Source organism: Salvia splendens, chromosome 9 (genome assembly GCF_004379255.2).
Source record: "Salvia splendens isolate huo1 chromosome 9, SspV2, whole genome shotgun sequence".
Taxonomy (NCBI): Eukaryota; Viridiplantae; Streptophyta; class Magnoliopsida; order Lamiales; family Lamiaceae; genus Salvia; species Salvia splendens.
Window position 1 is genome coordinate 18,470,965 of NC_056040.1, and position 119,248 is coordinate 18,590,212.

The 119,248-nt window shown below is 38.1% G+C and overlaps 15 protein-coding genes and 2 pseudogenes across 23 annotated transcripts; 9 read left to right on the top strand and 8 right to left on the bottom strand.

Moving 5' to 3' along the window:
* Positions 1-6,785: 6,785 nt before the first annotated feature.
* On the top strand, positions 6,786-7,457 carry LOC121749251 (protein no-on-transient A-like). The gene has a single exon (XM_042143839.1). The coding sequence runs from the start codon at positions 6,786-6,788 to the stop codon at positions 7,455-7,457; it is 672 nt and encodes a 223-aa protein (XP_041999773.1).
* Positions 7,458-20,172: 12,715 nt separating this feature from the next.
* On the top strand, positions 20,173-21,359 carry LOC121746422 (transcription factor MYBC1-like). Its single transcript, XM_042140250.1, has one exon. The coding sequence runs from the start codon at positions 20,348-20,350 to the stop codon at positions 21,167-21,169; it is 822 nt and encodes a 273-aa protein (XP_041996184.1). The 5' UTR covers positions 20,173-20,347; the 3' UTR covers positions 21,170-21,359.
* A 2,254-nt stretch (positions 21,360-23,613) lies between these two features.
* Positions 23,614-26,709, bottom strand: LOC121748838 (R3H domain-containing protein 2-like). Its single transcript, XM_042143373.1, has 5 exons — positions 26,549-26,709; positions 26,325-26,475; positions 24,444-25,059; positions 24,029-24,305; positions 23,614-23,957 (listed from the first exon to the last, which is right to left on the bottom strand). Exons 2-5 carry the CDS (start codon positions 26,461-26,463, stop codon positions 23,904-23,906), a joined length of 1,086 nt encoding a protein of 361 aa, XP_041999307.1. The 5' UTR covers positions 26,464-26,475; positions 26,549-26,709; the 3' UTR covers positions 23,614-23,903.
* Positions 26,710-30,763: 4,054 nt separating this feature from the next.
* LOC121748354 (bZIP transcription factor 17-like) lies at positions 30,764-33,377 on the top strand. Its single transcript, XM_042142658.1, has 2 exons — positions 30,764-32,618; positions 32,790-33,377. The coding sequence occupies exons 1-2, from the start codon at positions 30,857-30,859 to the stop codon at positions 33,239-33,241; spliced, it is 2,214 nt and encodes a 737-aa protein (XP_041998592.1). The 5' UTR covers positions 30,764-30,856; the 3' UTR covers positions 33,242-33,377.
* On the bottom strand, positions 33,358-34,919 carry LOC121748355 (psbP domain-containing protein 6, chloroplastic-like). Its single transcript, XM_042142659.1, has 3 exons — positions 34,556-34,919; positions 33,789-34,105; positions 33,358-33,645 (listed from the first exon to the last, which is right to left on the bottom strand). Exons 1-3 carry the CDS (start codon positions 34,842-34,844, stop codon positions 33,475-33,477), a joined length of 777 nt encoding a protein of 258 aa, XP_041998593.1. The 5' UTR covers positions 34,845-34,919; the 3' UTR covers positions 33,358-33,474.
* Positions 34,920-35,376: 457 nt separating this feature from the next.
* LOC121748237 (exocyst complex component SEC15A-like) lies at positions 35,377-38,866 on the top strand. The gene is made up of 2 exons (XM_042142468.1): positions 35,377-35,680; positions 36,304-38,866. The coding sequence occupies exon 2, from the start codon at positions 36,329-36,331 to the stop codon at positions 38,696-38,698; it is 2,370 nt and encodes a 789-aa protein (XP_041998402.1). The 5' UTR covers positions 35,377-35,680; positions 36,304-36,328; the 3' UTR covers positions 38,699-38,866.
* Positions 38,867-38,997: 131 nt separating this feature from the next.
* LOC121748238 lies at positions 38,998-43,171 on the top strand (annotated as a pseudogene).
* Positions 43,172-59,304: 16,133 nt separating this feature from the next.
* On the top strand, positions 59,305-61,340 carry LOC121746462 (WAT1-related protein At5g07050-like). The gene is made up of 7 exons (XM_042140300.1): positions 59,305-59,622; positions 59,711-59,773; positions 59,858-59,974; positions 60,055-60,298; positions 60,378-60,536; positions 60,617-60,768; positions 60,850-61,340. The coding sequence occupies exons 1-7, from the start codon at positions 59,417-59,419 to the stop codon at positions 61,076-61,078; spliced, it is 1,170 nt and encodes a 389-aa protein (XP_041996234.1). The 5' UTR covers positions 59,305-59,416; the 3' UTR covers positions 61,079-61,340.
* Positions 61,341-61,886: 546 nt separating this feature from the next.
* On the top strand, positions 61,887-64,872 carry LOC121749631 (annotated as a pseudogene).
* Positions 64,873-68,324: 3,452 nt separating this feature from the next.
* Positions 68,325-69,559, bottom strand: LOC121746536 (Werner Syndrome-like exonuclease). Its single transcript, XM_042140417.1, has one exon. It carries the CDS (start codon positions 69,353-69,355, stop codon positions 68,486-68,488), a length of 870 nt encoding a protein of 289 aa, XP_041996351.1. The 5' UTR covers positions 69,356-69,559; the 3' UTR covers positions 68,325-68,485.
* A 725-nt stretch (positions 69,560-70,284) lies between these two features.
* Positions 70,285-73,436, bottom strand: LOC121747040 (phosphatidylinositol 4-kinase gamma 8-like). 2 transcript variants are annotated; one of them, XM_042141022.1, is made up of 5 exons: positions 73,251-73,436; positions 72,820-72,871; positions 72,580-72,657; positions 71,156-72,483; positions 70,285-71,073 (listed from the first exon to the last, which is right to left on the bottom strand). In XM_042141022.1, exons 4-5 carry the CDS (start codon positions 72,375-72,377, stop codon positions 70,880-70,882), a joined length of 1,416 nt encoding a protein of 471 aa, XP_041996956.1. In that variant the 5' UTR covers positions 72,378-72,483; positions 72,580-72,657; positions 72,820-72,871; positions 73,251-73,436; the 3' UTR covers positions 70,285-70,879. The 2 variants fall into 2 exon arrangements, with proteins under 2 accessions (XP_041996956.1, XP_041996957.1); XM_042141023.1 differs by lacking the exon at positions 72,580-72,657 and having other exon boundaries at positions 71,156-72,526.
* Positions 73,437-75,194: 1,758 nt separating this feature from the next.
* LOC121748479 (4-alpha-glucanotransferase DPE2-like) lies at positions 75,195-81,874 on the bottom strand. Of its 2 annotated transcripts, none has more exons than XM_042142864.1 (23): positions 81,376-81,874; positions 80,422-80,794; positions 80,029-80,146; positions 79,897-79,952; positions 79,643-79,790; positions 79,424-79,467; positions 79,155-79,351; positions 78,980-79,058; positions 78,816-78,854; positions 78,521-78,640; positions 78,345-78,446; positions 78,166-78,249; positions 77,840-78,082; positions 77,625-77,750; positions 77,460-77,534; positions 77,300-77,371; positions 77,025-77,144; positions 76,851-76,948; positions 76,594-76,753; positions 76,396-76,494; positions 76,069-76,266; positions 75,803-75,896; positions 75,195-75,641 (listed from the first exon to the last, which is right to left on the bottom strand). In XM_042142864.1, exons 2-23 carry the CDS (start codon positions 80,773-80,775, stop codon positions 75,427-75,429), a joined length of 2,841 nt encoding a protein of 946 aa, XP_041998798.1. In that variant the 5' UTR covers positions 80,776-80,794; positions 81,376-81,874; the 3' UTR covers positions 75,195-75,426. The 2 variants fall into 2 exon arrangements, with proteins under 2 accessions (XP_041998798.1, XP_041998797.1); XM_042142863.1 differs by having other exon boundaries at positions 79,424-79,550; positions 79,663-79,790; positions 81,376-81,872.
* Positions 81,875-82,523: 649 nt separating this feature from the next.
* LOC121748998 lies at positions 82,524-86,438 on the bottom strand. The gene is made up of 5 exons (XM_042143606.1): positions 85,930-86,438; positions 84,786-84,898; positions 84,124-84,471; positions 83,340-84,039; positions 82,524-83,138 (listed from the first exon to the last, which is right to left on the bottom strand). Exons 1-5 carry the CDS (start codon positions 86,165-86,167, stop codon positions 83,065-83,067), a joined length of 1,473 nt encoding a protein of 490 aa, XP_041999540.1. The 5' UTR covers positions 86,168-86,438; the 3' UTR covers positions 82,524-83,064.
* Positions 86,439-90,736: 4,298 nt separating this feature from the next.
* On the top strand, positions 90,737-94,768 carry LOC121746445 (nascent polypeptide-associated complex subunit alpha-like protein). Its single transcript, XM_042140282.1, has 4 exons — positions 90,737-90,952; positions 93,498-93,573; positions 94,068-94,195; positions 94,292-94,768. Exons 1-4 carry the CDS (start codon positions 90,893-90,895, stop codon positions 94,622-94,624), a joined length of 597 nt encoding a protein of 198 aa, XP_041996216.1. The 5' UTR covers positions 90,737-90,892; the 3' UTR covers positions 94,625-94,768.
* Positions 94,769-95,119: 351 nt separating this feature from the next.
* LOC121746444 (nascent polypeptide-associated complex subunit alpha-like protein 1) lies at positions 95,120-97,418 on the top strand. The gene is made up of 4 exons (XM_042140281.1): positions 95,120-95,278; positions 96,190-96,259; positions 96,723-96,850; positions 96,932-97,418. Exons 1-4 carry the CDS (start codon positions 95,219-95,221, stop codon positions 97,262-97,264), a joined length of 591 nt encoding a protein of 196 aa, XP_041996215.1. The 5' UTR covers positions 95,120-95,218; the 3' UTR covers positions 97,265-97,418.
* Positions 97,419-97,585: 167 nt separating this feature from the next.
* On the bottom strand, positions 97,586-99,406 carry LOC121746446 (probable E3 ubiquitin-protein ligase RHC1A). Its single transcript, XM_042140283.1, has 2 exons — positions 99,276-99,406; positions 97,586-98,186 (listed from the first exon to the last, which is right to left on the bottom strand). Exon 2 carries the CDS (start codon positions 98,171-98,173, stop codon positions 97,730-97,732), a length of 444 nt encoding a protein of 147 aa, XP_041996217.1. The 5' UTR covers positions 98,174-98,186; positions 99,276-99,406; the 3' UTR covers positions 97,586-97,729.
* LOC121746443 (E3 ubiquitin-protein ligase RZF1-like) lies at positions 99,111-100,961 on the bottom strand. 7 transcript variants are annotated; one of them, XM_042140274.1, is made up of 2 exons: positions 100,769-100,961; positions 99,111-100,087 (listed from the first exon to the last, which is right to left on the bottom strand). In XM_042140274.1, exon 2 carries the CDS (start codon positions 100,057-100,059, stop codon positions 99,277-99,279), a length of 783 nt encoding a protein of 260 aa, XP_041996208.1. In that variant the 5' UTR covers positions 100,060-100,087; positions 100,769-100,961; the 3' UTR covers positions 99,111-99,276. The 7 variants fall into 7 exon arrangements, with proteins under 7 accessions (XP_041996208.1, XP_041996207.1, XP_041996209.1 ...); XM_042140273.1 differs by having other exon boundaries at positions 99,111-100,136; XM_042140275.1 differs by lacking the exon at positions 100,769-100,961 and adding an exon at positions 100,537-100,761 and having other exon boundaries at positions 99,111-100,136.
* Positions 100,962-119,248: the final 18,287 nt, after the last annotated feature.

Below are 119,248 nucleotides of genomic sequence, written 5' to 3' on the forward strand. Positions count from 1 at the left end.
AGAAATTGAGAATTGAATTATTCATTTACACAATCATATACTATGATTTAGTAGCGAATTTCGAGTGTCGTATTGAATGTTGATCTGCTTTATGAAGCAGTGTTTTCAAATGTATTCCAAATTTTGCGTATTCTTAATTCATTCAGTTGACAACTTGCTTCATTTTTTGTCTTTTTTGGAGTACATTTTTTTGGCATTGTTAAACCCCTAAAATTAGGTAGAACATGCATGTGTCTAGCACAGCAAATATTAATGTAATAGTGTGTGCAGTTAACTCAAAGTGTTTCTCAATTCTCATAGTATGTTATTATGTTTTGATTGTTTTACTGCATCGTGTCACTGATTTTACTTTTATTATTTAAGTTTTATAATATTAATTGGGTCCATTTCTCAAAATGTAAGTTTGTTTCTATATTTGTAAGTGTTTTCACCCTATACTTGCATTTTATAAATTTAATTGGGACCATTCCTCAAAGTGTAAGTTTGTTTCTATATTTGTTATAGCTTTTTCAGCCTATACTTGCATTCGCGTAATATTTTTCCTTTGACTTTATATTTGATTTTGTCATACTTTTTTAGTATTTTAATAAAAATATCTTATTCTAAGAATATCAAGATACAAATAAAAATGAAAATCATAACTAAGAACATAGATAACTAAGACAATTTTTTTCTTTTTTTCATATACTCAAAATACTAAGACAAAATTTCATTTTTTTAGATAGTCAAAATACTAAGACAAATTTTTTAAAGATATTCAAAATACAGATAAGATCGAAAACAGAAGAAGAAAAAAGAGAGATTTTAGCGTAACGATGAATACTAGGTAGAGTTCACAAGAATCACGTTTTTACAAGAAAATGACAACTTCACTTTGTGAGAGTGTCAACATCTAAGCAATAATCGCATCTAAACCACATTTGATTCCCACATCCAAAATGATTCCCCACAAAGCTACCAATTTATATCTCCAACCCCACCATACCATTTTTTTATATCAAAACACAACCAAATAATAACAACATCACACATATGTTATTGCATATGGGTTAGATAAGTCTTGTGTCACACCATGTGACCAACAAGATTTTTGTAGCAAAATTTATCGATGTCGCAGTCTCCCTCTATTTATTATTGTACAATCTTCATAGCTTAGCTAGTGTAACAAAATCACACTTATTTTTAGCTCTATTTCATTTTTGTGTATATATTATTATCTATTTATAGTAGAATCGTGTGTTGAATAGACAACACGACCTCACTCGTTAAACATTGTCTAAGTTCCTTAATTAAAGTGATTTTTTTCAATTTCATATATCTTCCCTAAGTTTATTATTGCTATAAGATAAAAATATAAGTGAAAATTCCCATAGAGTGGTAGAATAATAAGGGCCGAATTCAATATATATAGATAAACATTAAATTACTCTCCTTGTAAATAAATTAAAATCGGAGGATCAATAATTGGATTCCGATACTTGCCATTTTCCCTTGAATTTGAGTTACTCATATTTACATTTTTCAACATCAACTTGCATTGCATTATTCAACCAAATTTAATCCATTTTTAATAAAATATTTATTACTCTCTCTTTTATTTATAACACTACTGTATGCAATAATTACCTTTATTTGTAACAATAATCTAACAGAATAAACAACCCTCTTCATATATATACAGAATACTATAGTAATTATTTTGAATCAGTTAACAATCATAATTTTATATATTTAGATCTGTTGAAATAAAAGATATTCAACCTACTCTAAGGCGACCCCACGCACCAATGACCAATATTGTATTATGTATCTTTTGCCCACTTAATTAAATTTTTATTAGGTCATCTTATCTTGATCACTTTATCCTGCAAGTACAATTTACGGACTTATTTTTGTTACAATTATATACTCCTCCTATTATCAAACTCTTTCAACGAGTCTGAAGTCCACGCGTCGAATTTTAAAATCAGAAACTAAATTTTGAAGTATAAAATATGGAAGCGTATCTCCATTGGTTCTGGACATGCAATAGCTCTCTCATAGCCTTGCCACTGCCACATCATCAGCACTAAAATCCTCCAGCCACATCATCTGGACATGCAACTGGACAAGCAACTGGACATGCAATAGCCCAACCACATCACTCAATTATGAAAAACAAACAATTAACAATCACACAAAATACGAAATTAAATATACGACACATATGCGTCCCACATGTCTGCCGAAGTCCCGTAGGCCAAAATACGAATGAAAATGACGTCCAAAGCGCATATGTATAGTGTTTCGAAAATTTTTTAAAAAAAATTAAAAATCTGACGCCGGTATGACACCGATCCGGGGCCTACAATGGTGCCGTGCGGATCGGCGTCAGAATCGGCGTCAGCCCAAGAATCGGCGTGGGCACGCCGATTTTGACGCCGATTTCGTCGACGCCGGCTGCAATGGTTCGGCGTCAGCACCGGCATCCGCGAAAAATCGGTGTGCCGGTGCCGACGCCGCCATTGGAGATGCTTTGAGGAGATATAGAAAATTATTGGAATTTCAATTTATAATAATATTTGGTACGATTACAGATTTACAGTAATACATTATATATTTTTGTATATTGTTACGCAAATGAAGGCAAGCAAATAAGTCACACCAACAAACGCCATTTCTTCTTTTGTTTGGAAATTGAGGCCTTGGCTACTTCACCTCAAAAAATTTATAAATACTTAGGTTTGAGTGTAAAAAAAATACAGGAAAATTACTTTATTTATATAAAATATTTTAATAGGAGTATTGTTTTAATATCAAAAGTGTCAAGTTTGCAAAAAATGATACTTCACACATCTAAAAAAATTACTCTCCCTTCGTCCCAAGATAAGCGAAACGTTTTTTTTTATTCATTTTGGAATCAAACTCGTAAATAGTTTTCACTCGTTTGAGTCACATCTTCTTTGTATTATTATCTCTCTGACTTTACTTTTTTCTACTTCAACTATTTTATTATTTTTCGAAAACGAGTGCGAAAAAGAAGTGTCTCGCTTATCTTGGGACAGAGGGAGTATCATTTATAGATGACACAAATTTTAATACGCAATTAGTAAAATATGAGAAAGAGAGAGAGAATAACCAAGTAAAGTAGAAGACAGAACAAAAAAATTGCAAAAATTTTCCATAAAAAGAAAATGAGATTAATGTTTGAGGAATGACCAAAATGAAAAAATGACTAATTTTTGGAGATGGAGAAGGGACAGAAGATGTCATTTGTGTTTGAGTTTAATACATCCAGTTAGACATGCCCACGGTTCGTAAACCGACGGTTCTGGTGTCAAGAAATGTGGAACCGGAACCGAACTGTGAGGCTATTTCACGGTTCCAGTTCCGAACCGCCGGTTTTCGGACGGTTCCTCGCGGTTCCGGTTCGGTTTGACGGTTTTGACGGTTTTTCTTTTTTTTTGCTATGTAATTTGGAATTTTGGACTTATACAATAAATTGGAACAAGCCAATGGATAATTTAAATTGAAATAAGACGAATAAGGTGAAAATCATATCAATTTTATTGAATTTGAGTTGTAACGGACAACGATACATTACAATTTACAATACATATACAACAATGTGATATAATTTACAAGTGTCGTCGGAACATAAATAAAAAACATGAAATGGGGGGGAAAAGGAAAAAATTGAAAAGGGCTTGAGATCAACTTAAACTTTCAAAGTTAAACTTTTCAAATTTAAGTTGAGTTGCCTATGTATCCACAATTTTATTGAGGAATCAAAGCCCACGTAGTTTCTCTTACCTTGCTTACCTGCATGAAACATTCAATCGGCGATGCAACGTGTCAGCCTTGTGTTCCGCACCGGAACTGGGAAACCGCCGGTTTTCACGGTTAACCGTTGGTTCCGGTCAAAAACCGTTTGAAAAAGCTGCTCCTTGGCTGCCAACGGCTGACGCCTCGAATACCTCGCTGGAACCGTGAAACCGATGGTTAACCGGCGGTTCGGTGACGGCTTCGATTCGTAAAATCTTGAACCGGAACCGAAAACCTTGGGCATGTCTGCATCCAGTCATTTTATGCTTAGGCCATCCACAATAGGAATAGCCCAGCAATAGCCCAGCCATAGCCTAGCCACTGCCACATCATCAGCACTAAAAATCCTCCTGCCACATCATAAATAGCCCAGCCATAGCCTAGCCACATCATAAATAGCCCAGCCACATCAATAGCCACATCACTAATAACAATTATATAAAAATGAAATAATTAACAATCACACAATATACGGAATTTAATTTACGAGACATATACGAGAAACATTAATAATACTATCCACATCACTATTAACAAATATATACAAAATGAAATAATTAACAATCACACAATATACGGAATTTAATTTACGAGACATATACGGGAAACATTAATAATACTATCCACATCACTATTAACAAATATATACAAAATGAAATAATTAACAATCACACAATATACGGAATCACACAAGGATGTCTCTATAAAAGAGAAACAACCAAGAATGAGTTTGTCCCACATCGAAAGTGGAACATAAAACATTCAAGGATGTCTCTATAAAAGAGAAACAACCAAGAATGAGTTTGTCCCACATCGAAAGTGGAACATAAAACATTCAAGGATGTCTCTATAAAAGAGAAACAACCAAGAATGAGTTTGTCCCACATCGAAAGTGGAACAGAAAACATTCAAGGATGTCTCTATAAAAGAGAAACAACCAAGAATGAGTTTGTCCCACATCGAAAGTGGAACATAAAACATTCAAGGATGTCTCTATAAAAGAGAAACAACCAAGAATGAGTTTGTCCCACATCGAAAGTGGAACATAAAACATTCACGGATGTCTCTATAAAAGAGAAACAACCAAGAATGAGTTTCACAAAAAAAACATTAAATAAAAAAAAATTAAAAAATCCGCTGGGCGATGCGCTCGGCGATCCGGAGCGCTGCAATAGCGCCGAGCGGATAGCCCAGCGCACCGCCTAGCGCCACGGAACCGCCGAGCGCTAGGCGGTTTTTAATTCCGGAAATGGCTGGGCGGTTGCAATAGATCGCCTAGCGCACTGCCTAGCGCCGGCGCTCGACTAGGCGGTGCGCTAGGCGCTATTGTGGATGCTCTTAGAAATAGCCGACTATTTACTTAAATGGGGTATAAAATATAGAACAATCATAAAATATTTTATATCAATACGAATAATAATGAAACTTTTTGTATCATGCATACTATACAATAGTGATCAAACTTTTCGTATTTCACGTAGAAAAAGAGTTGTTAGCATCTAAACACATATAAGTAAACATATTAAAATTTAAACGCGAATTAACTTTTCCGTATCATTTATGCAAACTTCAATTTGTTAACATAAACTAATACTCCAGTAAATGCAAACTTCAATTTGTTAACATAAACTAACACTCCAGTAAAATATTTTGTATAAATTGCTTAATTATCCTTATAAAATATCTAGACAAAGTTTTTACTACAAGTTTGTGTACTCCTACTTTTTAATTCATCATTAAACTTTTACATGATTAAAAGATACACATATTTGCCGAGGCAAATGTGGTTTGGAGAAGTGTCTGACGACATTTTGTATGCGTAATGTACCATGTGAATATTAAAGACGAAGGACAAAATGCAATTAATTGATTTGATGAAGAAACTTTCAACCCTTCAAGCTCCATCACTGCAACCAATCTCACACCAACGTGTGGCGCCATCATTACGCGAATGTCTATATGACGTCGTCGGGAGTTGTCTCACAATTCCGCCACCCATGTTAGTTGGACACATTGAAGCAAACTTTGGTCAACCGAGGAATGATTACAACATAGATTATGTAATTTACCACTTTATAATTTTAGAATTATAATAATTTTTTTATTTTAATTAAATTGAGATGAATAAATTATTCTCTTTGTCTCACTTTAGGAGTTCTAGTTTTTCATTTCATTGTGTCCCACATTAGGAGTCTAAGAGCATCCACAACCGTGTTCTTACCAGCGAGCACGGTTGTGGGCCCGACGCCACTATTCATGCCTACTCTCTCGCAAGAGCACAACATCCACAACTGTGCTCTTCCGCAAGGACGAACACAATTCAATTTAAAATTCAATTAAACAAAAACATTTTCATAATATTAAAATTCATTAAAAAACACAATAAATATTACAAATTACAAATAAAATAAAAAAGACATAATTAAAATCTTAAAAATTAAAAATTACATAATTAAAATACTAAAAATTAAAAATTACATAATTAAACTCCTAAAAATTAAAAATTAAATAATTATTGGCTAATATTACCCGAGGAAGACTACTCGTCCAGCGGCACTAACCCCAATTGTTTTTGGAGACCCAATATCATGGTCTCGTGCGTTTGAAGTTGCGTGGGGGTCATAGTTGACCTATCGGCCATATTGAGTTGGCCTAAGGGTGTCCACAATGGGGGAGCCGCGGCCTGCGGCTCGGCGCGCGGCCCCCCATTGCAAAGGCCGAGAGGCGGGGCGGAGAGGCGAGAAGCGTGGCTGAGCCACGGCCGCGGCCATCACGCGGCTGAGCCGTGTGAGCCGCGGCCCTCCCATTGCAAGCGCCGCGAATCGCGGCTGGGCCGCGGAATATATATATATATATATATATATATATATATTTTTTTTTTTTTTCGAAATTTTTTTATAAATATACACTCTCATTTCCATTTTTTCACTTCATTCTACACTTCAAATCCCTTCATTTTACACTCTCAAACACTACAAAAAATGCAAGGTGGAGATGGTAATTCCCCGGGATATGGAGACTCGGGATACGGCAACTTTCCCAATCAGACGTGGAGTCCGCACTCGCCCCAATTCCGGGTCCAGCCATCCCAGCAGAGGAACTTGGTTCGCCAACCATCGGGGTTCGGGGACTACCGACCGAATATGGACGCGATCAACAACCCATCCTCCCAATTCCAATCCTCCCAATTCCAATACTCCCCGTCTCCTCTGTCTGAATCTGATAGATTCACATGGGAACAGTTGATGGGTACACCTGAGACCCCGACATCCGGTAGTGTGGAGATGGAGGCCCCCACCGGGGGTCGCCGAACCGGCGGTGGTGGGGGGCGAGGTGGCGGCGGTGGGATTGGGAGGCGAGGCGGCGGCGGAAGGCGAGGCGGTGGGGGGCGAGGCGGTAGAGAGCATGGGCCCACCGGCGGCGGGCGAGGTGGAGACAGAGAGCCGGCCACCGGCGGTGGCCGAGGCGGTGGTGATCGGCGTGGCGAGAAGTACTACGACGACGAATCCCTCGCTGTTGCGCGGGCTTGGGAGGCGGTCACGACGAATCCGGTCATCGGCACGGATCAGACCGACATTTGCTTCTGGAGGCGCGTCCTGACGGTGTACAACGGCTTCAAACCAGAAGGCAGTGCCGGACGTGATGAAGGCTAGATCCGGAAGAAGTTCGGCCGGATCAGTAGCGCTGTGAAGAGGTTCAGGAACATTTACGAGAGACAGCTCCAGAATGCCGAAAGCGGCCGCAGCGAAGGCGACGTACGGGCGTTATCGTATCAGTTGTTTAATACTGAAAGCTGGCCCAAGTTCACCTACTGGAATGAATACATGCTTCTCCGAGACTCCCCTCAATTCAAGGCGATCTGCAACGATGAGACCGGTCATACTGGGAAGCGGACAAAAATCGGGGCCGACGGCACGTACAGCAGTGGTACCGACTCACGTGCATTCGACCTGAATGACGATGTGAGGGATGAGCCCCCCTCGACAATGTCGAGGCGCCAGCGCCCGCAGGGCCAACAATCCGCCATCCGGGAAGCTAGATCCGCTTCCCAAGTCTCTCGGGCGAGCGCGGCGACACCGCACCCTTCAACACCGACCGCGGCGTTAACTCAAACACTGGAGGTGCAGATGATGAAGCAACTCCAGGATAACTTGTCCTTGTACGAGAAGTCGACGGACCCTATCACCAAGATGATGTACTACGACCTCATTCTTAGGTTGAGGTCGGAGTTGGGCTTCTCCGATGGGTCGGCGACGGGCGAAGCAAGCGGCAGTGGGGCCGGTGTCGGCGGCGGTGGAGGAGGTGAAGAAGATGTGCCGGATTCCGATGACGCCACCGAGTAGGAAGCGGTGGCGTTTTTTTCTTTTTATTATTATGTTGTGTTTTTAAAATATTTTCGTTGTAGAATTTTCCCCTATTAATAGTACGACGAAAATTTGTCTCTACTTCTCTCTTTATTAAATTATTTTTATTATCCAAATTATTAATCTACTAAAATTTAATAACATTAAATTAAATTAAAAAATAACATTAAAAAAAAGCAAAAAAAAATTAACATTTTAGAGGGCCACATTTGGTGGCCCTTTGAATTTGCATTGACTTTTTTACATTTGCCATTACAAAGGCCACATGGGAGCCACAATTGGTGGCCGGGCCACAAATGGTGGCCTTTGAAGGCCACCATTGTGGACACTCTAAGAGCATCCACAGCGAGTTGTTCGGGGGTGGAGGTGGCGCATAGGGAGCGGGTTCGGGAGCGGGGGCAGATGGAGTCGCGGTGCGACGGCGGTCGGCCGCCACCTTCTTCCTTCCTTGCGGTCGGCGTCGGGAACCACTTGGTCCTGCATCGGGGCTACCCAAGTTAGCTCCGGCGAGTTGGCTAGCCACTTCTTCTGAGCCGGCGTCGGATAGGGATACCGACCTTGACCGTTTGAAGGAGCCGCTAGAGGAGGATGTTACGTCTCCCATATACTTCGGGTGCGTCCGCGTGTCCTGCCAAACGTTGAGGTACTTGAACGACTTGCCGTTCATGGATTGGTAGGTGCTCAGCGCGGCAGTGATGATGTCGACCTCGCTTTGGCCGCTCCCGGCATTCCGCGTCTCCTGGAGGAAATAGCCATTGAACTTGCCATTTCCTTCGTTGGCTCGGCCGATGGAGTTGCCCACCATACTCTCGTTGCGCTCGATCGTTTCCGTCGGCGGCGAGAGACGCTACACCAAAAGTGATCGCCGGATTGGTTCGTGCCAACCGCCGCATCTTCGGAGATTTCCAAGTACGCCTTGAACAATTTATCCATCTCCGCCGGAGTGTACGGTGTGCGGACACCGTGAGTAGGAGGAGGCGGAGTTTGGGAGGGGGCGGTCGGCCTAGGCTCCGGTGTCCACCCGTATCGCCCTTCGGAGGCACCTTGGTGGTCGATTGGGTATGGCCGGTAGCCACCCGGAACGCCCGAATCTTGGGTTTGAGGAGGGGCCGAATATTATGTTTCCGGACTAGGAAACGGTTATAAACCGAACCATTCGGGGTTCCAACCGTGAGAGGGCGGGTGGTCATTGCCTTGGCCGGACATTGTTATGTTGTAGGGTATGAGAGAATGAAGATGAGAATGGATATGGGAGAATGAAGATGAGAATGGATATGGGAGAATGAAGATGAGAATTGTGTAGTTTGATGTGAATTTTTGATTGTGAAAGTGGGGGTATTTGTAGATGAAAGTGTGTATTTTTTTGGGGGGAAAAAATAAAAAAAAATTAAAAAGTGGTAAAAAAGGTAATAAACGGATATATATTTTTTGGGAAGTGAATTTTTTTTATTTTTAATCTGTTTTTTTAATTAAAAACTGATTTTTAATTAAAAAAATTCAATAGCCGTTGCCCAATCGCCGCGCGCCACGTGTCCTGCTCGCTGGCACGGCACTGCTTGATGAACTCGATGCATCGAGCAGCGCCGTGCCAGCGGTGCGAGCGCAGCGGCGGCGAGACACGTCCGTGCCAGCGGCGCGGACGGACGGAGATTGGGCCACCACCGTTGTGGATGCTCTAAGTAGAATATTACATAAATGGTAATATGTCACACGTTCCACTAACTTCACTCCACGCATATTTTATTATAAAACTAATAATTGTGACTCAAATTCTCACTATTTTTTCATCAATTTTTATTTACATACAGGACTCAATTAAACATAAAAGAAGTAACGAAAAATAAAAAGGTGGAATCTATAAATTGTTAAGGAAATGAATAGTGGGTTTGGGTGTTAATTTTTTAAATAAAGAAAGGGATATGGATCCATAAATAATGAAGAGAATGAATGATTTAAGAGCTGTGATTGTCGATAACCTTATGTACGTGTTATATTTAAGTTATACCAAAATTATACTAACATCACTGGTTGCGTCTCTCTTTAGGTTTATAGTTGAACATATAGTAAACCATAATAATATAAGTAACTCAGCTACTATACTCCAAGTTTTCCACAATGCAGTTTACTAGTATAACAAAAGCAAGTACAGAACCATCAATTTTTGAAATTATCATAGTAGAGACATTAATCTTTTTTCCTCCTAGTAATGTCACATATTCCATCCCATGTAATTGATGTAAGTTATATGAAACAAAATACGTATATATGCTGAATTATACCCTAGGAAGAAATATTTCTTAGTACACCTCATACGAAGACGACACTAAAGTAAATTTATGTTTCTCGTGGTACTTTTTAAATCTTGTTCATTGAATCAGTGTGATACCAATTTAAGTACACAAGAATTGATGGGGCTTTACAACTACTCTAGTCAATATCTTCTTTGAATTGAAAATAGTTAAGAAAAACTTATGAGCTTTAAATAGTTGAGTAAATACTAGTACTACTATCACTTAGTCTTTTAATCTATGCCATCGATTATGTCCTAACTTAACCGTAATTACAAAAAAATATTACTACCTTATATTTTGGAACAATAATACTAGTATTCTAAAAGAATTCAAAGTGACCAGACCATGTTGTGTCATGCTCAAATATGTATGTGACATTTTTTATGTGTCAATAATGTGGAACTTTCTATGAAAAATATATACTAGTACATAAATTACAATCGGAGAAAAGAACGATATTTCAACTCGGCATTTTAGTAATTTTACATTTACTTACAAATTTAAATGTAATATAGAATAATTATCCTACGCAAACACTTTCATCATTTCCCCCAATTCTCTTTCGTCATTCTCTTACAAAGCATAGCGTAACAATTTTTCGCTTTCTCGCACATAGAAAAAAGAGTTGTAACTGCTCTACGCAAACGCTTTCTTTATTTTCCAATAACGTTGTATCACAACTCTTCGCTTTTTCTCACCTCCCCTATTGATTTCGTATATTTCATCACTATGTCTGCCCCAAAACTAGGTTTGCTTATTCGGCCGGTTCCGGTTCTAACCGGACCGATTGACCGGTTAATCGGTTTCAAATTTTCATAAATCCTAGAACCTGAACCGGGACCGGAACCGACCGGTTCCGGTTTGGAACCGGCGATGTTTAATTTTAATCCAAATTTATTTATAATTTTAAATAATTCAATACTAATAAAATAATAATCCAATATCTAGATATATAACAAATAGTAATACCTAAAAATTCAAATAAATACACAAAAAATACAAACCAACAATACAATAATATTCATATATGGGTAAGAGTTATGCCAAGTGTAGTAGGTTCGGACTAGTTTATGTTGGCAATTCTTTTATAAAAAAGGACTTCTAAAATTTGGCATTTTTTAAAAGGAGTTTTAAAATTGAATTCCATTTTCCTTTTTTTTGCTAAATAATATTCAATGGAACAATTAATAAATCATTCACAAACAGGTTAAATCCGTATATTAAATGAATTGTTACATAAATTTGTTATAAAGTTAAATTTCTATCGTATGAAATGATATTGTATTTGTATAGTTCTTTTGAAAATTAAAAACAAATTTATCATGTTCTACTCATAGTAGTTACTTAGTTCAAAAAAATGGATTCGGAAAATAATTGTAGATTCAAAGCAACACGGTTTAAATATTTTAAATACTTCAGAAAACAGAGATCGCAAATTTAACACTGTTTAAATTTTAAAATCAAACAATGTTTCAAATTATTTTATTTTATTTCATTTCAATATTAATTCAATTAAGTTAGATTTATTAGTATATTAAATTATAAAAAAATAAAATTGAATTATAATTCGGTTCCCAATTAGGAGTTGAAACCCGGTACCGGAACTGTGATAAACACGGTTTTTGCATGTTTTTAAGGCCTAGATTTGGCTTGTTTTAAATGTCAATCTTGCAAATTATGTTCTTAAATTGCGTATATTATATATTTTGGTATTTTGACGTGTTTGTTGATAAATGATTGAAAAAGATAGAAAAAGGTGCAAAAATAACCAAGGTGCAGCAGCCTCTGTTCGAGCCCATCTGCCAACGAGTTTGAAGTCCAATCAGTGCTTAATATACACCATTATCTTCATCTTCGAAAGATCTTCGCGTGGGTACCTTGAACATCTAAATCGGAGTTTTGTAGAGAAAGTTATGGTCATTCTACGAATGTTGCGCAGTGCAGTCAAAAGTTGACGGAAATTAGGCGGAAATTAAGAAAGGAAATAAATCGTTCCCAAATCTCTCCCATTAATTGAAGAATTCTAATTTACCATATTTCTCATTACTTGGAGGATACTTTTTACCAATTATAAATATTTTTCAAGCATATATATACATCATAACCTAATTCATAATATTCATCTCTCCATCTCTACACCTTCTTCCATCTCATCTGAGAGCCTCCAATCCTATTATTCTTCCATATTCCAGTGGAGCGGAGGCAAGAGAAGACTGAAGAGTGCATAATTCAACCTTGGGTTTTGTTTTGTTTTACTTCATGTCTAGTACTTTTTATTGTTTTTACTTGTTTATGAGTAGTAAACATCTTTTGTAGAATTTTTGTACACAAGTTATGATTTTGAGTTATTTATTTAATTGTTTTTTCTTGTTAGTTATTGTAGTTATTTCAATTTCTCTTGTGCTTATACATTTGTTTGATTGGTCATCTTATAAGTGCATGTGGATTTTATTATAATACTTGGGAGATGAGTAGTTTAATTTGAAAGAAGAGAAGTTGACGTCTTTGCCAATATAATCAGGAGATTTGAACCTTTGAATGAACCAAATTATCTTAGGAGCTTTTAGGAGTTGTTGTCTTAGATCAAGGAAGGACACTTCGGTTCTAGGTAGCAATCTACAAATTGTATGCTTCGGAAGAAGATATAGTTTTACATCTGTGATAGCTTAGTAACTCTAGAGACCGTAATTCATGGAAGTCGATTACATATTAGCTTTTGATTGTGGTTCCTAAAATTCTACATTCTTTCGTCTTCTTTGTATTTTTTATATTTTATGTTTTCTGTTATTTATTTATTTCTTTATGTTTAGTTTAATTAACCAATCCAAAAATATCGTGTCTCTAGATAGTATATGACACTTAATATATAATAGACAGTTGTAATCTTATTCTCTGTGTTCGATATCCGGTACTGACCTTTAGCTATACTAGATCTACCTTGTATACTTGCAAGTATTTTAGTGCTAATAAATAGTGTATCAAACTGGAACCGGTTTTCCAATTCCCGATTCCTCAATTAACTGGCCGATTCCAGTTCCAAGTCTGGTTAACTGAGAACCGGTGAACCGTTTAAGCACTCCTAACCAAAATCCTACCCAAAACTCCCTTTTAGCTTCTAATTTTGATTGCTTTCGCACTATTCTTCATTTGAATTGCAATTTTATTTCATAGAAATTGAGTTGTGTATATCATTGGGAGAACTTGCGATGTAGGGATTTGTGATGTATGTAAGAGCATAAATAACCCCGTCCCAAGTTACGGCCCCAAGTCCCCTCCACGTCATCATTCCTCTACAGTTGCGGCCCGGCCTGAGAAGCCTCTAACCTTGCAGGCCGCAACTCGGGCGGCAACTAATAAATGACACTATTCACAACTCCAACCTATATATTTTAAACATAAAATAAAAAACGCCAGAAATTTATAACACGGAAAATTTAATTTTACCGAATACTGCAAAATTACAACATATAAATTTTAAAACTGAAAATAAAATACATAAAAACATAACGTCAATACTGAAAAACATTGGTGCGAGTCCAAATTTCTTCGATTAGATCGGCTTGGAGGAGAGTGTGTTGTTCCTCTTGGCGCATCGCAGCTGAACGGGCCATGACATTGTGGATGTCGGGAGGAAGGCCCTGCACGGGCGGCTCGGTGACAACGTAGTCACTCCCGGAGCTAGCGAGCGGATCGTCGCTCCACGATGTGACGTTATCTTGCTCGTCCTCAACGATCATGTTATGCATTATGATACATGCATACATGATGTCGGCGATGTGTGACTGCTGCCAACCACGAGCCGCTCCCTTCACGATAGCCCACCGCGCTTGGAGGACTCCGAATGCATGCTCGACATCTTTCTGAGCCGCCTCTTGCCTTCGGGCAAACATTGCCCTCCGATCGGTTGTCGGAGCTGTGATAGTCTTCACGAACACTCCAAACACTTAGAAACTAATCGACTCCCTCCAAACTCTCCAACTCTCTCTTCTCTCTTTCTCTTTTCTTGCCGTTCTACACAAAAAACCCTAGCTCCGAATCTGACCAAGAACACTTCTGCCGCCGCCGCTGAGTATCTCTTATTGGCCATGAGTTGGAACTCGTCATACCCTAAGTTCCACTCCATCGACATACTTGTGAACGTCAAGGCGGCATATTCGAGGAAGAGGAAGTCCAGCCACCATCCGCTTGAAAATCAAGGTGAAAGTGAAGGGAGGTCGGAGCCCGATCCTGTCAGACACCATTCTCCTCATTCGAAGCAAATGTAACAAGGTCCGTCGGTGAACCCTAATGCCGATGCAGAAATCGAGCTTTCTCCAATTCTAGAAGTCGAGCCCGACGACGAAGTCCCTAAGAAAGAAGACGATGCAAGGAGGACGACAAACCCTAGTTCTTCCGGCTGTGGAGCTCCGCCGTTCAATTTTCTAGAAATCAATGGTGATTTTCAGGACGTATTTGATCATGATTATGAATATCAAGGACTAGATTGTCATGCATGCTACGGTAATTAAAATAAGCCTAATCGGGTCAAAATTGTGTTAATCGACGATTACCCGTCAAAAATTGACGGCACTGTAAAAAATGGACGTAAACGACACGAATTTCATATGTTATGGACCTGTTTTGAAAAAATTGAATGTTTTGGACCAAATTCGTATTTCGGCCATATGTTTAGGACTAAAATTGACCTTTGTTCTTAATTAAAATATTTGAAAAAATGTCTCGCTTCTTGTAGAATAGAACATGCAAAGAAAAAAGAGAGAAAAAAAAATGAAAGAAAGAAAGCGAAAATAGATGAAATAAGTAAAAGCAATTAAGAGCATCCACAATGGTTTTCGCTCAGCCATAGTCCAGCCACAAACTCCTCCTGCCACATCATCAGCACTAAAAATCCTCCTGCCACATCATCAGGACAAGCAAATAGCCCAGCAATAGCCTAGCAATAGTCTAGCCACATCACTCCTAATTATATAAAACAAATAATAATTGACAATCACACAAAATACTGAATTAAATTTACGACACAGATACGGAAAAATTCAATAATATTATTTAAATTAAAAAAAAGTACATTAAAAAAAATACATTAATTAAAAAAAAGTACATTAATTTAAAAAAAGTACATTAAAATTAATACATTAATTTAAAAAAAAACCCGACCTCCGCCTCACTCCTCGTCTCCGTCACCCACGTCGCCACCGTCGCCGCCGGTACCCCCCGTGCCGCGGTGGCGTTCAAATCGTCACGCATGCTCACGAGCAATGCGTGAAGAAAGCTCTTCTCCTCGGGGTCCTCTGCCGCCTTCCAATCGGCTAAGAATTTGAGATCCTCTGTCGACTGGCCAAGGGGGGATGCCGATTGGACCTCCTGGGACCCCCGAAGCCCCCTCTCGTCTCCCGTTGCGCCCGCCTTTGACCAACCGGGCGAGTTCGGTGAGCGAACGATGGAGGGGACGGGAGCTCCTAAGAGCATCCGCAATGGGCGGACGATGGCACGCCCGATGGCGCGCATCGTCCGCGCCATCCATCGTCCGCACCCATTGCGGGTGCGTGCCATAGGGCGCGGACGATAGTCGCGCCCTATACTTCGGTCGCGGAGGATAGCGCGGACGATTGCCATCGTCCGCGCCATCATCCGCCCCATTGCGGCTGTCGCGGACGATGGCCGCGGACGATGGTCATCGTCCGCGCCATCGTCCGCCCCATTGTGGAGGTCGCGGACGATCGACTCGGACGATGGCACGCGGTTTTGATTTTCTATTTAAATCTCGTTTCTCATTCAGTTGTGCATACGAACATATCGACTATCTCTTTACATATTCTCTCTCTACATCCAACCAAAATGAATCTCGACGACGACACCAATAGTTCTAGTTCGTCTGAATCCGGTGGTTCGCTTGACGAAGCATTGCGTTTTTTAATCCGGTGGTTCGCTTGACGTAACCGCCGTCGCTGAGTTTGCGTTTTTTTTATTCGCATTGTAATGTATTAATTTTTATTAAATGAAATGAAGTTTATGAAATTCGTATTTTAATGTATTGTTTTTTTAAAAATTCGTATGGATTTTGTAAATATTAAAAAAATGATGACGTGGCGCGCTATAGGGCGTGCCTTAGGGCGCCCCACTGTAGGTGGGGAGGTAGGAGGATAAAACTGCTGACGTGGCGCGCCTTAGGGCGCCCCATTGCTAATGCCCTAAGCACCCTCGGAGAGGTCGTGGGAACCGCCGCTGCTGCCGCTGTAATCACCGGTATAGTTCAGTCGTTGCTTCTTCGGCCAGCCAGCGTCGACACCTGCCCGGAACATCTCGGAGTCGTTCAGCACCTCATAGCAGTTCCAGTAGGTGAACTCCTTATACAACCCGGGCTGGGGGAAGGTTTTCTCCGCTATCCTCCTGCAGTCATCCTCCGTTTGGCCACTGCTCTGCATGCGGAGGGCGTTGGCGTACAAGCCCGAAAATCGGGAGACCCCAGCCCTGATTCGGTCCCACGCCTTCCGGCACTCCTCCCCGGTGCGCGGCCTCCCCTCCAGGCAAAATGCCTTGTAGGCTGCTGCTATTTTGGCCCACATGTTGACGATCCTCTAATTATTCGAAGTGAGGGGATCATCGCAAACACTCTCCCACGCCTTGGACAGCGCGACGTTCTCCGCATCCGTCCACTTCCTCCGTACCGAGCAGTCGTCCTCACCCGGCTGCGATGACTCGCCGACCCTCTTGCCCTTTGTTAAGGACCGTCCTCCTTAACGTCGATTTCCACACAAAAGCAAGAAACGAGATGTCATCGTTGTCGAGCGCCCAACGTTGTGTCGTGACTTGGACGGCAAAAAAGGGGCGGTTGAGCGCGAGATCAGCCTCGTCGGCAACCTTAGGAGATGTTTCTTGTTTGCTACTCAATTGAGCCAAAAGAATGATAATTTCATAATTTGATTGAATGAATAAAAAAGATAACAGTCTATCCTATTTATAATGCTACTGACTTAATGAACAAGAAAACAAAGATATAGAAAAAGATATGCTAAATCCCTATAATATCTACACTAAATAATAATAATAGAGGTTCGTATCAACTCCCCCACGGTTAAAATCCACCTTGTCCTCAAGGTAGGAACCACGAAGCAAAAAGGAGAGTTGAAAGCAGAAGCATCGGCGAGGCAACTCCTCCTGGATCAAACACACACCGAACAGATGAACGTCTCCCTTCGTCACTTCCATAAAAAATCAACAAAGGAGACCCAACTTTGTCGGAAAAATTCCTTGCCAAATCGAAAAGCTTGTACACGCCTCCCAGAATGCCCAAGCATGGCATGTCATTACTCGGAGGGATCAACCTTGCATCTTTGTCGAGCGATGTTGATCGATGATTCATACTTGAAACATCACCGACATTCAAATCCACATAGACACATGCAATTACGGGCAAATCGGTGTAAGCACCATCTCCTTTCTTGCCCCAACAATTTCCAACAACATTTTTGGATGACACTTGAACAACATTGAGTGAGGCGATTATCTTCTCCACTTCACCAATAGAACCATCCTCCTCTTTATCTTCTAGCAATGTCTCCTCCTTTTCACCAATCTTCTCATCATATACCCCAACGAGCACTTGCGGTGACTCATTGTCGTTCTTGAAAATCCCTCTGTTCTTGATGAACTCTCCAGGGGACTCGTTGTTTGGAACATCAAGAGGAGTGCCATCATTGTGAACATCGGTAACGTCATTGGGAACATCATCACCGAATACTATCGTGGGAGTATTATCAGTTTTCTTTTCGGCTAAATTCTCATCTTGAATGTTCTCCTCAAACTCCTCTCCATCATCCGCATAACATAGAATGCGTTGTTTACACACATGTCCCCTCACCCATTTCTCGGGACAGTGCCAGCAGAGACCCAACCTGGATCGTTCTGACTTCTCCGCTTGGGAGACCCGTATTAGCGGCAGGCGTGGCTGCTCTGGAGTTTGACTGGTCACACGCGCAGGCTGACTGTACAGGTCCCGCGTTGGCTTTTCGGTGGAGTGGCGGGGCTGGTGGGAGGCGAGCTGGACTCGCGCTCTCACCTCCTCCCGAGGGCGAGGTCGGTCCCAACACGTCTCCGAGCGTCGGGCCCGGTCAACGGTCGGGTAGCCGCGGTCCTGCTGTTGCGCTGGTGGGTCCCAGCACGTTGGGCGGTGCCGCTGCGTTGCGGTTGTCGGGTAGCGATCAAACCCTAATTGGGTCTGATGATCTCCGCGATCAGATAGGTGGCCACCCCCCTCGACCGCGGCGTCGGGGCCAAGCCTCTTGTGCTCGATCGCGGCACCCGATGGCCTGGTATCTCGGCCGTGGGCGACGATCAGGTGGATCCAAGTGGTGTGAGACGTAGGGTGATTCTGGATCAGGCCACGACGGAGGGCGGAGTACTTCCACCCGGCTGCTCGGAGGGTCCCAACTGGTTACACGACAAGGTTGGGCCGGCTGGTAGGGACGGAATGGCTGTGTGGCCTGAGGGAAGTCGTATTGACGACGAACTGAATCGTGGTTGCGGTAGAAATGGTGGTGATTTATTTGGGGATATGGATGAACGCAGACGGAGGATGCTGAGCTCTCAATTGAAGCACCAGTTGTTAAGGACCGTCCTCCTTAACGTCGATTTTCACACAAAAGCAAGAAACGAGATGTCGTCGTTGTCGAGCACCCAACGTTGGGTTGTGACTTGGACAGCAAAAAAGGGGCGGTTGAGCGCGAGATCAGCCTCGTCGGCAACCTTAGGAGATGTTTCTTGTTTGCTACTCAATTGAGCCAAAAGAATGATAATTTCATAATTTGATTGAATGAATAAAAAAGATAACAGTCTATCCTATTTATAATGCTACTGACTTAATGAACAAGAAAACAAAGATATAGAAAAAGATATGTTAAATCCCTATAATATCTAAACTAAATAATAATAATAGAGGTTCGTATCACCCTTCCCCTTGTCCTTCTTCTTTGGGGGGCCCCGACCCCGCCTAACTCCCTCCGTTTGAACGGGAGTTTCCGGAACACCGAGAAGATCAAACCCCAACTCCTCTAAGGAGAAAGTCTCATATTGCGTGAACTGCGCCTCCGTTGGGGTCGACATGTGCGAAGAAGCAGTCGAAAAATCAAAACTGGGGCGATAGACGTTGTCCCCCCCTCGGCGTTCCCTGCGTCGCCGGTACCACCCCCGGCGTCCCCTGCATCGCCGGTACCCCCCGCATCGTCTGCATCCCGGGTGCCCACCCCGGCATCATCTGCATACCGGGTGCCCACCCCAGCTGCCATCCTGGGCATCATTTGCTGCCACGGGTACATGTTGTAGTACCCGGGCATCGGACCCCATACACCTCCCACGGGTAACGGGGGAGTTTGAGACCCGCTTGTCATTGGAGTACCTTCGGTGTTGTTCTCCATTTCACGTTGTTGATCTTGTACAGAAATTAAGATAGAGAGAGTACTCATTAAAACAAGTGGTGCGAATGAAAATGACGTGCAAAACACTCGCCGGTCCGGAGCCTGCAATGGCGGCGAGCGCATCGGCCAGCGCTCGCGGATCGGCCAGTGCTTGCTCGCCGGATATCGGCTAGCCGATCTACTCGCCGCCATTGTGGATGCTCTAAGTGTAGGAAAATAAAAATACATAGACACGCACAAAAATGAGAAGAGAAAAAGCATCAACAACAGTAACCTTAATAAAAGCTGAAAAGAAGAAAACAAGATCCACCTCGATCACCCCTCACCCACGAACACACATTTCTCTCTCTCTCTCTCTCTAAAACATTTCACTTTCTGCTCTATCTCTATCTACTCCAAGATCTTCACGACTTCACCCAATTCTGCAGATTTTCCAGCTCCAAGATTCAACTATTAGCTTCAATTGAATAAAACAATGAGGGAAGAAGACTCAAACTGGTTCTCAAAATGGGAGGAGGAGCTCCCTTCCCCAGAGGATCTGATGCCCCTCTCCCAATCCCTAATCACCCCCGATCTCGCCCTCGCCTTCAACATCCCCCCCCGCCACCACCACCACGCCCCCCCCCCTCCTCCCCCTCGCAACTCCTCCGCCGAATTCGACTCCCCGGAGGTCAGCGCCGCCGCCCCTGCCGCCTCCGACGAGCCCGCCCGGACCCTCAAGCGGCCCCGCCTCGTGTGGACCCCGCAGCTCCACAAGCGATTCGTCGACGCCGTGGCCCACCTCGGCATCAAGAACGCCGTTCCCAAGACGATTATGCAGCTCATGAGCGTCGACGGCCTCACCCGCGAGAATGTCGCCAGCCACCTCCAGAAGTACCGCCTCTACCTCAAGCGGATGCAGACCATCTCCGCCGGAGGCTCTGCCTCCGCCGCCGGCGCCGGCGACCCCGCCACCGACCACCTCTTCGCCAGCTCCCCTGTCCCCCCTCACTTCCTCCACCCCGTCGCCCGCGCCGCCTCCGACCACTACCTCCCCTTCGTCCCCGCCCACCACCAGATGGCCGTCGTGGCTCCGCCGCCGCCGCCGCCGCACCTCCACCCCCACCACCAGCAGTTTAGGCATTTTGGGAACTCTCCTCCGAATGGGCAGTTCGATCCTTACATGAGGCAGATGCAGAGGGTGGGGGCGCCGTTGCACGGCGCGGCTGTGGTGCCGCCGTATGTGGAGGATTTGGAGTCGTCTACTCCGGCGAGCGGCCGGAAAGTCCTCACCTTGTTTCCCACTGGAGATGATTGAGGAAATTGGGATTCTTCTTCTCTTTTCCCCCTTTGTGAAAATCTTGTGATGATTGAATGCTTAAATTACACTCTTTGATTTTTTTTCCTTGCCAATTAATTTGGTGTTCATTTTTAGGCCTTTCATGCTTTGTTTAAAATGATTTCCCACTTGATTTACTCTGCTTAATTGTTAGTTACTTATTGCATAATGCAGGTTCCATTTTGTCAATAATTCAGTTTGATGAACTACTAAAGTTGAATCCCTAAATCATAAAAAGGTGCTTCTTGCTTACATATGGTGTTGGAAGATGTTTTTTTTTATAAAATCTTGCTAAGATTAGTGATGCTTGATTATACACTGGTTTAGTGTAGTTTGATTAGTCAGTAAGGCTGGATAACTCAATAACTCTTACAGGGCATGCTAGTTTATTTCACTGCATCTGTGTGCTGATTCGCCTTCATCTTCCTCGTCTGCTAGAATGCTTATCACGGTTCGTATCTGATTGTGAACACGTATAATGTGTAGTAGCAAAGCATGAACTGCATCATCCACATGTATCCTGCCATTGATTGTTGATAATCCTCTGCTCAAATCTTTGTTGCTTCGCTTCTAGCGTATGATGAGCTTGCTTATAAGTCTGCTTTGTTAGAATACATCCCCTAACTTATGTGACTGTAAGATTTAAAAATAAGATGAATTATGTGAGCTGACATTATCCAGCTTGTAAATTGCTTCAAGATAGACTTCCTATATTCATTACTCCCTTAATCTATGCTTCTGAATAAACTCTGCTCCTATATAGAAGAGACAACGAGTGTATATGGGTATCCATTAAGCTAAACATGCATTGGTGATAATGAAATACTAGATGTGATGTTGAGTTTTGACAGATATGATATTTGAAAGCTACAACTTTATCAAAGACAATGGATGTAATCGATCCATGCCCTGTTGCCTCATATAAAGTGGAGGGGGTATATATATTTATGTGAATCCATCACACATTATGTGCTTTGGAAATATGAGATGTTAGTATGATGATAGTTTTGATAAATAGATAACTATCAATGACAATTGATCTAATCGATCCATTCCTTTGAGTAAACCCTGCTCTTGTAGAATGTCTCCAACGCCACGTCGTCCCTTTTCAAGTACTAGTACCATTTTTTAGACAGCTTCAAATTGCCATATCTTATAGTATAAATAATGTGTATTGGTGATAAGGACATAGTACTACATTGTACAAGATCCAAAATTCTGATTTATTGGTTACTTACGTTGCACGAGAATGTGTTGATGGAGTTATGAAGCAGCACATAGATTTTGATGAAATTGAGATTTACTCTAAGCAAAGCGTGGAATAATGTGAGTAGTTTATTGATCGAATATCCAAATATATAAAAGTAAAGTCCAGTGGAGAATGTGAAGCTGCATCTCTTAGTAGATGTTTGTTTAAATAAAAACTATAAAGGCAAGGCGTGGCGTGGCGCCGGCTTATACGACCGGCATGATTATTGGTTCAAGTTACTTCACCAAACACATCCCATCCCATCTGCTGCGCACTTATTTTTATTTAATTTAATTTAATCCACCAATTAAAAAACATAAAGACATAAGTGCAATTTCAAACCTGGTTCGCCACTCCGACCACACGTTTTGCAAGTCTTTTAAATTGTATGCAAATAATTACACAATTTTACAACCACCTATGTACATATTATTGTCCTAAAAAACTAGTACTGCATATTATGGAAAATCTGGATTTCAGTCGCATTTTTTAATTAACATATTCACACTTCGTTTTTGACAATGAACATAAGGATCTGGTTTCGTAACTTGTGCTTCATGCATGTATTTAATAAACTAATTGTACTTAAATTATAGCCTGAAAAATTAATCCCATCTTCATTTGTTCGAACTGAAAATTATTAGTATAAATTTAATTTCTATGTAGTTTTGTTGTTTCTTAAATAGTCTTGAGTTACAATTTTAGACAGATTAAAAGAGTTTTTGTTGATTTCTCACCATTTAAAGAAATATTTTAGATTTTTTGCTGCCTATTTCTCTCTCGGCATATCCTTAGATTGGAAGCTCATCTTTTTCAAAACACACCAGTCAACGTAGGTGGCTAATTATGTATTTACTCCATAATAGTTTAAATTCATGATAAAAGGTCCATAATATCAACATTTGGACTATAACCACCCTGATATATTATTGATGCAGAGGTATGCTACTTCTGTTCAAACATGTATCTAGTGTAGTATACTATGATTGTACTTTACCAAGGTACAATGTAATAAAACGATCATATTTTGTGACAAGAAAATCCGATAAAATCATCTGTTGGGCTAATTTAAATATGATCTAATACTAGTAAGTATTAATTGATTATACAATTACTAACTATTCATACTAGAAGCAGTCTCATTGTAAAGGAAGTTAGTTGGAACACACAAGACTTTCATGAAGATACTCGACGTCTCTACAAATCTGGCAACGCACAATACAATACAATACAATACAGACGAATTTATCCAAATAAGAAATATCTGCAACATGAATAGAGATTTGGTCTCTCCCGATAAGCAAATTAACTTGGTACAATACTTAAGTTTTCTGCCACAACCTTACAACAAATGGACAAGAATCAACACAAGGAAACTAAATCACAGGACAAAGTTCGATTGTTGTTCCACACTATAACCTAAATGACCTCTCTCCCTATGGTTCCCCAGCCAAATTCCAACTGTCATCGATGGTTCTGTGAGTAATCGAAACTCAGAGGCTGCTGGCAGAAGGGAGCCTGGTATATACAATGAATTAGTCATATACAGTATGTTTCAATAATAATAGACAAGAGGAGTGGAAGCCTACCTGAAAAAAGCCATGTCTTAGTTGATCATATGATTGTGCATACATCATGGACTGAGTTGGCCATTGCACATACAAGGCCTCAGTAGAAGCGGGATTTAACCCCATGGCACAGTAAGGGCCCATCACATGGTTTCCATAGTTTATAGAACCTTGAGGTGCTGCCATCTGACCATGATGGGGAAATACAGAATCATAATGGACGAGCGGAGGCTGGAATTTCTGCATATTGAAAGGTGCTGGGTTGAAGTTCTGGTTGTTCGGGAGGCTCCTAACATATCTGTATCATGTATCACAAAGGCAAAAATGTAACAGTCAAGGTTTACATTGACAATCTGTTTAGCAGTGAAACAGGAAACTTCTAGAGAGAAAATCAACCATAATATCTTCTGGTCAATAACTACCAATAACAAATTACCTGTCATAACTGCGATCATAATCAGGGTCGGTTCGGTCCTTTTCCCTGTCCCTAAGAATGGCTACTCTAGAAGAATTACCTACTTCCCTGAAGAAGGGGCTTCTATCCATATCAATAGCAAGGTTTCGAGAAACTTCATTCTCATTTATAATCAAATTCCTTCTATCAGAAGCAACCTGGAAAGATGTATCTTCTGACTCGGAACTACTTGGACTGCTAAATATACGAGCCCTTGCTCTGTCGTACTCCTCCTTCCTCTCTTCCACGGATCTCACCGGACTGCGTTTAAGCCCCAGTTCATTGGAGTTATTTGAGGAGCCTTTAGGTCTCGGTCGTATGACAATCTTAAGTTGATCAAGTTTGTCATTTTCTGACTTTTTAGCTGGTACATCAGATAAGCAAACAGCGGGAGACTTACTCTCTGCTTTCTTTATAACCAGAATCCGGATTCCTTGGCCATCCACAGAACTATCCAGAACCATAGTCTGCAAACCATAGTGTTGGGCAACCCGGTGAGCAGCAAGACGAAGGTATGAAGTTGGGAAGTGCGGAAACTCAAACTGCTGAATATCAGAACTCTGCAGGAACTTCTGTATATCAAGCTCCATTCGTAGAACTGAAATTCATGTTCACAAAATTATGATCATATACTGGTGTTGATCAAAAGTTCAAGCAAAAGGAAAAGCCATAATATCATAGTAACGACTGCGTATGCACACTTTCTGTTGCAGTAGAAGGAAGGAGATTATCTATCAATGGAGGGTATAATATAGAAAAGCTACATGCAATAGAAAATAAGCCAATACAAAGAGTTTATCTGCTACAAGCCTACAATGGGCCTGCAGTCACCCAGATTACCTGCTACATGATTTCCACCCACTTCTATCAAGTAGAAACGGGACCTTTTATTGATGACAATATAGCAATTTTATTCCTATAGTTCATCTTTTGTGAAATAATTATTGGAAAGTCTTCTAAGAATGTAAAGTAGCTTCAAGTCTTGGCCATTTAGTTCAACCGTTCAAGTGTATCTATGGAGATCCTAGAACAGATCTTCTCGCTCTGGATTTGGAAAACAAATTGGCTTGTATCATGCCTAAACATATACCTACTGTTACACAAGCAAGGTTCAAGATTTTCTATACGCCACTATCGGTGTGCGTTTTCCATTTAAATATCGTTTTTCCTCTATTTTGTTTTAACTTTTATTTTATTCAGTTTTGATATCTCTTTTCTTAATCCTTGTATTCACTTTTAATGTCTTCTCTTTTTCAATTGATAAATGAACAAAAATTTAAATGCCACGGACTTGAACCCAAGACAATTGGCATCAGACATCAACCGCGGAAATTCAATTCATCAATTTAAGCCCTATATCTATCTTTGTAAGTTTTTAAACTGAATTGTTTCAGAAGAACCTCAAATTGATAGTAATATTTTAAATCAAAGCTCTTGAGAAAATGATATGTAAGTATGTTTTGGCTGTCAATAAGTTCAAGTTTCTTCACAAAACCAACTACGAAATAAATCTAATCGCAAACAGACAAGCTAATTAGTTCTAGCAATTCATTCAGATTCCACACTTATGCCATACAAGATTCAGAATGGGATAATCCCTAATTTACTATTTCAGCTCAAATTAACTCAAAACTCAGATTTCTAAACCCAGATCTACATCAATTTGGCACTAAATTCTCCTATTACAAAGGATTCAACAAAGTTACCTCATATACATAGCTCATCTATCCTAAATAGATCTTAGTCGCAGCTACATATACAAATATGCAAACATCCCTAAAGCACAACCAAAAGGTGAATAAAGAAAACAAAAACAAACGCATAATTGATTCAATTGAAAGAAAAAGGGAGACAGGCACTAACTAGTTAGCCGATGACGAGGGTTCTGGAGAGCCTCGACGAGGAACGGATCCACCATCGAAACGTAGGGCGGCGGCGCCTGGTGCTCCTCATCGACCGGCTTCCGCTCCGATTCAGCCGCCGATTGCGAAGTCAAATCCATAATCCCAAAAATCTACAGAAAAATTGTTGAAAACTACCTAGATTATGGTAGCGATAGACGAGAATTTAGTAATAAAAGAACATACGGTGACTCCTCCGGCGCGCAGCGATGGGAGAGAGAAGGAAGAAAAAATTGAGAAAAGGGAAACCCTTTTCTCGAATTTTCCCTTTGGGTAATTTCCTTCCCACCAATGGAAGAGAGTGGAAAAGGAGAATAATGGGGCGGATTTATATGGAATTTTTCAGCTGCGTGTTTTGGGGTTTGGATTTCGCTTTAGGTTTTATTTATAAATCCACAAATTTTGACTAAAGTGTGGGCTTTGTGGGCAGCACTTAATGGATTATTTTTATTTTTATAATTGGATTTTGGAGATTTTGTTTAATTGGAATATTGTGCAGAGTGTCACGGGACATGTGATCATATTAGTAACTAAATGTATTTAATACTTATGACATACAAAATGAAAGAATTTTTTTTAGAAAACGGTGATGATAATAAGAACACTGATATTGGTATGTATTGATAACAATATTTGTGTCATAAAATAATACTAGGAATTGTGATATTTCCTTCTTCCATAAAAATAGATATTTTTTGAACTATATAAGTTTTAATATATAATTGGTAATACAGAAAAAATAGAAAAAATGATTAGAGTATTATATTTTATTATAAGAAATTATTTAAAATTGAAGTGAACTATTTTAGACTAAAAAAAGGTTGACAGAGGAAGTATTGCTTAATTGCAAGAATGATATAGTATACACGAGAATGATATTCAAGTTGAAGGAAAACGACATTAAATAAGGTGTAAATTTATATGAGCACTGATTGACAATGATAAGAATAAGAGGACAATGATATTGGTCCTGTGAATTTATATTTTATAGTAATATGCAGAATAATTGATTCTAATTTTTGACTTGTAGATGTAATGAATCCATTGATAAGAATTATCAGATGACATCATATTTTAGATTTTTAAATAATTTACTGATTCGCACCAAGTTTTATTTTTTTATAAACAATTAGGATATCCAAATATTCGATTATTTAAGGGATATTGTCATAATGACGCCAATATAACATTTTTTTTAAAATTATTTTTTTCCACGAACTTTGAACTTAACATATAATATAATGAACTTAAATAATCATTGAATTTTTTCGACCTGATCTTAAGAGCATTAGCAATAGGGCCTAGCCACCACCTAGCATGACCGCGGTCGAGAAGGGCCCTATTGCAACAACTGAGCCATGGGGGAAGGGGAGGGGAGCTTGCCGGTCGCTGGGCGCTAGCTTGGCGCCTATTGCACACCGAGCGACCGCCCAGCCATAATTTTAATTTATTTTTATTTTTTATTTTTTTTTTATTTCTAATCTATATATACAAATCATTATACTTCAAATTTTTAATAATATTTGATAAACATCAACAATTAAAATGAATTAAATTAGAGGGCTTTTAAGAAGGCTGTTGGGAGGGCTTTGGGAAGGGCGTAGAGAACAGCTGGGTTGTGGGAATGATTTTGATGATGTGACATGAGGAATTTGTAGTTGAGTTGTGTGAAGGGTATTGCTATTGCTAATGCTCTTATGTATATAATAACAAACGAAATGCAATCGAATTTTGTTGCTGGTAGAAAAAATTCAATGACTATTTAAATTTGTGATATTATTGTCAAGTTTAGAATCTGTAAATAAACAAATTTCTAAAAATTTTTGTATACTCCCCCCGTCCCATAGAAATAGGTCATTTGATATGAGCATCAGTTTTAATGCATAATTGATAAAGTAAGAGAGAATAATAAAAAATAGTTGAAATTGTGCAGTGAATAGTGATGCCTATAAATAATAAAGTGAAGGAGAAAGAGAAAAATGTTGTCATAAATGGATATGGACTATTTGTATGAGATGGACGAAAAAAGAAATACTTCTTTCGTCCCACAAGAATATGCACTCTTTCCTTTTTAGTTCGTCCCACAAGAATATGCACTTTTCAATTTTGGAAACTCTTTTATTTCTAATGAGGTAAGACCTATTCCCCACTAACAAACTTTAATTACTTTTTCTTTACCTTTTTCTTACTTTATCAATTTTGCACTAAAACTCGTGTCAAATTCAAAGTGCATATTCTTTAAGAATATAGAGAGTATAACCTATTTCTATGGGAACGAGGGAGAAATTAAAAACCAATATCCCATTATTTAATTATGGATACTCTAATACATATACAAGTAATACAACTCACCGCACACACTTCCGTATTTTACTAATTTTTGAAGAGCACGAGGCACGGTAATAGCCCAGCAATAGCCCAGCCATAGCCCAGCCACAAACTCCTCCTGCCACGTCATCAATACTAAAAATCCTCCTGCCACATCAGAAATAGCCCAGCCATAGCCTAGCCATATCATAAATAGCCCAGCCACATCAATAGCCACATCACTAATAACACAATATACGGAATTTAATTCACGAGACATATACGGGAAACATTAATAATACTATTTTAATTTTAAAAAAAGTACAATATATTAAAAAAGTACAATAAATTTAGAAAAGTACTAAAATTTTAAAAAAGTACATTAATAATAAAATTTACATTAGGGTTCAGTACATTTTACAAAATTACATAAATAAAAAAAAACTAACTCCGAGCAGTCCTCCGCGCCCATAACTCTTCAATTAAATCCTTTTGGAGTCGAATATGAGCTTCCGTTTGACGCATGTCGGCATGTGCTTGGAGGAGGCCGGCTTCATCGTGAGGCACCCCACTCCGTGCGTTGGGGACGGCCACGCCGTGGCTTGGACCGGCTTCATTATCTTCGTTGGCCCAATCCGTCAGTTGTACACCTTCATCTTCGACAATCATGTTGTGCATGATAATACAGGCGTACATTATATCAGCAATGCAGTTGACGTGCCACAAACGCGTTGGACCCCTAACCGCCGCCCATCAAGCCTGGAGCACACCAAATGAGCGCTCCACGTCCTTGCGCGCGGACTCCTGTCGTGCCGCAAAGTAGGCCTTCTTCTCATCTCCTGGGCATCGGATCGTCTTCACAAAGACGGGCCACCTAGGGTATATCCCATCCGCCAAGTAGTAGCCCATATCATGCCGGTTGCCGTTGGTGACAAAACTGATGGCCGGACCGACGCCCTGACACTGCTCGTTGAATAGGGGCGACGAGTTGAGGACGTTTAGGTTGTTGTTCGAACCGGCTATCCCAAAATACGCATGTCAAATCCACAGCCGGTAATCAGCTACGGCCTCGAGGATCATCGTGGGATTCTTTCCCTTGTACCCGGTCGTGTAGAACCCCTTCCAGGCAGCGGGACAGTTCCTCCACTCCCAATGCATACAATCTATGCTGCCTAACATTCCCGGGAACCCATGCTGCTCCCCATGCATCCTTCCCAGATCCCGGCAATCTTCGCGGGTAGGCTTGCGGAGATACTGATCACCGAATACTTCAATCACGGCTTGACAGAAATACTTCAAACATTCCAGGGAAGTCGTCTCACCGATGTGGAGGCACTCGTCCCACATGTCTGCCGCGCCGCCGTAAGCCAACTGCCGGATTGCCGCAGTGCACTTTTGAATTGGTGTGTGGCCGGGTTTGCCAGCAGCATCGTGCCTGAAGCGGAAATACAGATATCGCTGCTCCAAGGCGTTAACAATACGCATAAACATGGCTCTGCTCATCCTAAAACGTCGTCTGAAAATGTTGGTGTTGAACCGCGGCTCCTCTGCGAAGTAGTCTTCGTATAGGCGCTGATGTGCAGCTACGTGATCACGATCAATCGCTTGTCGGCGATGGACAACTGGCCGAGGTCGAGGTACCGCCGGCTGCAAGGCTCTTTGCATCCATTGGTCTATCCCGCGGTTGGTATATGCCTCAAACGCTTCGGCCATTCTACGTTCGCACTCCTCAGCGTCCCCCCACTACCTCCACTACCATCACCCGCGTTACTCATTTCTCGGTGTTGATCTTGTATAGAAATTAAGATAGAGAGAGTACTCGTCAATACAAGTGGTGCGAATGAAAATGAAGTGCAAATCGTGTATATATAGTGTCGGGAAAATTAAAAAAAAAAAAAAACCGCTGGGCGATGCGCTGCCGACGCTGCAATGGCGCCGAGCGGATCGCCCAGCGCCCGTCGACCGCCTAGCGCTAGGCGATTTTTAATTTCGAAAAACCGCTCGGCGGTTTTCGGAGGCTGCAATGGTTCGCCTAGCGACCGCCTAGCGCCGGCGCTCGGCTAGGCGATGCGCTAGGCGCCATTGTGGATAGCCTAAAAACCGAGCCAACAAGATAATCCTTCCAAATCACTTAAAATCCCCAATTCAACCCTAAAAGTCCAATCTTTCTCCAAATTCTCAAAAATCATGGCCGACGCCACAGTGATTTCCGACGATCTTCCGCCCGAACATATCACTGATTTGGATTACGGCCTTTCGGTTCCGCCGTTTGACTCCGCCTTCTTTCCCCAGCAGTTGATCGATGATGGTGGCGCCATTGGTGGTGAAAATCATGTTGTCGACGATTTCGATTTAGATTTTTCCTTTGAAGATCTCTTCATTCCATCCGCCGAAGAGCTCGACGACCTCCTCCCTATCCAGTTTCAGGAGTTCGGAGACGGAGCTAATCTCCCGCAATTTCAGTCGAATGCCAACCAATTGGACGCTGTTTTCAAAACAAATTGTCCAGAACTGCGTCGCGGTTCCGGCGATCACAGCTCCGATGGGTCCGGGGTTCTAGATTCGGGGTCGTCGCAATTGGAGTCTCATCAGATTTCCGGTTATCTCAATATTCCATCAGAATCGGACGGATCGAATGGAGGAACTTCTGAAAATTGCTGCAGTGGAGTGAACGTGTCGGATTGTCCTTCGCCGGAAACGAGGGCTTCGGGGAATTGCGGCTGTAATGTCTCTGAGGACTCCAATGATCGTGCTGCAAATTCGGTGAGTTCTTCTCCGCATATGAATAAGAGGTCGACTAGAATTGGTGTTGTTGATCAGAAAATAGAGCCGCCTAAAATCAATGTTAGTAGCTCTTTATTGAAAAGGAAAAAGGGTTGTGAAGAGTTGCCTAATAATAATGTGGATCCCAGGATTAAGCTTAGAAAATCTAACTGTAACTCAGAAATTAACCCAAATGTTGAGGCGAGTGATGAAGACGAGAAAAGGAAGGTGAGGTTGATAAGAAATAGAGAGAGTGCCCAATTATCAAGACAGAGGAAGAAGAATTATGTTGAGGAGTTAGAGGAGAAGGTGAAGATGATGAATTCAACGATTCTAGACTTAAACTCGAAGATTTCATATTTTATGGCGGAAAATGCGACTCTCCGGCAGCAAATGAGTGGTGGTGCAGTCCCACCTTCTCCAATGGCGCCTCCTCCACCTGGGATGTATCCAGCGATGATGTATCCATGGATGATGTATGCTCCACCTTATATGGTGAAACCACAAGGGTCTCAAGTGCCTTTGGTGCCTATCCCTAAGTTGAAACCTAAGCCAGCATCACAAATGCCCAAGTCAAATATGAAGGCCGAGGGCAAGAAACAATCGGGGCTAAAGACGAAAAAGGTTGCTGGCATCAGTTTTCTTGGTTTGTTGTTTTTCATCATGTTATTTGGAGTATTGGCACCAATGATCAACGTGAGGTATGGAGAAGTCAGGGAGACATTAAAAGGTGGGGAAAGCTATGCTGGAGGTGGGTTCTATGAGAAACAACATGGGAGGGTTTTGATGGTGAATGCTAGTGAGGCTGATGGAAGATACAGTAGAAGCCTGCGATGTGATCATGATAAACCTATTGTTGATGGTTGTATTCAATTCCGTAATGAGAGTGACCCTCTTGTTGCGTCATTATATGTTCCCAGAAATGATAAGCTTGTAAAGATAGATGGTAACTTGATTATACATTCAGTTTTGGCGAGTGAGAAAGCCTTGTCCTCTCATAAGATTGGTGGTGATGAGACTGGTAGTGCAGTTCCCGGAGCTCTAGTTCCTTCTAGCACGGTTCCCGGTGTCCGAATAAATGGTGCTAGGCTTCCCCAACTACCGGCTCTTGGTTCTGGCTCGGCTGACAAGGATATCAGGAAACCAGATGTCAAGATTCAGCAATGGTTTCGTGAAGGCCTTTCTGGTAACTATCGTCTTTCCTCAACCTGTGATACCTCAGTCATATGCATTATGTCAAAATGAATCTTGAACCATATTTCTTTATTCCTTTGGGGTTTTTCTTCTTATGCTTGGAAAACTTGTTTGGTTACCTTATTCCTCGATTAATACAAGCTCTCGTATTCTCCATTTTCAGGGCCAATGTTAAGCTCAGGTATGTGTACTGAAGTTTTCCAGTTTGATGTATCACCGGCTGCTACATCAGGAGCCATAGTTTCTGCCACCACTGCCAGAAACATATCCGAACAGCGAAACCACAACCTCACACACATCAACAAGGCAACGAGTCGTAGAATCCTTCGTGGTCTTCCAGTACCACTTCCTGAATCCTCTCATAACATTTCCAGACCACACAAAGGAAGAAATTCACAGAAAGAGAACTTGAAAGGTATCAGTTCTTCATCTTCAATGGTGGTTTCGGTGCTTGTAGATCCTAGAGAGGCGGGTGAGGCCGATATGGATGGTGTGATGGGGAAGAAGTCCCACCAGAGAATTTCTGTCGTTGTCTTGATTGACAGCGTCAAGTATGTCACTTATTCATGCATCCTTCCGTTTAAGAGTTCTGCTCCTTATCTAGTAGCTACTTGATAGTGAAAATAGGGCCAGTGTTTTACAAATCATTTGTTTCCAGTGAGTTAGTTCTTAGATTGTACAAATAACTTATTTCCCATGTATTATCTCACAAATCATTATCTATTGGAGTATTTTGATGAAAATTTGTCAATGTATATTGTCTCAAAACATATATTTGAGTGACAGTTTAACAAAACACCTCAAAAGAAGAAAGGTTTCAAGTATTCTTTTCTCCAACATCAAAGGCTTTACACTTCAAAGGAATCAAGAATTGCTTGCAGGGTTTTCTCTGACGATGGCCACTGCTTGTCGTTGGCGCTGGCGACAAAGAGGATGACGGTGTTCCCCTTTGCCGTCGCCTTTGCAAGATTGTGCGATCCCGTGAGAGCATATGGAGTATCAAGCACATACTTGTAGTACTGCAATAAAACCAGAAGCAAAAACACTTCAAATCTTTCAACTTCACAAGAGAAAAAAAACTGATAATCAAAGCTTCTTCATCATACTACACTCTCCACTAAGCAAAATAAGCATTTGGAGAAGAAGAAGAAGACGAAGGTACCGTCTGATCGCCTCGTTTCTCGATGGAGGTTTTGACGAGCTCATCGGGGTCTAGAGTGTTCCCGGTGACAAACGGGCCAAGAGAGGCAATGACCTTATCTGGGGTCCCAATATCTTCAATTGTTGCATTAGGCTTGTTTGTGAGCCTTATGAGGGGAGATGCCACCACCTGGATTTTCCCCTGCTTCTCATCTTCGAATTTGACCTCGATCCACGGCTCTGCACACTTGGGCTGGCAATAGTTCCCAGACAGTATGTTTGCTATCCTCATCTGCTTCCATGTTGGTGGCAGGATGAACTTGTAGGGCTGTACATTTCCTGCACCCAACTATATTCAGAGTTTTTATAAGCAGCACATAGACACAGATGCACGAGACGTAGAAACCACCACCACGAAAACAAAGTGAAACAACATAAAAAGAAACCAAATGCCCTTAAAGAAGATTTGAACTTCCAACTTATTGATGAACGAGAAACGTCTTATCAACTAAGTTGCATTTTATCGTCAAATTGAAACACAATGCATATAGTTTCATCAAATGTAGTAGGTTACATGTGATCATCCTTTTGCAGTTTGCTCAATTTTTTGGTCATGTTCTTGAAATCAAAATATACATTTATACAAACAGGATTTAAAAACCAGTCACTATATGTCTATGTGACAAGTAAAACTCAAATCATTCCTCAAACTTGTCATCATACTATAAAATTTGCAGATTTGTGTAAACAAAATTAACAAATGTGTGTGTGTGTGGATAGAAAGAGTACCTGCACGAAGGGCAGGGGTGTCTTTGGAAGTGGCGGAGAAGAGGACGAAAGAGGGGTTGGCCGGAGAGGGCGGGAGGTAGGATCCCACTTCCACCTCCCTGGCCAGTGAAGGCGGCGGAGGAGAGATGAGGAGTGGGAGTAGAGCAGCTGATCCGTTCAAGAAATCTCTTCTTGAGAGACAAGTGAGGTGCAAGTTGGAATCTTGGGGATGTTTTGGAGAGAGTTTGAAGGAGGAGAGAGGAGTGGAGAATGATGGAGTTGGGCTGAATAGAGAAGAAATTGCTGCCATGTTTGAGGTTTGGGAGAGAGATTGTGAGATTGTGGAGATGGTTGGGCAGTTGGAATATGGATCTTGGATTTTGTTTATCCATTTTAGATGAAGTTATGGCTGCATTTCATTTAAAATAAAATAAAGGAAAAGAAAAAGACTTTAGCATAAAAATCCTCCCTTCATGTCTCTGAGTTTGACTCTCCATAACAATTTTGTTGGACATTTCTTTTGGAAATGAAATTAAGAAAGTGTGTTGAAATGTATAAATAAAGATAATTTTTTTTTGAGATAATAAAGTAGAAGAAGTGAGAGTAAAGTAATAGTAGATGGAGTATTATAAAGTCCAAGTGCTTAAATGTTTTTTTCTTTTTTGTTATAAAGGTAAATGAATCAATAAAATTGGGATATCCCAAAAAATATGTTGGCTTGGTGTTAATAAAAAACGGACGTTGGGTAATTTTATGAGTAGGACTTAGTAATGGAACTATAATATATTTGTATTCTATTAGCTACGGAGTATTTTTTTTCAGTTTGGAGTATTTTGTAGGAGTACTATTTATATTGTGATATCCTTGTTCTGGATTACGCAGGGTAAAGTTTCTTATTTCACATTTAATCCGCATGCTTCAGATTCCAAAAATGGCATTATGGCAAAATCCGCCTAACAATGATTATCCTGAATCCTACTGCACACACACAAACAACATCGACACCAATTAGGCTTTAACATTCGAAGAAAGAAAGAGATACAGAAGGTCTCGCCACGCATTTCTAAAGGGAAAGGGAATTGTGCTGGAATTCGTTTCTTGATTGTGATTGAGATCGAGGGCTTTGATTTTCTTCTACTGTTTCAGGTAAAAATTTGATCTGCTTTTTTTTGGGGAAATTTTGAGTATTTTCTGTACTCTTTCTGTTTTCTTTGATTGGAGTTAGATTGTCTTGTTTTAGTTTGTTTGTTGTTTTATGCTATTTGAATTTGAATTAGCTAGAATTTGGAAAGGAAATGGATCCCATATTAAATTGTGTGTATCGTCCCAAATTTAGTACTCATTTTGGGTTTTTTGAGCTATTTGTCTTGTTCTATTGTGTGCAATTATAGTGAGAAACTTAAAATTTAGAAAGTCAGATTTTTTTTTGTAAATTGGAAGCCATAACCTTAGGGTTCCTTCTTGTTATGTTGCCTTTCCGGTTTAAGGGTTATGTAAAAACAAATTGGAGTTCTGATTCAAAAAGCATGTATTTGGGGTTTTGATCAATGCAGAAAGTTCGAATTTAAAACTTTTTGTTTTTTGGTAAATTGGAAGTCATTATTTTTAAGTTTCTTCTTGTTACGCTGCCTTTGTTTTTTTTGTTAGTTGATCACAATTCTTCGAATTTTGCAGTCTGGATGTAAGTAGTGGAGTGTAAAATTTAATGATAATGTGAACAATAGTAGGAGTTCTAATTCAAGAAGCATATGGACTCTTGATCAATGCAGGTCATTTGACAAGAAAATTTAGAAAATGAGTGGTAGAAATAAGAGAAATGTGACTGAGAACGGTGGGGACACGGGTGAAGACTCAGTTCTTGCAACCTTGGTAAGCAATGGGGATGATATGGGGCCGATGGTTAGGCTTGCATTTGAGACGGGGAAGCCTGAGGCCCTCTTGCAGCAGCTCAAGCACTTGGTTAAGAAGAAGGAAGTTGAAATCGAGGAGCTTTGCAAGCTCCATTATGAGGAATTTATTGTTGCAGTCGATGAGCTACGTGGTGTCTTGGTTGATGCGGAGGAGCTGAAAAGTGAGCTGTCAACTGATAACTCTAGGTTGCAGCAAGTTGGAAGCGCCTTGCTAACGAAGCTCGAGGAGCTTCTTGAGTCTTACTCAATTAAGAAGAATGTGACTGACGCCATTAAGATGTCGAAGTACTGTGTGCAAGTGTTGGACCTCTGTGTGAAGTGTAATAATCACATCTCCGAAGGGCGATTCTATCCAGCTTTGAAAGCTGTTGATTTGATTGAGAAGGATTATTTGCAGAGTATCCCGGCTAAGGCTTTGAAGACGCTGATAGAGAGGAGAATACCTCTGTTGAAATCTCATGTTGAGAAGAAGGTGTGCTCCGAAGTTAACGAGTGGCTAGTTAACATACGGAGCTCTTCAAAGAGTATCGGGCAGACTGCTATACAATATGCTGCATCTGCTCGTCAGAGGGAAGAGGATATGCTGGCTCGTCAAAGGAAAGCTGAGGAGCAAAGCTGCTTGGGTATAGAAGATTTCACCTATGCTTTAGACGTCGAAGAAATTGATGAGAATTCTGTTTTGAAATTTGACCTCACCCCGCTTTATCGAGCATTTCATATCCACAATTGCCTTGGGATCCAAGAGCAGTTTCGTGAGTATTATTACAAGAATCGTCTGCTGCAGCTGAAATCAGACTTGCAAATCTCATCAAACCAGCCTTTTCTTGAATCACATCAGACCTTTTTGGCTCATACTGCTGGTTATTTCATCGTAGAAGATCGAGTTTTGAGGACTGCCGGGGGGTTGCTGTCGCCAACTGAGCTTGACATGATGTGGGAAACGGCTGTGGCTAGGGTGACCGCAGTCTTAGAGGAACAGTTCTCCCAAATGGATGCAGCGAGTCACCTCCTCCTCGTCAAGGACTATGTGACTCTTTTTGGAGCAACGCTGAGGCAATATGGTTATGAAGTTTCTACGATTCTTGAAACTTTAAACAGCAGTCGTGAAAAATACCACGAGCTTCTTCTAGCAGAGTGTCGGCAACAGATCACTGATATATTTGCTAGCGACACATATGAGCAGATGGTGATGAAGAAGGAGTCCGAATACCAGGCGAATGTGCTCCTGTTTCATCTCCAAAGCTCGGATATAATGCCAGCATTCCCATATATTGCTCCATTTTCTTCCATGGTGCCCGACTGCTGTCGCATTGTTCGATCCTTCATCAAGGATTCGGTTAATTACTTGTCTTATGGGGCACAGATGAACTACTTTGACTTCGTTCGCAAGTACCTCGACAAACTCTTGATTGACGTCTTGAACGAGGTCTTGCTCCGGACAATCCACAGCAGCAGCACCGGCGTGTCCCAGGCGATGCAGATCGCTGCCAACATATCTGTTCTAGAGAGAGCCTGTGATTATTTCATCCAGCACGCCGCTCAGCAATGTGGAATCCCAGTGAGGTCGATTGACAGACCACAATGCGGTTTAACGGCCAAGATCGTGCTTAAAACCTTGAGGGACGCCGCTTACATGGCGCTTCTCACTCTGGTGAACTCGAAACTTGACGAGTTCATGAAACTCACGGAGAACGTGAATTGGACGTCCGACGAGGCGACGGGGCTCGGAAATGAGTACGTCAACGAGGTCGTGATATATCTCGAGACGGTCATGTCAACTGCTCAGCAGATCCTACCCTTGGACGCGCTGTACAAAGTCGGGAGTGGCGCTCTTGAACACATATCCAACTCGATTGTGGGGACTTTTCTCAGCGATAGTATTAAGAGGTTCAGTGTTAACGCAGTGATGTCGATCAACATGGACTTGAAGGCGTTGGAAACTTTCGCGGACGAAAGGTTCCACTCGACCGGACTGCATGAGATATACAGCGACGGGAGCTTCCGGAGCTGCTTAGTAGAAGCCAGACAATTGATCAACCTCCTCTTAAGCAGTCAGCCAGAAAACTTTATGAATCCCGTGATAAGAGAAAAGAACTACAATACTTTGGACTATAAAAAGGTGGCTACCATCTGCGAGAAGTACAAGGATTCGGCTGATGGAATCTTTGGCAGCCTTTCGAATAGAGCCTCGAAGCAAAGTGCAAGAAAGAAGTCCATGGAAGTTCTAAAGAAACGACTGAGAGATTTCAACTGAGATATATGTGCAGTGGTTTGGACCGGCTAAAAATTTTTCAAGTATTCCATTAAATCTTTGATTGGATCTCTTTATATCGTCCGTTCTAATATTTTAACAGAATATAGTTTGTCATGGACTATTTATTCTTTTTCTCGTGTTTGACTAAATTAGCATGATTGAGGTCTATTCGTGCATTTGCATCCTACGTTTCAATAGTTAATCTTTACGATACGTAATAGAGTTCTGATGATGACTTATCAGTTTTCACGTGTCTACGTACTGATGAGATAGTTAAACGTCCTGGATGTTCGGTGCTTGACCAATGGCCAAACAGCCAGGAATCAGGAACTTCTGTTCTCGTCAGTGAAGACTTTTTATGTGTACCGTTAAGTGATTTATTCCATATTTAAGGTATGGGATGATGGAGACTTGAAGCTCACCGGTTAATATTTTGACAGTTATTGTTGTCTGGAGTTGCAAAATTCTTGCCTGCTTAGATCATTGGCATAATTGCTAGAGACATAACATTTTCTTGCACATGTGTTGAAATGTTCAAAGCTAGTTGGCTTTCTTTAGTGATTATCTAAGTTTTGGTATTGGTTAGCTTGCTGTCTGCGTGCATCTCAATTTGTGTTGCAGCAACATTCACAGGAAATGGCGCGAGTGATGGTGACATTGCTATCAGTGGATTTCTTCTTGACGCCACATTTACTCAGGTGCGCGTTCTTGAAAACCGTATGCCTCTCTGATTAGATGTATCAAAGTTGCCTTTCGAAATCTGAACTGTGAAGCATCGATGAAACAAAACAAAACCAAACTGTAGAATGCTTGGCATTTCACTAGCCTCGTCTATATCTGCTGTCGTGTTTGTAGTAGTGTTTTGTCTCTGCTTCACCATGTTTCTGTTGAAAGCTCATAAAATTTATTGCTAGGATCTTGGAAGCCCGCTGGTAGATTTTAGTAATTTTCGTCGTGTTCTTCTCTAATCTCTTTACGGCCTTGACCTTTTTTCCTCGATGATCTGAATGCCTGAGGCGGATAACACTCTCTCTCAGTGCCGATAAAACTATCCCTCCCTCTGCGTCGATGCATCTCTTTCTGTGTCGACACACCATTGTCGTCGCGCCATACATGCCGTCGTCTCCTAGGAGTTGTGGGATTTGAAATGAAAGAGATCCACCAAACTGTTTCTTGTACTATTAATTTGCATATTCCAATCATTCGGAGATTTTCATGTAAGCAAATATGTCAGCAAACACCATCCAATTCAAAAATATCGTTTGATCCCAATCAGCATTCAAAAAATGGTAAATTCTGGATTAACTTCTTTTGCTTATAGTATTTTGCATTCATTATATCATTTGTGGATTTGATGAACAAATGGTATACATACCTTTTCTTTTTATTCAAATAAAACAAAAAATGTTGAATAACCCCATGTCCCTACTAGCCATGCAACGCAATAAAACATTTCTTATGGAGTACTAAATTATTACAATGGTATTCATAATATATATAGATGGAATCATTTTAGTCCATCAATCGTATTTGATGATCAAGATTACATTTTTAATACCGATTTAAAAAGTGAAGTCTGGTCATTTAAATGAAATGTTTTTTACCTCAAATTTGAGAAAGTAAACGTAATGGTTAAAGTTCTCTTTAAATTTTGGCTGGGGAGTGAGATTCGTCGTGTTAATTTATTTTAACAAATTTATGAACATTAAATAATAAATGTAGTAAATATACATTTAATAAGTCAGGCAGCCACCGCTTATAAATACTGAATGCGGTTGTATTCAGCAATCCGACACTTGGAGAAATGGAAAACGGTGGCATAGAGTTAGAGAAGAAGAACAAATCCGAAAATGGCGATGAAGAAAGGAAACAAGATGACATCAGAGACAAAAAGAAGCAGCTTGGTGGTGTTAGAACAATGCCATTTATTCTAGGTTAACCCACCCACCTTCTTCTCTCTCTCAATTACAGTTTTGTTTATGTATGTGTCTGTGTGAGAGATTTGTTCATTCTTGGTAGCCCACCTTTTTAGATTGTTGTAAAGATCTTTACTATGTGAATGTGATGACAAAGATTCATTCTTGGTAAGTCCACCTTACCTTCATATGTAGCTTTGTGTGTGTGTTTGTGTCATAAAACAGAAAGACTGTGTTTTGTCATACACTATTGAAAAGTTGGAATCGAAAATAAGTTTTACTACCTAAACTTGGTTGCTTTAGAGATGGATGGTGTAATCAAACATAACCTTCCCATAATGCCGAATTAATCCTTTTTTACACATCCATCTTTTGATTTTGAAATTGCTTGGATAATTTTCCGAATTTGAGGCAAATTATGAACTAGAAAAACTGAATCTTTAATGAAGCTGCTGTTAACATAATCTAAACATGATTGAAATCATGTAGCATTTCAAGAAATTTGATTGCAAATACATGTGTTCTCTTTGTCAGCAAACGAAGCATGTGACAGATTCGCAACTTCCGGTTTTCATGCCAACATGATCACATACCTAACTCAGGTGCTGAATCTGCCTCTTGTCAAGGCATCAAACACTCTCGCAAACTTTACGGGAACTTCCAACTTCACCCCAATCATCGGTGCCCTCTTCGCTGACTGGTTTGCTGGCAGATATTGGACAATCACCGTTGGTTCCTTCATCTACGTGCTGGTCTGTCCTTGCCCCTGCAATATAAAAAACAGACGAAAAACATTCTTAAAAACTCGTTGACAAAGTGTTTTGTGTATTGTGTGCTTGTTCTTGCAGGGGATGGTTGCCATCACAATATCAGCCACCCTGCCTCAGCTCCGTCCCCCTCTGTGCCCGACTCAAGAGAACTGCATTGAGGCCTCTAATCTGCAGCTGTGGGTGCTCTACCTTTCCCTCCTCCTCACCTCGTTGGGCACGGGTGGGATTAGGCCGTGTGTGGTGACATTTGCTGCTGATCAGTTTGATATGAGCAGAGCAAAAACAGAGTCTAGGAAGTGGAATCTCTTCAATTGGTACTATTTCTGTATGGGGTTTGCCTTTTAACTGTTGTTTATATCCAAGACAACGTTAGTTGGTCTTTGGGGCTCGGGATTCCTACCATCGCCCTGGCTTTGTGCCTTATCGTCTTCGTTCTTGGGTCCCGTTTGTACAAGAAGATCAAGCCTGGGGGAAGCCCTTTCGTTCGAGCTGCTCAAGTGATTGTTGCGGCTGTGAGAAAGAGGAAAACCATCCTACCGGATGATCCGACGGCCCTGTATCACAACAAAGATCTTGATGTTGATATCTCGACCAATGGCCGGCTTCTCCACTCGGACCAGTTTAAGTAAGCTTCAAAGGGGCGTTTACTTTTTTTTTTGTTATTGATTTGTCAAAGGATATTATTTTAGAAGACGTTAGGCGTCAGTCTGGCGCCTAGCGTCTTTAAACACTCCACATTGATGACTTATGGTTATGTTTGTTGACTTGATTGAAAGGTTCTTAGATCGGGCCGCCATACCATTTGATTCGGACATGAAGGATTCGCCAGGGCGGCCCAACTTGTGGAGACAGGCAACGGTCCATAGAGTCGAAGAGCTGAAGACCGTTGTCAGGCTCTTGCCAATATGGGCGGCGACCATCTTACAAGGGGCCTCACATTCCCACATAAACAACTTCACCATCCAACAAGCTCGAATGATGGACCGTCACATCTTGCCATCCTTCAAAATCCCGCCGGCCACAATGTTGATATTCTCAACCCTAACCATCATCCTAGTCCTCCCAGTCTACGAGCGCGTTTTCGTCCCCTTAGCCAGATGTGTGACTGGCCACCCTGCAGGCATCACATGCCTGCAAAGGATGGGAATAGGCTTGGGGATGGGAATCCTATCCTCCCTAGTCTCGGGGCTAGTCGAGATCAAGAGGAAAAATGTGGCCACCGAGCACAACCTACTCGATCGCCCCACGGCCATCATACCAATCAGCGCCTTCTGGCTAGTCCCGCAGTACTGCCTGTACGGACTAGCCGAGGTGTTTTCATCAGTGGGGCACATCGAGTTCCTGTACGACCAGTCGCCTGAGAGCATGAGGAGCACGGCAGCGGCGCTGTATTGGATAGCGATTGCGATCGGGAATTACGTTAGCACGTTGATGGTGACATTGGTGCATCGGCACAGCGGAGAGAGAAGGAATTGGCTTTCGGACAGAAACCTTAACAGGGGGAGATTGGAGTGTTACCATTGGCTGGTGAGTGGAGTGCAGGCTGTGAATTTGGTGTACTATGTTGTATGTGCATGTTTTTATAAGTGCAAATCTATACAAGAATTAACTGATAAAAATGAGGGAGATGTTGAGTGTGCTGATGATCATAGGGAAGCAGAGATGGTCAGGAAATAGAGTGATTTGGTGTACTATGTTGTATTTGCATGCTTGTAAGTAAGTCGTGTTTGGATTTTATGGGAACTAGGTGCGGCTTAATTAATTTTCTGAAAACTAATTTTTGACCACTTTATCATTACATAAATTTGATGTATAATAAATGTATATAATAGGAGTTTTATTATTATTCGGACTGCTTGTCATGAATCTTTGTTCGCAGTATAAACTCCTGAAATAAATCCCCTAGTATTAAAACAAGCAAACCAAACCAAACCAAACGGCCATCACAAAAATTGTCCACCATTAAACTACCTTTTCTTGCAAAATCCTAAACAACAAAGCAAACAGGCCATCAACAGAAAAATGTATACTTGGAGATGCAATGAGATAGGTGCACCGTGCACCACTAAATTTATGAGCAGTTTATTTTGGTTGATAAATTTCAAATTTTTTCAAAGTATACATAATATCACAAGGATTACATAAAGCTCACTTAACTAGTAAAAGCCCAAATCAATAATGTTTTGATAAAAGACTCACACGCAATGTAGATTTTTTTTCAAATATAGAGACTGTTAATTTTAATGTATATCAGAATTTAAAGCTAGATTGTTGGTATTTTTAAATCCCATGTCATAATTAAAGAAAAAATGGAGGTTAGTATATTTCCTTAAAGAAAAATACTCATGTAAAATCCATTTTTTTTGTATTTGAGATCCATGTAATGTAGTATATACAATTTATAAACAATATTGCCAATATCTATATGTATTCTAAGCATGAAAAGTGACTGAAACTTACACATTGTTTTTGTTTTTTTTGTGGGTGTAAATTTTGGATAATGATTATCACACCAAGTGAAGGATTTACAATCTCTTCTTATTAAGAGTGAACTGCATTAAATGACCATAATTTTTGCACTCATTGCACTAGTAATCCTTAATAAAAAAAATAGCATCAAAGGCGCCTAACGTTAAATATAATCACGAATGAAGTTTTTTTAGCCACTTTTCGGACGAAAATGCCCAAATAGTTTGAAGGGCATTTTTGGCAATTCCTAAATTCACTGACATATGAATTCTGTCATATTTCTATCAGCAGCTTTTTAAGTGATTTCCTAATAAGTTCTGGTACTTCATACGTGATTAAAGTTTTGTCAATATTTGTACAAAAAAAATTCTTATGTCCCTCTATTTCTAGTTAGTGGTAACAATATAGTACTTATATTATGTAGGAAATTCATTGAGAAATAAAAATATGGAAAAGTGAAGTTATTTATGCAATAAAATCCGAATCAATAATACACATAGTGATGCTCACGGTTCCAAAACCGGCGGTTCCGGTTTGTAGGAAGACGGAACCGGACCGTGAGGCTATTTCACGGTTCCGGTTCCGAACCACCGGTTTTCGGACGGTTTACACGGTTCCGGTTTGAAAACCGGCGGTTTTCACTGTTCATTTTTTTTTTCTTCTATGTAATTTGAAATTTGGACTTATACAATAAATTGGAACAAGACAATGGATAATTTAAATTGAAATAAGACGAATAAGGTGAAAATGATATCAATTTTATTGAATTTGAGTTGTAACGGACAAAGATACATTACAATTTACAATACATATACAACTTACAAGTATACAACATACAAGAATGTAATATAATTTACAAGTGTCATCGGAACGTAAATAAAAAAACATGAAATGGGGAGAGGGGAAGGAAAAAAATTGAAAAGGGCTTGAGCTCAACTTAAACTTTCAAAGTAAACTTTTCAAATTTAAGTTGAGTTGCCTACGTGATAGAAATCCATGGGTTGCATCCTAAAACCAATTGGTGATAAGAGGAGAGGCCCATGAGACTTATATAGTGGATTAAGCTCTTTGTGTACACCGATGTGGGATATTATTATACTCATTTTTATGTTTCAATTGCCAATACCCTCCCTCAAACCCTTCAATGTGAATCTTGGAGGGGTTGGATTTTTTTATGATCGATTGGACAATCGGCCCAATTTTTTTTCGACCGGTTGGACCACTAGCCCAAATTTTCAGCCCAGTTATACTGCTGGGTCAGCCATTTTTTTCAGTTTCAGCCCAGATATACTGCTGGGTCAGTTAAAAATGACCCACAGTCGGCGACCCACTTTGATACCATGATAGAAATCCATGGGTTCTATCCTAAAACCAATTGGTGATAAGAGGAGAGGCCCGTGAGACTTATATAGTGGATTAAGCTCTTTGTGTACACCGATGTGGGATATTATTATATTCATTTTTATGTTTAAATTGGCAACACTACGTATCCACAATTTTTTTGAGGAATCAAAGCCCACGTAGTTCTCTTACCTTGCTTACCTTTTAGGTCGTCTGTGCTCGCCATTCACCCCCCCCCCCGTCATTGATATTATTGAGCGCCCTCCCTTCCGACCTCGTCATCGCCATCGGTGGAAAAGTCTTCACCATCACTCTCTACACGTAAGTCGAAATTCAGCTCTTATGTTCTCATGTCTGCCTTTGCCCAATCATCAAGTAACCTAGTGGCTTCCATGTTTTTGGCGGAGAGATTGCTCCTTTTGTCGTCTAGGACACAACCGCCGACACTAAAAGCTTGCTCAACGTCGACGGTGGAAGCGGGAACGACGAAAATCTCCTTAGCCATTATCGAGAGTATAGGAAACTCTTTGTCATGTGTTCCCCACCAATTAAGGACGTCAATTTGTTGAGTAGGAGGACCTGCATCTTGAAAAATAGAGCGCGATTTCAAATATATATCTAACTCACTAGTAGCTCTAGTCCTATTGGTTGTAGCATCGTATAGATCTTGCAATTGTGATACCACGTCTGGATCAATCATGACATTGCTATAGTTCCCGCCACCAAAATCAAATGTAGAAGGACTAGGAGGAGCACGTACCTGGTGAGCGGTGTCATACCGCATTTCATATCTAACCTTAGTTTGATTTCATCAACATTCGGAAGACTTAGTTCGAAGCATTCTCCTCTTGTCAAGCCCATTTCGCGAAGTTGAGAAAAATCCAAATCGTGCAAACAACCATAGTACATGTCTAAAATTTTATGAACACCATGCAACTTCCACTTTGGACCCAAGCATTTTGCAATCAAAAACACATTTGGATTACACGCAAAATATTTTAACCATTTTTCAACCATATAAAACAAAATAGCCTCCAACTCTATGAATTGAGTATTTTTCACACATGTCTTAAAACCAATTGCCACATACATGCAATGATCCAAAACGCGCACATAAGTAGGATAATAAACACCAGATAACTCAACAGTGGCATTTTTGAAAGCTTGGAATAATCGAAACAAATCCATTACATGGTCCCAACAAGCGGGTATCAAAATCAAATCAGAAGGAACATGCGGACAAGTTCTAAAAAAAATCACATAAATATTCAATGTGGTTCAAGGTCGACTCCAACATATCGTACGTCGAGTTCCAACGAGTTGAAACATCCAAACGAAAATTGGTGTACCTGCACTGCTTGCTATGACAATATTTCTTCCAAGCTCTACCAATAGGAGCTTTGTTATGAATCAACTTAACAACATTTCCAATAAGATCAACATACTTTTGCCACAAATCGATCGCATCTTGAACATACAAATTCAAAATATGGGCAATACATCGCACATGAAAATATTTGCCATCAATAACAGGAGAACATGCACTGATGAGTTCATCTATACTGGCAGTGTTAGCGCTTGCATTATCAAAACCAACGGGAAAAATTTTATTGATCATTTGAAATTTATTCAAAACTTGAATGATCAATTGAGCAGTTGCTTGTGCAGTGTGTGGTGTGGGAAATTTCCAAAATGCAATCAAACGTTTATTTAAAGTCCAACTGTGATAAATGAAATGCACAGTGATGTTCATATACGAAATTTTGCAAAAACAATCAGTTCACACATCAGAGCAAATTGAAACTTTATGACCCAAGTTAACAATAAACGTACCTAATTGCGCCTTTTTTTTTCCATACATTGTCTAACAACAGCTCGAGTCATAGAAGTTCAACTCAATTTTCTTGCAGCGGCATTATAAACTTGTCGCATACTCAACTAAAACGCATCGTTATCAAAAGCATTGAATAGAAAATGTTTCATCACGACAAATCTAGACATCACATTAAGAGCATTTTTGTGATCATATTTTAAAAGAGTATTGCTACACATACCTGATGTTTGGGATGAACCCCTCCCACTCCCGGTCTTGACTCCATGTTGAAAGTTGAGTTGAGTTTGGGTTGGAGCGATACCAAACTCGACCGGATGCGCTTTCTCCATGTGACGGGTAAATATACCATATCCTCCACCCTTTCGGAATGTGTATACGTTTTCGCAATAGTTGCAATACACATTATAAGTGTCTGAATCGGTACTATCTTGTACCTTCTTGAAATGTTTTACAATGATGTTTGAGGTTAAAGACCTTTCAATTGGTTTAGGAGGTTGAGGAGGGTGTCCACGACCACGACCACGACCACGACGACTCCTTGGTGGTGGTGGGGGTGGCATTTCTTGAACCTCTTCCGCCTCTCCCACCTCTTCCTCCTCCCCCTCCTCCTCGTCGTCATCATCATCTTCATCATCAAGATTCACAGGGGTTGGAATTTGTTGAGAATAGGCACCGCGACCGGGAGCACCACTATCGGTACCAAAATAAGCATCGTCTTTGGATTGAGAGCGAGAGAGAGCAATAGCATTGGCCATATCTTGCTCTTCTCGAATCTACAAAATAATATTTGTATTGTAAATATCCAATAGAATTATGAACAATAATGTAATGTAATTCATAATTAATTATATTAGTAGATAATAATTATTAACCTGTCACGCATCCATGTTCCTTTGAGAAATCTCATCAATAACGGATCTTCGACTTGGCCTCTTGGACTTTCCCTTTCCCTTATCAACACGACCTTATCGGGATGAAGACATCTTGATAGTAACAAATTATATATTAGAAAACTAGAAATATGGAATAATATATATATTTTTTGTTTTAGCAATTGAGAAAGACAACATATAGAACTACGGGAATAAGTATAAGTGTATAACAATGCGTAATAAGAGTAGCACTTGAATAATTCAAATGTAAGCACAATAGCACAAATGAGAAATGTGAGACAAAGAGAGAAAATTGGGAGATTGAAGAGAGAAACTCTAGTTAACACAAGAATGAGGTAAATGTAAGTAAGGATAGAAGGGGGTATTTATAGATAAAAATGGGGGGGGGGGGAATGGATGAATTTGAATTCAAAATCAGAATTAAAAAAAAATTGAATTTCGGACCAAACCGGCATTTTTGGTGTAAAACCGCCGGAACTGCCAGTTTCACCGCCAAAACAGCCGGTTTGATCAACAAACCGGATGCAAAACCTGCACGTGTCAGCCTTAATCCGCACCGCCACCGAAAACCGCCGGTTTCACGGTTAACTGCTGGTTTTCACGGTTAACCGGCGGATAACTGCCGGAACCGGCCAACAAAACCTCCTGAAAAAGCTGCCCCCGCTGACACCTTGGTTACCGCACCGGAACCGTGAAACCGCCGGTTAACCGGCAGTTCCGAACCGTCCGGAACCGGCGGTTCGGTGATGGTTCCGGTTCGAAAAATCTTGAACTGGAACCGGACCGCGGTTCCAAATGCGACGGTTCCGATTCGAGAAAATTGACACGGTTCCGGTTCGACGGTTAACCGCCAGAACTGGAACCGGAACCGGTGGGCATCTCTAAATACACAAAATAAAAATATTTCACATTTAATTAAATGATACAATAATTATTTTATTGAAAACATTGACATTTAAAATATTATTTCATTACATATCATCGAAATAATTTGTTACTCTAAGCCTAACTTTAAGACGATTTTTATGATTGATATTTTATTGATGTAATTTTAATATAGCTCAAACTGAAATTTTTAACATCATATGATCATTCAATCTTTAGATATAAATTTGAATAGTTTCTTGCCATTCATGATAAAATTGGAACGTGAGTAATATTTTGAAAAAATTCAAGCATGTGATATTAGCTATTTAATCCTTCAAGATTTTTTTATTAACAATAGTATTTGAAATAAGACAATGTAAATTTATAAATTAATACTACAAAATTAGGATATTTTCATAATAAATAAAATTGATCCATAAATCAATGCAAATAAAACAAAATTACAGGGAATAAAAACACGGAAAAAATACCAGAAAATGAGTTTTAAAAGGAAGAAACGGTCTCATTTTATTATGTTCATATTAATTAATGCATATAATGATAAATGTGTATATTATAAAAAAAATAAGACAATGTAAATAATGACAAAATTTTAATTACGTATGAAGTACAAAAACTTATTAGAAAATTACATAAGAAGTTGCTGACAGAAATGTGGCAGAAATCACATATCAGCAATATAATGGAGTGACAAAAATGCCCTTTTAGGGCCTGAGATCCGAAAAAACATGATTCGTGATTATATTTAACGTTAGACTCCTCTGGTGTTATTTTTTTTTGTTAGGAGTCACTGATGTAACAAGTGCAAAAATTATGGTCATTTGGTGCAGCTCACTCTTTTATTAATTTGGTTGAGTGACGATATTGGCAATCACTCACGCTCCACCTAAATTGTCAAGAATATTATTGGATTCATTTTCCATTTGTAGAAATTTGTTAGGCCATATGGTTTGGTTGGTTAAAGAGAGGGGGGAAGTCGATTGTTTCTCAACCCTTTTATTTGATGTTGAAATCAATGATAACAAAGTACATTATATAATTCAAAGCGTTTTAATACATTATATATTTACGTACGAACAACGACTACAATTATAGAAAAACAAAATTAAGATATTATTGATGTTGCAATGTGACTTGTGACTCATCAAAATTCATATTCTTAGCGTCCAAACCTTTAAATGGTTGAAATATTCATCTCCTTTCTTCCTCTATCTTTCGAAATTTAAAAAAAGATTGTACTTTCTTTAAAGTTACAAAAAGAAAGAAAGAGAAATAAAGTGTATTATCACAATTGAGACATAGTTTTAGGAGTGATTTCACTTCGAAAGTAATAAAACAACGTTTCGTTATCTATTTACTTAATTTTATGGATCAAGAGTTTAACTAAAATTTAAAGCTTCTGTCCGATTTATAATTTGGTTAAACATGATCGGTTATCTGATATATGAGTTAGGGAAGTGATTAATTGCTAACTCATCATTTAATTGCTAACTACAACTAATTTAAGACCATAAAATTTTAGAAATCTTGTGGTCTAAAATTTGCCACGTGTAATTTTTCTGATATATGAGTTAGGGAAGTGATCAATTGCTAACTCATCATTTAATTGCTAACTACAACTAATTTAAGACCATAAGATTTTATAAATCTTGTGGTCTAAAATTTGCCATGTGTAATTTTTATTTTTATTAATTAAATCGAAAAAGATAAAAAAAACTATCAAATTAGGGTTTTGGATGAAAATTTAATATAGTGTTTCGAAAATATCAACACAATGCTTTGAGAATGTCAACACAATGCTTTGAGAATGTTAACACATTGCTTATATTGACATTCTACATGTATTATATTGACATGTTTTATATACTATGTTGACATTTGTTGCTGTACGAAAAAATTGGAAATTTTCAAAAAAAAATTCAAATTTTGACGTCGGAACATATGCAAGTGAGATCTCGTTAGAATCCATATGAAATTATCTTTAATTTGATATATGTTGTGCGAAAACATAATTTAAATCGAGAAAGTTATATACGTTTTAAAGTTATGAGATATTTTTCAAAAGTTAGTTATAACTAATTTGATGTAAATTGACCTTAATACCCTTATTGACGTTTTTTGTTGATCGTATTGACATTCCGGGGCTGATGATCTAGATCATTGATTTGAATATCTAATGGTTTTTGTTTAATGACTAAAGTCCCAAAATGGTCCTTAACATATTGCATTTTTTTTTATTTTGGTCCAAAATATTATCTTTTGAATTATTCGGTCCCTCACATTTGAAATCGAATCACATTTGGTCCATTTTGGACGGTTCCGTCAAATTTTTTACGGTTTTAATTATCGGGTCACAAAGTCGTCACTAACTGGGAGAAACATATCCGTCACTAATTCGTCACTAATATAATGCACACTTGCTTATTAGCATATGCTTATTGTGAAGCATATTCATGAACTTCAATGCAAAGCTCCATTGAAGCAGCAGCTCACCAATTGCTTCCGCAAATGCAATTTTTGTTTCGATTTGCCAATAAATCCTAACCTCAACAGAAATTATTGAAGCTCGGCTGATCTCTGCGATGCAATTGTTTATCGAGAAGAAGCGGCGGCAATCAGAGATCGCGCTATGAAGCTCTACATATCGGCGTCCAGTAGTGGAGCAGGAGGCGTTTTCCGGCGGATGAATTCGAGTAAACGCCGTTTGTCTCACCGGACGATTAGGTTGCTCGCCGGCCTACTTTTGCCCTTCCTTTTTGTTAGGTGTGCTCTTCTCCTCCTCGAATCTGCCGCCCTATGCTCTTCCCCTATCGGTAACCTCTCTCTTTCACACAATCCAAGCCACCTAGCTCAAGTGGTTGAGGAGGGAGACAAGGATACCGCGCCATCCTGGAGGTCACGTGTTCGACCCCTGAGAGGTTCATCTTGGGGATTAATTTCCCCGGGGGCTTATGGATTCACTGGCCTGAACCCAGGTATCGGGGGAGTGATCTGGACCCAGGTATCGGGGGAGGCTGGTGGCCTGGACCCGTGCCAGGGGAAGGAAAAAGCTGGACCCGTGCTAGGGGGAAGGTAGGAGGACCCGTTGGTTCCCACCTTGGCAACGAAGCGCAGCTCGGTGGTAATACGCTTCACCTCCGACCGTTAGGTCGGGGGTCCGAGTCACTTCGGGGGTAGATGGAGAACCATCGTCGATCCTCCTTTAAAAAAAGAAAAAGAAAAGGAACCTCTCTCTTTCACACACACACACACACACTGAGTTTCTGTTGACAATAAGCATTATATTAGTGACAGATTTATGACGGATTAATGACGGATTTGTGACGGATTAGTTTCTCCCAGTTAGTGACGGATTAGTGACGGCTTTGCGACCCGGTAATTTAAACCGTCAAAACTTTGACGGAACCGTCCAAAATGGACCAAATGTGATCCGATTTCAAATGTGAGGGACTGAATAATTCAAAAGATAATGTTTTGGACCAAAATTTAAAAAACGCAATTTGTTAAGGACCACTTTGAGACTTTAGTCTTGTTTAATTGTAGTTAGTAATTAAGTATTGAGTTAGCAATATAACACTCCCTGCCATCAATGTATGGGGAAAAAATGTGTCTGGATACAACGATAATTTTCTTAATTCATAAAATGCTATAGCGTTCCTAATTAAACTATAAATTTAATACTTAAGTTACGGAAAATAGTTTCATTGTCTATTTTTGGATGATAGATATGGCAAGTCAAGATAAAGTTAGGTTTTATAACTACTTTTGGAGCATATATAATTTTTTTGATAGATTATTTGGTTTGCAATTCTATTATTCAATGAAAAAAGCTCGAATCTAAGGTCGGTTTGAGAACCCATTAACTTGTAAAATAAACGCGAATGTAAAATCCATGTAAAAATTCTTTTTTGACCCTAAAAGTTGGTCAAAATTTAAAAATCTTATTGGGCCTACTAGTTTTTATGGGCTCGCCAGGTCCATGAAGAAATATCCTTAACCAAATCTTAAATTTTTCTTCTTTATTAGGTTATAAAAAAAATAAAGGTTAAAGGGTAGGAAATTAGTTTGAAACACTTATCGACTTGAAGGACAAGATATAGTTTTTATTTTCAGAGCATAAAAGCTGACTAATTTCCCAATATATATGATTGGGGAGTCTTGTTAGGTTGAGATTTTTTAGCTTAATTGAGAATTGAGATGCATTTTCAGCCACTCATTTTGAAATGTCAACTGCAAGTAGATTATGTCAACTAAGGGGTATTATCGTAATTTCATTTCAATAGCCAGAATATCAAATGTCAACAACTCGTATTAAAATGTCAACAACTAAAAAAAATTTATTTTTTTTAATTTTTTTAATTTTTTTTAATTTTTTTTAATTTTTTTTAAATTTTTTTTAAATTTTCGCTCGATGTCAACTACTGAGACATTATGTCAACTACGATGTGTAGTCTGCACATCAAATGTCAATAGCTCTGCACATCAAATGTCAATAGCTTATAATTGACATTATATATGCGTAGTTGACATGAATTGTATATGTAGTTGACATTATATGTGTGTAGTTGACATGAATTGTATATGTAGTTGACATTACATGTGTGTAGTTGACATGAATTGTATATGTAGTTGACAAAAAAATAAATAAATAAAAAAAATAAAAAATAAAAAATCGAAAAAAAAAATAAATTTTTTAAAAAAATAAAAAAAATATTTATTAAATAAAATATATGATGAAATTACAAATATGCCCTTTCACAATTAATTAATGTAAAAATATTTTCCATGTGGCAAATTCTGGACCACTCATTTAATAAAAATGAGTGGCTTATAATGCATCTCAATTCTCAATTAAGCTAAAAAATCTCAATTGATCACAACCCTATGATTGGGTGTGTTATATTGCTAACTATTGTTTAAATTGCTAACTACAACTAAATGATATGCGTTAGATCTTCAAATTAAAGGCTAAGAACATTAAAATCCGAATATCAATATATTATAAAAAAAGTCAATAAGGGTATTAAGTTCAATTAACAATAAATTATTTATAACTAACTTTTGAAAAATATCACAAAAGTTTAAATACATATAACTATCACAATTTAAATTATTTTTTGCACAACATATATCAAATTAAATATAATTTTATAAGGATTCTAACGAGATCTCACTTGCATATGTTCTGATGTCAATTTTTTGAAAAAAATTCTTCAATTTTCGGATTTATTATGAAGCTATTTAATGTCAATGTAGTTATCAAAATATGTCAACATAATATGTATAAAATGTCAAATCGAAATTGTATTGACATATTCAAAACATCGTATTGATATGTTTAATACAATACATTGACATTTTGATCCAAAATCCTAATTTTGGGAGTTTTAATTATCTTTTTATATTTAAATAATAAAAAAATGGATTTACACATGACAAATTATAGACCACTAGATCTCTAAACCTCCTATAATCTCTAATTAATTGTAATTAGCAATTTAGGGAGAGTTAGCAATAGATCACACCCCTATTTATGATACTATTAATTAATCCTATTATACAATAGTAGAAGATCAATATTCTCATAATTACAATATGTATACATTCGGAATTGCTAAAACACGACTATTTTACCAATTAATTTGGAAGAATCTATTTGTTTTTTCAATCCAAACATTCTATAGAATTAGTATATATGCATAGTGCCGCATTAACAATATAAAAAACTTCCATTCTTATTTATAATGAGTATAACAACAACATGAAAATATATGAATGGAAAATATTTTTATACGTACTATATATTTCGGAACTATTTTAGTTATTAGCCTACTCAAAATTGTTCCAACTTATTAAAGGATCGATTTTAATCTAAATACTAATTATTTATGCATAATGATTGAAGTACATGTAAAGAAAACAAAAAAAAACATTTAAAAGCCATAGCTTTTCTTAGATGATTGAAATAAAATGAATTGCACTAACAAATCAAACCAACTGAATCTTTGACCATAACTTTTCTTTTTTTCTTGAATGCGATATTTGCCCCATGCCCTCAATAATTCGAGCTTTTTGTTGGTGAAAATTGGTAGTACTACCATAATCGAAGTACCTTCAATAAAAAATTACATTTATAAAAATAAATAACTAACATACTTGATTGATGAGCCCTGTACTACACACGAATATCATAATAATTTATTCAGAAGGTCCAATATTAATCAATTATACCATAGGTACTTTTATGAACTCGTTAGGATTGGTCGCGATGCATTACAGAATCCACTAATTAATTTCCACTTTTATTTCTTGGAATTATTCAGCTTTATGGTCTCTAATATTAGTACTACTATCTAAATTTTAAATAAATTATAGACTGAACTTTAAGTTCATGGCGAAATACTAAAACTTACGTTGGCATGGTGGGCTGGATTCAAGTTTTTTGGTCTCAGACATTAACCACATTACTATTAGACCAACACACACTTATGAATACTAACGGATCCAGTTTATAGCAAGAGGATACAATTGTACCCCAAATAATTGTGTACATAATGTTATATTGAGCATCATATTGTTAAAGTCATTAGTGGTGCAGCGGGTGGCAAGGCATTTAATCCAAGTGGAGAGCTGAGGCGATTCTCCTTGACCTCTATTATTTTGTTCTCTAGTTTGTATACTTATTCCATTTACTTATATACTATTAGCTAGATAGTTACTTATAATTGAAGATTTAGGAAGTCCCTTTGTATGATTTATGAGGTTTTTTTCATGTTCTTTCATTTTTTAGTATTATTTTTTGGTAGTTTACATATATATATATATATATATATAATTTATTTTATCTATATTTTAATGTATTATTCTTTAATATGTTCTATTTTTATTTATTATAAAATTCGTACCCTCAATTTAAAAAGTCTGGATCAAATAGTTACTTATATTTGAAGATTTAGGAAGTCCCTTTGTATGATTTAGGAGGTTTTTTTCATGTTCTTTCTTTTTTTAGTATTATTTTTTGGTAGTTTATATATATATATATATATAATTTATTTTATTTATATTTTAATGTATTATTTTTTAATATGTTCTATTTTCATTTATTATAAAATCCGTACCCCAATTTAAAAGGTCTGGACCACTACTGAACTTTTAAACTATTCACTTATAGATTTATCTTGAATAAACATGCATCAAAATAACGCCTACAAATAAATGATTTGTTAAATACTAAAAATTCAACGAAAGTTTGAAAAACTTTCTAATTTGTCTAAAATTGTTAATCGACCTATTAAATGAACAACAGAGAAAAGCACGTACTAATATTTTTAAATTTAAGGTAAAATTCATCATGCATTTCAAAATTTGGGTTAGAAGTTAAGAATAACCTTTTACTTGATGAAAACTTAAAAATAGATTAGAGTTCCTCTATTTTTCATTTATGTTTCAAGATTTTAGCTCTTGTTATTTTCTTCCCAACTAAGCTACAATGAAACTTGAGGCAATGATATAAACAATTAAATGAATACTCTAAAATTATTTTATTTTTCTTTTTTATTATATATATTTCGTAAACGGTATTTTAATAAAGAGCACAAAAAACAATGAGTCTACTTTTATTGGTTTAACTTTTTTTTGCTGCTCGTGAATTGAAAAAGAACGGAGAGAAAACATTCTTTTCTTTTCTTCTTTTGAAATAATTTGTGATTATTAAAAGCTTTTGTTTTTAAGTTTATGATTAAAAAAGGTGGAATGCTTTTGAGTGGTGCCTTTTGTGGCTTTTTTCTTGTTCCGGAGAAACAATTTGGTTGTGCAATTGCATGGATGCTCTTATTTCGGAATTCTGTAATAATGAGATAATATCTTTTTATTATTATTATTATTAAATTGAAATAATACTCTTAATTGGTACCTAAATGACTTGTATTTTGAGAAGTCGAGAGTGACTCTTATTTTAATTAAGATCAGGAATAATGAAAAACCATAGCCAAACCTACTTTGCAAGATGCATGTCTATCAACTTTTCTACTCAATTTTTCTTTATCTTAGTTCGTTTTTTATGATTTTAATGTAAAAGTAACAATAATTGATATGTCGTGATTGCTTATTAAAGTTCTAGTAGATTCTACAAGTTTTGTTCTTTCTCCAACATTCTTGCGTCTTTTGACTCTTTTCCATTTCATCGCTATTTTATGAAGTTGAGGGAATTAATTATGGAGACTTTATATTAGCACACACGGCGATAAATTAAATATATTTATCACGTCAAATAAAATATAAACTCTACACATAATTTAAATAATAGAGGCATACTCTTTACGTACACTATACACACACCTCCAACTAATTAAGGGATTATGCTAAGGTATTTAATACTAGTAGTAGGATACAACTATTTTGTTTATGTATGAAGAATAAGAATTTACTAGAGGAGTGTTATATTGCTAACTCAATACTTAATTGCTAACTATAATTAAATAATAGTCATTAGATATTAAAATTAAAGGACTAGATCATCACCCGAAATGTCAATACGATCAACAAAAAAAGTCAATAAGGGTATTAAGGTCAATTTACGACAAATTAGTTGTAACTAACTTTTGAAAAATGTCCCATAACTTTAAAATGCATATAACTTTCTCAATTTAAATTATTTTCCGCACAACATATATCAAATTAAAGATAATTTCATAAGAATTCTAACGAGATCTCACTTGCATATGTTCCGATGTCAAAATTTTCGAAAATTTTCAAAAAAAATTTCGTACAACAACAAATATCAACATGATATATAAAATATGTCAATATAATACATGTAGAATGTCGATATAAACAATGTGTTAACATTCTCAAAGCATTGTGTTGACATTCTCAAAGCATTGTTGATATTTTCAAAACACTATATTGACATTTTCATCCAAAACTCTAATTTGGTAGTTTTTTTATCTTTTTCGATTTAATTAATAAAAATGAAAATTACACGTGGCATATTGTAGACCACAAATTTTCTAAAATCATATGGTCTTAAATTAATTATAATTAGCAATTAAATAAAGAGTTAGCAATTGATCACTCCCAGCTATAACAAATGTCAATTAATTAAAAATTGTTCAAAGTTTCAGTTACATATCAATCACACATCGATTATGAGCGATTTCCTATGTCACTGCCATATTTTCTCTAGATTTCTTTATTTATTTGACACTCCTGCTTATAGAGTGAGTAGGAGTATAACATCGAGTGGTATCATCATAATATCTCTCAATAACTTATAGAGTGAGTCCCGACTAAATATCGTGTGAGAAATGACTTTATGCCTAATTGTCCACTTTTTTCCCACAAAATCATGCCCAAATATGGCTAGCTACCGACTAACTTTGTTGCTATATATTATCATGTGAAATAATTGAATTAGTATATTATTTTTTTGTGGTTGGAGATTGGCTATGGAAGGAGATCATAGTTGGAAATAATTACAACACCTGATCATTTATATACATAATCTGCAAATTGTTAGTATTTTATAATTCTTGAGCATTAATACTATGCACCTATTATGAATTTAATCAAATCAATATAATAAGATATATATACCACATATTGAGTCATGACTGATTATACTTTCACAACCATATGCATAGTTCATAGTTGCCTTCGACTTATAAGTTTAAGTAAACAAACAAACAAATCAATAGAAAAAATTAGAGTCTATCGGCCTTGTCTTGACACAATTCATATTACCCTAACTTTCTAATAAATCCATTTGATTATAGCCTTTACGAATACAATCTATCATATACTTAGGTATATACTTACCATTAAAAAATACTATCAAAACTGAAATTGAAATTCCTTAATATTTAGTTGTATTTTTAAGCTTATGCGCGAAATTGATGAATTTTTTTTACCAAAAGCATATTAGATTAATCACAAAATTAGACGAGAAAGAAACTAAGTCCTAGCAATTAACCACAATATAATTAGCAATTAACCACAATATAATTAGCAAAGGCGTCGGAGAGCCGCGTGCATCGGGGCTGACAAGAGGTGGTGCCCGCAAATTGGCATCACCTACCACTAATCACATTCTCAAGAAAAAACATAGCAAAAGGAACCCACAAATTTAATTAATTATGAAAAAAAAAGACATTGTCAAATTATGATTGAAGCCACCTGGAACTCACGTAGTGATGTAAGCATAAAAATCAGAATATTCAGTTAGATTCAGCTGATGGCCTAATGCTCAAACAGTAAACATAGTCATATCATATTCATATAGTACTCCCTAGTTAATTAAAAATGATAAATATTTAATTAAAATTTTTTGATTGTAATTAAGTTAGAATGGACGTATATATCAAGTTGCATAAGAGAGTACTCATATTAAGATTGATTTTGAGGCAATCGACAGTGTAATACCAGTAGAAAATTAAGATAAATTAAATGCTACTAGTACTACTAAAGAGAGTGAAGTAACCACTCCCACTACCACCAAAAAAATCTTACAAATACCCTAGTTCCAAGCACCCATTCCTTAGGACAAACACAAGCAATTCTAGTGTTTTCCTCACTTCTCTTCCAGCTCAAACAAAAGAGAGAAAGAAAAAATGGAAGGAAAAAATTGTTGTTGCACCAGTTTTTATGACAAGGCTAAACCTTACATAGCCATGATTTCATTGCAATTTGGGTATGCTGGAATGAATATCATTACCAAAGTTTCTCTCAACAGAGGCATGAGCCACTATGTTTTGGTTGTCTACAGACATGCCTTTGCCACTGCTGTCATTGCTCCTTTTGCCCTCATTCTTGAAAGGTTCCTTTTTTTTGCCAAATTATGGAGTATCAATTAATTGCCCCTTTCTTTGCTTACTTATTTTTTAATTAATATTTTTTTGAAACAGGAAGGTGAGACCAAAGATCACATTCACTATTTTCATGCACCTATTTGTTCTTGCACTTCTTGGGTAAGTTTTTTTTATTATATCTTGCTCATAAGTATATACTCCTATTTTTTATTTTATTTTAGTTAATCAGTTCTTGTTTATTAGGCCTGTGATTGATCAGAATCTCTACTATGCTGGGCTGAAATTCACTTCTCCAACTTTCTCATGTGCCATGAGCAACATGCTCCCTGCCATGACATTCGTCATGGCAGTCGTCTGCAGGTATGGCCAAAACTATTCGTCATGGCGCAGACATACACAATTCGGACTCTTAATTATTGTATTGGATGAATTCAATTTAGGATGGAGAAGGTGGACATGAAGAAGGTGAGATGCCAAGCAAAGGTGGTGGGAACACTAGTGACAGTTGGTGGAGCTATGCTTATGACAGTTTACAAAGGGCACGTGATAAACATGGTGTGTTCACACTACACTCACCCAAATGTTCCTGCCCCAAATCAAGAAGATGCTGACAAGGATTGGGTCAGGGGCTCAATTCTTCTCATCATTGCCACTTTTGCTTGGGCTTCCTTCTTCATCCTTCAGGTTACCTTTTTTTAATCATTTTTATTTTAAGGTTATAATCTTATATTTATAATGCCCTTGTGTGAATATTGTTAAATAGGCAATCACATTGAGAAAATACACAGCCCACCTATCTCTCACAGCCATTGTGTGTTTCTTGGGCACACTTCAATCTATTGCAGTCACATTTGTGATGGAACACAGACCTAATTCTTGGACTATTGGTTGGGACATGAATTTGTTAGCTGCTGCCTATGCTGTAAGAGCTCACTCTCTAACTTTATAGTAATTATTTAATTATTTTATTTTATTTTAATTTAATATAATATGGCTGGACAGGGTATCATATCCTCAGGGATAGCATACTATGTTCAAGGTGTAGTGATGCAACAAAGGGGGCCTGTTTTTGTCACAGCATTCAGTCCATTGATGATGGTGATTGTAGCCATCATGGGCTCTTTCATCTTGGCTGAGAAGATTTATGTTGGAGGGTAATTATCTTAATTATTTTTACCTATTGTTTTTTATTACATTACTTCATTAATTTGTTGTTTTTCTCATTTGGAATCCAGGGTTCTTGGAGCAGTCTTGATTGTGATTGGATTGTATTCTGTTTTGTGGGGAAAATACAAAGAATTTAAAGAGAAGGAAGCTGAGGAATTTCTTGAGCCAATAAAGGATTGCACTCAAAATGAGACACCAATAATTCATGATATTGAAGCAAATCATGATGGAATTCAGACAAATCAGTCAAACAAGATTAATGTTCTAGCAGCTGCAAATACTGTGGATACCACTTAAATATAACTGAAGCAACTAGAAAAAAATATAATAAAAAATGACATGGATAGTACCCATCTTTATTTATTTTTCTTTTCTTTAAAATTTCTTTTCCTCCCATTTTGATTTGGGTTTTTGTTGTTTTGTTTTATAATTTGTAGTGGACTACTACAGAGGTTGTAATGTACTAGTACTGAGGAGATATGAAATGGTAAATGACTCTTTTTTTTTAAAAAAAATAATTATAATATTAGTGGGAATTTGGTGATAGTGGTTTTCTGTATATGTTTCCACTTTGAATAGACAAATTGTAAACGTCTGATTCAGAATCCCACTTGAGAAATTATTTGAATCGGCATGGTTTGATTGCTTTATGCTTTTTTGTTACTATATGACGTAATTACGGTTTTAATGCTACTATGAAATACTAAATCTTATCTTGATAAGATGTTGCTATATTAATCTCGAAGAGTTGAAAAAATAATGGAGTAATTAGTAAGAATGAATTTTGTTTCACATTTAAAATTCAGTAATTTGGATTGACAATTAGATTCCAAAAGTCTGAAAATGAAAATTATTTTGAACTAATATCCAATTTTTAAATATATTAATAATAATTGCACGACTGGAATAAAATAAAATTAGTGGCCCAACAAAAGTGGCGTTTTTCAGGCCGGGCCCAAATCACCGATCTAGCCAAATTAAATTAGGCCGGGCCCAAAGAAATAAAACAACAAAAATTCCAAAACGTAAATAGGCCCAATAACTCCATTTGTTAGTTATTTTCACAGAGAAAAATCTTCAAACCGAAAGGAGGGAAGCTAATGACTTATCCTCAACTGAAATGCAATAATGATTCAGACCCTTATCTCTCATCCCTCTCTCTCTAGAAAAAACACACCTTCTCAAAACTGCAATGGAGAAGGAAACGTCAATTTCTTGCCACAAATCAATCTCTCCCCTAAATCTTCATCTATGCAAACAGATTATTCAAAAAGGTATGTCATGGCAAACTCCAATCCCAGGTGATGAAGTTGAAGGTACTATAATATTTTTATGAATTAAATCCTTTTTTTATCTGTGAATTTGTTAATCGCCACATTAATATATTCGTATGATTTAATAATTAATGTCTATTATATAAATTAAATTTAATCATGGTTATTTAAATTTAATTTGTATTTTCTTTTTTAGACTTGATATCCACTTTTAGTTAGAAAGAACATAACATAGAACATCAAAATATTTTCTTGACTTGACTCCTAATTTTGGAAGGTCTTATTTCAATTTTAATACTATTAATATCTCATTTATCTTGTTCATATTTATTTGTTAATGGTTTTTTTTTTTTCTTGCAACTCATTATTAGAAATTTAGAATATGTTTCTTGATTCTTGAAGCGCTCTGTTTGATTCTTGATTTCAGTTCATTACAATGTGAGGTTGCAAGAAGGAGACTACTTCGATTCGAGTTGGGAGAGAGGAAGGCCTTTCAAGTTCAGATTAGGACATTGTATGCTTGTTTTCCCTCTTCCATCATCCAAAGTTTGTGTGATTGTGTTGTTTTTCATGTCGAAAATCGTGTTTTTTTGCGAGGTGAAAAAGGTGTTTTTGTGAACAGGTGAGGTGATTAAGGGGTGGGATGAAGGGATTGGGACAATGAGGAAGGGAGAGAGAGCTGTCTTCACTATCCCACCATTCTTGGCCTATGGTGAGAGTGGCTCTCCTCCTTTAGTCCCTCCGAATTCGACTCTTGTTTTCAAAGTGGAGTTGATATCTTGGTGCCCTATTAGGGATGTTAGTGGGGATGGAGGTATTGTGAAGAAGATAGTGAGGGAAGGAGAGGGGTGGGCTACTCCAAATGAAAAAGATGAAGTCTTTGGTTAGCTTTGTAAACTCTCTCTTTCTCTACCTCCCTCCCTCCCTTGTTCTTGATTATTTGCTTTGTTGTAGTTAAGTATGTAGCTAAAGATGAGAATGGGGTAGTTGTATCCAAATGTGATGAAGGGTTGGAGTTCTCTTTGACAAATGGTGAGTTGTTATGAATTCTAGATTTTTGTTATTAAAATATTTGATTTGAAGAATTTAGATTGATTGGTTATGTTGAATTAGGCCATCTGTGCCCTGCAATGAGCAAAGCTGTGAGAACTATGAGGAAGGGAGAGAAAGCTGAGCTATCTGTGAAGTTTTCTTGTATGTTACTTATGTTTCTTTTCAATTATTAGTGTTGCATATTTGGCATTTAAAACTTACCAAATTTGACTCTCAACTACATAGTGAATTTCTAGATGGCCTGATTCAGAGTTCAATAAATGATGAAATGCCACCACAACATACAAATTTGATCATCCATCTTGAGCTAGTGTCATGGAATGCTGTCATTTATGCCAAGGGAGACGGCACAGTCCTAAAGGAGATCACGAAGAAGGGCGAGGGGTTTGGTCGTGCCAAGGAGGGATCCCTTGCAAGAGGTGATGATGATCATGATGATTCTCAACTTGTGATCATCTTCTAGCTTTCTGTCCCAATTGGCTCAAGATCAGTTTATGCAGTGGTTGTCCTCAAGAAACTCGAAGATGGCACGGTTTTGGAAAGGCGAGGATCAGAAGATGAGCCCTTCGAGTATGTGTGTGGAGAAGAAGGTGTCTTCCTAGATACTCTACATTGCTTCTTCTTCACTTTCTTCATTAATTTGTCATTTTCTTGTAATGAAATCACGCACTCTTGCGCAGAGGAAATCGATGAAGGTTTGGACAGAGCTGTGATGACAATGAAGAAAGGAGAAGAAGCTGAAGTGAAGATCAAATCTGCAGAAAATTCATTGCATTATCAAATCAAAATTGTTGACTTCATCAAGGTGCCAAAGGAAACATTCTACTCCTAAAAAAATCATAGATTTTCTCCTCTTTTTATCAACAATTTCCACCAAATTATGTTTCAGGAGAAGCCCTTTTGGAAAATGGATACTCATGAAAGAATAGCAATGTGCAAATCAAAGAAGCAAGAGGGAAACACACTTTTCCAAAATGGGAAATTTCAACTTGCCTCAAATAAGTATGACAAGGAATGTGATATCTAACCAACTAATTTTGCATACATAGATAGGATATTAACATCATATCTTGTGCTGATTTTTTAGTCACTCTGCAGGCCTTAAATTACGTCGAATACAGCCATTCCTTCAGCCATCAAGACAAGCTTGAGGCGAACTCTTTGAGGGCGTCGTGCTATTTAAACAACGCAGCATGCAAGTTGAAGCTAGGAGAGTATGAATGTGCATCAAGACTTTGCACCAAGGTCTAATTTACTTTTTTTTTGGTAATTTCTTGCATTGTGATGATCTTCAAGGTATGGAACAGGTTCTTGAGCTCGATTCGTGCAACGTTAAGGCTTTGTTCAGACGATCTCAGGCATATATAAGAACATGTGATCTTGAGAAAGCTGGGGAGGATATCAATAGAGCTCTTTCCATTGATCCACAAAATAGGTATGCATAATTTTTTTTAAAAAATATTAAGAACATTGTTTGCTTTTAAATGCTAATGATATACTATAACCTTGAGTTTCTCAGAGATGTGAAGATGAAATGCAAGGAGGTGAAAGAGAAACAAAAGAATGCGTTAAACATGAAGCCAAGATTTTTAGCTCCACTATTTCAAGGTTAAGTAGGTTGATTTAATGTTGGAAATCATGATGTTGAGATCACTACCAATTTAAATTAAAAAGACTAGTTAAATTGGAAAGAGTAAAGGCCAAAATTGGTCCTGAACATATAGCCATTTTACGATTTTGGTCCTAAACATTATCTTTTGGATTTTTTGGTCCTGCACATATGGACATTTGATCATTTTGGTCCTGCACATATGGAAATTTGATCATTTTGGTCCCCCGTCAACATTTTCGTTAAAAACTAACGGTCAACATTATCTTTTGGATTTTTTGGTCCTGCACATATGGATATTTGATCATTTTGGTCCTGCACATATGGAATTTTGATCATTTTGGTCCTCCGTCAACATTTTCGTTAAAAACTAACGGTCAACGGCCGATTTTTGACTAAAACAATGGGTTGGGTCGGGTCGTGTTTGGGTCGGGTTTGGGTTACACGTTAAGAAAAAAAATAATTATTTTTTATTAATTAAAAAATTATAAAACTTTAATTTTTAGTTATTTTTGTTGATTAAAAATATTATAACGACTAAAACATGATGTTATTATACGATTTAAACATGATATTACACAATAAAATAAAAAATTACCAAATTAAAATAATCATTTTTTAATCAAAATAATAAAATTAAAGTATATTAATATTAAATCTATATAATAAAATTAAATAATTAAAAAATTATTTTAATAAAATCTAAACATAATATTTTCTTCAAATTCATGAAAAAATTAATTAAAAAATACTATACTTTAATTTTATTAATTAAAAAATATTAATTAATTTTTTAAGAATATTATGCTTAGATTTTAACGAAAATATTATGCTTAGATTTTAAGAAATATTATTTTTTTCTTAACGTATAACCCAAACCCGACCAAAACACGACCCGACCCAACCCATTGTTTTAGTCAAAAATCGGTCGTTGACCGTTAGTTTTTAACGAAAATGTTGACGGAGGACCAAAATGATCAAAATTCCATATGTGCAGGACCAAAATGATCAAATGTCCATATGTGCAGGACCAAAAAATCCAAAAGATAATGTTGACCGTTAGTTTTTAACGGAAATATTGACGGAGGACCAAAATGATCAAATGTCCATATGCGCAGGACCAAAAAATCCAAAAGATAATGTTTAGGACCAAAATCGTAAAATGACTATATGTTCATGACCAATTTTGGCCTTTACTCAATTGGAAATTGTATAATCGTACCTATTTTGTCGATTTTAATATGTTATTAGATTGTTTGTCCCCATTTGAATCATTATTTAAACAATTTTAGAAGGTTAAAACTCTCAAAAAACAAATACTCCTACAACAAGACATATAATAAATGGAGTATTATAGTACATTATCAAAATGGTCAAAACAGAGACATTAACTGGAATTGCACTCATCATGGTAATAATATAAGTTCATCTTATTATTATTTACAAATTAGTGTATAAATACTACAGAAAGTTGTTAAGTGGATTTTATTCTAAAATTATAAAATCTCACACTACCAACTCCTGCTTAGACCGAACTTTCTGATGTATGCAAATTAAGGCTGAAGAAGGGAGAGAATTCTGATAAAAAAAAGGGTAAGTCTATGTGGCCATAATGTGGCTGGCCATAAATGACATTTCAGTAAATATATGTGTTTTAGATATTAATAAAATAATCATCTCATTTAATGCTTAATTCAGTTGACAATATTACCCTTCTTTATAACTTACTTATTCCATTCCTTTTTAGACGTTCTTTGCCAATTATGGGCAGATTAAATAATTGGTGCTGCTTAAATTTTCATTATTAATGCATGTCTGTAATTATGATAAATTCTGTTATTAGAATTAAATTGTAGTGGTAATAGTAGTACAGTTAAAATAGATTAAAATCACAAAACTATTTTTCATAATTATCATTTGGGAAGTTCAAATTGATTGTAGCATAATTCAATAAAGAATAGTAAATTGAAAAAAGAAATTTGTTTTATAGCATACAAATTATTAATATTATATTATAGTATGTGTTATGGTTAAAATTAAATTATTCACTATAACTAAACAATAAATTAATCTGTAGTATAATTAAAATTGAATTGTTTTCATATCAATATACTGTTATATTTATATGTATTTTATTAGCAAGTTATTTTATAGTTTAAATTAGTTTAAACAAGTGAAGGTGAAGGGGAAGCTAAACATAAATAATCAATAGTAATAGAATTGAAATATCAGGAGCATATTTATTATGACTTCAAAATCATATAGTACATATGAAATAATTTGAATAATTTATTACCTCATTTTGAATTATTAAAATACGTGTTTGATTACAAATAAGTGCATATTTGATTATTAAATAATTTTATAATAATTAAAGATTAGTATAGTTAAAACTGACAAAATAATTAAATTACATAACTAAAGTGTATGTTTCAATGTTTTTCAAATGCCGGCATTGGGAAATAACTAGGAGAAAGTATTTTTTTTCCATCATGCATTATAGTTGTATCTATTAAATTTCCCATTAAATAAAAAATGGAGAATGAAATTTGAAGTTCAAATTGTCGTAATTCGTATTAATGGCTGGATACAAATAGATGCTACTACTACTACTACTACTAAATAGATATTCTACATAAGTATTTTATATTTGAGGGTATATTAGTCTTTAAAAAAATGTTACTCTCTAGATGCATCAATTTCAACAATTTGGCATTAACTATATAGAATTTTAATAATTTTTTAATATTATGGCTGGCCATAATATGGCCATTTAGCATCACTCTAAAAAAAATTCAATTTATGTATTTTATTTTATTCAATCGAACCACCATATATCTATATATAATGGTTTAATAATTCTATCGAATCTTTTAGCTTATAGGAGTAAATTTTATTTTATTATTACAATATGAGCAGTTCAAGTACATATGATTAAATAATTGTAGCGAAAGTTCACTTGGCGAGATAATTATGTGCATCTTCAATAATAGTATGGATTCTCATTTTTCAATTGAAGATGTAATAATTATGTTGACTCTTATTTACTAAACCAAATCAAATGATGGAGCAACCCGGGACCGGTTACTTATATGAGCTAGCCTCTCGAGGCTATTCCCACACCCAGGCTCCCTGCGGACCTCTACAAGCGTGTGTGGCCGCTGGAAATGTCTGAGTCTCTCGCATATTGCTTGCTTGTTTTACGTTTTGATTTTGTCCTTATAAAACAACTGCTTTTGTACCTCTTCAAACAATTAATTCAACTTCAAATTTTCGCTCTCACATTTTTTTATAAAACTAATACTCCGTAAAACTCATTATCCATTACATTTCTTAAAACTCATTCATCTATCTTATACTAACTCATTCTCATTTACATTTTGTTATAAAACTAATATTCCATAAAATTTATTAAACTCAAGTGTGACGACAAAATTTACAGAACCAAGGGAGTATAATGCAAAATCGATACTACGATAAAATAGATAGAAAGAAAAAGTGATGCAGAATAACATGACTAATTTCACTATATCTTGTCATTTTTAAGAGAACGCATTACATATGAACTGGTTTAGCACTTAGGAAAGGGGGAGAAACAGCAAAAGTATTTCGAGAAATCAAAATATTGAATTTCCAAATAAAATCTGCACTCTCAACTAAAGAAATTAATCGAAAGAAGAATCGAAATCTATCTACACAAAAGTAGAAATCATTCAATACGAATTATATTTTCAACAATCCCTAATCATCATCGATAATTCCTATAAGTCAAACAGCCCAAGCAGAAACTGCAAACCTAACGGTGGAAGGAGAAGAATCATTGGAATCCCTAACACCCCTAGCCGAAACTGCATATCCAACGGTGGAAGGAGAAGAATCATTCGAATCCCCAACACCCCTAGCCGAAACTGCATACCCAACGGTGGAAGGAGAAGAATCAATCGAATCCCTAACTCCCCTAGCCGAAACTGCAGCCCCAACGGTGGAGGGAGAAGAAGCATTCAAAACCCTACCGATCTCAAAGCAAACGAACGCATCAACACACGCGTAGCGCACCTGCGTTGGCGTGAGCCACGGATTGTCCCAGCGGCTCATCGTCACTATCTTCGGCTTTTCCACCTCCTTCCCCAGCACCAGCGCCGCCAGGCTTTTCACGCCAGAATTCTTCAGATCGGGCCGCCCGTACCTCTCCGCCGCAAGCTCCCTCAGATCCACTGGGTTGGTGTTGAATCCGAACCGGTAGTCCTTCTGCAGCTTCTTCAGATCCTCCGCGATACCGATCCCGACGAATGTGTGCCTAGGGTTAGCGAGGAAGGCAACGAGCGACGGCGGCACGGAGGGGCTGTGGATCAGCTGGAAGATGAGGCAGCGGCGGCCGACGCAGAGCTGGAGGGTGGCGGCGGGGTTGGTGACGTGGCGCTGGAAGGACGGGCGCCACTCGACGTCGAGGCCGACGATGAGGTGGCCGGCGTCGATATGGCGGCGGTAGACGGCCTCGACTCCCGAAATCCACTGCGAGACGATGGACGGATCCCAGGTGAGGGTGGTGAAGACGGAGTCGCCGAAGAAGGTGACGTCATAGGTGTTGTGCGTCTGGTTGGGAAGCTTGTGGTCGACGATGGCGGTCGACGGCGCCATCTCCGCCTGTGAAATTGATGTGGATAAAGAGAGAATAAATTGAGAGGAAAGGGATCTCAACCGTCGATTGAGGTAAATCTCTCTGTGACACGCGCTGCTCTTTGGTTCAACGAAAAGGATTTATATAGATTACATAAATTTATTGTAATTTTACCAAAGATTATTTTCTTAGTTATATAAGATGAACGATCCTCAATATTTTTTTCATAAATATTCTTATTATAATTCTATTGGAAGCAGTCTTGCATATCAAGAGTCATAAAATATTTATGAATTTCAGTCTTGCATGTCAAGATACTAAAATTAATGTACATAATAAGAATATAAATAATTGGACTTTTTAGATATTTCAAATTTAACTTAATTCATAAATAGTAGTACTACTATTAATTAATTTAACAATAATTGGAAAAGATGATATCTACAAAATTATCTACAAATCAAATTGAAAATCTTGAGTGAATTTATCATAAATCTTTAAAATCAAACTCTTTTTAGTGATATCTTTTAAAATATTGGACCAATTTAATAAGGAAATAATATACTCCGTACTAACATAACAGATTTAAATAAATTGGTACTACAATTCAATTTCAAATTTGGGGACATTATTCCAGTCTTTTGTTTAATAGCATGAGTACACATACTACATAAGTTCAATTATCTACATTCCAGATTTATTTTGAGAATATGAGCATACTTTACAAGACATGACAAAATATGTGACGATATGGTGTTTAAGCTTAAATTTTATTGATGAATCAAAACAAAATAGTCAATGAAGAACTCAAAGTCATGAGTCCGCATCCAATATAGGAAATTTATATTGAAAATTATTGAAGGTTTGGAAAAGGTGGAAAAGTGCACAAAAAAGCAAGATAAAAAGACACTACCAATCAAAAGTAATCATCCAAATTTTATTTCGATGAAGGACAATAGGAGGCAGGTTTCAATGATAAAATTGATATAGTACTAAGTTAAAAAGATGCAATAGATTCGAACAAAATATGAAAAATTCAAAACTAGAAACACATTATAGAACACGAGAGTTCAGTTATGATCATCAAAGATCCATTCCCTGAACACCATCTGCAAAAACTGAATCTATGGATAAAAACACAACAAATTTATTCAAATCACACTCCCACAAACCAAACTTGAGTAAAAGCTAAGCAATAACAATCTATGTCTGAACACTGATCTAACTGACTTATTACAAAGGCTTTGTCCAAGATGAAAAGCCTTCGATACTAAACACAGCTGATGTTCGATCCATACGATAAAGGCAAGAACAACAAAGACAATAGAAACAAGGAAGAAAACAAACAGCTAAACACAAGCTCTAATAGAAAGGATGGCAATCTTGCCATATCCCTTTTCCCTCACAAACACTACCAATTCTGTTATCTACATTATATCCAATGTCATCTATGGTGTTAGTAGGCCATATACACAGTTATCCGATGCTACATACAGGTGGGGTCGAGGTTTTATACACCTCATTTTTTTACTTGTGTTACGTTCTTAGAAGGCACAAGAAGTTCTTAACCTGTGTTTGGCCAAGCCCATGGACGTTTTCTCCTCGAAGGCCTCGGGAAGGAGCTGTTGGAATGCCTCCAGGAATGAATGCCATTCCTCGTTGCCCATGTCCGCGAAGGAAATGCTTTGGCTGTTAGAGTTGTATGGTGCAGGGGAGCTCAGACTCCTCATCAAACCACCTATATACATAACATATATATATGCACACACATTCATTTCCAAATATTTGAAAATAGGAGTTTTTGATGATGAGTTTATCACCTGCTTTGTGGCGGTTCTTGAAAACACGAGGAATGAGCACTTCATCAGCTTCTGCAATGTGATGATCCTCATCGATGAGTCCCATGTTCAAGCTAGCCTTAGCAGCAACACATAAGTTCTCCAAAGAGCTGCAATGCTCTTTCCCACCAAGCAATTCTCGGGTCATCATCTCACCTATGTCGACAAGGCATAAACCGTAGGCCGCTGCTTGCTTCAAGAATATCGTGCAGAGGATAAGAACACGAATGGAGGACTCCCTGATTGATGGGATGTGGGTCCTTAGCAGCTCTGCGTCTTTAAAGGGGTCGAGCCTGGAGATGTAATCAGCTTCAGCCTCCGAGAAAGGCAGGGAAGCCTGAGGCCAGTGCTGCCACTCGTAATAAGGATTGTCAAGGCACTCAGGCAAGCAGAAGCCATGATCTATGGGGACGAGTTCAGCTTTTCCTAGGCCATAACTCTCGTTTTCTTGCCTCACGAGAAGGTTCCCTGCGTGCCTGTCGAGATTCATCAGCCTTACGTCTAGAATGCCAATGTGATGAACACAAGTGACTGAGAAGCTCGAAGGGCCCAAGTCTCCAGCGTCAGAGTCATGATTGACGAAGCGCTGGAGGGATGCAATCTTGTAACTCGGGTTTGAACCTGAATCTGAGCCAGACTTGAGTAGATCGAAGTTGAAATGTGAGAGTTTAACTAATGCAGTTGGAGGGACACCGGAGAAACCACCATGGTCAAGGAGATAAGCAGCGGATTCACGAGCACCGGTCTCACCAATCCTGATAGAGCTTTTCATCCCCGGTTGCCCTAACATTCGTCCACCAAAGCCTTTCGGATTGTTGATCGCTAGAGGCTCCTCATCAACCGGCTTTGCAACAGCTATAGTGCCACCATTCCGAGCATGTAAGAAGTAGGCACCACCAAGGCCACTCGGAGCCCTCTCTAGTTCAACACCAGTGGACATTGCCATGGCAACCTCAACAACGAGGGAATTCACTTGGGGCAGGGCGTGCCCCACAATGATCTCAATCCTCGGGCTCGTTGAGAAATCATCCTCTGCATTGGAGGAATTGTGGGAGAGGCATGGCGTGGAGGAGCTCCTGTGGATACAAGAGAAGTTGAACTTGGATTGACTCAACTCGAGCATTTTGCAGTCAAGGTGAGGATGGCATCGCGGAGGGAATGCTAATGGCTTGAATCCATGAACTTGATTAACAGCTGCAGCCATCTCAGGGGGGGTCTCAAATTATCACTACTACGCATACTAAAGGGCTGCTTGTTTGCAAAATTCTCTCTAGAGGATTAGTCTGCTTAGGAGATTAGACATCACATTTCTGCAACAAAGGATATATATGTACGAGGTATCATCGCCTTCGTCTACATCAAAGAGTGCAACAACGGTATGAAAGAGGAAGAAGCATCAAACTTACCCAAGGTTTCAAAAAAGAGGCGGTTAGATTCAAGAACTCAAGAACAATAAAAAGAAATGTGCGCTAATCTCCGTAGACCTACGAATGAAACAAACACAATTAAGCACACATTGTGACCTAAGTTTTTTTTTTTTTTAAGAACGACTTCTAGTGCTGAGGCTTTGAATAAACAGAAATTTAAACTGATCATCAATGAACAAGGAATTATAGATTGATTTGCAGAATTTCATCAAAACCTACCGTCGAAATAAAGCTCTCGCTCGCCCCTCCGCTTAGAAGTCGCCAAATTTGACTGCAATAAAAATGCAATACATGTAAATATTGATACACAAAAATGCTCTTCCTAACAACGACTAAACCAAAATCATTCCGATTTCAATGTTAGAGATTTGATAATGTTATAAAATGTGAGAACAAATTTGACATGTTTTATCGTTTTACATCGGTTAATTGGATCAAAAAGTTCATATATACTTACAAAACAACAAAATCTCGAAAACGAATGTAGAAATAGTGCAGAGATTGACAATAATCAGGCAAAATTGATAAATTCCACAAAAATCGATTAAATGAACATCATTATCACGTTGTTTGTAGCGATTGAGAAACAATGAGATCGAAATGGGGCGCAATATGAATTAGAAAGAGAGAGAGAGAGGGAAGGAAGAGACTCTGAACACCGGCGAAGCGTTCAGGAAGATGAAACGGCAACGGAAGAGCGCGGGAACGGATTATTCCGTCAAGTAAAAGAAATCCTCGTGGAGATAGAATAGAGAAATGATGCCTTCCTTTATTTCTCTCTAAAATTGGGACAATTTTCTCTATTTTCTTTCTCACTTCCCCACCACCGCTCCGATGTTTTTGCAGAAATGGTGCAACGGCTTTTTTTGAACAACATCGTATTTTAATCGCTTCAATAATTTTAATGTTTTCTGTAATTTATTATTTTTATTTTTTGGCTTGACGTTTGTACGTCGTTATTTTGTTTGGGTGGCAATATTTAAACCAAATTGTCCATGCAAAAATAAATATTGTGGTGTCTTCACAAATACTATAGTATGTAATGTGTATTTCATTAATAAATTATGTAGTTTTATAATGTGTAAGTCCAATAATACATTAATTAATAAGTTTCACTTTTATCCTTAATTAATACTCCATTATTCGAATTTCAAATTTATTGTATACTTATAATGTGTATCACTATTTATTTTATGAACACAATAAAGATTCCTTATGCAGTGATATAGTTTCGAACTTTCGAGCATCCTCATTCATGCTCTTTGGCAATAGCATGGATGTGAACTCGGCCCATTTTTATTCATTTTTTACTCTCTGCTCTTCCCCAAGAGCACAACACCCACATCCATGCTTTTCCACAAAGACATGCTAAAGGGTCCAACCATTCCATTATTTAATTTAAATACTTCAATTATTAAAAACATTTCTACAATATAAAAATACATTAAAAACACTCAAACTACTATTACAAATTAAAAAATATATACAAATTACATACTTAAATCCTAAAAATAAAAATTACATAATTAAAATCCTAAAAAATAAAAATTACATACTTAAAATCCTAAAAAATAAAAATTACATAATTAAAATCCTACAAATTAAAAATTACACAATTAAAAATACCCCCGTGGAAGACTAGTCCCCTGGCCCTATCCCCAATGTTTTCTCGGACACCCCGTATCATTGCCAAATGTGAATCAAGTTGCCCGGGAGTCATCCGAGACCTATCGGCCAAATTCAGTTGAGCCAAAAGGGTCCACAACAAGTTGGTGGGGGTTGAGGTGGCACAAAGGGAGCGGGAGCGGAAACGGAGGCGGATGGAAATGCGGTGCAACGGCGGTTGGCCGTCATCCACCGGGTAAGGCCAGTAGCCACCCGGAATTTGAGAACCTTGGGTTTGAGGAGGGGCCGAGAATTGCGTTTCCGGACTAGGGGATGGTTGTGAGCTGAACCATTCGTGATTCCAACCGCGGGAGTTGGAGGGGTGATCGCCGGAGCCGGACATTTTTTTTGTGAGAGTGAAAGATTGAGAATTGGTGAGAGAATTTAGATGAGAATTGTGTAGTGTGGTGGGAAATTTTTTGTGTGAAAATAAGGTATTTTTAGATGAAAATGTGAATTTGGGGAAAAAATTGAAAAATAAATTAAAAGTAGGGAGAAAACGGATATAATTTATTGGGAAGTAGGAAAATATATATTTTTTTATTTAAAAATCATTTTTAAATTAATTCAATTTTTTTTAAAATAAAAATAAAAATTGAAAATGCCAACGGCTATGCCGTTGGCCAATCTCATCGCGCCACGTCCGCCTGCTCAGCGGCACGGACGTGCTCGATGCATCGAGTAACGCCGTGCCAAAGGCAAGAGCGCAGCGACGGACAGCGCGTTGCCGTGCCAGCGGCACGGACGCCGTCCATCCCGGAGATCACCGATGCAGATGCTCTAATGCACATATGCAAAAAAGTTAGCAATTGATCACAGCACTATGCTATTATACCTATCTTAAATTTGAGATATTTCTTCTATCTGAACAAATATAATCAAATGATACTAATGCGAGAATGAAAAAAACACATAATTCACTATTCAGATTTAATGGACAAGAAAATAGCAGATGAGATTTTATGCGAATATTGAAGAATATTGTCATACAAAATGAAAGTGACAACTTATATTCTGAAAAGGAGGAATCGTATCATACTATCATTTATTATATAGTTTTTTTTTAACAATAGTTCATTGTAACTAGGAGTGTATTAAAAACACAATTTCAACGGTCACTTTTCCCACTAAATTTTTTTTCTTCTAATTTCCAAAAGCAAATCAAGCTTTGACTGCTGCTGCTTTTGGAGTTGCTCCTTTTAACTGACCACCACCATTTGCAGGCTGTTGCTTTACCACCTCCTTGCCGAGTTTCGCCTCCTCCTGCACCTCGTCGCCCTGAGAAGGGCACGAACGGCCACTGCTGCGGATGAGATCCTTGATGGCTGATACAAGCTCTTTATCAGTCTTCAAGGACTCTACTGTGACGTGTACTCCTGATCGAGACCCAACCTATGGTTAGAAACTAGACGACGTATATATATGATCAAGAAGAAGATGCATAGATCGTTGCAGATTTCAAGATATAAGACATAATAACGACAGAGAGAGAGAGTTCATAGGGATCTATTCTTGCAGGTTGAGAGAGATGACATACTGAATCGCCAATAGTGTTTTGGATTCGTGGGGTCGTTTATCGTCTCCTCAACAGCAGGGCGCGTCGTGTATTCTTCTTTCAGCGCTAGCAAATCCTGATCAAAACGAATATCATGCCGTGTGTTACAGAAGAAAGGCGGTCATGAGTTCAAATCCCGACCAAAAAAACGAATCTCATTTCGTGAGTTTAAAACACATACGAACAAGATCATGTGTTCAAATCCCATCAAAACTATCATGTTTCGTATTAGAGTCTATTGGAAATACCTGAAGCGGAAAAATCGCCCACATGGATGGGGATTCAACGTGCTGCCGCAAAATGAAGTGTGCGATCTCTGGAGTGCACCTGTCAGGTGGAAGCATGTCGGAGCCCACCATCGCCTTGAAAAATTTGCGCCTTCGCTCTTCATCTTCTTCCCACCAAGCACGGAGAGTTGAGCAGTCGTGGCACGATGGAGCACATACCTAAACGGCAACAGAAAACCATTTTATTCCGATCCTATTACTACTACTCTTCAAGGCACAAATATAGCCATCGGTTTGATTCATATCAAACTTATGCACAAGAAAAATAGTTTTAGAACAGGCTGTTACTGTCATATAGCTATATTGTGAGGGGATGCCGAATTCTAGCCCGGGCTCATTGGGCATGCGTTGTATGCGCAGTCCAATCAAACCTAATTCTTGCATCACCTGCATCAATGAATAAATCGAGATTTTAAGCACATTGTAAAGTTTGGCACACAAAAAAGCGTTTCACGTTTTGTAAAGAGATTTGATACAAAATCATACAGGGTGAACGCAAGAAGGAATTAAGCCAAGATCTTCGCCACAAGCCAGCATATCGGATGAGTTCAGCAGAGCCGGTAATGTCTTGAGCGCATTTTGACGCCACAGGTCCTCTTGCCTCTGGAAATAGTAATCGTAATACAGTCTTTTCAGCACATTCTGGCTGCGAAAATGTGGCAGCTAGTCAGGGATAAATGATTGTGACTGGAAAAAGAAAATGAATGATGAAATGTTTTTTCCAGTACAAATACAGCATCTACCTGTGCTGGTCTAAACCAGTAAAGCTCGACGTGTCTTCAAGGTTGAAACGGGGATAAAACATCTTGGGATCTTCGGGGTCTCTGAGGAGGACGACATTCTGCAATAGTATTCAAAGATATTATAATATCCCTTCTCAAGCTAGCATGGAGAAAGAGACCATTTCATAGACTTGCCTGAATAAGATCAAAGAGGCTGCGGCGAAGTTTATCTTCACTCTCCAGAAAGATTGATCTTTCCAAGCAAGACTTCAGCTTGGCCGCAATTTTCTTTTCGGTATTGCTGTCCTCCTTGAACTGCATTGATCACGTGAGTAGAATCAAAGCTTCTGAGCTGAGTAGCTATGCTCTTTTCATGTTTCACTAGTTGACCTCGGTTTTTTTATTCAGCATGCAGTTAAGAGTAATCAAAAGATAAGAAAAGTGTATGTACTCTCGACTATATATCACACCTCGTAATGGTCCTTCTGATATTCGTTTAAGAAATTGGAAGCAACTACAGTCCACAAAGCTCCAAACTTCTCCTGAAATAAAATCGTGTGGATGCAATATTATACGTAAATGAAAATGCATTAGCAACTCTATGCTACAGAGCTGAAGCGAGACTTGAACCTGTAACAGTGATTGTGTAATGTATGGGCGGCTCAAACGATTAAAGTCCCATATTCCTTCCTTTTCGAGTTCTTCCTACAATAAGAATTGGTGAAGTGTGTGAACAAAAAGCCAGAAATATAGGAAAAAATATTGAGTACAAAGGTTGATATTTGAGATATATGCCTGGCTAAGAGGGATGGATGGTCGAAACTTTCCACAGAGACCCGTCATGGAATGATCCGGAAGCTCCCAGATTCTGAAGAAGCCCAGAATGTGATCGATCCTGTATGCCGTGAAGTACTTAGCCATCTGCTAACAAAGACAGAAAACATGTTATTACAAACTCAAACCACATATGAAGAGGGATGAGTATGATTAGAAGAAGTCGAGCATGGGACCTGTGATAAACGACCACGCCACCAGCCATAGTTGTCCTTGGACATTTCTTCCCAATTATAAGTCGGAAAGCCCCAATTTTGTCCGTTTTTATCAAAATAATCTGGTGGAGCCCCGGTCGAGGTGTTCATGCGAAAGAGAGTTGGATATACCCAAGTATCTACGCTGTTGCGGTCAACTCCAATCGGGAGATCTCCTTTTAATACTACTCCTTTCTTTCTTGCATATTCAGCAGCTTCCGATAACTATTAACACAAAAATAACCCTAGTTGCTCGTTGGCAGTTCAGATCGAAGACAAACGCTTTGAAACTGAAATTGAATACATACTTGTTTGTGTAAATGGAATTGGACGTAGTAATGAAAGCCAATTATATCATAGTGCAAGCTCTCTTTGGAGACTAGTTTCTCAAGCTGAAAATAAAGGAAAAAAGGTTGACACGACTGAGGTTGGCATCAGAATAGTTTATCTAAGTAAACGGACTTAAACTAATTCATCACCCCGTCACCTTGTCTTTAGAAAAATTAGAAAAACGACCCCACTGACTGTGATCCGATGTTTCAAAAAAGTCCCTCAGAAAACAGAATGCCGCGTAGGGTTTCAACCATTCCTATCATCCAAGAAAATTATAATTTAGAACCATAAAAAGTGTTAAAGCCGTAAATTTGGTAAAGATATAGTAACCTGGTTCTCAGAAAAATAATTCTGAAATTCAGCCGAACCAAGTATAGTTTCCTTCTCCTTAGCATAAATCTTCTTGGCAATTGAAAGTTTTGCAGCCATGGTAGCATCGTAATCGACATCCTGCAAAAGCAAATTTGAAAAGTTGGAATCATGGGTTGTAAGCATGCTTCCGCTTTCCGGTCCAACTTTATCAATTTAGCAATCTTAAACAACGAGCAATGCATATGATATCATGGTGGAAATAGCGGATACATGTGTTAACACATATGTTACAGAGTAAAAGAAATAGTGGTACCTTTTTATCAAGGTCTTTTCTCGTCTGCTCTATCTCTTGCTGCATGGGGCGAGAAAAGTAAAACATGGTTAAAAGGGAAGTTTGCATTATTTCCACGAAAATGCACCTGTGGCTCGGAGATACTTTACTATGTTATACAATAATCGGCATATACAAGACCGTACCTTGATATCCTCTGAAAGATTTTCTGAAAGGGCCTGCACTCTTAGGTATAACGGATGTAATGCAAATACCGAGAGAGAGCTACAAGCCAGAAGATTCAAGCATTAATTTATAATGGCCGAATACGTGATGTATGTGGTTGCAAAATATTTCCCTATATATGGCCTGTTTGTTTACCTGTAAGGGTACGAGTCCCACCACATTCCGTGTACAGAGGTATCGTTAATTGGCAAAAGCTGAACCAAATGGAAGCCCGAGTCTACTGACCAATCGACTAGTAACTTCAGATCAAGAAACTCCCCGACTCCCAAATCAGCCTCTGATCGCAGGGAAAACATGGGGATAGCTACTCCGGCACCCCTCCAAGGCATATCCTGACAACAATCGGGTTACTTTGATATTAAGGGTTCAAATTAACAACGAAAAAACAAGCATGTATAACTAACTCTGATTTGGCCATCTGAAAGGATAATGTAGTTGGGTTGACCGGCTGAGAAATTGACAGAGAGTTCTCTATTAGCACCAATTTCCAGAGCAAGTTTTTTAGTTTTGCCGTATTTGCAATATCTATATGTGAGCATTGTTAAGGAGACAGAGATATACGTGATAGAGACATTATATATTAGTAGTTACGAGAATCTAATAAATCAGTTCCTCGTGCTTACAGCAGACACATGAAGGATATTTTACGGGAAATTCATCCTTCTTCAATACAGATTCAGCCACCCATACTGATTCACCGGCATAACTGAGTTTAAGGGCACCCTCAGTCTTCCACTGCCCCAGCTTCGAAGGACTACCGATCACATATACCTACCGGTATTCATACAAGAAACCATGTATTAAACTCGAGATTCAACAAATTCCACAATGTTAAAATTGCTCGGACCTAAACGGGATTTGGAAATTAAGGTCTCACCGATGTGTCAGCTTCAATATTCGGGCAGCAAATTCGGAATTGCACGACAACTGAATCTGTTCAACACATTAGTATGTCAAATTAGTATCTCTAGGATGAAATGATACCCAAAGATAAACATAAGTCCTTTACCTTCATTATCCGACACATTCTGAACTGATTCGAGGGGTCTCTCGACTTTCAGACTAGCACTGCTTCGAAATATGACATTTTTAAATGCACTTCTTAAAACTAGATCATGAGAACCAGTCTGCAGTTTGAATACAGAGAAATTCAGTTAGCATCTTCTGATTGGTGAAAATATGCCCGGCCAGAGAAAATATTTTGACAAAATACACTGTCTAATTTAGGACAAGCTGACCATTGTAGCATAACTAATCAATCCAAAAGAAATGTCATCAATCAATTGCTAAATCAAGAACTCCAACAGAAGGAAGAACCAAAGCACATGAGCAGTATACAAGACATAAGCATAAAGAAAGATATCCAATGTGGTGATAGGAAAAGACATGAAAAATTAGTCACCTGCCATAGATCATGAAGCTCAAGCAACTGCCCGTGTTGAGCACTATCAGGCAATGACATTTTTCTCTTCTTACCCGCCTCCCATCTTATCACGTTCTTCTTATCATCTACCACATAATAGCTGTACTCGCAAGTAAAACCAGCCGGGACAGAGAGACTACCAGACCATATCAGCTCATCCCCGTGGTGAGCAGGCCTCAGAAGAAGGCCTTTCTTCACGTCCCACGAGCCAAGGACACGTTCAGAGCCACACACAAGTATCTGCTGCCCCCAGTGGGTGAAGTACGGTATTCTGAAGCTAATAATCATCGAATTCGACGGCTTTCCCCCGATAAACAGACTCAGGTTTGACATTTCTTTGACAAGATGTCAACTGCAACAGGATGCTGCAGATGGGGTTAATTGGTAACAAAAGCAACAAATAATTTGGCTTTCTACCTCAAATTATGGGTTCATTTATAAAAGCACACAACACAGTTACAAATGTGGCTTTGAAATGGCTATTAGATCTCACTTTTCATGCTCAAAGCCATTTTAAACAGCTCAAACATTTTAAGAGTTGTGTAATCAAATAATATGAACTACTAAGATGTAAAAAGGAAATTGCGAAACAGACAAATTTGTTCTTCAGTATCGAATTCAATATTCCTAATTCATGAGAAGTGAGAGAACATTTCCATAGGCAAACAGCACGATATAGGCATCCAGACTAAAAAATTAAGAAAGTTGAAAAGGAGGAATTTTAAAGAAAAAAGTTGGTGAATGGTGAGACTTGAGAGTGATCACATACCACTCAAGCTGCTAAATTCTTTAACTGAACCCAGAAAATATACCAGAGTTTCTGATTAAAAAAATAACACCACAAAGAGTGCACAACGGCACACGATATAAAGAATCAAGAACGAATCCAAGCATGATGATTTTTGCTCATATTTATGAAAATCAAGAACGCACCTTTTTCCTTGCTAGCAATGCGAGATAATAGAATGGAGGAAGAAGAAGGCGGTGGGTCTCTCGGTGTATCTTGAAATAGTGAAAAGAGCGACTGATATACTATATATTTATTGCATTTTTGTGTAGGAACGATTTTTTTTATAGGGTTGCGATGGAGATCGACAAAGATGAGATATTTTGCCATGTGAAGCAAAATATACTTAATAACCCCCAACTCTCAAGTTGTTAAACTTAGAATTGAGGTGATACTCGAGTGAAACAATGCACAAGCAAGATTTAATTCCTGTTTACATTTTAAATAATCCCACTTTGCTCAAGCAAAAATCTGCGTTTTGACTCGGACCCTGAATTTTCTCCAAATAAAGCTACCGTCTTGCCGTAATACGGCGGTTCCTACAGAAAAATCTCATATTTCCTAGATTTTTGATAATTTAATTACAGTTACGTGCGATTGAAAAAAAATCAACATTTTGTATGGTCATAGTTCTCTCTCTCTCTCATTCACTCTAAAGTATTATTGTCGCAACCCTTTGGACATGAACATTGCAAAAAAGCACAAGAAAATGGCAAAAAGCGATCGCAACCTCTGCGGTCCCTGTTTTTCTCAAATGGGATCAGTGTTTTTGAATACCACTGATGGCAAATATCTTCGTTGAAAATCATTATAAAGTCATTTATTTTATTTTTGAGTTATACGCTTTTGAGATTTGACTCTAATTAGAAAATCGAAGACGCTTTATCGAAATAATTCAAGGTTTATGCTTAACGTCTAACCTTTACTCTGATCTCATTTAGCCTGAATTTGAAAATTACAATTGTAACATGACGTATTTATTTCTGGTGTTCACTTAATAGATCAAGTCACATTTTTTAAGTAACTTTAAAATGGTTTTATTAGTTTTCACGATTTTAAAAATATTGTATGATTTTGATATTTGTAATACTTTAAGTTGGCACATATTTTGTCCTGTATTATTCATCTGTAGTGTTGTCTCAAACTAACTTACCAAATAGATGAAGCAAAAATTTGGTATGAAGCATAGGCCTAAATCAGCACATGTAACCTCAATCACAGCTGTATCATGATTTTGCCATATAAAGGAATACTACATCCTAATAAAACAGCTGTAATAAAAAAAAGAGAGCAATGACAAAGAAGAAACAATTCTTATTGATTCCTCAGCTGCTAATATGGTGAGATCCTTCACAAGACAACAGAGAGTATGTTTGGTTCAATGTAGACCTCTCCTAAAGCTCCCAGCTGATAAATTACAGACCACGTGGAAATCGTATGTGGAAAATCGTGGCTTACTCGTAAGAGATTTGATACCGAAAAGAAAGAAAAAATAAAAGAAAAGGGTGCTGTTTACATTTGTTGGTTTTCTCTCCTCAAATTTATGCAGAAGAGATATCATACACAAATCAGTGGCATTACAACACCATGAGAAGCCTGTCACCTATGAGACTTTGACCTTCATGCTGTTAAGCCACCAAGATCATTTTTTTACTCGAATATTTACACGTACAACAGAACAACGTATATGCACTCACAGTGAGGTAAGCCCCTTTGGGTGTGTCCCTCTCACCAGCAAAACTCAAGTTTAGAATGCTTGGTTGGATAAAATTAGTTATTTCAGTTTCCGTGGAGTACCTCCTCTAACCAGAAAGGTGCTCTATCGTTCTCTGCAGCTACAACAGTGCCATCCTGAGCAACGTAAACATCAGCAGAATCCATGGTTTTGAGGAGAAAGTCTTTGCAGAAGCTGCAGGAAAGAAAATATAATCATATCAACATATTTCAACGGGTGTAGTCGGTAGTAAACTCATCACCATTGTATGCATAATTCTTGAAAGAAAAAGATTTTAGGAATGCCGTTGTCTCAATCCCTGACTAGTCCTTTTCCTAGAGGATATTCAGTGGTCAGCATTATAGTTCAGGATTTGTAGCTTATTCGTATACTCACATGGAGATGGAGAGGGTGATGTTATTGATATCACGTCCAGTGGCCTTGCATGGTGTTCACTTGGTGAGGGGGGCCAGTTATGAGCATGAGATGCAATTGGAGATGGCCGTTCTGCGGAAGCTGGAGCAATTTTTGGAGCTGGTGTATCCGTTTGCCTTGGCTGTGATGGAGCTATGTGTGGTGCGTAAACTGGTGGTGCAGTAGGTGCCATCCGAGAATGCTTGTGCTTCCACGGATACCAGTTATTGTGACCAAAAGGACACGGAGGCTCAGTTTTTGCAGGAGCTGGTGCGGGTGTGGATGCTGGTGATCCTCTCCCACTGAAAGACCCACCACTCGCAGCTGATGGAGAAGGCGAAACGGCAGGAGCAGCGTGATGATGATGGTGGTGGTGGTGATGGTGGCGGTGATGGTGGTCAGGTTTCGACATGGGAGATTGAGAAGGAGAGGGTGACGGTGAAGGACTGCCTCCATTGTTGCTGAGGGAGTGTTGTAAGATCGACGAGAGACGAACTTGCTTAACCCGGCCAAATTCGGTGTTGTTCAGACCAAGATTTTTAGAGTGTGAACCTGAGATAGTTTGAGCCAATTGCTTTAATCTCGAGGGGTCCATGCCCACGGCCAACACGACTTGCGACTCGACGGTTGTAGGCGGACGTACCGTCGAACCCTTCAAATTAGTGAGCCGTATGAACAAATTCTGCATTTCAGAGGAGATTATTGAATCATACTTAATCAAGATATCATTTTTAATTGAAACGATAAAACTAAGAAAGCCACGCACCTCATATGGAGTTAAGCGTAAGCCAACTTTAAGTTGGCTCGTGAGTTCGTCAAAATTGGTGAGCAGTCCATCAATGGAGGAATTCAAGGTAAAGTTGAATGGAATCTTAACACTTTGCAAGAGGAATGCCTTCTGGTCTGGACTGGCAGTAATTCCTCCTTTGAATTTAAGGACATTGAACGAGAAGGTATCCCCAAACAAAGGTGCAGTCAAGCTAAGAGCTGATTGATTTGATATTAGATACACAAAATGTTCTCTTATTAAACTCTGTGTCGTCGCGTCAGATTCAACTGTAAACACAACCTTTGTCGTGTTTGGTCCAGCCGGATCTAGACGTATTATTTCTACCTATTGCAAGGAAGAAACTGTATCAAACTTCAGACAAGATAAGAATATGAGCAACATGTAGGAATACGAGGATGGCTGTTTTATCACAGATTTCTCGTCACAGTTCACACAACAAAACTCCAGCACGTAATAGGCATAGATATTAGCTATTGCTTATCTAACTCAGACAATGCATACAAGAAGGTTTTAGCAGTGTGTATCTCGGTTGATTGGATTGTTTCATTGTGGATTCCTATCTTACACATCTGTCTAGAAAAGAGAACAAAACATAGCAGCAAAATTGATATTAGCGAACCAAGAGCTTTGAGGAGTACCTTAGTATTGGAGAAGGGAATCTCATCAAAAATATCATACTCAAGTTGCAACTTACAGTCTGAGAGAAAAGGAACTGACTTGTTCAGCATAAAACTTGCGACGACATCATAACCTGCATAACACCAAATGAATATTTTTTTAAATCACATAAAAAAAAGTCCACATGGAAATTAAATCAAACAACAAATTAAGAGGCAGTTTCACTTTCACTTTCATGAACAAAGCATACAGAATACTATTTTTTTCATCCACCCATTGATTTCGCCTTTATCATTAGCTGTAGCAACTAAAACAACCCAATTTACATCCTGAATCTTTTCGCTAGTCCCTAATGGTTTTAAGCCCTTGGATTCAAGGGGCTACGGACTAAATGAAACTACAAAATGAATGTTAACCTTCTCTACTCACAGTGTTCCACATGTCTCGTGGCCTATGCATCATATCATACCAAAACTGAACACTTGAGCCCTGAGTTGGAAACGACAAAAAAACTGGAACATTGAGACAGCAGAGCTACTGGAATAAGTTAGCACGACTCCTGGAGAGCAAAAGTATCATTTTCTGGCTAAAAATCTATTTGATATCACGTAGCAATTGAACTAAAACTATGGCACAAGATCGAACTATGGCTATCCCTCCATCCAAAAACCCCAAGAACCAAATGGTAACTATGGAATGTCATCAGCTAGGCTCAGGAAGACACATTCAACGAAATTTAATATAAAGCACCAAAAGCCCCAACGAAATCGATGACCTAAAATCACAGGAAATTGAATCTTATGAACGAGAAGAGCGAGAGGGGAACAATTATCCACCACAATAATCGATCCAACAATAGCAAGAATTGAAAATTTTTGTAAATCATAACGTAAGCCATGATATTGACAAGGGATCCTCAACTAGAGAAGGAAGAAAATCATTTGCATTTATTGTGAATCAAAAGAAGTAATTCAAATCACGCCAACCATGGATCATGATGCCTCCTTCCAACCATAAAATTCCAAGAACTCAATCTAACAAAAACATCTAAATCCCTAAACTAGAAATAATATGTACATTACAATATAAGCTAATAATAATCATCCCACCAAAATAATCCAAACTTAAAAAATATAATTGAAACATACAAAAAGCCCCACCAACCTTGAAAATCCAGATCCAGAGCTTGTTGATCTCCAAAATGAAAGAATGGCAGCAAAAAAACAGCAGACAAAAGCACCCCAAAACCAAGAACCAAAGCGAGAACACATCTCAAAGACACCAACTTTCTAACCCTACTGCAGCTCAAGCAGCACCCATTACTACTCCCTGCACCAGGGATTGTACTCTGAGCATCGTATGCTGTACCCTCCAAAGGCTGCAAATTTTCTGTCTTTCCCATTTGCAGAAAGAAATTTCCAGCAATGTGGGTCTTTTCCTTGTGGGTTCTTCAGCTACACTCCATTACTGAAATCTTTTTCAGTGAAATAAACTCCATTGATTGCCATTCTCTCTCTCTCTCTCTCTTTCCCCCTTTTCTTGTTCTTGCTTGGACAGATATCAATTTTTGGTGAGTGGTTATGGGTTGGAGAAAAGGAATAATCTTTACTTTAGGGTTTGAAAGTTTGGGGGCGGAAGTGGGAGATTGGGGCGTAACTTCGGCAGATCAACTGTTTCTTTCCTCGTCTTAAGGATAAAGACAACTCATTGTGCTGTCATTTTTTCTTCTTTTTTTTCCTAAAGCTAAATAGGTGAATTTGTTAATTAAACAAAAAAATAGCAGAGTAATGTATTACAGATATTTGAATTTGTAAAATTTTAATTTTATCACTACAAGTTTGATTATTGCAATATGGAATCCATCTTTAAGTTGTGGTGTTTGTGTTTCTTGATTTATTTTTGTTTTTTTGTTGAAGGGATGTTTCTTGATTTTGTTAGTGGAGTTATTTTCTTTTATCTTTCGTTCTTTTTTTATTTTTCATTTTTTTGGGCTCATTGAGAAAATTTTTAACAACTTAACATAGTGAGGAATTTAATTCTTTATAATGCTCCTTTGAATGTATTGCGTTAATGACATTCATTATACATCAAAATAGTAGTTCGGAACTTTATTGTAATTTTGAGGCTGCCAAAAACTAATTGTGTATGTAAATGTAATATAATTATTCGTGGAATATATGTGTGTCGTTTTAGCTCATAATTAAACAATAATCGTGTAGGTATTGAAGTTTTGTTAAATGGAATTTATTATTCACCAACTAAACCTAATATAGGCAAATGAAATGTCGAATAGCCTGAATAACACAACTCGCGGATAGAGTGTCATAATTCAAAGACATTTATTTAGTTATTTATTTATTTACCACTATAATTTAGTTATTCTTATTGCAAATTCGCATTATTTTAATTTACAGCCGTCGTATTACTAAAAACATAGTATTTCATTCATTTTATATTTGGATTCGATAACTATTTAAGTTATTTTACATGACAAAAAAAAAACAGGCAATTTCTATACATTTAATTTTTTTATATTACCTTTTTTTTCCTTTTTCTCTTATATTTTATCTATTTTCCATTTAACAATAAAATGTCATTTTTAATGTCATATTCAAAATAAATGACTCAACATATGTAAAATGGACTGTATTTGAGAATAATAAATCAATGCCCTTAACTTAGTTTTGCCGTTTAATAACTTTGTTACACAAAATGTCAAAAAGAAAAAAAGAAATAGATGGTACTCCTATTAATGAAGAGGAAGTTCTCAATTTATAAGTGATTGAAAATTGAATAAAAGTATGGATAAAAAATGTCTTTCTCCCATTTTTTAACCGTCTGCCTGCGGAATCCGTTGAGATTTAAAAATAATAGTACTCATACTATCTTCAATTCTGTTTTTCTATCCTCAATTTTTTTTCTTTTTTTTTCAAAAGTATAAAAAATGACTAATGATATACATATACAATATTTTCTGTCAAATTTAAAGATCATGACAAGATTAATATAGTACTAAGTCTAATATCTATGTTTGTTATTACTGGTCTCATTTTCTATTTTGATATATTCATCATTATTTTGTCTCATGTCACATTTGTTGTACAGATGAGTAATTCAATATTTCATTAATATATTATACTTCGTTCTATTATAAATTAATAGTATATAAAAGATTTATTGACATTTTACTATTCATAATATTTATTCACATTTCTAAAAACTCGAGCATCAAAAGTAAGACATTATTTGTTGACAAATGAAGTACTTATAATATTAAGAAAATGAATATAAAATGACTAAATTGTTATGAATTCAAAGATTAAGTTGGATTTTTAGAATAATTCAAATTACTTAAAAAATTAATGTATCGATTTGAGTTAACCCATTTATATTAAATAAATATTATTTCATCATAATGGTATATTATTATATCATAAATTTTCAGCTGACATATTTCATTGATTTAAAGTTTGTTGCAAAAATCATGAACATTGACATTCTATTCAATTTTCCATGATTAAGGATTTGCCCCAAACTGTGGTGTTGTCAAATTAAAATTTAAGTAACAAATCAATCTATCAAAAAATTTCATTTCAAACATTAAAACTAAAAAAAAGTTCACACTTAAGTTTTGCACTTCATAGTTCATACTATCTCTCTAACTGTCTCTCTTTTACAATAATGTATAGTATGTAGTAGGTTTTTTCTTTCTTTATTTCTTCTATTTTGAATCGAGACTTAATCACATCCTACCATTGTATTGTCCTCTGCCCAATCCACCAATGCCATTGTAACTATTCATTCCTTTGGCATGCATCGATCGCATGCACAACTCGGCCATATCCACATAGGCTTGCCACAAGTCCGTATGCACAACTATGTCAACAACTTAAGTTATGAATATCAACACGAATATTCAAATGTCAACCAAATGTAGTTGACATACATGTCTTCTGTTGACATCAATATTTACATGTCAACAGAAGACGTACGCATGTGGATTACATTTAGTTGACATACAAATATGATCAGCTGACATCTATAACATAAGTTGTTTGACATAGTTGTCAGTTATCAACTGATCATATCTCTATATATATTTACATTGGTAGCTTGATTTAGGGTGAAAATGACTATTTTTTCGATCTTTGGGGCGATGTAGGGGCAAACGGAGAGGGCTGACATGACAATTTTACGTTCGAATAAGAGAAAATTAGGGGTACGGAGGGGGCCGCCCCCTAGATCCGTCAGTACACCTCTTAACCCCTTTCGCGACACACAACTGCTTGCATCGTCTTTCACTAGTCGCTTGCTACCGCAGCCAACCTCAACATCTCATGGTCGATTGTGTTTCATCGGGCGAATGTTGCATTTTTATTGGAGATTACGTGTTTATTTTCATCTTTTCAATATGGATGTTATTCTTTTATATAGTCGTGATTGATCAATTTTAATAAAATTATTTGGTTTGTATGGCATGTGATGATAACTCAGTTTTCACTTCGCACCCTAATAATCTTGAATAATAATTGTATAACCACAATGTTGGATTGATTATTTAACCAGCCTTCTATCCATCATACATAATTGTAAAAATACTTTCACAACAACAATTAAGTATTACTGATGTTGTGTTGTGTTGTCATTAATTTTATGCTTTGTTGCATGATTTAAAATAAACCCCACTGTTTGGTATTTTAAACGTAATTCTTCATTTCATCTTCTACCACCATGGATCATTTCAATTACTAAACTAAACAATCAAAATAATATAATCATCAAATAAAATGTCCCTTAATGATATAAACAAAGAAATGTTCCTCTAAATGCTTGTTTTTCAAATTTTAATACTTATTTCCAATCACTATTAACAAAATAATCTATTTAATATAATAAAAAAACGATAATATAAACATAAAATTATACATGTACATCGAAGCCCGAAGGTATGCTAGTTAGTGTTTATGAGTTTTATCTAAACCAAACACATGTACATCGAAACCAATTTACTGTTGTAAATAGAGGTATGCCTTATTTATATATGTCATAAAACATAGTACTGCCTTGTTTAATTTCTACGATATCTAAATGTCAATTTTCGACCAAGAAACAGGAACGATAGTCGTGACGCAGAATAAGTTGAAAATTCGGATATAATATTCGTGTTGTGTAAATAGAAAGGCACAACCTACTTTTTAGGAGTATTTTGGAATATTTTGCACGTGCCTCTTATTCTTTAATGCACAATCCATATCAGTAATGTTAAAAATAATTTTCATTTATTTTATCAGGAATAAATATTTATCAACGATCTCAATAACTATTTTTTTTTATTAGTAATTTAGTATGTATGTAGGCTCAAAGTTTCTTCTTTTTTATAAAAGTCTTTGACTAAATAAAGATAGGGAGGAAGATTCTATAAAAATAGCGCACTTCTCTTTTTTTTTTGATAATTTCCTTCTCCTTATTTCTTATGTTTTTTAGTTTTTAAGTTTTTACTAGTCAGCTTATGCAAGTGTGTAGTCACCATTTTACATTTGAAAACTTTGATGCCCAAACATTTGTTTCGGAGATATTGTTAAAGAGACGAATTGATACAAATATTATACTATTTGTTCTTTTTACTATAAAGGAAAAAAGTTACACATGAATATTGAGATGTAATTGTAAATACTCCCTCCATTATGCAGCAGTTGAATCGTTTCATTTTTTATACTTATTTTTTAAAAATGATAATAAATAGTTAAAGTAGAAGAATGAGTAAAGTAAGAGACAATAATGTAACTAAACCTCTTATCTAAATTATTCTCTATCTTACTTTCTCTTTCCCTATTTTAATTATTTATTATTATTTTTTAAAAAATGAGTGTAGAAAATAAAATGACCGGGGAGTAAATGGAATATTAATAACACCGAAATTAAAGATTCTATGTTAAATGTTTATGTGGAGAAAAGAGGTTTAGCGAGAAATACAGTTACTGGTTGGATCAAATGAAAACGACAAAATGAAGAACTCGCAATCGCTATCTAACGGCACCGCAACCGCTTCAATTAAATCCACCGCACTCTCTCTGCATTTCTCAATCTCTCTCTACATTTATCTCGTTCACCTGCACAAGAATCAACCATGACTCAACAGTCCCAGGAGGAGTTATTGGCCCACCATCTTGAGCAACAGAAGATTGATGTAACCCCTCTCTCTCAAACATGTAGAAGCCACACGGCTTGTGCGAATTCGGATTAGGCTGTGGGTTTTTGGATTATTAAGTTCATGGTTTTGATAAGTTTTTAGCTTTTAATCTTGGTAGTATTTTTTTGTTGATGCATCATCTTTCTTGAGCTAAATAAAGAAGAAGCTGTATATGGGCATTTGGGGAAATTTCTAGGGTTTTGTTTTTTTTGGTTATGATGGTTTCAAATGACTATAGTTAGATTAGGTAGTCAGTTTATTTCTTTGAGAAATATCTGTGACTAAATTAATCACTTGTAAAGTAGATTTCTGCGACATTGAGGTCATGCTTTATTGTTGTTTCAGTGGAAATTGTGATTTTCATGTATTAAGTAAACCAGTAAAGTTGCATTAGATCATCCACAATAGCGGCGAGCACACCGGCTCGCCGATTTTTGACACTCGCTGGTCCGCTCCCCGAACTATTGCAACCGGCGAGCGCCAAATCGGCGAGAATTTCGGCGAGCGCTCGCCGATCGGCTCGGCGCTATTGCAGCCTCCCGATCGGCGAGCGACCGGCGAGCGGATTTTTTTTTCGAAACACTATATATACGCGATTTGCACGTCATTTTCATTCGCACCACTTGTTTTAACGAGTACTCTCTCTATCTTAATTTCTGTACAAGATCAACAATGTGAAATGGAGAACAACGAAGGTACTCCAATGACGAGCGGGTCTCAAACTCCCCCGGTACCCGTGGGAGGTGGATGGGGTCCGATGCCCGTGTACTACAACATGTACCCGTGGCAGCAGATGATGTCCGGGATGGCAGCCGGGGGAGTATGCCGGGGGGGTTACCGGCGATGCCGGGGTGGGCACCCGATATGCAGATGATGCCGGGGGTACCGGCGATGCAGGGGACGTCGGGAGGGGGGGGGGAACGTCTATCGCCCCAGTTTTGATTTTTCGACTGCTTCTTCGCACACATCGACCCCAACGGAGGCGCGGTTCACGCAATATGAGACTTTCTCCTTAGAGGAGTTGGGGTTTGATCTTCTCGGTGTTCCGGAAACTCCCGTTCAAACGGGGGAGTAGGGCAGGGTCGGGGCCCTCCCAAAGAAGAAGGGCAAGAGGGTCGGCGAGTCGTCGCAGCCGGGTGAGGACGACTGCTCGGTACGGAGGAAGTGGATGGATGCGGAGAAATTGGAGACACTATTTGTTAAAGTTGATCACTTGTTTTGTTATAATTTTCAGCCCAAGCCCTTGTGGATTTTGGTCCGTATCAGATTCTGGACGAAGACGAGACCATGGCTTCAGAGCTCCCTTATTCGTACCTTCCATTTAGGATGCTTATATTTCGCTCTATTCTTGCCGACAATGACTTGTTTCCTTCCTTCCTTGAGGATAAGGAAGCTTAACGGGGGGGGGGGGGGGGGAGTATTGATACGATCACAATTGCATGGCTTATGAGGGAAGATGAAGCTTACGAAGTTTGTTGGCAGAGCTTGGCCAAAGAGGTGGAGACGGGTGAATCTACATTGAGACTGACACAGAATTGCTTGCTGATAATAGCATTTGATGTATTGATGAGAGTGTTGAGGTGGATACGAGAGAGATCAGTGAATTGTTTGTTGGAGGTTTCTGTTAGGGGCAATGGACATATAAAGATCAGAGACGGAGGCAGCTGGTGAGGGAGAAAGAGTCTTGTGCTTGAAGAGGTTGTCGGTTGTGCAAAGTCATTACCTTGGGAGTGGCTGTTCGCTTGGTCTCCTAGGCCAATGGCAAGAAGGTCAAGAGGCTTGTCTTCGTGATTCCTTGCGGACAAGGAATCTTAAGGGGGATGGATTGTTACGGTCTCAATTTATAGAGAGGAGAAGAAGCTAAGCTCAATCTGCTCAATTGAGATGCCAGCTGGAGGGCCATATCAGCTCAAACAGAAATGAGAGAGAAGGAAAGTTGAGGGGTCTAAATGCAAATGAGAGAGAAGGAAAACAGATCGAGTATAAATGCAGAGACACTCTTCTCTGATAGGATCCATGAAAATTGTGTGTTGTGTGCGCTGAGCGCTTGGGCTGAGGATCCAAGATCCGAAGCATTTTATAAGTTCTCTTTATCGTGTTTCTTTTGTTATCATTTTTACTTATCGCATTGTTTCTCTTGTCTCATTATCAATCTACATTCAATGTTTATCTCGTTTCATTGCTGCGTTCAATTGTTTGTTGTGTTGATTGTGTCGATTGGTTGAGCATTGCGATCTTAGCTGAAATTGCAACACAATGCTTCCAGGTCTAGTTGTCTTCAAGAATTTCTGGAATACTCATATATGATTGTGGAGTAGCGACCTGTGTTTAATTAGATGTGGCTGTTTATATTCACTTGCTGATTTCCAGTTCATACTTGTTAATTTGATTCTTGTGCATGATAGCCATCCCTACCTCCGTACTGGAGATATGCATGACATACAATTGATTTGGTAGCTTGAATACACACAATGACCAACCCGCACAGGAAAAAAACCATGTTCCCTTACTTGGTTGCTTATTTTTGAATTAATGGTTGCAGGACGATGAGCCTATAATGGAGGATGAAGAGGATGACGAGGATGATGATGAAGAAGAAGACGAAGACAATGCTGAAGGTATGTGTCTTCCCTTGACTCCAAAAGAAAACTCTATTTCTTCATTTTCATCGAAGCTTCTCATCTCTTTGAATAAATGATGCTCGATGGTAATTGAATAGTACTTAGTAAGTTAGTATATCTCAGCTTTGTGGTTCTTGATTTTGCAAATGATTTGGAGAGATCATAGTATTGGTTATGTTACTAATAAAAATCTGGATAGAGAAACACAGTTGGTTAAGATTTGATACACCTACCTCTCAAAAATGGGATTCAGTTGTTTTCCCTTCCATTTCAAGCTGTGTCTGTTTCTCAAAAAATGTAGGATAACAACATGCTTTGAGTTCATTTTGATCATTGAACCTATACTATCAATTTTAGTTCCAGCTTTGGTTTCATGGTTAATAACTTGTAGTAGACCTGACCAATCAAGATAGCACACTATAAGTTGAAATAGATGTGTAAAAGTAAGTCAAGACAAAAAAATATCTTAATGAATTTGTTTCTCTTGGCAGGAGAGTTAGACGCCAGTGGTAAGTCAAAGCAGAGCCGTAGTGAGAAGAAAAGTCGCAAGGCAATGCTAAAGCTGGGAATGAAGGCAATCGCGGGGGTCAGCCGAGTCACTGTGAAGAAGAGCAAGAACGTTAGTTTTTATGCTCTTAATATTTTTTGTCATGCCCCTTGACTGTTTTCTAATCAACTTGGATGTGGCTTAATCTATTGTGACACGGTGTTTCAGATCTTATTTGTCATCTCAAAGCCAGACGTCTTCAAGAGCCCAAACTCAGATACTTATGTCATCTTTGGCGAAGCCAAAATTGAGGATCTGAGCTCACAATTGCAGACTCAAGCTGCAGAGCAGTTCAAGGTTCCCAGCTTCGTCCCAACTGCACCAAAGGCAGAGCCAACAACAGAAATTCAAGATGACGAAGATGTAGACGAGACAGGTGTTGAACCCAAGGATGTCGAGCTGGTCATGACACAAGCCGGGGTCTCAAGGGCTAGGGCCGTCAAAGCTCTCAGGGATGCAGATGGAGACATTGTCTCCGCCATCATGGAGCTCACAAACTAGACTAGGACCACACTTTTCTTACAAATATCTGATCATTGGGGCCAAGCAGCCATCTGCTCTGTTCATTTTCACTTTTCAGTGTATCCATGTGTTACAAATTTGACTTCTGGATGGTGTCTTATGATAACTGTGTTTTCAGTTTTATCTGTTTCTGCTATTATCATTTTGTTGTTTGTGTAGTGTGTTCTTCTAGTTTTGCGAATATCAGACCCATCTTTTTTGACTCCTATTATCAAAATGTTCAAACGAAACTAAACGCTTCTCTCTTTAAAAAAAACATAGATAGGCTTATTTGGGGCAAAATGTTCAAATATTTGGCGAAGTATTTAGAAAAGAAAATGATAAAAAAAAACCCCTCCAAAATGAGTGAATATAGATAAAGAGAAAGAGATAGGTTTATTACTAACAAAGAAGTCGTTAGCGTTTTCTAATGGAATGGAGACCGCTTTTACTATAAGCTGTCACTCGCACATAAAAGTAGGGTTTTCTACGGTATCATTGCCTTCTTTTCTCCCTAGGGTTTTTAAGCGCACACACTCACTCACTCTGCCTCCCTCCCCCCTCTCTATATCGTTTACCTGCAGAGAATCAAGCATGACTCAACAATCCCAGGAGGAGTTATTGGCCCACCATCTTGAACATCAGAAGATTGATGTAACCTCTCTCTCTTTGAGTTTGTGTGGGTTTTTTTATGATTGAGTTTGGATTTTCCATCATTTTCAGTTTAGTTTTACGATTCGGTATTTTTTTGGTCTTGGAGTGGATGGTTTTAGCTAATTAAATTAGAGGGTGACTTGGTTATAAACTTATGTGTTATTTGGATGCCAGTAATTCTTCGATCTAGGGTTTTTATGATTTTGATGGTTTCAAATTGATACAAGTTGAGTTTAAAGACAATTTGTTATTTGCGAAATGTATGAAATAAGTGATTAATCGTTGTAGAGTATTTTGTGAGTGGTATGAAAGGCATGTTGTATTGTTTATTGATTATGCTTGGGAAATTATTATAGAAGTGTATATAGGTATTCATTTTTATATAAACGAGTTCCTGTATTAATAAGCCAGTAAAAGTGTATGGAAGAGAAAAGTATAGAACTTTACATATCCTGTCATCTAAAATCCACATGTGAGCAACTATCTGAACGAATTTGTATTGTCAAGTATGTCTTACGCATTTGCTTAGCTCCCCATCTGATTGGAGTTCATGGCTTATTTGACTTTCAAGTTAATTAGAAATAAAGAATATAGAATCTAAATTCCAATGTGAATTATGGAAGACTTTTGTGTGGAGTTCATATTGGGGGCATGTGTGGATATAAACTGCTCAATTTATCTTTGCTGTAGGGTTTCCATTTAACACATGTTTATAAAGCTTCCCAAGTATATTGGCATTAAGTCCATTGATTTGATTTTATCTAGTATATGATGACCATCACTACCTCTGTCCTGGAGATATGCTTGGGCAGACAATTGATTTGATTTTATGCATATAAATGATGACCACCCTGTATGAAAAAAGAAAAAAAAACGTACAAGTTTTGCTCATTGTTAGATATCGCGTGCAGAATGACGAGCCTATAATTGAGGATGAAGAGGATGATGATGATGATGACGAAGATGATGATGATGTTGAAGGTATGTTTCCGCACCTGGAGTTTAAAAGGATACTCTATTTCCTCACTTTTCAGTTTCCGCAGAAGCTTGCCACCTCTTTGAAAGCTAGACAGTAATTGAAGATTTAGGATATCTCTACTTTCTGATTCTTGATTTTCTAAATGATTTGGGGAAATCATGTTGGTTATGTTCTTAGGATAGATCTAGGTAGAGAAAAAGCTAATTGGTCCTTTTTTCCTATGTAACATGTGATACCTTTACGGGTTGTTTTGCCTTTACTCTACTTCGTTTCCTGAAAAATGTAGGATAACATTGCTTGTTGGAGTTTCTATCTGATGAATGTAGATGATTGACCTATTAATTTTAGTTTCAGTTTCAGTTTTATTGTCAGTTGATATGGGTTGGTTAAAGTATGACAAACAATGAAGTTTCTTATAGCATCAGGAATTCAACCCAAATCAATCTGTGCTTGTTCTTTTGCCAGGACAAGAAGACGGCAGCGGTAGGTCAAAGCAGAGTCGTAGCGAGAAGAAAAGTCGCAAGGCAATGCTAAAGCTAGGAATGAAGCCAATCCCAGGGGTCAACCGAGTAACTGTGAAGAAGAGCAAGAATGTTAGTTTTATTCCCTTATGTCTCTTAATCAACAACTCAGATGTTGTTACACTGACATGTTAATATTGTTACATGTTTCAGATCCTATTTGTCATCTCAAAGCCAGATGTCTTTAAGAGCCCGAACTCAGATACTTATGTTATCTTTGGTGAGGCAAAGATTGAGGATCTAAGCTCTCAACTGCAGAGTCAAGCAGCAGAGCAGTTCAAGGTTCCCAACATCAACCAAGCTGCACCAAAGGCAGAGCCAGCAGTTGTAATTCAAGATGATGAAGATGTAGATGAAACTGGTGTCGAACCCAAGGACATTGAACTGGTGATGACACAAGCTGGGGTTTCGAGGGCTAGGGCTGTCAAAGCTCTCAAGGAAGCCAACGGAGACATAGTCTCTGCCATTATGGAGCTTACAAACTAGGCATCGCATCATGCTTAAATATGTTTACTTGTTGACGGCCACCGTTTTCTTAGAACTCTGGTTCATTATTCTGTTTCCCGTGTGTACTATACTGGAATTGTGATGACTGCTCTCAGTTTTGCATATGCTTTGTATTCATCAGTTTTTGCGTCTATTTCTACATTCATCCTTTACCCTGAAAGAATTGTCTTTATATTTTCAAAAATTATATTTTGCACACATGTATTCATAGCTACTGCTCAATCTCCACATTTAAATGAATCCAGAAACTGTAAATTAATGTACTTTCTATAATTATGGAGGATTGTAAGAGATATTTATAAGCGAGTATGTTTTAGATATTAATCATACAGAAGTATAATAAAATGTGTTATTAGGGTTGTTCGTTGAATAGCTACAATGATAAAAAAAAATTACAGGAAAGATAGCAAGATCGAGGGAAAATGGGCAACCAAGACCCTAGTACTAGCAGCCAAAGGAGCAAAAACACGACCAACGCCTGAGTGTAGCAACCTTACCATTATCCTTAGTGACGGGCAGGCGGCAAATAGGGCACGAACTGTGGCGTTGAAGCCATGGTACGATGCAGTCTGAGTGGTAGATATGCTTGCACGGAAGCTTCCTCGCTTGAGACCCCAACTCGAATTTTTCCTTGCACACGGCGCAGGTGGAATCTGCATGAATGTGCTCCTTCGAAACCTTGACCTTTGGTAAGGCATTGATAGCAGATTTTGGAGCTGGTTTTCGAATGGCTTGCTCAGAGATTTGTTCCACGCCAACACCCCTCGCTACCACGCCTCTATTGCTGGACACGGTGAGGGTGCCAGTTCCGCTGACAACGAAATCCACAGAAGTCCACGAATTGCTGGTCGTTGCACCATTTTTGGAATACACCCTGATCGAACCCATCACGTCACTTAGCCTGACTCAAAAATAGTACTATAGGTTAATCCATTACTAAAAGATGAAGAGGAATTTGGTATATTTCAAGCCCCCTCCTGATTTTTACAAGTAGAGTAGAGTAGTAATGAGGATAAACTTTGTAAATAAACAACGCCTTCACGATTAATCAATTTTATCTTCCATTCTTTCAATGAGAAATGAATCAAGTGAAGTAACTTACATGGAGTAAAATATATAAAGGCCCTATATATCATAAAATTATAAAGGGCTTTGACATTCAAGGATCATAATGGTAATATTCTGCAATTCATTGCTCAAGAAACCTAGCTCATAATGATCATAACAATGTGAAGAGCATAATCATAATCTTATACTAATACAAATCGAAAAGAGATATAAAGAAAATTGATCAAGCAAACCCTAACAATGCTGAAAGAGACAATCGATCAAATTCACCACACGTTTGGAAGAACACAAGAATGAAAATTGATAAAAAAAAAGTGTTAAAATCATCCATTTTATTTTGTGAACAGAAAAAAGCACAAATTTCCTCACCTTCTCTGCCGATGCAAATAGGAAGAGATTAATACAAAAAAATTAAATCCAGAGCTAGAAAGTTGATACCTTTGAAGAGGAACTCAATAAGAGAATGATTCCATGCATTGTCGTTTAATAGCTCTTTCACTAAAAACACGGCATAATTGGATCTAAATCCTAATTACTCCATAATGTAAATTAAACCAAAACTATAGCTCCTTTGGTTTACACGTATACTACCTTTTCAAAATATTTAACAACATTGTTAAATCACTTATTAATTACAAAATCAGTAATTTATGTCATTGTTTGTATGGTAAACTCCAAAATTAACATATCCCAAAAGCATAAAAAGATAAGCAAGAGGAACATTGTATATATATGACACTCAAGTAATGACAAAAACTGCTTAAAAATGGATTTTTCTTCATAGGAAAACAAGGTACAAACTCTTCAGCCAGATGTACCATTATGTTCTTGTCTGCGAGTGATCTTATTCCTTCAAATAGATCAATCACTATGATCACACAAATTACTACGAAATAGAAAGTTTCATTGGTAATTGAAAGACCTTAATACTGAATAGGCCACTGAACATGCTGGTGGCTAGGTTCTCCACCTCTTCCCTGACGGCTACTACTGGAACGAGACGAGCCAAACGGCCACGACAAAGACCAACGCCTCCTTGTTGCTTGATCACTGCCACCGTCAGTTATCTGCTGGCGGCAGACGGGGCAGGAGCTGCGCTGCTGCAGCCATGGGGCGATGCAGTCGGAGTGATACAAGTGCTTGCAAGGAAGCTTCCTCGCTTGTGACCCCATCTCGAATCTCTCTTTGCACACAGCACAGGTGGAATCTGCACGTACGTGCCTCCTCGAGATCTTGACAGTTGGCAGGGCATCGATGGAGGGTCTTGAAGCCGGTTGACGGCCTTGCTGGCTGCTACCGCTGGTGACTTGCTCGAAGAACTCCTCCACGCCGGGTCCAATGAAGTAGTCGCCCCCATTCTGTCGTCTGAACCCCAGAGTCTCGTTTAGGAACTCCACTAGGCCGCCACTGCCAGGCATTGTGGGCGGCATGTCTCCACTGAAAACGAGGAATGAGTTCCAAGAGTTGCCATTCTGAGAGGCTCTCTCGGATATGTTGCTCACGACAGCCCTGTGCCGCCTGAGGAAGCTTGTGGCTGCCTCCATGAACCTCGGTTGTTGGATGTATTCCTCGTCTGGTACGCCTGTTGTATCCTCGAGCTCTTCGATGAAACTTCCTCGGCAGTTGGAGCATTCCGCATTTCTCCTTCGGAGAGTGACGCTTGCCCTACAGCTATAACACCAATGAGTTCCCCTTTCACTCGGCATCCTATTTCTCTCTCTTCCTCCTTTCTTGCTATATCAACAAGCACTCTAAGAATTAAAACTGCTTCATACTTGCAATTCTGTATGGATAAAAGTAGAGATCTATTGAAATGGAAGCATACAATAGAAGTTGTGAAAAAGAGAATTAACACAAAATCAAGTACCACTATCATTTATGTGCATAGTTATCCAATTTTTGACCAAGAAAATGCAATAACAAAGGCCATAAAATTCCACTTGAATTCTCTGGGAGATTGTGGCAGAAACAACAAAATAGATCAAGCTCAAAAGATCAGATCACTTCTAATGATAGTAGGTAACAAAATTGATCAAGCAAACTAGCTTTGAAACATTGTATTTGTGAAGCAATCTTCCTTCTAGACAGAGCCATAAGCCACGAAATTGATTAGCTTAAAAGGATCATTTACAAATTCGTTCAACAAGAAACGGAAATTATGCAACTGAGACTTGCTACATTACCACAATCAGCCCCCAAATTGATGAAATCAAGGCAGTAATCATTTTTTTCAACAGAAAAAACCCCCAAATTTATGATGCAAATATCATTTCTCGCAACATAAGTCAACAATAATCCATCACAGGAGCACCGAATTCAACAATACCTCCTCCACCAGAAGGTTCAGAAACAAAATAGAAAAAGTAGAAAAAGCAAAGATAGAAAATGGGAGTAGATAAGCTAGAAAGATGATACCTTTAAATCAGGAAATGGAAACGACAAGAACAGGAAATTCAGAGGGGAGCAAGTGTATATACATATAAAGTAAACTTCCTAATTATGCCTATGGAAATTGGAATCTACACCGCAAAGTGTGTGTGAGAGAGAGAAGACAGCAAAGAGAGTACATAGCATAGCATAGCAACACCAACCACATTAACAGAAGCCATTTGTGATCTGAATATGGGATAAAAGATTGGGTTGGCGTTGGATTTTTGATTTCGGCCTCTTTTTAGCCCAAATATTAATGGGTCGTTGGTCATTCATTGATTCCTTTCAAACTCCATACCTTTGTTTCAAATCACCAATTTTGATCCTTTTTTTTTCAAAAATTTATCATCGAATGCATATATTTTACATTGTTTGCAATTTGTTTTCTCGATTTCACTTTTTATTGCAGCTAAAAAAGTTGATTCCGTTGCCTTGGCGGCCCCCACACTCCCTGCCCGACATTATGTGAGGGAGTTCAATCAGGGTACGCAGTAGCCCGTTAAGATTGCCAGAAGCCCATCTCCCAAGGCTCTATACTTGTGTCTGAGAGATTGAAGCACGTAGTGAGATTTGAAACAGATGATTTTGAAGTTAGTGGTATTATTTCAGCAATCTAAAATGATGTTGTTGGAATGTTGGTTGAATAAGAAAAAAAAAACTCATTAATGTACATGTAATGCACGATCCAAAAGGTGTACCCGAACCATCGACATTGCCAAAAAATTAATACTCTCTGAAAAGTATGAACTATTTCATTTTTAGTCGGTCCCTGAAAAATACGAACTTTCAAATTTTGGAAACTTCTTTCTCTCTAATGAGGTGAGACTCATTCTCCACTAAAAATACTTCAAAAACTTTTTCTTTCAATCTCTTTCTTACTTTTCTAATTATGCTTTAAAATCCGTGCCGAACAAAATATTTATACTCTTTGGGGACAGGGAGTAGTATCAACCGTTGATAGAGGCCGAGTTAGACTATGAGATGCTATTTGAATTCAAATAGACAAGGCTCTCACATAGAGTCAAGAAATCATGCATTAACACAGTCAACTATATCTAGGAACAAATATGACTCAATTATAAAAACAAGAATTTGTTTATCCTTAATTCATATAAAGTGGATACATGGTTTAAATAATGATTTTCAAAGCATCACTAACATTCATCAATAAAATGTTCCCATAAAAACTTATCATTGAACCTCCTACAAATCCATCTCAATTTTTGACTTCCTAGCCTTATTTACTAACTCTAGCACAAGTTAAGATGCATGGTCAGCGACTAAATGCATTTTCGACATTTTTAGCCAGTGAACCGAGTCATATATTTTTTAAATTTTTTTTGGAAAAGTATGCATGTGTTTAATAATTTCATTCATATGACATGAGCACGAGGAGCGGTTCGGTTGAGAACTATTTTAAAATGAGAACTATTAGTTGGAAGTACAAATCATATCAATTGGGAGCACAGAACACATTAATTGAAGCAACTGATATGTTTTGTACTGCCAATTGATATATTGTATAGGGATATTGGTACCTAAACCAACAACTTTGGCCAAATTTTAGTACTTTCCATAAACTTTAAAATTGGTTTAAAATACCATAAACTTTATATTCAATTTGTTATTTCTCAACCCAACCAAACAAGATATCTTAAACGAAAAACTATTATACGTTTAAATGTTTATAATATTTTAGACCACTTTTTAAGTTTGTGGCAAGTAGGATGAAAAGTCATGTAGAAAACTACTCTGATTTAGTAGTGTCGAGTAGGATAACAGTGTACGTAAGTTAGTCAGATATAGTAATTGACCTGTCGTGAGAAATAATACACAAAAAATAAAATTTATGATATTTTACGGTACCAATTTTAATGTTCATGAGAAATACCAAAATTTAAGCAAAATTGATAATTATATAGACTAATATCCCTATTTTGTATTATCAATTTGTAATTCTCAAAGTTCTTTAAGATACTTCTGAAATAATCCACATTTAACTTAAATAACAATAAAATACTACTAGATGCTTTAGTTGAGTTGCGAGGATTTATTTGAACTTAAGAAATACACTTAGGACCATTTGAGAAAAACAAAATTAGGGATACTGTGTAGGAAAATTTAGAAGTTTAATATAATTTCTAAACAATTATTTTAATATTTGTATAAGAAATATTCAAACTAAGCTCTAGATATTAATTATAGAGAAATTCTAGAAATATATTGCTTCCTCCACCTTGAAGTCCTATAAATAATGCAAGATGTAACAATCTATCTATATCTATACATAAATAAAATATATCTATACATATATAAAAGAGGAGTTTTGGAGATATTTACAAAACTTGTCATTTTAAGTTAAAAATTATAATTTAATTAAAATTGCTTTGCTTTGTTAATTAATTTGTCCTTTTTAACAGGCAGTTATCTAAATGTTATCATAATCTTAATTTTCCTCTTTCTTGGGCTACTATATGATTAAGTATGCCGGCAGTTTCATATTTGAAAGGTCAAAATAATTGTGAAGAATTTATTATCAATTTTAATATATAATAAATGACATTTAGATCATTGGAAGTTATTTGAGAATATTAAAAGCCATAAGATCATTTATAAATTCAAGTAGACTACTACCTTTGTGTTCAAAACAAGATGGCGGAAGAATGGGATGATAGTCCACAAACGAAAGAGGAAACTGTGGCATGCCTACTCCAAAAATACAAAGCTGCAATGAGATCTGAAAGAATTCTTGGTTATTCATACACTCACCATTCACCATATACTTTTTATATATGGTATTCTAGATTGAAACCTTCATTTGAAGAAAGAATTGTCAAATTGATATACATGCCCAAAACTCCCTACGTACCAGACTTTAGACATAGTATATACTCCCTCCATCCCGCTTTAGGAGTCCCAGTTGAGTCGGGCACATGTTTTAAGAAAGTGTTTGAGTGGGTAATAAATAAATGCTGTAGTGGCTGTTGAGACCCACTTTTAATTGAATGTGTAATAAATAAATATTGTAGTGGATGTTAGGACCCACTTTTAATAATTTTTTACTTACTTTGTGGGCATTTTTTTATTACTTTATCCCAACCGGGACTCCTAAAGCGGAACGCCTGAAATTGATTAACCGTGACTCCTTGTCACACCTTAACCCCTCTAACGTATACTCTTATAATAAATAAATCCCTTATCATAAAAGCAATCAATACATGTGTCTAATTCATAAAACACCCATATTATATAAGTTCAAACCAACACATATCTGATACATATTTCAAAATATCCTGTAAAGTAGTGGAGCCCTCTCACCACTCTATATACTATACAATTATCTACATGCAAAAAGATGAGGAGGAGAAGGTTGCCAATATGCGTCAGCCGCCGAACCTGATAACACGTGGAGTTCCTATGACCCACGTCAGTCAAAACTTTACTACTATCTTATTCCTGAAAAATTTAGTGGTTTATATGAGCCACAACTCAGTATATATAAATTTCCACCTTTAATCTCGCATGATACAACAACAAGCATATTCTTTTATCAATACATATAATCAGAAACAATATATAACATGATCTAAAAACAAACCATTTCATATTCATATGCATATGCCACTCTATTCAGTTTATTATTCTGTAACAGTCAAGCCTGGTATCTGCCCGGGATTCCTCTATGATTGACCCGTAGGTCCCTCTATAATTGGACTCATAGGTCCCTCTGTATTTGACCCGAAGGTCCCAATATGATTTGACCCGAAGGTCCCAATATGTTTGACCCGAAGGTCCCAATATGATCCACTGTGATTTCAGATCCAGGGCAAAACCGTCACAGATCCTCTTTAATCCAATGATTCACATAATCAGTATCATAAACATATCCTTTGCACTAATAACATATCCATATCCTATTCCATCAATTTATCCAATATATCTAAACAAACATGTTCATTTCCGCAATCAAATATTCATATCATATTCGACCATCAAAATCAAATAATTCATAATTATATCAATTTCACACCATATAATCCATTTTCTCATTCAAATTCAACACATAGCAATCAACCACACAATACATATAAAATTAAAAGTATGATTTATACATACCTGATTATTCTAAGTATTCTAATCGAACTCCCTAGCTCCTCTTCCTGTTCAACCTTGATCCTTTCTACCTTCGGATTATATTTCTGCCTTTCGACCCTAAGTTCTCATTTCCCCCATTTTTTTTATAAACATACACTTTCAAGGCTTATATATGATAAGTTCTAGTCGGTTATAACAATAGGATTCACACATATTCATTTTACTACTCTAGAATCCTTACACGTATCAAACAAAAATAAAATATTATAATTGATGCTATTAGATAAAATTCTATGTAACTATAATAAAAAGAAATGTACATTTAATTGATTGGAACTACACCCTTTTACGTATGCACAAAAAGACACATATATATTACATAAATAAAGATTATGTGCATGACTTCATAATTGGAAAAGTAATCCTAATCTAACACGTATATATATACCTATATGCCTAATACATAATTCAATTATTTTTAACTTTAAACTCAATTACTTATAATTATATGTTACATAATTGCTAATATATTTCTAAACACCATATTATATAGCCACCCACTCAAATCTCTATAATTCTAATAAAAATGTATATCATGTAATTATAATAAAATATGTAATTATGCAATATGATGTATGATTTGGGTCACGGTTGTCACAATTCTTCCCCTCTAGAAGAATTTTGTCCGCAAAATTCATCTCTTTCTAACATCTGTATAATTCTCTCTGACTTACCATCTTTCTGTTGGTGAAAAATATTACTAAAATATAATCAAGTCTCCATAGATAGTAAATTGCAGACCTCTGCTAGACATAAAAGATAGAATACCATATAACCGTGCTGCATTTTCGCATACTTTTCAACTAAGTGATATAACGAAGAAATCCAACGTATAGATAAGAAATGTGCTAACTTACTCAGTTTTTCCACAATCATCTAAACAACATCTTTTCCCTTTTTGTGTTCTCAGTAACCTATAGCAAAATATCGTAATTGCGTTCTCATTTCAAGACTATAATAGCTAAAGGCTTCAACAAACCTGTAGACATATGATTGTCTGTTTTTAACAAGTTGACACGTCAAACACCTCGAAACAAACGTTACGACTTTCTTCTTCCTCTTGCACAAGATAGTATTCGATGGTGCAATCATATTCTGTAAGAAACTCCATCCAATGTCTTAGTCTCATATTCAACTCCTTCTCACTCTTCAAATATTTCAAACTCTCGTGATCAACCAGAATTCGACGTAGTCCTCCATACAAATAATGATGCCAAATCTTCGAAGAAACACCACACTGTTAAATCCAGATCAGAAATAGAATAAGAAGCTTCATGTACTCGTGGTTGTCCTTGACGCATAAGCAATAAACTTTCCATTTTTTTTAATAGAAATCCAGATCAGAAATAGAAACCAAATCCATGTTGCAGTGCATTACTGTAAATAACATAATATCATGTACCTGTGGAAATAACCAATATAGACGACATAGTCAATCAATGCTTCAACTCATCAAAACTGGTTGACATGCTTCACTCCATATAAGATGAGAGCTCTTCCGTAATAACTTCTTCATCAATTCAACCATAATCGAGAATTATTTTCAGTTGACAAATACTTCAGTATTCTGTATATCTATTTCTATTCTTTAACCTGATACCATGTGTCCCAATAATACCATATGATTTAGCTAGACTCACACTTACCCAACCTTGCAATAAGATGTTTATCTCGCAAAACTTGTCATACTGACTGCAAGTGATTAACATGCTCATCTGCACTTCGTGAAATATACTAGTAAGTCAATAAAAATAATCACTAAGTGATATAGGAATGGTTGAGAGACTTCGTTCATCAATGCCATAAATAATTGTAGGTGCATTAGTTAATTTGAAAGGCATAACCAAAACTCATAATGGTCGTACTGAGTTTAAAATGGTGTTTCTGCAATATTCTCTTTAGCTATCTTCAACTGATGGTATCTTGATAAAAAATCAGTACTCGAAAACAGTTACATACCTTGAAATTGATCAATAAGTCTTCTATTCTCAGTAATAGATATTTATTCTTCACAGTCACTTGATTCGACTTCCAATAGTGTATATAATGTCGCAGTGTGTCGTCTTTCTTCTTCAAAATAATATTGGTGCTCTCCAAAGTAAAACATTGAGTCAAACTTATCCCTTGTCTGACAACTCTTGTAACTATTTATTTAACTCTTGAAACTCTAATCAAGACATTTGATAATGATGAATAGAAATAAATGTAGTACCTGGTAGTAACTCAATAGTGAAGTTTGTCTCTTGATCAGGTGATACTCCAGAAAGATTTCCACTTCGAATAAATTGAAAAGTCAATGTAGCTAATATAAGACAAGTACCATTAAATATCACTCGATCTCGTCTCGATGATTATATTACCATTTCTTTAACATGACAAGCTGCTTTAGTTGGATGAAGTGACAACCAATCTATACCCATGATAATATCAAATTTGTGTATGAATAAGAGAATCAATATTCGCTGGCAGCTTAACTGAATTAACTCACACCACGTAGTCTAGATAAACCGTGTATACTGAAACAATATCAGCTCGTAATCAACAACAAATATAGTTCCTTGTAAAGACAAAAAATCTCTTTACTTCTCATCACAATACACTTCTTGCATATATTTATCATTAAATTCTCTAGGAAAATCGTCCGAACTGAGTACCAGAGGTTGTATCATAGATTGTGGGACTGTTTCTCACCAATAGTAAGTATTGCTTCAAAGAAGAGATACTGTGTAATGCTACTCTGATATACTACTCATCTGATTGAACACATGTTTTAACCTTTTCAACTGTATCTCGGCCTCGGTCGGATGAGTAGTCTCATAAAGTCAACAATTCCACTTTTCGGGGCTATTTAATGTTTCTACCTCTTTGACTCATCATTGGTCCATGTATTTACTGGAAATCACCATATGATGCAGTATGTATATGAGATGTTTTTACAGTTAACTGATGATGCAGGGCGGCTGACCCTTCTCTCCTTGGTGAGACATGTTTATGATAATACAAATGCAAATGAAACTTATAACATAAATGTATCATATGATATACATGAATACTATGTCCCAGCGGGATTCTATCCCCGCTCTGATACCACCTAAACTGTCACACCTTAACCCCTCTAACGTATACTCTTATAATAAATAAATCCCTTATCATAAAAGCAATCAATACATGTGTCTAATTCATAAAACACCCATATTATATAAGTTCAAACCAACACATATCTGATACATATTTCAAAATATCCTGTAAAGTAGTGGAGCCCTCTCACCACTCTATATACTATACAATTATCTACATGCAAAAAGATGAGGAGGAGAAGGTTGCCAATATGCGTCAGCCGCCGAACCTGATAACACGTGGAGTTCCTATGACCCACGTCAGTCAAAACTTTACTACTATCTTATTCCTGAAAAATTTAGTGGTTTATATGAGCCACAACTCAGTATATATAAATTTCCACCTTTAATCTCACATGATACAACAACAAGCATATTCTTTTATCAATACATATAATCAGAAACAATATATAACATGATCTAAAAACAAACCATTTCATATTCATATGCATATGCCACTCTATTCAGTTTATTATTCTGTAACAGTCAAGCCTGGTATCTGCCCGGGATTCCTCTATGATTGACCCGTAGGTCCCTCTATAATTGGACTCATAGGTCCCTCTGTATTTGACCCGAAGGTCCCAATATGATTTGACCCGAAGGTCCCAATATGTTTGACCCGAAGGTCCCAATATGATCCACTGTGATTTCAGATCCAGGGCAAAACCGTCACAGATCCTCTTTAATCCAATGATTCACATAATCAGTATCATAAACATATCCTTTGCACTAATAACATATCCATATCCTATTCCATCAATTTATCCAATATATCTAAACAAACATGTTCATTTCCGCAATCAATTATTCATATCATATTCGACCATCAAAATCAAATAATTCATAATTATATCAATTTCACACCATATAATCCATTTTCTCATTCAAATTCAACACATAGCAATCAACCACACAATACATATAAAATTAAAAGTATGATTTATACATACCTGATTATTCTAAGTATTCTAATCGAACTCCCTAGCTCCTCTTCCTGTTCAACCTTGATCCTTTCTACCTTCGGATTATATTTCTGCCTTTCGACCCTAAGTTCTCATTTCCCCCATTTTTTTTATAAACATACACTTTCAAGGCTTATATATGATAAGTTCTAGTCGGTTATAACAATAGGATTCACACATATTCATTTTACTACTCTAGAATCCTTACACGTATCAAACAAAAATAAAATATTATAATTGATGCTATTAGATAAAATTCTATGTAACTATAATAAAAAGAAATGTACATTTAATTGATTGGAACTACACCCTTTTACGTATGCACAAAAAGACACATATATATTACATAAATAAAGATTATGTGCATGACTTCATAATTGGAAAAGTAATCCTAATCTAACACGTATATATATACCTATATGCCTAATACATAATTCAATTATTTTTAACTTTAAACTCAATTACTTATAATTATATGTTACATAATTGCTAATATATTTCTAAACACCATATTATATAGCCACCCACTCAAATCTCTATAATTCTAATAAAAATGTATATCATGTAATTATAATAAAATATGTAATTATGCAATATGATGTATGATTTGGGTCACGGTTGTCACACTCCTGAAGCGAGACGGAGGCAGTAATATGTTTCTACCGATTTATAATAAACGAATTCAAAAGCTCAATGCTCAATCTTCATCATGATAAATCGGGGCGGACATAAATTATTCTCCAATTATCTGAAAGATCCGACGAGAATCACATTCTTGGACGGAATCTACGGCCACGACGGCTGTTACCGCTTTTCGTACACGATGAAAATACGAGCAATGAGCCAAGAATATTATTTGGCGTCGTCCGGGAGTGTAAATCGAAAAAGTTCGGGGTTTGAATGTAGATATCGATTGCAGACAAAATATACAAGGTAGTAATGTCCGTTTATTAGAGTGCTACGAAAATTTGGAAGATGAAGGAGAAAATGATGGATGGGGCGAAGGTAGGGAGATAGATAAATGGAGGCGTAGTATGGAGTATTATTTAGCCTAATTAATATGTATCATATCGACTCTTGATTTGTAATGAACTTTTAAAATATTTCTAATTTGTTGGTCCAATTATTTTATTTAATAGATGATTACCTTTTAATTTTGTTAATAAATAAATTTGATTATGCGTTTAATTTATTAAATTTTGTTGTTTAATAGAATTTTCTTACTTATTTATTAGACCAATTGATTTAATTGGCTTCACTTAAATAAATTACAGAATATATTGTGAATTTAATTAAAATACTAATTCAAGTAATATAAATAATAAAGATATACACAGAATTAGACATAAATACATATTAGTAAATCCTAAAAAAGTCAAATGGTATGTTTAATAGTAGTATATTTTAATTTACAAAAGTCATGTAATTTAATGAAATAACTCAATATTTAATATTTGAAGATAGAATACAAGTTTAGCTTCAACAAAACACTACTTTGGCTCCAATAAATAATATCACTGGATGAATAGATGCTTGAATGAATGCAAGCAAGATTTTTTACGGTTCACATAGCCCTATTGTAAAGCACTTTCTTGATATGAGCATATAAACAGATTTACGGTTACCAGCGTGTGGCAGGAGTGTGCCTTTCGCGTGCGGAGTGTGTGATTTTCTCACGTGGCAGCTCTGACTGTGCCACGCTTGACGACGTATCAAGCCACTTGGATTGCTGACTCTGCGGTGGTATAAAAAGATTAAGTTTGGGCTAGGGACAAGCCCAAGCCCAAAGACCAATTGCCAAGATCCAAGTCCGAGATCGAGATCGGGATCGGGACCGGGCCGCGACCACGACCACGGGCTCGGGCGGGCGGCGGCGGCGCGCGCGTGGACTCTTTCACCCATCTTGGTCCACTATAATTATTAAGTAACATAAAGTCACTTAATTTAAACACATTAAAATATGTGTTACTTCTCCTATGTGGTATAATTAACACTAGTTAATTATTCCCTAAGCTCCAACTCCAAGCTTTAATTAAAAGCTAATTATGCCCAACTTTAATCCGCCATTTCTCACTCACCGGAAATCGGATTTGAGAATGTGAATATACTACATTTATCTACGTAAAATGTAGATCGACGCTATATAATTTAATTTCACAAAATTAAATGTCTCGTCACATTTATTATTTGGTCAAAATTCATTGACAGGACATATTTAATCCATGATTTTTACATGAAACTGCTCCAATAACTGCCGTCCAAATGCTACTCTGGCGAGCTCGCCGTTTCTGTTCGTGAACTGGGGCAGCAATACCAACTGGGGTTTTGTGCGTGCACAATCCTGGCGGCTCTGCTCTGATGATGTGACTTGAGGCAGGAGTCACGCTCACGACGAGGGGCTGCTAGAGGCTCTTGATGAAGTCATGGCTGTAGGTAGTGATTTCAAGCTGGAGATTATCTACCAATGAAGACTGCATTTCTTTTTCTGCTCAAAATCCACATTATCAAATGCCATCTCTACTTCCTGTTCACACATGTCACCCTGAAGAGATTAATTAAGGCACAGGCTCCATTTTCTTTCCCGTTTCACGTCCTACATCTAATATATTGTACTTTTGTAAGCTCGAAAGTATGTAAAAACCACTCAAAGTTAAGAGAATAAATGTCGAATATTTGAATTATGTAGTTTGATTTCAATAGAGCACCAGTAGTCTAGCCATAGAGTTTTAAAGCTCTAAGTTGCCATAACTATCACTTAAATTTTGAAACTTCTAGTTTTTGTAACTATCAGTTGAATTTTGAAAGTACAAGTTATTGTAATTTAATGTATCATCCCAAATAAAAAATCATGGGCACTTGATACGAGTCTTATACTATTAATATTTAGTTTAGATATATTAGGGATTTGCATATCTTTTTCTATATCTTTGTTTTCTTGTTCATTAAGTTAGTAGCATTATAAATAGGAGTTATTGTTATCACTTTATTCATTCAATCAATATAATATTTTCCCTAAACTTGTCTTGAGTATCTAGTATAATTATTGTTCCCTATTTGCTGCTGATCGGAGAACGTCTGTGACTCAGCAAATCCGTGAGCCTTCCTTCGAGCTTGTCGAAGGATTGATCACCCTATCCGTCCGAGAAGATAGATAGCCGGTCACGTTACGGAGGACGTTCGTAACAACTGGTGCTTTCATCCCGTACTCATCCTCCATATTTTCCAAAAAAAAAAAAAAAAAAAAAAACAGCCGCAACACCACCCTCACAGCCACGCCTAATCCTCCACCTTCTTCATCAATAACCTATTCACCACCAATATCCTTAACAGGAAACCCCTTGCCTGAATCCGCACGACGTCTGGTCCCATGACCCCTTGCTGCCACAGGATCCAATTCTAAGAGCCCGAGCTCGATTCTGGGCTAAATTTATTGATCAAAAGGTTATACACTCAACAGCGCTTGCGCTGCATTCGGAGGGAGAGGAGCAGGAGAGAGCAGTAAAGCTAGCGGTTGAATACTGATCGGCCGCACGATGTGGCAGGAGAGAGCAGTAAAGCTTGCGCCGCACGATGTGGCAGGAACGGCCCCGATTTTCTCCACTGGGTTGGAGAAGATCTTGGCGCGATTTGACAGAATGGAACTCAAGCTGGAGAAGTTGGAAGCGCCGCGCGTTCCCGAACCTGATCCCCCTTATTTCTCGGACGAACTTGATGACGAAGGGTATCACTCCCCGCGCGACGCTTGGGAGGCAGACGACGATGTCCACCAGCCTTTCATCCACGGACGACGAGACCGTGGTGGGGATATCCGTCGTCGACGAGGCGCTGCCCGCGCATTACATTGGCGCGACGACCGTCTTCCGCAGCAGAACGTTCATCGGGCGCCGTACCGCGATCGCCCCGAGCCTCGGCACCGCATGTGCTGGGACAGGCCGCGGGATCGATACCTGGGGATGGAAGAGTCCGAACAACAACACTATGTGGACTTCTATTCCGGATCGAGGCGTCGCCGGACTTGCTGGGATCCGCCCTCCCGTACATCCGGTTGTCGTGTGGGAGAGATTCGCGCTCCTCCACTGCCGGAACCACCGCCACAGCCGGTACCAGAACCAGAACTGTTTTATGGCCCGACGCATCGTGGAACATCGGACACTCCCGAGTCAAAACACACGACGCGCCCCTCTTTCGGCCCCCGAGGCTTTCTTCACGCTGATTCAGACGTGTCGTCACGATTTCCACCTAGCGCGTATACTGGCCAGCAGCGAGAGCATCCCCAAACCCAGAACCGGCACCTGCACCCCACATTCCCAAGCCCCCGTACCCCCGCACATCCACAGCTCGTTCTCGACTTGAAGCCACCGCTGCAGCACGTGCTCGACCAACAACCGCAGCCAAGTCACCGTCGCGCAGCAGCGCCACCGGCCCCTGCGGCTGCACCGTCCCCGCCGCTGCACATGGATCAGCAACTATCGCCATCCTGCGGCCATCCTACGACTCACCTCCGTCAAGCTGAGGCCTGCCTCGAATTGTCCACTACTGTGAAGCAGCCCCTGCTCCAACGCCCGCCCTCCTGCCTGCGTTCCCCGAGCCTCCACTCCGCTACGGAGCTTGTTTCTTGTGAAGAGAAATACTTGGGAATTGAGGGTGATGCAAAAGTGTTGAATCAAGTTGACTTGCGGCTCAATGAGAAGAAATTAGTAGATGATGAAGTACGAGCTATAGAGGTGGATAAAATTGATGACGATGATGGTCTTCATGATTCAAGTAAAAGGAATGAGGAAGAGGCATCGTTAGACGTTGTAGAGGAGGACGATTCCGTAGAGGAAGTGCCGAAGGTCATCGCCTCATTCCCTGTTGTTCAAGTGCAATCCAAATCTATTGTTGAGAATTGTTGGGGCAAGAAAGGAGATAGTGCTTACACCGGTTTGTGCATAATTGTTGGTGTCTATGTGGATTTGAGTATCAGTGATGTTACAAGTATGAATTATCGATCAACATCGCTCGATACCGATGCAAGGTTGATCCCTCCGCGCAATGACATGTGGGATTCGAACATTCTTGGAGGCGTGGACAAGCTTGTCGTTGTGGCGTGGAATTTTGCCGACCACATTGGGTCTCCTTTGTTGACTTTTGACAAAGGTGATGAATGGAGACATTCAGCTGCTCGATATGTGTTTGATCCAGGGGGAGACGTCTAGCTAAAGCTTTTGCTTTCAACTCTCGTCCTTGGTTCGTGGTTCCCACCTTGAGGACAAGGTGGATTTTAACCGTGGGGGAGTTGATACGAGTCTTATACTATTAATATTTAGTTTAGATATATTAGGGATTTGCATATCTTTTTCTATATCTTTTTTTCTTGTTCATTAAGTTAGTAGCATTATAAATAGGAGTTATTGTTATCACTTTATTCATTCAATCAATATAATATTTTCCCTAAACTTGTCTTGAGTATCTAGTATAATTATTGTTCCCTATTTGCTGCTGATCGGAGAACGTCTGTGACTCAGCAAATCCGTGAGCCTTCCTTCGAGCTTGTCGAAGGATTGATCACCCTATCCGTCCGAGAAGATAGATAGCCGGTCACGTTACGGAGGACGTTCGTAACAGCACTCTATTGTGTACTATAATACAAACGCTTAGACGCCTATAAATTTGAAGCACTAGAGTTCTCATGTTTGAACTGTTATGACATCATCTATATTCGGGGTCATGTTCCTTTTCATGAGAATGAACATTTGTATTAGGTATCATGGCACAAACTCTTAATAACTGTTCAACTTTTTTATCTAGTTTGCCTCAGCATACATCACCGTTTTGGCTTAGATTTAGATCTTTTTCTCTATTACCGTATTTCTATTTTTGAAACATTTGAGTCTTACAATTCATAATGTCATTGATGTTGCACCAAATTAATTTGAACTTGATTGTTTAAGATAGTACATGTAATATGAAATATAATTTCTTAATGTTTTAGCATGTATTTTTAGTAGAAACTCATGCTTTTTAAGTTTCTGATTATGCATTTTGCTTGGTTATTACTATCTTGGGTTGTTAAGGATTCATATGACACATAGTTTGTGCACTCGAATGTCAGTTGAAAAAGAGAAAATAAAAAAAATAAAAAAAGGAAGAGAAAATTATAACAACATAAATATATATGTCAACTTACCTGATTTTTCATCTTTATTATTGTAAAGTTTAAAGATTGTAAAGTGTGACTGCAAAATTATGAATTCGCAGGAACAAATCATTGTCTCTCTCATTTAAGTGCGATAATATAATGTTTATCAATTATCATATTATAACTACTGTTATTATGACATCATGATCATGAGCATATAAGAATCATATTCAAAGTTCTCTAGTGTAAACTAATGTGAACTCAAAAATGCATGCAATTTTGTTGTGACACTTCAGAGCAAAATCAAGGAAGTTGCCAATTAAGGGCATTAGCAATGGGGCGCCCTAAGGCGCGCCCTATGGCGCGCCACGTCAGCAGTTTTATCCTCCTACCTCCCCACCTGCAGTGGGGCGCCCTAAGGCGCGCCCTAAGGCGCGCCCTATGGCGCGCCACATCATCATTTTATTTATTTGTTTAATTGATTTAAATGTTTTCAACTAACAATTAATAACGAGTAAATAAAAAGGTCGAAATAACAAACGGGGACACATTAATAAAAAAAGAAGTTACACCGTTCAACTTACAAAAAAAAAAACTAAGTCGGTGCAATTCCCAACTTCCGACGCAGTTCATCTATCAATGCCCGGAGGTATTCGGCTTCGTCGGGGTCGGTACACTTCTTGAGGGCCTTGTGCGTCTCCAACAACGTCCTCGCCATCGACGCTGTCGCCAACGACGAATACACTTCGGCTGCCTGGGGCGGGAGCATTTCCGGGAGCGGAGGTGGGGTTGCAGCGGTCGAGGATGAGGTCGCGGCCGCCTTCCCTTTGGCCTTCGCAGCCTTGACGCCGGGAGGACGTCGGGAGGACATCGGTGTGCCGGAACCGCTGTCGTCCACGTACAACCGGTTGAGGTCAACCGGTTGATGGCTGGGGCGGAAGCGGTCGCGGCGGGGTCGGGATCGGCCGCTGCGGCGCCACGTCGGGAGGGGGCGACTGGTCGGGTTGGAGACGGCTCCATGTCCGACAACCCATACGAGTCCGTACTGAAATCGGGATCGTATTGGGCGTTGGTGTCGAACGAACGATATTGGCCGGGTTCTGTACCCGGCCAACGCGCATCTCCACTAAACATAGGACTATTTGGACTTGAAGCCATTTCGTAGTAATTATGTAAATGTAAGTTTCGAAAGTGAAATTGTGAAATGAAATGTAAAACGAATGAACTCTATTTATAAAACAACCAAACCGCGTGCCATCGTCCGCGACCTATCGTCCGTGTACGCCACAATGGGGAGGACGATGGCGCGCCCGATGCCTATCGTCCGCAGCCATCGTCCGTGTACGCCACAATGGGGCGGACGATGGCGCGGACGATAGGCATCGGGCGCGCCATCCTCCGCGCCCTTAGTATCGGCCGCGACGATCGTCCGCGACCTATCGTCCGTATCCGCAATGGGCGCGGACGATCGATGGCGCGGACGATGCGCGCCATCGGGCGTGCCATCGTCCGCCCATTGCGGATGGCCTAAATGGACAAAAATATGTGCACTAACTTTTTAAAGTTGAGTATGAACACATTTGGTCCCACATTAATTTCGTGATTACTTCACAAAAGAAAGGCGAGAAAGGGCCCCCACTCCAATGCCTTTCCATCCATGTATTTTTTTTATATAAGACAATCATAAATTAGGTTGATTTTTCGTCCACTAATAAAGTTGATTCTACATCGATGATTTATAGATATATTATCCGATTTTTAATTATTTCTTTGGTAGATAAGTTTGTGGATTATCTGATAGAAGCCCATCAATTATATTTCAATATCATGTTACACTATTAGTATAATTTTATACTATTAATTTATAGATAGAAAACTATAGTCTATATTGAAATATTTGAATTTTTCCATATATGAATAATTGAACATGTAACATGCAATTGAAATATATGGAATTTTTCAATATATGAATAATTTATTCGTCACTAAAATAAGGGCCAAGATCCCATGCTGTGCACAGCAGTGCCAAATATGCACATACACTTAATTGTTTTATAATAAACAAACTTAATACTTTAATGTTATAATTTAACAATTAAAAAATACATGTATGGAACAAGGGGATCCCAACCCAATAATGAGGATAACTTACTTCCGTAAAGATCTACAGAAATCAACAAGATACGGAGTAATAACTATTTTATCATATTCAAGTAATTCAACCCCTGATAATAGAAACATAAAATAGAAACTATGAGTAATATTTTAGGGAAAAGGCCAGTGAAGGATTTTTACCTTTTACCTATAAGAGGTAAGAGCATCCACATCGGTGCTCATCGCCAAGAGCAGGCACCGTGCCGACGGTGCGGTGAGTACCCTGCTTGCCGTTGTGCTCTTGCCGACGGCACGACCATGCTCTTAGAGCACCCACAATGGGGCGCCCGATGCGTGTCATCGTCCTCGGGCGCGCCCGATGGCTCTATTGTGGGTGCCCGGACGATGGCACGCCCTACGCCCACGCCCTAAGCTTCGGGCGCGGAAGAAGAGTGGACGATAGGCCATCGTCCGCGCCATCGGGCACCATTGTGGGCTCCGCGGACGATAGGCACGGACGATGGCAAGCGTTTTTTATTTTTTTTTCCGAATCTTGTCTATTTAAACCTCGTTTCTCATTCACCTATTCATACGAACATCTCGCCTCTCTCATTTCTCTCATCTCTCACACTTACATACCAAAATGAACCACGACGACACCACTAGTTCCTCGAAGAAAGGTAGTCCGACCGGGGATGCCTTAGATGCAGCCGTTGAAGAGGCCATGGCGGAATGATTAGCCGAATTATTTAAATATTCAAATAAAAGAAAATGCATAGGGCGCGCCTTAGGGCGCCCCATTGCAGGTGGGAGGGTAGGAGGATAAAAATGATGACGTGGCGGTGCATAGGGCGCGCCTAAGGGCGCACCATTGCTAATGCTCTTAGCTAAGAGCATCGTCGTGCCGAAGAGCAGGGCGACGTGGCATGTTATGATTGGCCAATGGCAAAGCCATTGGCTATTTCTCTTTTTTTAAAATGAAAAATATATAAAAAAAATTAAAATAAAAAAAATATTTTTCCACTTCCCAATAAAATATATCTGTTTTTTCTCCACTTTTAATTTATTTTTCATTATTTTTACCCCAAAATTCACATTTTCATCTATAAATACCCCCATTTCAACACAAAATTTTTTACACCACACTACACCAACCAATTCTCTCTACATTCTCACTCTTTCACTCTTGCAAAAATATCCGGCTCCGGCGATCACCCCTCCGACTCCCCGTGGATGGAACCATGAATGGTTCGGCTCATCATCATTCCCTTTGCCGGATACGAATTTCTCGCCCCCTCCTCTAACCCAAATCGGCCTTACCAGGTGGACGAGCAAGATACCCGGTGATTCCGGCAGTCGCTGCGCTCGTGGTGTTCGTGTCCGTACTCGTGGCAGTACCGCTGACCCCAATGTCCGTACCCCGTACACTCCTGCCCAGATGGAGAAGTTATTCGATGTCTATTTGAGAATCTCCGAAGATGTGAAGGTAGGCACGAACCAAACTGGGGACAAGTTTTGGTTCTGCATCGCTCGCCGGTACAATGTCGGCCGACCGTCTGGAACCATCGAGTGCAATGAGATTATGGTGCTCAATGTCATCGGAAGAGCCAACGAAGAAATCCAAAAGTTCCAGGGGTATTACCTCCAGGAACATCAGTCGGCAGGGAGCGGCACGAGCGAGGTCGACATCATCACTGCAGCCATGTTGACCTACCAATCAATGCATTACAAACCATTCAAGCATCTCAACACTTGGCAGGAGGTGCGCCATCATCCGAAGTATAAGGGAGGCGTCCGATCCTCTTCCAGCTCCTCTAGCAAACGGTCTACGAGCATGACCCTATCCGACGCCGGCGAGGATGAGGTGGCAAGCCAGCTTGCCGGAGCTCACTTGGATAGCCCCGACGCCAGCCTGAGCGATTCCCAACGCCGGCCGCAAGGAAGGAAACAGGCGATGGCTAGCCGCCATCGTACCGCGACCCCAGCCGCACCGCAGGCTCCCGCTCCCTTTGTGCCG

Excerpts from the sequence above, each read along its gene's own strand:
- LOC121748354 (XM_042142658.1), top strand. The coding sequence starts at position 30,857 with ATGGCCGACGCCACAGTGATTTCCGACGATCTTCCGCCCGAACATATC. Across the intron at positions 32,619-32,789 it reads GTTTCGTGAAGGCCTTTCTG|GGCCAATGTTAAGCTCAGGT; the intron begins GTAACTATCGTC and ends CTCCATTTTCAG.
- LOC121749251 (XM_042143839.1), top strand. The coding sequence starts at position 6,786 with ATGCAAGGTGGAGATGGTAATTCCCCGGGATATGGAGACTCGGGATAC.
- LOC121746536 (XM_042140417.1), bottom strand. The coding sequence starts at position 69,355 with ATGGCGCCGTCGACCGCCATCGTCGACCACAAGCTTCCCAACCAGACG.
- LOC121746445 (XM_042140282.1), top strand. The coding sequence starts at position 90,893 with ATGACTCAACAGTCCCAGGAGGAGTTATTGGCCCACCATCTTGAGCAA. Across the intron at positions 90,953-93,497 it reads TTGAGCAACAGAAGATTGAT|GACGATGAGCCTATAATGGA; the intron begins GTAACCCCTCTC and ends TAATGGTTGCAG. Across the intron at positions 93,574-94,067 it reads AGACGAAGACAATGCTGAAG|GAGAGTTAGACGCCAGTGGT; the intron begins GTATGTGTCTTC and ends TTCTCTTGGCAG.
- LOC121746443 (XM_042140274.1), bottom strand. The coding sequence starts at position 100,059 with ATGCCGAGTGAAAGGGGAACTCATTGGTGTTATAGCTGTAGGGCAAGC.
- LOC121746446 (XM_042140283.1), bottom strand. The coding sequence starts at position 98,173 with ATGGGTTCGATCAGGGTGTATTCCAAAAATGGTGCAACGACCAGCAAT.
- LOC121748838 (XM_042143373.1), bottom strand. The coding sequence starts at position 26,463 with ATGGATTTGACTTCGCAATCGGCGGCTGAATCGGAGCGGAAGCCGGTC. Across the intron at positions 25,060-26,324 it reads CCCTCGTCATCGGCTAACTA|TTCTACGAATGGAGCTTGAT; the intron begins GTTAGTGCCTGT and ends CATGAATTTCAG. Across the intron at positions 24,306-24,443 it reads TATGATCGCAGTTATGACAG|ATATGTTAGGAGCCTCCCGA; the intron begins GTAATTTGTTAT and ends TACATGATACAG.
- LOC121748355 (XM_042142659.1), bottom strand. The coding sequence starts at position 34,844 with ATGGCAGCAATTTCTTCTCTATTCAGCCCAACTCCATCATTCTCCACT. Across the intron at positions 34,106-34,555 it reads CACCCCTGCCCTTCGTGCAG|GAAATGTACAGCCCTACAAG; the intron begins GTACTCTTTCTA and ends AGTTGGGTGCAG. Across the intron at positions 33,646-33,788 it reads AGAAACGAGGCGATCAGACG|TACTACAAGTATGTGCTTGA; the intron begins GTACCTTCGTCT and ends GTTTTATTGCAG.
- LOC121748237 (XM_042142468.1), top strand. The coding sequence starts at position 36,329 with ATGAGTGGTAGAAATAAGAGAAATGTGACTGAGAACGGTGGGGACACG.
- LOC121748479 (XM_042142863.1), bottom strand. The coding sequence starts at position 80,775 with ATGTCAAACCTGAGTCTGTTTATCGGGGGAAAGCCGTCGAATTCGATG. Across the intron at positions 79,791-79,896 it reads ATATTGAAGCTGACACATCG|GTATATGTGATCGGTAGTCC; the intron begins GTGAGACCTTAA and ends GAATACCGGTAG. Across the intron at positions 79,551-79,662 it reads AAGGATGAATTTCCCGTAAA|ATATAGATATTGCAAATACG; the intron begins ATATCCTTCATG and ends AACAATGCTCAC.
- LOC121746462 (XM_042140300.1), top strand. The coding sequence starts at position 59,417 with ATGGAAGGAAAAAATTGTTGTTGCACCAGTTTTTATGACAAGGCTAAA. Across the intron at positions 59,623-59,710 it reads TTTGCCCTCATTCTTGAAAG|GAAGGTGAGACCAAAGATCA; the intron begins GTTCCTTTTTTT and ends TTTTTGAAACAG. Across the intron at positions 59,975-60,054 it reads GTCATGGCAGTCGTCTGCAG|GATGGAGAAGGTGGACATGA; the intron begins GTATGGCCAAAA and ends AATTCAATTTAG.
- LOC121746422 (XM_042140250.1), top strand. The coding sequence starts at position 20,348 with ATGAGGGAAGAAGACTCAAACTGGTTCTCAAAATGGGAGGAGGAGCTC.
- LOC121747040 (XM_042141023.1), bottom strand. The coding sequence starts at position 72,377 with ATGGCTGCAGCTGTTAATCAAGTTCATGGATTCAAGCCATTAGCATTC. Across the intron at positions 71,074-71,155 it reads CAAGAACCGCCACAAAGCAG|GTGGTTTGATGAGGAGTCTG; the intron begins GTGATAAACTCA and ends TTATGTATATAG.
- LOC121746444 (XM_042140281.1), top strand. The coding sequence starts at position 95,219 with ATGACTCAACAATCCCAGGAGGAGTTATTGGCCCACCATCTTGAACAT. Across the intron at positions 96,260-96,722 it reads AGATGATGATGATGTTGAAG|GACAAGAAGACGGCAGCGGT; the intron begins GTATGTTTCCGC and ends TTCTTTTGCCAG. Across the intron at positions 96,851-96,931 it reads CTGTGAAGAAGAGCAAGAAT|ATCCTATTTGTCATCTCAAA; the intron begins GTTAGTTTTATT and ends TACATGTTTCAG.
- LOC121748998 (XM_042143606.1), bottom strand. The coding sequence starts at position 86,167 with ATGGGAAAGACAGAAAATTTGCAGCCTTTGGAGGGTACAGCATACGAT. Across the intron at positions 84,899-85,929 it reads TCTGGATCTGGATTTTCAAG|GTTATGATGTCGTCGCAAGT; the intron begins GTTGGTGGGGCT and ends GGTGTTATGCAG. Across the intron at positions 83,139-83,339 it reads ATCACCCTCTCCATCTCCAT|CTTCTGCAAAGACTTTCTCC; the intron begins GTGAGTATACGA and ends TCTTTCCTGCAG.